Genomic DNA, 141,064 nt, shown 5'->3' on the forward strand with positions numbered 1-141,064 from the left:
CCTCCTCTGATTGGTCAGGTCCAGTCAGGACCCTCCTCTGATTGGTCCGGTTCAGTCACGACCCTCCTCTGATTGGTCAGGTTCAGACAGGACCCTCCTCTGATTGGTCAGGTTGTGTTGTGTACTTAATGTACTTGCAGTACTTTGTGCTCTAGCAGTACTCTGTGTACTCTGTGTACTCTCTGCAGTAGTAGAGGGACTGAAGACGTTGCTGTGGTTGCTCTGAGGTCTGGAGGCGTTCAGAGGAACTCTGGTCGTTGCTCTGAGGGAATTCTGGGTAATAAACCGGTCTGTGACTGAATGTAAACAAATAATGGAGGGCTTTTCTTCATCAGATGAAGTTACATCACTGCGTCCACGTGGGCCGTCACCAACACGTCACCTAATAGATCACTGTGATCAGACGTTTCTATTGGAGAGGCAGTAAAGATCCTGACTCTATGGGCCTGATGATGTCCTCTGTTGTGTCCCCACAGGTTTGATTTTCTCCCGTGGTGTCTGTGTGGAGCGTGCCACACACCCACTCCACAACAACGACGGCTTTTGCTTGCATCTTCCAGTGTTTCTTCTGTCAGCAAGTCCAGCAGAGCTGCAACTCTTCCAGTGCCAGCCCTGACGCCAGCGAGGAGCCCTGCCCCACTGACATGGTGAAGATGACCAAGTCCAAGACCTTCCAGGCTTACCTGCCGTCCTGCCACCGCACCTACAGCTGCATCCACTGCCGGGCGCACCTGGCCAACCACGACGAGCTCATCTCCAAGGTACTGTTGACATCAAGCTTCTTAACGTTAATTGAAACACTTGGCGGACGCCATGTTGGGTATAACGTAATCACAGAGAAACAGACGTGACGTGAGAACAGATTTTCAGGGCGCTGCCTTTCAAATGAACACTCTTATTAATTCTGTCTGTGGTAAACTGAACCCATGGGTCTCGGTCAGTCGGGGGGGGGGGGTGAGGCTTTCAGGACGCTCTGGCTCTGCAGGTCGATGGTTTTCTCCATGTTTAGTTTCACCATGAAGGAAAAAGATATAAAAGATACTTGAAATGCACCCCTTCATTAATCTTACAGAATTTATTCCAGCAAAAGGAAAAGTTTGACTTTGGTGAACTTTGACATGTAAATCTTCTTTGTGACTCCGTGTCCAGTTAGCCACCAAGCTAACTAGCATGCTAACGGTCACTGGGACTCTCCGATCAGGTTGTGCTTCCTGTTTGTGGTATTGACCAATCAGTGATGTTCAGGTGACGTTCAGACTGATTCGGTGTTAACAGCTTTAGGACGGCGGTCCTCATGTGGGATCAGGAGAAACAGGAGCAGTGTTCAGCTGTTCGGAGGTTTTATGGGATCGGGGCTTAATTATTCAGATCAAACGCTGATGAACTCGTGCTCTCGGTCTGTTGAATCATCTTGTGGACGGCGTTATGAGCCGTGACGATGGCGTTTGTCCTCGTGACATCTGGATGAACGATCTGCTGTCCCCTGATATGATGATGATGATGATGATGATGATGATGATGAAAATGATTTGTGTAACAAAGGTCACACACATGCAGAGAGGAGAGTTTCTAATGTAAAGAACAGAGAGAGAAATAAGACAAAGCTGTAAAATGATGTAAATAAAACATTCAGAGGAAAGAAACCATAAGAAACAACTATAAAAATAAGTTACAGCACTAAAATACACTTGAAGAGCTGAGCAGTGACTACAGACTGATCTGTCAGACCAACTGTTAGCTGCTGTTACACAGATCTGAACTCTTTAAAACTCCAAAGTCACTCAGTAACACAAACACACTGACTGATGGAGGCAGCAGCAGAGCAGCAGCTCCTGTGTCCTGTTCTCTAAAATCCCTGTTTTAGTGAATGTAGTCTGGTGTGTGTGCTGTTTGTGGTTAAACCAGAAGGATCTTCCAGGTCTCTCTCTGTAGGGATCCTTTCCATGATGCTGTCACACACTTTAACTGAACACGTGTGACCCTTGGTGATCAGATATTTGGGGGCTGGAGATGTTAAACTCTGGTATGTTTGTCGTTGGAGTCACGCCACCGTGCTTGCAGAGGTTCCTTGTCGCTGGGGCAGGAATGCAGGAGAACCAGGAGAACCAGTAGCTGGTAAACTGGTAAATGCAAATGAGTGAGATTAGTTCCTGCGGCTGTGGGAGCTCCCAGAGAGCCGCAGCAGTCGGCCCAGTTTGGTTTGTGGCCTCTGTTTATATCAGCACAAATGAAACTCCTCCTGTGCTGTGGTGCATTAAGGAGACGCTGTGTGTCTCCGGCTGTCCGACACCCTGAAGCTCTGCTGTAGGCCCATTAAAGCCACTCTCCACTATACATGCTGGCCAGAGCGGCAGCTGGGGGGGCTGCACTCATTCAGCCGCCCTCTGGTTAAAGATAACTAGCTGTAAAACTTTTTAAAACAGCAGCTCAGAGCAGGAAGCCAGACAGACAAACGGCTAAGAGAATCTGCTCGGTTTTCAAAATAAAAGCCCCTGTGCAGACTGTCAGTGGTGTATTCCAGCAGCTCTGCGGTGAACACAGTTGTTCCAACGCTGGAACAGAAACTTTTCCTGCAGGACTTTCCTCCACTGAATCAGACGTCTGTAGAGCAGCCAATAGGAGCGCTCGCTCTCTCTGAGAGCACCTGTGATTGGACACAGCCTCCTGTCACCAGGTAGATTTACTAAACAGCCCGGAGGAGCACAAGGCCAGTTTACTGTCTGACCAGCTGATCTACAGCATGATGAGGTTATTATGGGATGTTTACCCACTGACACTAAAAATAGTCTGACCGCTGCCTAAACTGGAGTTCAACATATTTACTCAGATATTGATCCACATCAGCTGATGTTTGCACATTAGTTTCTGTTGTGGTAAAGAATCAAAGGCCTGCGCTGGTTTTACTGTGTGTGTGTGTGTGTGTGTGTGTGTGTGTGTCTGTGTGTCTGTGTGTGTGTCTGTGTGTGTGAGTCTGTGTGTGTGTGTGTGTGTGTGTGTCTGTGTGTGTGTGTGTGTGTGTGTGTGTGTGTCTGTGTGTGTGTGTGAGTGAGTGTGTGTCTGTCTGTGTGTCTGTGTGTGTGTGTGTGTGTGTCTGTGTTAATGTGTGTGTGTGTGTGTGTGTGTGTCTGTCTGTGTGTCTGTGTGTGTGTGTGTGTGTGTGTGTGTGTGTGTGTGTGTCTGTGTTAATGTCTGTGTGTCTGTCTGTGTGTCTGTGTGTGTGTGTGTGTGTGTGTGTGTGTGTGTGTCTGTGTGTCTGTGTGTGTGTCTGTGTGTGTGTGTGTGTGTGTGTCTGTGTGTGTGTGTGTGTGTGTGTGTCTGTGTGTGTGTGTGTGTGTGTGTGTCTGTCTGTGTGTGTGTGTGTGTGTGTGTGTGTGTCTGTGTTAATGTGTGTGTGTGTGTGTCTGTCTGTGTGTGTGTGTGTGTGTGTGTGTGTGTGTGTGTCTGTGTTAATGTCTGTGTGTCTGTCTGTGTGTCTGTGTGTGTGTGTGTGTGTGTGTGTGTGTGTGTGTGTGTGTCTCAGTGGTTACATAAGAGACACACAGGTGTTGTTTTTGCTGAATCTCACCTGTGCAGCAGCTTTCCAGGAACCTCTATCTGTCTTTATGCAAATGAAGTTTTAAATAATTCTATGTTTTTATTTTGGTAACTGATCAACTGATTAATTGATTGAATCAAACTATAAAAACCAAAGTGGTCATGACTGCTGGGTCATGTGCTCTCCGACTCTCGACACATGACCTCATTAGTGTAAACAATCCACTTTAATAATAATTGGATTTAATTAAAGGATGTTTGTTGGCTCTTCTGATGTGACTGTGACCCCCCACTGGTGCAGGAGGCTGTTTTACTGGACTTCCAGTGTGATGGAAGTTATTATTTTTAAGGACTTAGCGTCCTGTAATAAAAGTCCTTGTTTGTAGATATTATGTGGAGAAAGTCTGTGGTTGTTGCAGGATCTTATTTTTGCCGTCACTCTGATATCCTGAGCCTCGCTGCTCTTATTGTTCTGCTGATATTGACGTTGACCGTGCGGCTCACAGGTCTATTAATAGGCTCTCTGCGCTCTGCCACGCCTCGTTAGCGCCGGTGTGTTCAGTAGTCCTCGGCAGCATCACCGGTCCTCAGCATCCACTCCTCTAAGCCGATTAAGTTACTTAGGAGAAGATGACACCGTAGTCTGGTGTTTTCCACTCTGCGCTGCCAGCGGACGCCACGCTTCCTTCAGAGAGGAGGAGGAGGAGGAGGAGGAGGAGGAGGAGGAGGCCATGTTGACTCTAAAGGAGGAGCTCTGAGTCTCCTGAGCCAGGTAGAAGGACAGAGCCCCCCCCCCCCCCCCCGAGCTCAGAGCCTTGGAGGGACGCCAGCCGGCGAGCAAAGGTGCAGATGGAGCAGCCAAAAAGAGGATTAACCTGAGGGAGGGCGGCACGGCAGCCCCCCAGCGCTAAAATAACCATGGGAAACATCCTGCCAGTGAACGGAGAGCGAGCAGGCACACAGCCCCGTTATTGATTAACCTGCTGATCAGTTCCTTTATCGATCGAATAGTTTTGTCTAGAAAACATGTTTCTGTTGGTGCAGACAACCAGAAGAGTCTTTTATTTTAACTTTTACAACCATAGAGATGGAAAACAAAACGACCAAAGTAGAAAAACAGAGACCTCAGCGTTAGAGGCTGCAGCTTTAATAAAGTAGAAGGTAATGAACAATAATAATAATAATATAATATAATAATATCCAACGATCAATGTGATCAGTAATGTCTTGGTGAACTATTTATCATCAAATCAGAGATCAATGTCCTGTGGGGGGGTTCGCACGTCCCAGAATGAATTTAATTGTAACTTGGACATTTTCCTAAACTGTAATGTAATTTAAGACATTCGCAGTAATTAGTTTGTTTCTTTACTCACATTTCTCCATCCAGGTGTTGTTGTTGTCTGAGCATCAGTCCAAAACCAGTTTCATTTATTAAAAGAAAGGTGTGATCATTAACATCAATAATAATAGTTAAAGCTGTATATTTAATGATGATAACTGTGGCGGTGATTTACTCCAAATCCTCAGTATTTTCTACAGCAGGGTCTCTAATTTCATTCATAAATAAACTAAAGCAGCTGAAAAGACTTAGCAGCATTAGCATTAGCTAATTAATGCTAACTCCAGCTGACTGTGGCACAGCGCTGGAGTTAATCAGAGTGATCTGAATATTGTAGTTGTTCGATATCATCCTCTGTAGAGCTTTGAAATAAAACCATCTTACTGCTGTACGCTAGTTAGCCCGGCATGCTAACGTTGTCAGCTAACGTGAGAGCAAATAATCAGTAAGAAGCTGTAACCATGAAACATGAGTCTAACCACCATCAGACTGGTTTTCCTCATACAGACCTGTCCTGATATCGTCCTGAGATCAGGTGGCAGCGTGGACGCCGAAGACGTCCCTCTCACAGATCGATCACACTCCTCCTTCCCGCCATTAACGGACGCACCTCCCTCCGTCCCAGCTGGACGGCGGCCAAGGTGGCGACGGTTAACACGAGTCTGCAGGAGGTGGATGGAACAGTCCATCAGTTTCTCTCTTTCTTAATATCTAATTAAACTGAGTGTTTTCAAGGTCGGCAGAGTTTGATTAAACTGTTCGGCCACATAAAGAACCTGCATTCATAGGAAGAGGAGCTAACCGGTCCTGTCCTGTCCTGTTGTCACATGACTGTTCAACAGCAACACTTAACTAGTCTCCTATTACTAGTCTAACTACTAAACTACTACTAAAGGGGTCAGACAGACGCATCGTTCCCTGGACAGATGTAACATGACATCAGTTTGATCCCAGACGTGAGCATCGTTCAGAAGGAGGCTGTAAAATCACCCTCAGGGGAAACAGGAAGTCACGCCTGTCGAGGACCTCCAGAGTAAAAGCACAACTCACCACAAAGGATTTCATCGGAGTCGGCGTGCTAAAAGTTTGTTACTGTTTTGTGTGGCGGCTTCTGTCGGCGCTGTGCAGGTTCTCATTTCAAAATGGCAGCAGCTCAACTGCAGCAGCATCCAGGTGTTGGAAAGGTGCTTGAAATTCTAATAAGTATTATGGATCACTTTCAGAGTTTGTAGACAAATGAGTTGGAGGGAGCCTGATCGATTTGAGCAGCCTGGATTTATCTTGGAGCTGGAGGTCAGTGAGGGAGGGGGGCATGTGTTTAAGAGTCTGTCCAGAAAAGTTAGAGGCCTCCATGAGGACAATAAGCAGAAACACCAATGGAGGCTCTGGGGAACTCTTTCTGTTCTATCAGATCTCCGTCACTCAGAAAGTAAAACCTGAAACAGTTCAGATCTCTTCTGGAGGATCACAGATCTTTAGATCCACTGTTGTTCTGGATCAACATGTTCTCTGTCTTTCTTTAGTCTCCTCTGATGAACAACATGTCTGAAGTCTTTTCTCACTCATTCTGCTTCACTGACTTCTGGAACCTTCTAGCTGAGGTTGGACACATTTTAGGGACATGAAGAAGAAGAAGGTCCTCCAAGAGACGACGTCAGCAGAAGAAGAAGAAGCAGCGTTCAGAGCTCAGAGGGTTAATCAGTGTGTTTTTAGATAATATGGGATTAAAACTGCACTGGAGAGTTTTTCTAGAAGCTCAGCAGCCTCCGTGATGAGCTTGTGTTCCTGTGTGTGATTTAAACAGGTCTGGTGCTGCTGCAGAACAGAATGTGTGACTGTAGATATCAGATGTTTAATCCTTGAAAACTTCCCTTAACCTGAACTGAAGTGCAGCTTCAGGCTTTAACAAGCTGAGCGGTCACCTGCCGCCGCCGCCGTCTGTCCAGACAGATGGTGGAAACAGCTCCAACTTAATCTTTATTCCACCGCTAGCTGTGACTCACTGCGGGCCTTTGTGTGGGAATGAGATGTGAGCTTGAGGCGCGAGGGAAGTCGCCTCTCGCCGCGGACGTGGTTAGTGTTTGGCCGATGGGGCGGCGTTCTCGGGGCGAGCTGCTGTTCCCATCAGCCCCGTGTGGTCAGGAGGATTCAGGGATTTTGAGATTTGCTTTGTAAAATTAATTTCTCAGGAACAAGTGTTTTTTAAAGCAGCTTAAGAACAGCAGCTCTGCAGCCACACGCCTGTTTGCTCACTTTATATTAAGCAGCAAAAACAGAAAAAAGACATGGGGGGGGTCCAGTTGTGGGGAGCAGTCCTCACTGGATCCTGACAGGACGGTCTGGAGGGTTTCAGTGCAGCCATCTGAACACATGATCCATATTCACTTTAAAGATAGACTGTGGGACACAGATAAGGGCAGCGAGAGACAGAACCGTCCCTTTTGGCTGACGGCTGAGTTGATGGCTGAAGCTCAGATATGACACCCAGCTCTGTCACATGGAGTAACCCCCCCCCCCCCCACTGTGGAGAGGACTGTTGTTGACTCCACGGGGAGCGACCTAGTTCCCTCTGGCAGCTAAAGGTCACATGTCCTGCAGCTCAGGGCTTCAGCACCCACAGCCACTGAAAACTACCTGCTGCTCTCTGGAAGCGGCTCCAAGTCCTGTTATGGAGGAGGAGGTGGTGGAGGAGGAGGTGGAGGAGGAGGTGGAGGAGGTGGAGGTGGAGGAGGAGGAGGTGGTCAGGAGGCAGCTGGTGCTCCTCGACAGCAGCCCCAAACTGATCTGCTGCTCTCATTTGCTGTGGAAAAAGCAAAGCCGATTGGAGCCTGTCTGCCGGCCGGTGATGACGGGCCGGCAGGAGGAGGCCTGGCAGCTCCGCCGCCACCCGCTGTGGCGCTTCGCTGCCATTTCCACCAACACACAGTGAGGTCATGTGGAGAGACGGAGCAGGACGCCCATAAAGCCTCCGTATCCATCGGCACTACGTCACCCCCCCGTCAGGCCCCCAGTTAACGGGCCGACTTCATCGACTCGGTCTGCACACACATCCTGACATCACTGATGACACTCAGTGACGTCACTCAGTGACGTCACTCAGTGATGTCAGGCATCAGGCGGTGTCGACCACGTCATACTAGCTGGGGGGGGAAGTGGCATGGGTCCCGTGACCTCTGACCTGTGGGGGTCTGCTGTGAACTCTGCAGCTTTCATCAACAGGCGTGTCCACGGTGACCCCGTTACCCAGAACACCTTTCACCACACAGACCTCCCTGTTTATTAACTCATGAGGAAGGAAAAGCATTAAATGTGTTTAAGCCTCCACACACACACACACACACACACACACACACACACACACACACACACACACACACACACACACACACACACACACACACACACACACACACACACACACACACAGGCTGTGTTCTGGTCAGAAACTGTCTCTGTTTATGAGGAAACTCCTCGGGGGGTCTTTAACGTTCTCCCCCACGCCGTCGAGCCAACAGGGTTCAGCTCGCTCTCCTTCAGACGGATGTTTGGGAGCATTAGATCACCGTGTGTGTGTGTGTGTGTGTGTGTGTGTGTGTGTGTGTGTGTGTGTGTGTGTGTGTGTGTGTGTGTGTGTGTGTGTGTGTGTGTGTGTGTGTGTGTGTGTGTGTGTGTGTGTGTGTGTGTGTGTGTGTTCATAATGAACTGTATCTTGGCAGAGCTTTTATTGACATTTCATTCAGAATCCCAGGTTGTCGTCGTTGATCCGATGGTTTGTCTCTAGATTTGATGTGATCTCAGCTTCTTTCATCATTTCCTGGTAAATATTCTGCAGAATGTGAAATCTGGAGTTTAAGTTCATGTTTCCTGCTCTAAATTTGTGAGAAGGAAACGAGAGGGAGAGTTTCAAATGACAAATTGTGTTCACACTTTAAAACACAGTAACACTCTGACTGATGGAGCAGCAGCTCTAAAATCCCTGTTTTAGTGAATGTAGTCTGGTGTGTGTGCTGTTTGTGGTTAAACCAAAAGGATCTTCCAGGTCTCTCTCTGTAGGGATCCTTTCCATGATGCTGTCACACACTTAGAATAACACTCTGAGCCTGTCAGTGGATCAAACAAGCTCTTTTAGTGGACCTACTGTGATCAGTTGTCCCAAAGGATCACGTTGCAGCCATTGCAGCCCGTTTGGTGTCTGCTGGCTGAGGTGATCTACTGGACCAGTTCCAACACTGTCACTACCTACCAGGCGTCCTCCTGAACGTGGTTAGAGGTGTTTGTCTGGGTCGATGTTGTTCTGAGGAACCCGTCCTGAGCTCTCAGGAACAACAGTGTGGTTCTCTCTGATGTGAACACACCCTGACAGCAGCTCTGAGCCTGTTTTATTTCTTACCTCCGGCCAAATGTGTGTGTGGGAACCTTTGAGGTGGAGGAACAGGTATGCACGGTAGTTAGTGGGGGGGGGGGCAGGGCGTCAGGTGCTGACATACCTGTACTGTGTTGTCTGCTGACATGGTTCCCTCTCTCTGTCTCATTTCAGTCATTTCAAGGCAGTCAAGGAAGAGCCTACCTGTTCAACTCAGTGTAAGTATGACCCCCCCTCCACCCCCCCACTGTCCACCTCACCGCTATGAACAAAAACGGCGCCCTGCTCCTCCTCTTCCTCCTCCTCCTGCTGCTCCTCCTCCTCCTCCTCCTCCTCCTCTGCCCTCTGCCCTCTGCCCTCTGTCCTCTGACCTGTGTCCTCTGTCCTCTGTCCTCTGTCCTGTGTCCTGTGTCCTGTGTCCTGTGTCCTCTGCCCTCTGCCCTCTGCCCTCTGTCCTCTGACCTGTGTCCTCTGTCCTCTGTCCTGTGTCCTGTGTCCTGTGTCCTGTGTCCTGTGTCCTGTGTCCTGTGTCCTCTGACCTCTGTCCTGTGTCCTCTGTCCTCTGTCCTCTGTCCTCTGACCTGTGTCCTCTGTCCTGTGTCCTCTGTCCTGCGTCCTGTGTCCTCTGACCTCTGACCTGTGTCCTCTGTCCTCTGTCCTCCTGCAGGGTGAACGTGGGCTGTGGTCCAGCGGAGGAGCGGGTTCTCCTCACCGGGTTGCACGCCGTGGCTGATATCTACTGTGAAAACTGTAAAACCACCCTGGGCTGGAAATATGTAAGCTCCCACACTGTCACCTGAGCCTCCGACAGTCTGAACGCTGCAATGTTACACAACGAGGTGGTTTCTCTGCGTCGGAGGGGACAAATTACGTTATTACGGGTCAAGAGAACAAGGTCGCTCTCATTAAGGCGCCGCTCGTTAAAGCCGCGGTGACGGTTTCTGGTCACGGCTGTTTTAGGCTGCTCTCCGTAGTCTCCTGGTGCTCCACATAATTACAGCTCCGAAAGGTTGGCTGTCGACAGCCAGACGGGTCCCTCTGAGAGTCCACAGTGATTAAATGTCAGGCCGTTTTGAGGAGGCTCGTCCTGGTAATTGTCTGTAAAGACTAAAGAAGGGTGTAAAATAACTGAGCAAAGTAGAAGACGGACTCACTTAAAAGCTGCTTCTTCACTGACAGGAACTATTAGAGATCCTGAGAAGGGCCTGGAGCGCAGCAAATAACCACAGAGCCACTGTGACGTCCTGGTTCACAGAGCCGGCCGCCGCTAATCATACAGGAGGAGACGGGAAGTTTAGACCGGAGGAAGCTTAAAGGACAACTCCAGTGTTTTTAGCTCTGCTGCATCACTTAGCTGTTTTTAAGGGTTCATTCAGATCCAACATACTAGTGTAACTAACAGCAGCTCCTGCTCTGTGGGGTGTCTGCTGTTTCTGCTGTGACAGTGACACTGACTGTGTGACAGCATCATGGAAAGGATCCCTACAGAGAGAGACCTGGAAGATCCTTTTGGTTTAACCACAAACAGCACACACACCAGACTACATTCACTAAAACAGGGATTTTAGAGAACAGGACACAGGAGCTGATGCTCTGCTGCTGCCTCCATCAGTTCCTCTGTTTGGGTTATTGTGTGACTTTGGAGTTTAAAAAGTTAAGCACAGATCCAACACAATATTTGTGTAACGCACAATAACAGAAACGCACTAAGTGATGGAGGCAGCAGCAGACCAGCAGCTCCTGTGATCTGTGGGCTAAAATGACTGTTTTTGTCAATGGAGTCTGGTGACCCCTACCAGTCATTTAGGTGTTTTCAACCCTGAGCCCTATTTGTACATAATTTTCTGTCCGAGTTTTCCTTTACGGATGAAACAGCTGGTCACCATAGCAACGCCATCCTCTGTTTGATGGGTCTGTTGATCCATATTTACTGATATCATACACAGACTGTCTTCATATATTATTCCTCTATAACCAAACCAGCGCACCTTCCTGTGCGTTAGAGCTGTAGGTCATGATTTGTTCAGCAGCCATTCTATCGCTCTCTGCACACACACCAGACTACATTCACTAAAACAGGGGTTTAGAGCTGAACACTGTAATAGTAATAATAGATCATATAACCTGCTGTCAGGTGATGACACCTGTAGTCCAGCTGTTGGAGACCAGCCTCTTTCATTGAACTCCATGTCCCTGATGCTGTCTGTCCACACACACTGAAGGTTAATCCAGTCATGTGACCTGTTGATGTGATCGGAGGCGTGGTCGCTCACCTGGTCTCTAAAGTGTGTGTGTGTGTGTGTGTTTCCTCTGCAGGAACACGCGTTTGAGAGCAGTCAGAAGTACAAAGAGGGAAAGTTCATCATCGAGCTGGCTCACATGATCAAGGACAACGGATGGGAGTGACGCCGCCGCCGCTCCTTCTTTTTCTGACCGTGGAATGCTCTTTATTGAACTGCGTGGAGCGTCGACCATCGACCACCCCCCCATCCCCCTCTTTAAAAAAAGAAAAGAAACCCCCCACCCACCCACCGCCTCCTTCACGAGCACACGCCCACCTGCTCATCGTGAAACCGAACGGAAACAAACGACGACCAGGAAGCAGCAGCTGTTGAATAATCACGCCGTTACATTGAAGATTGTGCCCCCCCCACCACACCCCTCCACCCCCCACTGACCTTTCACCTTTCCCAGTGACGGTGGCGATCCGGTGAGCGCTGTGTGATCGGAGATGGACTTCACTGGACGGACATCTGTGTGTTTTCTTTCTTTGGCCCGACGCTGATGACTTCAGCCTGGACTCTTGTTTGGGGGGGGGGGGGGTTACTTCCTGTCATGTTTGTATGTTCGTTCGGCGCCCGTCGTTTCTCTGCCCACAGCCGAGCACGCTTTCTTCGCCGACGTCCAGACGAGCATCAGGGCCGGGCGCTGAGCCGATCAGAGCTCCTCACATGTAGCAGCATCTCGTCAGACGGGATTTTAGTCCTCATTGTTTTATCTTTCTCTTCTTTATTTCTCCCTTCTGGTACTTTTCAGCACCCAAAAAGCATCGAAAGCAGCACCTAGTGTTTGTTTGACATAAATGGATCTATATATATAGTATATACACACACACACACACACATATATACATCTGAATATATAGAGATATAAATATTTGTAGTGTTTGGCTACATGCGATTGTGGCTGGTCCCATTTTGCAGCCGTAACCACACGTGAGAACAATAAGAGAAGATTCAGAGAGGGTTTGTAGACCTGCACTCGGTTATTAAGAGACTCGACTACATATGAATATATATTGATGACATATCCACAGAGCTATGAAGACGTTGGCAGGTGGTAGATGTTGGAACATGGATTCTATACATGTATATTTGCTGTCCTGCACATGTGTGTATATGCATCAGAGCGTGTGTGTATATGCAGCGTGTGTGTGGTCACGCGGCACACGGTGAACATCGCCACTTCCTTTGCACTTTGCAGAGGCCTTCGGTTCATCTCGGCTTAGAGGCAGAACGCTCGCTCGCTCGTTCGCCCCGCCGGCTCTCCGACGGCCTCCTGGGCGTCGGGGAGAAGGTCTGAGGGTTTCCTCGGCAGCAGATCCTCAGAGACCTGGTCTGACTTTTGTTTCTGCTTCTCCTGTCGGTTGTCTCTGGCCCTGGAGCCTGTGTGGGGAGAGGATCCAGCTCTGATTGTTCTGCTGTCCCAGAGCTCCAGTCGCTCTCTCGGTCTTTTTGCACTTTATCTTTCTCTCTAATGAATCGACTCTTTGTGGACGCCGTCTGTCATCTGCCTCTAAGCCCAGTGAATCTTGTGCCTCTTCAAAACATGAACGGCCCCCCCGCTTTTCTTTCTGTTGTGCAGCGCATAACTCCGAAAACCGTCATGTGAACCGATGTGTCTTCCCCCCCCCCCTCTGGTTCAAAGTGGCCCTCAGATCAAAGCTCCTCACCGACCCCCCCGTAGTGCTCCCCCTGTGTTTGGTGCACACACACGCAGATCATTTCTCTGTCGGGTTGTAGAGGAGCAGACGGACGGATGTTCAGGACGAGGGTCGGAGCGCGCAGGATGCCCGGGGCCCGCTGGCAGCGGCAGGTGGAGGTGGGGCAGGGTGGGATGGGAGAGATTTAAAAATCAGCAGTGATTGATTACTTTGCCGGCAAGGTCAGTCAGATCACACGACCTTTTATCCTAAAAACGACGACAATGCAAACCCTCCATAGTTAGTGGTGAACCTACTTGAAAATCTACAGACATAAACAGCTGATGTTGGCCCGTGTTACAGTTTTTGTACATAAAGTAACATATTTAAGGTTTTATACGTATTTCTACTGGGTTAGTTGTTTTACTTCCCCAACTTGAAGCACTTTTGTTCACTGTACCTCTGGCTGTGTGTGTGTGTGTGTGTGTGTGTGTGTGTGTGTGTGCATGTGTATTAGCCCACATGCATGCCTGCACACTAAAGTGAATGTTTCTCCTTCCAGTCTGAGTTCTTTTCTCCTCTTTGTGTTTTTATTTGTCCTCTTCTTGTCGTTCTCGTCGTTTCTTTCTCATCTCTTTGGTTTCTCTGTCTCTCCCGGTGATCCGTGAGCTCGAGAACCAGGCTCGTGTGTTTGGAAGTGACTTTTCCCCGTTCTGGTTTGTTTTCTCTTCTTTCTTGCGTGTTCCTTTAGCTCGTGTGGTGAGCGCCTGTTAGCGGGCCGGTGTTTAGGTCTCTGCTGAGCCGTGTAGACGTCGAGGGCGAGCTGGAATCTCCCACCATGTCGCAGGGAGAGCCTTTAGACCCTTTGGGCCGCCACAGTCCGGTCTCCTGTTTCGGGGGCTTTCAGGGGAGGGAACGCCGCCTCTGGCAGCCATGTTGGAGGTCCTGTGAATATCTGATTGTATTTCTTGAGAACTTTCTTCATGTTTGTGCCGGTGTTGAGCCGTCACCTCTCGGATCGGTTTCATTTGACTCGTTTGCTACCTGAAGGCTCCTAACGGGTCGATCACAGCCAGTCTCACCTGGCCGGTGATGCAGGCGTGTACTCCAGGGTGCGTCCGGTCCGGCAGATTGGACCAAAAAGTCTAGTTCATCGTCCACATGAACGCGTCTTCAGGCTGAGGTTCATGATCGTACGAGGTCGGCTGGGGGGTCGTTGTCTCCCCTCAGAATGATGCGTTAGCAGGGAATTCAGACGTACACACTTGGTGCATTGATGCGATGCTGAACTAGACGTTTTGGTCCACTCCGCCTGACCGCGTTCCTCCTAAACGGTGCATTCAAGCGGTCTTTGTGAAGTCGGGAAATACGACCTCATCGATACTTGTGCTCCTGCGGCGATCCGTTGTGGTGATGTGCTCCGTTTTTGTTACATTTCTGAGTTTACCGCTTGGTATTCACCACTCTGTCAGCCATTTCCTGGTGATCAACTTGAACACGTCTGCGACTGAATGTTTGATGGCGTCACATGATTGTCCTCAACAAACGGAGCTGCCCAAAGGAACGACAGATGTTCAAAGTCCTGTTTTTTCTGGTTGGAAAAACGTGACTCAAACTGTAACAAGAGGGCATCTCCGTCTGCTGAGGAAGACGGTGTGATACAACTGAAAGCTACAGAACAGCTAACAGAGACATTGTGGTGTTATCATTTAGTTTACGACTTGACAAGGAGCGCCTGAATGCACCATTAGTTGGACTCACCTTCAGACGGATGGAGTCCACCTGGAGCGGCGTTCTGGCTGCGACGCGTCTCAAAGCTGCGGTCAGTTCCTGTGATTATCGCCGTGCGTCGGACAGAAGCTGCAGATCGAAGCAGGCGGTCAGACAGGATTCACAACACGTACAATCCGAAATAATTCTGAGGATGAATGTATTTTTTTAAGTCTAACAGCCACAGATCTTGGCTCCATGTTGTCTGCAGGTTACAGCACAACAACGTTAGAAATAACGACAATAACCAGAATTAAAATTTAACTACGCAGCCAATTAGAACCCATCAGCCGATGTTTCCAGGTTCAGCGTAGCCTTTAAAAAGTTTTTAAAAAACTTGAAGATAAAAACCAAAAGTGTCGTCAGACGACAGCCGATGTGTTCACAGATTTACTTTCAGCTGCTCTCCACAGACCGGTGCTCGACCCTGATTGGTCAGTCCTACTCAGACTACAGAGCGCTTCTGATGCCAAAACATCTTCGATTCGAGTTTATCGAGATGAACTAGAGATGAACGTGAATCATGAAATACATAATCTGCAGCGCTGAGCGTCGCAGCCTCGCCCGGTGGACTCCCGCCATGAAGCAGCCGTTAGCTCGCTTTTCCAAACAGCCACCAAACCAGACCTACGGCGTTAAACCGTTACTGAACGGACCCACGGCGGTCCGACCGTTACAGGCACTCTGCCGGTTTCTCAGCAGGACCTCCAAGATGGCGCCAGCAGAGGCTGCTGGGAGATTTGTTACCCGACTGCAGAGCCTCTTTACTCCCCCTTCGATCAGTCTAAGCCGAACCAACAAAAAGCCGTTGCCAGTGTCACCGCCGGTTTGTACCAAATAAGAACCAGGTTCTATGGAATACGTCAGCGTCACGTGTTGGCGGGCAGGACGGTCACGCCCAGCGTCTCCTGGAGACTCAACTGACAAACCAAACCGAAGGAGGAGCGATCCTGTCGCGTCTGACCTCTTTCTGTAGAATGTTTTGATTCTCCGAACTCGACGGCGTCAAAGCAGCCTGGACGGAAAATGTAGAAATTTGCTGCTGAAAACTGTTTACTTTTACTTTTCACTGTTCTTTCGTTAAATTGTGACACTGGCGAACGTCTTTTTGAGCTCCGTTACTGTGCGAGTCGTAGCTGAGAGGACGCTGATCAGAGGAAAGATGGGTCTACAGGGGAAAAGACTGTCCAGTTCTTTTCTTAGGACTGTGTAACTACAGTTTGAGGTCTAAAGCATGTTGTATTTATAATGGCTATATGTCGTGCCTGTTATTATTATTATTATTATTATTATCATTTTTTCCTGAATTTGAAGACAAAACTATTACATGCTTTTTATTTGACTACATTGCTTTGCATTCTGTCTTAGTAAAGCCATGTCACACGTCTGTTTTCACTCTAATGTAAACTATCAGATATCACAATAAATTTTCAATGGCATTAAATTGTGGATTTTGTGATTGTGTCATTTTTTTGGAAGCAATGAAACAATATTCCAGAGAGGGTGAGCTTCACCGCCTTTACTGGCACAGCGCTGCTCCTTAACCTGTCAGCAATGAGCTACCGACAAAATAAAACCACATAACAGCAGTTTGCTCTTTTAGTCCTTTTAGTCAGTGTTATATCCGTTTCCGTGGAGACACTCTGCGGCTCTGACTAATACCTGGAAAGTGATCAGTCCCGTCAGTAGACTACTCTGTAATGAAACCTAGTTGAGCGCTCCAGCGAGTAGGCCGGCCCCTAGTAACGCCCCTAGTAACACCCTTAGTAACGCCCCTAGTAACTCTTAGTAACGGCCCTAGTAACTCTTAGTAACGGCCCTAGTAACTCTTAGTAATGGCCCTAGTAACGCCCTTAGTAACGCCCCTAGTAACTCTTAGTAACGCCCCTAGTAACTCTTAGTAACGCCCCTAGTAACTCTTAGTAACGGCCCTAGTAACGCCCTTGGTAACACCCCTAGTAACTCTTAGTAACGGCCCTAGTATCACTCTTAGTAACGGCCCTAGTAACGCCCTTGGTAACACCCCTAGTAACGCCTCGCTGGCTCAGTCTGGTTGGAAAACACATTTAGCTGCTACGTCCACCAGCCTCACGTGGAGCTTTAAGCTAGCAGCGGCGAGCCCCGTTGGCGCCGTGTGGCGTCCCAGCAGGACTGAAGCTGAGACGGAGAAGCTGCTGCTGAACAGTTCAGAGAGCTGAAGGAAACTAAAGAGCTTTGGTGGAGAAAGATTCTTCAGACTGTTCTGACCATCAGAGCTCAGAACCAGACAGTCTGGATCAGAGATGGAGGCTCCTGCTCCGTTACCGTGGTTACAGGTAACTGTGTTGCCATGGAAACAGCAGAATAATGGTTTTAGCGAAGAACGCGGCGCTGATTCAAGCGCTGTCTAAATGTCTCGTCGTCCAATCAGATCGCTCGGTTGGAACTAGTTGTTTAATATAAGGAAAGTTTTTTAGTGATGGGGTTGGACAGTCAACAATAAATATCTAAACACCTGTTCTACATTACGTTTCATGTTCACATGAACCTAAACAGCATGTGAAGGTGTGCGCCCACATCTTATTTCCTACATCGTGCTACATCAGCAGCGGTCATTATTCATGATCTTTAGAAAAACATGGATATTTAGGGGTCTGTGAGACTCCTGGAGTTTTAGCTGTTGTACCAATCAGGATGAGAAAACTCTAAAATATTTGATGCCAATTCCCAAACAGATTTAGTTATACTGAGGTAGTTTATCGCTGTGGTTTACAAGTAAAATGTGAACAGCTTCAAAATAAAATATTTGCTTGGACAGCCTTACCTGCATGATTAGATATGAGACATGGTTTTATGTTTCTGTACTGTCAGAGCAATAAAACAACTTTAGACAGAATGAAGATAAATGAGGAACATCAGCAGGAACACTGAGCTGTGATCTGTGTGAGGAGGTGATGAAATTAACTTTGGCAGTTACCCACAGAGGCTGAACTTCTGATTAAATATTATGGGCTGGCACAAAATGTGTCAGAAAATGCCCTTTAAATGTAAAACAGTTACTGAAGCATGAAATTCACTGGTGGCCCTGCTGAAGAGTCTCAGACAGACAGTGGAGAGTCAGGCTGTCTGCCAATTAGCTTTAAACTGAGAAAGCTGCACAGTTTTCCACTGATGCAGGTTCTTGTCTTTAAAGTGACCACCGCTGTCGTGATTCTTTTGCTTTGGATTCAGGCCACAGCAACAGTCTGAACTTAGCTTGTGTGTTTAAATGGAGCCTGGGCTTGGTGACAAAACTAGACCGGAGGTCAGGTACCAGTGCTAAAGCAAGTTCTTTCAAATACCTTAAACTGCTTTCATACATCTTTTTTTGCTTTAACTTGTCATGATTGGTTCCCTATCGGCCTCACTGTCACTCTTCTGGCTCCATTTACGACACAAACCAAATGAGGACAAAGACAGCACTGTTGTTTTCCCTGCCAGCTATCGGTAACTTAATATGAACATTAAAACCTGCTAATATAAACAAGAAAGTTTTTTGTACCTGGAATCTGCTGCTCGGTGGCTAAACTGCAGGAGTTCTATCCAGTGGATCCAGTGTGGACCCTCAGGCAAAGTCCTTGGTGCTATCGGCCTACCTCGGCGTAAGTGAATCCACCGGTTTGGACGTTGCCCAGGGCAACAAGGTCCACCTCAGGTGTTGGGGAAATGATCTGCTAGAAAACATGGCTGCATGTATAAAAAAACGACGGCACCTTATTAGCAGTAACCCAAAATACTCTGTTTGAGACTTAATACTCTGGGAACACCGGGGTTACCTCCATAATCCGGCTGGTGTGCTGCAGTCAGCTCCGAGGATGGACGTCACATCACGACGGAGTTCATCCTCCTACAGCTCAGCCTAAAACAAGTCCACTGGATGGAGAGGGATCAATCCCACATTTAGTCGGCTTCTTTCTTCCTGATCGGTCCGTAACACGACCTGACGACTGATTAATACAACCGGATGTTTCACTGCCTATATCACAGCTCTGAGATCGGCCTTTCTACTTTTAACTGGGATTCCTGCGGTTGTTTCTTGTGTTGAACAGAAGTCCGGCTGCTAGCAGCAGCACAAACAAAAGTACCACTTGGAAACAAACCAAGTTTAAAAGGTTGCTCCAACACAAACAATGTTCACAATATGCTTCATGTGAATGAAACATTAGTGTCACAACTCCTGTGATTCTCATCTTCTAATCTTTTCAGTAAAATCAGTCGCTAAAGTCCACCTCTATGCTGATGACACTCAGCTGTTTCTCTCCCTTTAAGTCTCCTTTAGTAGAAGACAGGACATCTCTTCCATACTGGGGAAAACACTGAAAAGACATTTATACAATCTTGTTTTTGGACATTATTCACTTGACTGTGACCCCGCCCCTTTAACGGTCTGCAGCTGCTCTCATGACTGATTTACGCCTTCATGGCTGCAGACGTGTCGTGCAGCTCTGAGCCCAACTGTGGTGATGAAACATGTAAACTGTGAGTCCTTCTGAAGCTCTGAGACCACCAGTGAACTTGGATTAGCTGAGCTGCTGCAGCACAGTAAATTAGATATGAATCATGTGCAGAAGAACAGACTGTACAGCCTGGAGTTGCTATGGAAGATGATTCTCCTCCCTCCTCACTTGTGATTCAGATGCCCACACGGCCTCGTGTCTTCATGTCCTTGAGGTGACGGACTTGTCTTCAGGCTCAAAGCGGCCTGTCAGCCTCTGCTTTATCTCCCTCTGCCTGCCTCGTTCTTAAAGCTGCAACACGAACACAATAAATTAGCAGCGGATTTTATTTCTTATCAGGTTCTGTTTTCTGTGACTGTACATGTTTGTCTGAAACAGACCTTTCACTCACGTCCAGGCTGTCAGACGGTTACAGTGACGATAACAGTAAAGTTCAGCCGACCAGAAAAGGTTCATCTCATTAAGTTAATATGAGTGTTGGTTAATATTTGACTAATATTTAAATTTAACCAGATCAAAGTCTCACTGAGATTAAAATCTCTTTTCCAGGTGAGACGAGACGTTAAAACTGTTCAGACAACAAACACAAGTACAGCTGTGACACAACATGATCACTAAACACATCAGGTACAACTTCTAAAACTATCAGGCGAGGATGTTTAGAGACAGTGACGCTGACCGGGACTACTTTCCTGATCACCTGTAGTGATCTGCTCAGGTCCTAACAGGTTCCAACATCTGTAGAATATCATGCAGGATGCGTGTTCGTCGATGTCGGACTAAATAAAGGTTTTTCTGCGTCCATGTCAGAGGCCCCACCAGGACCACACAGACAGGAAGTGGTGCTGCCGTGTTATTCCCACCGCCCTCACGGCTCCTGACCCACTTCTCTGAGACGCTCGGTCACACGGTTCAAGCTCCTTTACGGGGGGTGGGTCTCTCTGTGTGTGGGGGGGGTTATGGTTGGACGACCGAATCGTCTTCTTTCTTTTGTTTTCACACTCCGTCGGCATGGACAGCTCCGAGGCAGGAAGGAGACAGAGGAGTGCTGATGTCAGGCCATTTTATAGATATTTATTCATTTCAGTTATTTAGTTTTCATATTTATAGGACATAAATATGAAAATATCTTTATTACATTTGTACCTCTCGCTGCTGTCAGACCTCATCACCTCTTGGCCTGTTTTTTGTTTAATTAGGTGGATACTCCATCCTGATTGGTCAGTAAGGTGGTGCTATGGTCTGTTATTTGTGTAGAGCAGACTGCTGATATAAAAAAGCATTAGCCCCAGTTAGCACAAGCAGCACAGGTGAACTTTCACTTTGTGTTCGGTGGAAACAACAACAGAACAGTTTGGGAACAGTTTGGAGCTGCAGAAGTTTAAAAGTAGACATAAAGCAACAAGCTCCTGTCAGAGGGTTCAGAGGTTCTGTGACCTGTTAACGGGATCAGGTGGATCTGACCGATCAGCTCTGAGCTGATGACTCTGCTTCCTGTGGAGCCGCAGGGAAACACAGAGTTCATCTGATATGAGCTCTCAGAGGATGGCGGCCCCTTCTGACTTGTTGCTGCCCCCCTCCCCTCCTCCGTCACTCTGGTTTCTCTGCCCCCCCCCCCAGGCTGCAGGCCTGCAGCAGCTCTCAGGACTGGAGGCTTTAATGCTGCTGCTATTTTGGGCCCTCTGATGTCATCTGAGGGAGGGGCCGGCCCTCGCTCGTCCTCGGAGCGGTGAGTCAGAGCCGGAGGGGGGGGGGGGCACGGAGGGAGGGGGAGGGACAGCGTCCAAACAACACTGCTGCCAGTGTTTTTATTTTTTGTTCCCATGTTTTTACCTGAGAAATATATTGAAATATATATAATATATATACTTTATTATTACGTTCTGTCAAATTACACAGAATATTAATATAATAATCTCAAATGTATCCATAAGAAATATTTTTTAATATTTTTATTAAAAACGGTTCCTCACACTTCTTTAACGTATATTCACTTTCTAGCTTTTTTTAAATGTATTTTTTGATGTTTATTGTTTTGTATTTTCACAATTAAAGTGTTTTACTTTGAATTTGTAACTTGTTGATGCTTTCTTTGTTTTTCTTCTAACATTTTAAAATAATATAATAATAATAATAATAATAATATAATTGAGGGAAAGACACTGAAAACTAAAAACATTTAAATATTTTTTTTAAATGGCATAGACACACACACACACACACACACACACACACACACACACACAGGTTAAATGCTTCTGAACATCACACCGTCCAGCCTTCAGTGATTCTGTCTGAGGACCTGAAGGAGCCTGAAGGAGCCGTTGTTTTCCTCCCGTCTCCCTGAGTGATGTCATCCTCATTCAGACTCTGCCTACACAAAGTCGTGGCAGCGCTCAGCATCCCCTGTCGCCATGGCTACAGCACCGCGTCTGCCTCCCTCCCTCCGGCCCAAACCACCAGGCGCCACGCAGCCGCCATTGGTCAGTGTGTCGGGCTGACAGGAGCTCTGTCCAATGAGAGGGCGGGGGGGTGATGTCACTGAGAGGACGGGGCTGAGGCGGAGAAGTGGATCCAAACGCAGAGTGTCAGAGATCTTCAGGAGCAGCTCTCTGCAGCTGCTGCCGGGCCTCTCCTACCACTAGTGTCACCAATTAGCCCCTCACTCATCCCCATGGGGGGCTGTTCTGGGTGGGGTCAGGGGCAGGGGCAGGGGCAGGGGCAGGGGCAGGGGCAGGGGCAGGGCGGAGATGGACTCCTAAACAAACATGCACAACACTGGAGCTGATGACCAACTGACAGAGAGAGAAGAAAACCTGGATAAACCTGCTAAACATGGGAAGCTTTCATGTTTCATGTTTCATGTTTCATGTCATACTAAGGTGTCTAAATGACTGGTAGGTACTAAAAGTGTTGGAATTGGTCCAGTAGATCCAGTAGATCCGACAGCATGATGGAAAGGATCCCTACAGAGAGAGACCTGGAAGATCCAAAAGGATCTTCCAGGTCTCTCTCTGTAGGGATCCTTTCCATGATGCTGTCACACACTTAGAATAACACTCTGAGCCTGTCAGTGGATCAAACAAGCTCTTTTAGTGGACCTACTGTGATCAGGTGCAGTTGTCCCAAAGGATCACGTTGCAGCCATTGCAGCCCGTTTGGTGTCTGCTGGCTGAGGTGATCTACTGGACCAGTTCCAACACTTTTACTACCTACCAGTCACTCAGACACCAGGATGTGGGCAGAGAGGATCATGGGTTAAAAACACTGGACTTCTCTGTTAATGTAATCCATAAATCTCATGACGTCTCCACTGCAGAGGCCTCCTTTGTGATCTGGTGAGCAGAGCTTTTGTTGCTGTCTTGTGTCTATTTCTTGTTTCCTCTTCGATCACTATTTATTGCTGCAGCCGTCCAGTTTTCCTGCAGTGGTCACGACGTCGTGCTTTGATCTCCTTGTGTCTGATGTGTGAGCCGGTCTGGCGGATTACGTTGCAGCGTTCAGGGGCCACTCTGATGAGTCCCTGCAGCCTCTTTCACAAAGAAGAAATATTGTGTTTGGAACAGCACAATTGTTGATTTCAAACCCTTTCATGTCGTCCCTTGAAAGCCATTAAATTGTCTGGATCGTCCCTTTCTCACAAAGCCTTTGTTGCTTGGCAGCACAGACGAAGCACCCAGACCGTTTGTTTACTGTCTGGCTTTCTAGTCAAAGTAGTAAAAGTGCCGAGGCAGCAGCAGCAGCAGCAGCTGGGGTTCGCTCAGGAGACGAGTCCTCGGTGAGCTGCTGATGGATCCATCAGCATGATGTGAGGAGACAACACGATCTCTTGGTGATCTAGAGACACCCTGAACAGGTTACTAACAGCCTCGTTACAGATGCTCAAGTTTACAAGAACTGAGGAGGAATAAGAAGAATAACTCAGAGAGAGGGAGGATATTTAGCTTCATTCATTAACTAATAATAAGACACAGCTGTCAGCAGCCATGAGGACGTTTCTGTTTCTGAGCCGTGACCTTTGAGTTGTCTGGTGACACTGTCCTGCTTCACCAGGATCTCGTTGATTCTTCTCCTCCAGACCCTCCAGACCTTCACCTCCTCCAGACCTTTATCTCCTCTGCTGCAGCAGAGGAGATAAAGGTCCAAAGACTGCAGCCGACACAAGACTCAGTGTTTTTAGCCCAAGATGAGCCACCACATCACGCCAACATCATACCAGCCCCTGCTGTTTTCACTGGTTAGCTCCACTGGCTAGCTTCACTGGTTAGCTTCACTGGTTAGCTTCACTAGTTAGCTTCACTGGTTAGCTTCACTAGTTAGCTCCACTGGCTAGCTTCACTGGTTAGCTTCACTGGTTAGCTTCACTAGTTAGCTTCACTGGTTAGCTTCACTAGTTAGCTCCACTGGCTAGCTTCACTGGTTAGCTTCACTGGTTAGCTTCACTAGTTAGCTTCACTGGCTAGCTTCACTAGTTAGCTTCACTGGTTAGCTTTTTATGCTGCGAGCCCACCTTCGACTTTTATGGCACCGACTGAACTGCTGAGTATAAAAAGAAACGTACCAAAGTTACCTGAAGAGTAACTCTCATCAGCAGCAGGGAACCAATAAGGATGCAGCGTGACTGTACCAAGATCTAATTATGCTGCTGATTGGCTGTGTTGCTACATTTCAGAGAGGCGTGCAGGAAAAACAATGCTGACGTTAAACTAGCTGTGGGACTGTTATCTCTATTAGCTCCATTAGCTCCATTAGCTCTGTTATCTCTTCATTATGTGTTTTTGTTGTGTTATTTTGGGAGCGGCGTCATGTCCTCTGATCACCTGACACACTGTGAGTGCAGATAAAAGCTCTGATCTGCTTCCTGCTGCTTCTGAGCGGTGGAGCGTCACATGACCCACAGGCGAGCGCGTCTTCGTGCTGGTGCAGAGCTGTGGCTGACGTCTCTCTCTGGACTGTGTAACATCATAAATGTTTCAGATTAAAAAGCTACAGCTGGGATGAACCCCACGCCCTCACAGCGCTGCAGAGAGGAGGGGGGGTGCACGGCCATAGATTATCTCTGATTCACTTCCTCGTCTTAAAAAGTACCAACTGATCTCTGTTACGCTCAGGACGTCTCCGTGGAGTGGGAGCTGCTGGTGAAATGGATGCGAAGTGAAAGCAGACTGATGGATATTTATAGAAAAAGGCCTGAACGCTGACGTTGACAGCAGGAACCCTGGGGGCCGAAGGCTGGAGGAAACAAAGCGTCACTGTGGAGAGAAATGATGTTAAAGCCACTGTTCACCAACAATAATAATCTAATCAAAGGCTGCCTGAGCTTTCATTCAGTACGTTAGAGCATCAGGACTAACCACACACCTGATAAGGAAGCGTCCTCTGATTGGTCGGTATCAGTCTGTATAAAGAAGCGTCCTCTGATTGGTCGGTATCAGTCTATAAAGAAGCGTCCTCTGATTGGTCGGTATCAGTCTATAAAGAAGCGTCCTCTGATTGGTCGATATCAGTCTATAAAGAAGCGTCCTCTGATTGGTCGGTATCAGTCTATAAAGAAGCGTCCTCTGATTGGTCGGTATCAGTCTGTATAAAGAAGCGTCCTCTGATTGGTCGGTATCAGTCTATAAAGAAGCGTCCTCTGATTGGTCGGTATCAGTCTATAAAGAAGCGTCCTCTGATTGGTCGGTATCAGTCTATAAAGAAGCGTCCTCTGATTGGTCGGTATCAGTCTGTAAAGAAGCGTCCTCTGATTGGTCGGTATCAGTCTATAAAGAAGCGTCCTCTGATTGGTCGGTATCAGTCTATAAAGAAGCGTCCTCTGATTGGTCGGTATCAGTCTGTATAAAGAAGCGTCCTCTGATTGGTCGGTATCAGTCTATAAAGAAGCGTCCTCTGATTGGTCGGTATCAGTCTGTATAAAGAAGCGTCCTCTGATTGGTCGGTATCAGTCTATAAAGAAGCGTCCTCTGATTGGTCGGTATCAGTCTGTATAAAGAAGCGTCCTCTGATTGGTCGGTATCAGTCTGTGTAAAGAAGCGTCCTCTGATTGGTCGGTATCAGTCTGTAAAGAAGCGTCCTCTGATTGGTCGGTATCAGTCTGTAAAGAAGCGTCCTCTGATTGGTCGGTATCAGTCTATAAAGAAGCGTCCTCTGATTGGTCGGTATCAGTCTATAAAGAAGCGTCCTCTGATTGGTCGGTATCAGTCTGTAAAGAAGCGTCCTCTGATTGGTCGGTATCAGTCTGTATAAAGAAGCGTCCTCTGATTGGTCGGTATCAGTCTGTATAAAGAAGCGTCCTCTGATTGGTCGGTATCAGTCTGTAAAGAAGCGTCCTCTGATTGGTCGGTATCAGTCTATAAAGAAGCGTCCTCTGATTGGTCGGTATCAGTCTATAAAGAAGCGTCCTCTGATTGGTCGGTATCAGTCTGTAAAGAAGCGTCCTCTGATTGGTCGGTATCAGTCTGTGTAAAGAAGCGTCCTCTGATTGGTCGGTATCAGTCTGTAAAGAAGCGTCCTCTGATTGGTCGGTATCAGTCTATAAAGAAGCGTCCTCTGATTGGTCGGTATCAGTCTATAAAGAAGCGTCCTCTGATTGGTCGGTATCAGTCTATAAAGAAGCGTCCTCTGATTGGTCGGTATCAGTCTGTATAAAGAAGCGTCCTCTGATTGGTCGGTATCAGTCTGTATAAAGAAGCGTCCTCTGATTGGTCGGTATCAGTCTGTAAAGAAGCGTCCTCTGATTGGTCGGTATCAGTCTGTATAAAGAAGCGTCCTCTGATTGGTCGGTATCAGTCTGTAAAGAAGCGTCCTCTGATTGGTCGGTATCAGTCTGTATAAAGAAGCGTCCTCTGTTTGGTCGGTATCAGTCTGTGTAAAGAAGCGTCCTCTGATTGGTCGGTATCAGTCTGTATAAAGAAGCGTCCTCTGATTGGTCGGTATCAGTCTATAAAGAAGCGTCCTCTGATTGGTCGGTATCAGTCTATAAAGAAGCGTCCTCTGATTGGTCGGTATCAGTCTGTATAAAGAAGCGTCCTCTGATTGGTCGGTATCAGTCTATAAAGAAGCGTCCTCTGATTGGTCGGTATCAGTCTGTATAAAGAAGCGTCCTCTGATTGGTCGGTATCAGTCTGTATAAAGAAGCGTCCTCTGATTGGTCGGTATCAGTCTGTATAAAGAAGCGTCCTCTGATTGGTCGGTATCAGTCTGTATAAAGAAGCGTCCTCTGATTGGTCGGTATCAGTCTGTAAAGAAGCGTCCTCTGATTGGTCGGTATCAGTCTATAAAGAAGCGTCCTCTGATTGGTCGGTATCAGTCTGTATAAAGAAGCGTCCTCTGATTGGTCGGTATCAGTCTGTATAAAGAAGCGTCCTCTGATTGGTCGGTATCAGTCCGTATAAAGAAGCGTCCTCTGATTGGTCGGTATCAGTCTGTATAAAGAAGCGTCCTCTGATTGGTCGGTATCAGTCTATAAAGAAGCGTCCTCTGATTGGTCGGTATCAGTCTGTATAAAGAAGCGTCCTCTGATTGGTCGGTATCAGTCTGTATAAAGAAGCGTCCTCTGATTGGTCGGTATCAGTCTGTATAAAGAAGCGTCCTCTGATTGGTCGGTATCAGTCTATAAAGAAGCGTCCTCTGATTGGTCGGTATCAGTCTGTATAAAGAAGCGTCCTCTGATTGGTCGGTATCAGTCTATAAAGAAGCGTCCTCTGATTGGTCGGTATCAGTCTGTATAAAGAAGCGTCCTCTGATTGGTCGGTATCAGTCTGCAGCACTACATTCAGCTCTACCAGTGAGGCTAATAAACCACCACAGTGCATTATGGGAGTTACTTACTGCCTGAAGTTACTGTTTGCTCGTCTCCCTCCAGTTTAAAATCTGATGCTCGTAAGAACCACAAACCTCAAGTATTAATTTAGATGGTGATTTACAGCCAGCAGGGAATCCAGTGGCTTTCCCTTCACGCTGCGGCGGCTCCATGTGTGAAAAGGATAACTGTGTCGGTCTGGAGCTCCGGTTTTAGAGGGCATCGACTTCATTTCTCACCTCTCGTGTTTACAAAGCTCCATCTCACTCAGGGAGGGGGGGCGGGGGGGGAGCACTCCAGGGGGCTTTCATTCAGGTAAAAGCCCAAAGCTTGGCAGCGGCTGCCGAGAGCACGGCTAAATAATGAGGCCGGAGTGGAGCAGCATTAAGGCGATAACCACCATCCAATAAATGATGCGTTATGTGACACAAGGGTCCCATCACCTAAACCACCTCCATCACCTAAACCACCTCCAGCCCCTCCAGCCCAGAACAGGACCGCTGCTCTGCACGCCGGCTGTGAGAGCAGCTAACAGGAAACACTGCACAGAGCACAGTGTGTTCTCCAGGAGCAGCTGGAAGAACAGGGACTTTGACAAGTCTCCGTCATGTCTCCGTCATGTCTCCGTCATGTCTCCAACATGTCTCCGTCATGTCTCCAACATGTCTCCAACATGTCTCCGTCATGTCTCCAACATGTCTCCGTCATGTCTCCGTCATGTCTCCGTCATGTCTCCTTCATGTCGCCGTCATGTCGCCGTCATGTCTCCATCATGTCTCCGTCATGTCTCCGTCATGTCTCCGTCATGTCTCCATCATGTCGCCGTCATGTCTCCGTCATGTCGCCGTCATGTCTCCGTCATGTCTCCATCATGTCGCCGTCATGTCGCCGTCATGTCTCCATCATGTCTCCGTCATGTCTCCGTCATGTCGCCGTCATGTCGCCGTCATGTCTCCATCATGTCGCCGTCATGTCTCCGTCATGTCTCCGTCATGTCTCCGTCATGTCTCCGTCATGTCGCCGTCATGTCTCCGTCATGTCGCCGTCATGTCGCCGTCATGTCTCCGTCATGTCTCCATCATGTCTCCGTCATGTCTCCGTCATGTCTCCATCATGTCTCCGTCATGTCTCCATCATGTCTCCGTCATGTCTCTGTCATGTCCTCCATAGTGTCAGCAGGTAAAATAAAAGCTTGCTAATCTTTCTGCTGCCACAGTGAAACGATGTGATAAAAACGTGATAAAAAAATCAAATGTCTTGAAGGGGTGTTTTATTTTGAAAATCAGCATTTCAGTGCGTGACTTCCTGTGTGCACGTTTTTGATAGAGTGGAGCGCCGCCTCTGGTCGATCGGCTCCAGCAGCCGTGGCGCAGACACGCTCGGTGGAATTTAGCCATAAGAAAAGCTTTAGGTGTTTGAGTGTTGATGGAAACAACGTGAGGAGCTGCAGACGTCCCCACAGACCAGAACCTCAGGTGGAGTTAGTGGACTCACACTTTTCTGGATCACAGCTTTGTGTAAATGCCTGCAGGATTTTGAAAGTTTAACTTTTTTGCCTATGTAGCAAATTAAAAAAATGCCAGGACAACATTTTGAAATCACCTTCTGGCAATAAAACAGGAACAAAAGCTGCCACCACAGTAGAAGAGAGCAGATCTTCTAGAAAGGCCCCACAGACACGAGTCACTGAAGGTGGGAAGCTCAGTGATGTTGAACGACAGTTAAGAACACAAACGTCGGAGAAACAATCAAACCCTGACGTTTTCTTTTTAAATCCAGACACAGAGTGTTTTCAGGAAGCTGAAGGGTTTACTTCAGCGGAGGAGAATCAGAGTGAATCCTAAAATAACCAGCTCACCAGAGTGGACATAAAGTGACCGAGCTCCACATTCATTTTTCATAGGTGGGCCACCTTCACTTCAATATGATCTGAGCTGGAGCTCTCTGTGCCCAATGACTATAGTAACGTCAAAGCAAATCCATTAAAACTCGCTGGAATCGAGCCAAAGTATCCGACTCAGAGCTGAAACCTCTTTCTGTTCACAGACTGCTGCTGGAGTCCAACTACACAGAACCAGAAACATCCAGACGGTCCACTGTTATTAACTCTTCCTCTAGTTAATACTGATGTATTTATACATTAAATCAAAAGGGCCACTCCACTGTTTCTACCCATGATCCTCTCTGTCCTCATCCTGGTGTGTGAGTGACTGGTAGGTAGTAAAAGTGTTGGAACTGGTCCAGTAGATCACCTCAGCCAGCAGCCACCAAACGGGCTGCAAAGGCTGCAACGTGATCCTTTGGGACAACTGCACCTGATCACAGTAGGTCCACTAAAAGAGCTTGTTTGATCCACTGACAGGCTCAGAGTGTTATTCTAAGTGTGTGACAGCATCATGGAAAGGATCCCTACAGAGAGAGACCTGGAAGATCCTTTTGGTTTAACCACAAACAGCACACACACCAGACTACATTCACTAAAACAGGGGTTTTAGAGCTGCTGCCTCCATCAGTCAGAGTGTGTGTTACACTCACACACCAGGATGAGGACAGAGAGGATCATGGGTAGAAAGACGTCACCTTAAAATCAGTGTCCTTGAGAGAAGTTGTATAAAATGAGATGATGACACCATCTTTGAAAAAAGTAACTTTAATTAATCGTTCCATAAGACGACAACACTACTGAGATACAAATGGATGAAAGGAATTAACTTGCTTGGGCTCGGCCCACTAAAGGTTCAGACTGGTGTGTGGGAGCTACCAGGAGCTGAAGTCGCCGAAGCTCGTCTTGCCTTTGGACTTCTTGGCTGCGGCTCCGCTGGTGGACGGCTCGCTGTCATCCTCAGCAGCCGGGCGTTTTCTGAGGGAGAGAACACAACATCATAATCAGCTGCTCGTCCTCAGATGTTTGGGATCCTCTGATCTGTTCTTCCTCTTCTCTCTTTGGAGGACATGTTGTTTGGGTCTTTGTGTAATCACACGGTGCACAGACGTTTCTTCTTCTCTTACTGGAAGCAAAACTACAGTCTGGATGAATTATCTGAATGTGTGCTCGTGTCTCGTTACGGGACAGGTGAGCTCTCAGTCTGAGATCAACCTGACCTTCAGGAGTGCACCTAGTGATCATCTCCTTCACTATCCATTCATTTGACGATAATTTACTGGATTAAATCAGGATTAAAGTCTTTAAATGTCTTCATTTGTCCGACCAACAGTCTGAAACCCAAAGATGTTCAACTTGAGCTGATATGAACCAAAGAAAAGCAGCAAACTCTGCTGCTGAGAAACTGGAAGCACAGAAAACTTCACTAGAACAATTAATCACCATTAATAAACCATGACCCCACTGAACCTTCACCTTGGCTCAGTCACCTCTGAAGGCATCTCTACCTGAACCTACTGTGTTACACACACGTCGTGTAAAGAACAAACTAACAGATGGAGGCAGCAGGAGAGCAGCAGCTCCTGTGTTCTGGGAGCTAAAATAAAGGTTAACCCTATTTATACACTTTATAGGACTCTGCTCAAAGCCACCAGACTCCATTGACAAAAACAGTAATTCTACCTAATAATCGTACTTCACAGAAAACAGGTCTGTTACCCGTAATAACACCACAGGCAGACAACCTTAATGCTGTCAGGATATGAACAGATAGGAGCCAGTTCTCTTTTAATATCCATTAAATTGAGTTTAATTGAAGGGATTAGATCTTTAAGGGAGGGAAGAGACTTCCTGGGTTTGTCGGACCAATCAGAGCGTCTCTGCTCACGACCCTGGTGTCAAACATAACTGAAAGTCTAGACTGAAGATTCATTTCACACTGGAAAGTCTCTCCTCACACATCAGCTTGAAGGATGTCTGCGTCTTAATCTGCCTGATGTTTATTTACCGCCGCTCTGCTGCGGAGCAGGAAGCTCTGCTCGGCTTGTCTGAGCTTGTTTGGTGTAAACAGCTGCCTGTGGTTTTAGATGACAGCGCTGAGATGTAATCGGAGTCAATGTGCAGCTGGAAACCAAACTATTTGCTAAAAGTGGCTATTAGAAGTGTGTCAGATCCACAAATATCACACGATGCAGGGTTTGGTTTTCAGCTGTGGCGGCTGTGGGATTTAACCTTTACACGTGATTCTGGGACCGGTGAGTCGTGCACAGAACAACCCTCCCTTCATGTCGTGGATCGTTTTTCATTTTGGATAAAGAGGCATTTCATTATTTGTCTGTTGTGTGAAGTGTCGTCGATGTAACAGCTTAATTTCTTCTCTCCACTGAAGTGATTCTTAAAAAATACAAAAAACAACAACTTAAAACCCTGTCAGATCATTTTGAAGAAGAAGCTTGAGGTAAAATGTTTTTTATCTTCTGCTCCATGTTGTACTAACAGAGAACATCTGAGAGCCTGGTGGGAACACGGAGAGGATCAGAGGCCTGAATCTCCCCCGAGGGGGAGGGAGGGGGGGGGCAGGAGGAGCTCGTCACATTATTGTGTTTCTCCTCGTTCAGCGTCGCCGTGTAATCATCACATTTTATCATCCGTTCACCTTCATCCTCTCCACAGGCCGGGCTCACAACAAATACTCCTCACTGTCTGTTCTGTGCAATCAATCAATCAATCAATCAATCAATCGATCGATCAATCAATCAATCAATCGATCAATCAGTCAGTGTTTCTCTCTCCAGCTCCAGTTCATAGCAGTGTTTCTCTCAGACTGTTTCCATAAAGAGCAGCTCAGAACAAACTCTTTCATTCAGAGACCAAAGATTCAGGAATTCAACACTGTGCAGCTTTTGTACACAGACGGAGTTCAGAGGGTTAAAGGTTCATCGAGCACAGCGACACCTGTGTGTGTGTGTGTGTGTGTGTGTGTGTGTGTATGTGTGTGTGTGTGTGTGTGTATGTGTGTGTGTGTGTGTGTGTGTGTGTGTATGTGTGTGTGTCTGTGTCTGTGTGTGTGTGTGTGTCTGTGTGTGTCTGTGTGTGTCTGTGTGTGTGTGTGTGTGTGTATGTGTGTGTGTCTGTGTCTGTGTGTGTGTGTGTGTCTGTGTGTGTCTGTGTGTGTCTGTGTGTGTGTGTCTGTGTGTGTGTGTGTGTGTGTGTGTATGTGTGTGTGTGTGTGTGTGTGTGTCTGTGTGTGTCTGTGTGTGTGTGTCTGTGTGTGTCTGTGTGTGTGTGTCTGTGTGTGTGTGTCTGTGTGTGTCTCTGTGTGTGAGTGTGTGTGTGTGTGTGTGTGTGTGTGTGTCTGTCTGTGTGTGTGTGTGTGTGTCTGTGTGTGTGTGTGTGTGTGTGTGTGTGTGTGTGTGTGTGTCTGTGTGTGTGTGTCTGTGTGTGTGTGTCTGTGTGTGTCTGTGTGTGTGTGTCTGTGTGTGTGTGTGTGTGTGTGTGTCTCTGTGTGTGAGTGTGTGTGTGTGTGTGTGTCTGTGTGTGTGTGTGTGTGTCTGTGTGTGTGTGTGTGTCTGTGTGTGTCTCTGTGTGTGTGTGTGTGTGTGTGTGTGTGTGTGTGTGTGTGTGTGTGTCTGTGTGTGTCTGTCTGTGTGTGTCTGTGTGTGTGTGTGTGTGTCTGTGTGTGTGTGTGTGTCTGTGTGTGTCTCTGTGTGTGTGTGTGTGTGTGTGTGTGTGTGTGTCTGTGTGTGTGTGTGTGTGTGTGTGTCTGTGTGTGTGTGTGTGTGTGTGTGTGTGTGTGTGTGCTCACATTGTAGCAGGGTTGATGTATTTCCCGACTCCTGCCTTGAAGGTCTTTGGCGCCCGCTCCTCTGCAGCCTTCTTCAGGGCGGCGCTGCTCTGCTGCTTCTCCTCCTCCTGCCTCTGAAGCTCCTTTTCTCTCTCAGCTGCAATCTGAAAAACACAGAGCGACACATCAGACACCACAGACCACCACAGACCACCACAGACACCACAGACACCACAGACACCTCAGACCACCACAGACCACCTCAGACCACCACAGACCACCTCAGACCACCTCAGACCACCACAGACCACAGAACACAGGTGGGACGGCGGGATCCAGGTAGATCGAGTTTTATACACAGCCAGGATTTCTGCTGCGTTTGCTCTGTACTCTGGATCTGACATCAAACAATGACTGCAGAGGTAAAGAGACAAACACACTGGATCTGTTAAGGATGGTTTGGTTTGACGGTGTGACACATGCAGGAGCTCCAGTCCACTCTTTATTAGGGACATTTTACCTGGTTAAAAGGATAACAAAGGATATTAAAATCAAATCCTTACTCTGTGGAAATGTCCCACATTAAACCTTTAACCTCAGTATCAGTAGAAATCTAACAGATTTTCAGGCTTCTAGTCTGAACGTGTCACTAAGACGCCCGCTGGTGAAAACACCTTCGTATCAAACAGAGAAACAAACCTGAGCGTCAGCCTCTTCGTACGGGTCCACAAACACAGTCGTACTTATGATCTTGATCTCCGACTATTAAACAGGAAGAAATTAGAGAAGCATATTTCAGATACTGCAGCATAAACATGTGCTTTTTTAATCCTCATATATGTACTGTCTAAAGTATGTGAAATAAAATATCATGTTTCTGCTTACAGGTTAAAAAAACAGCTCTCTTCAAATATACCAGACTCCATTGACAAAAACAGGGATTTTAGCTCACAGAACACAGGAGCTGCTGGTCTGCTGCTGCCTCCATCACTTAGTTAGTTTGTGTTATTGTGTGACACAGATATTGTGTTGGATCTGAACTAACCCTTTAAACCAGCAGTCACACAATAACACAAACAAACTAATCGATCACGGCAGCGATAGATTCCTGTGTTCTACAATGTAAAATCACTGTTTCTGTCAACAGAATCTGGCGGTTTTGAAGAGTGCGATACAACAGCACCAAAATATGTAAAAATAGGGCCCAGATTTAAAAATAGTGGAGTTATCCTTTAAAAATCACTGATTCTTACCTTTGGTTTGTCTGATTTGGGATCACTCTCCACATTTTCCATAGCTGTGAGTGTCTCAAACCCACCAACTATCCTGCAGCAGAGAAGAACACAAAATATCCTCCATTTATCACGATGACAAGTCCTCTAACATCTAAGCAGCAGCAAAAGAGACCCGGTCTCCCCACGTGGGTCCCAGATCACTCTGATCTATGACCAGGACGATAGAACAAAGGCAACAAGTCCTTCACAATAAAACACATTTTATTGCATCTCCAATGGAAAGACTGATGTGCCAAACTTTGACAAGACTTGAGGGACCAAAGTGCCCTCGAGCTACTCACCCTGTAATGTTTTGGTTTTCATATATTGAGATCTCATCTAGCGGCTGAGGGATTCATACAGACTTCATTATGTTCCTCACACAACAGGGAACATGAATTAAATGTTCATAGTCTTTGTCAGAAGCACATTTGCCTCATGGTGTAAACACAGCAGAGAAAAACAAGCGCTGAAGCTGCAGAGTCTGTCAGACGCTGAGCGGCGATCTGTTAACGACTCCCCTGCTGCACTTTGACAAGCTGCTCTCACTTTGCTCTTTAGGCTGCAAAGTCTTTTATCCTGCTTCTCCTCTGTTCAGACGAACTAAACCACAACAATATCTTCAAGAACAAAACCGTCCGGCCCAGTTCAGACCACACATTCACAGCGAGAAGAGCCGAGCCGGTCCGCACCGCTCTGAAGCCGATGAGACTGGACCAAAGGGTGCATCGCCTCTACAGATCGATTGATCGATCGATTTTCAGCTTTATCGGCCACAACTGGTGAACAAACTGACTGGTGGAGGCAGCAGCAGAGCAGCAGCTCTAAAATCCCTGTTTTAGTGAATGTAGTCTGGTGTGTGTGCTGTTTGTGGTTAAACCAAAAGGATCTTCCAGGTCTCTCTCTGTAGGGATCCTTTCCATGATGCTGTCACACACTTCTGGTGATCTACTGGACCAGTTCCAACACTTTTACTCCCTACCAGTCACTCAGACACCAGGATGTGGACAGAGAGGAAGGACCCAGGGGGAGAAACACCAGAGGAAGCCTTTAAAGGGCCACAGTTGACCCTCCTGACTGTGGTCAACGCTCCTCAACCTGACAAAGACGAGGCGTCTGGTCTGATTTTAGACGCCTCTCATTCCGTATGGATCAGGTTAAGTGGGCTGACACTGCCGGCTCCATTAAATGTGCAACGGCTGCAGTCTGGAGCGGATAAAAAGCTGGACGTGGGGTTAAAGCAGAAGCTTTTTAAGTGTTGACCATGTGGTGAATCAGTCAGTTAAAAGCAGTCTGAATATTTTTAGACAACAGCTGAGGTTTTTCCCAAAAAGAGACCCATTTAAGATGACGGTCAGCTGAGACGGAGGCTGCCATCAGTTTAGACTCAGCATCTTCTACATTTTTCACTGCTGTCGGCCGCGAGTTGGACTGGAAGTGACGTTACGGTTTGTGTGGAGCTGCAGAAGGACCAAATATGTTTTAGAGAGCAAGAAAGAGAAAGAGGGACAGAGGAAGAGGAGGAGACTGAGAGGAAGAGGAGGCGTGGCTCTGACCCAAAGCTCGTCTGTCACAGTCACACAGCTCACCTCAGATTTACTGCTTTCTGATTGGCTGCCAATGAGCAGTGGAAGCCAGAAGCTCGTACCAAAAACTCCCAGTACCCAGATTAAAAGGCCACAATATGATATTTATCCTGTTGTAGAGGTAAAAACTACTGAAACTAATAATGTAACCTCTAACCTGTGTATCAGGGGGAATATAAATATATATAATATAATAGAAAAGTGTTAAAGTGATACTCTTGCTGTGACTAACTGAGCCGAGCAACTGACCAGGTAACACTCACGCTGTTGACTTCCTGTTTCCTGTCTATGTAAGAAGGTGTGTGTGAGGATGAGGAGCACTGGGATCAGGACCTGAACGGCTTCACTGGAACAGATTTCTGCTGGGATCTGAAGCGTTAACTAGAGCGGACGCCATCAGCTCTGGCGGCTGTGACGCAGTGGGACTTAAGCTTGAGCGTAGCCTAAACACAGAGCTAAAAAACCAAAAGTTTTACCTTCCAAACACTGTGTGCTTCCTGTCGAGGTAGGTACAGGACCGGAACGTGATGAAGCTGAGAGGAAACAGAACAGAAACACCTGCACGTTAGTATGAAGTCATGTCTGTTCACATAACTACTTTAACAGAATAACAAGTCAATCCAATAATAAACTGCACAAACCCAAGATGAACCTCGTTCTCATCATTTAGGAGCTGAATATAAGCACGACAAATGACCTGGAGCACATTATAAACCTTTATGAGGACAGTAAAAACTGTTCAAACTGTTATTATCTCATCATTCAGCAGCTGTTTATGCCAGAATACACACTTCAAGTGTTAAGGGACGAAGATCTCTACTGTACAATACTTCATTACTATATAAGTTAAGGCTTTAATACATAAACTGCTTGTCTGTCAATGACATTTTAATGTGGCGGCTCTCTGCTGCTCTTGTCTTGTTCACCTGTGGAGCCTCAGCAGACGTCAGAGGGAAAAAGACTGAACATAATTCTCTGTTGACTCAGAGGTTAAAAGGAAAACTGGGTTTGAAGTCAATTTCTTACAACTGGGACTTGTTGGTGTTTGGACCTGAGTTGGCCATGCTGAGAACGCCCCGGCCAGTGTGGGACAGGTTGGGCCGAAACTCATCCTTGAAAGGTTTCCCCCAGAAGGACTCCCCTCCTGGGAAGAGAGGGAGATGGTGAGGGAGGACAGACAGAGAGAGAGAGAGAGAGAGACAGAAACTGCAGGTGATACTGCTGACAGTCATTTAAACAACCTCAGGAACATTTAACTTTAACCCCTGGTCCTCTGTGTCCTCATCCTGGTGTGTGAGTGACTGGTAGGTAGTAAAAGTGTTGGAACTGGTCCAGTAGATCACCTCAGCCAGCAGACACCAAACGGGCTGCAATGGCTGCAACGTGATCCTTTGGGACAACTGCACCTGATCACAGTAGGTCCACTAAAAGAGCTTGTTTGATCCACTGACAGGCTCAGAGTGTTATTCTAAGTGTGTGACAGCATCATGGAAAGGATCCCTACAGAGAGAGACCTGGAAGATCCTTTTGGTTTAACCACAAACAGCACACACACCAGACTACATTCACTAAAACAGGGACTTTAGAGAACAGGACACACACCAGACTACATTCACAGCATCACTTATGGCACAGACAGCTCCTTCTAGGTGTCTCTTTACACTCCTGACTCTTTATCTGTGTGCATAATGTCGCCAATGAAGAAGAAAGTTTTTCTGAATGATTATTTTAGTTTGCAGAGGAAACACCTGATACCTTCATCAGGTGTTTCTATCCACAAGGCTGTTAAACATGATTAAACCCACTAAGATGTTTTCAGCTCTCATGGAGTCACAGACTTCTGTCTGTCAGTCGTAGGATTAATTGAGTGAAGCACCAGAGAAACAGAGAAGAGGCTGCGTGTGTTTGCTGTTTGCCCTTGAATGTGGAGCCATGTTGAGAGCCTTCAGCTGTGAGCCATTATTCAGAGCGGCTTCATCATTAAGAATCATCATGATGAGCGTACAGGAATACGCACTGCAGGAGCTTATTGGCTCCCAACAGAGGGAGAGGATCTGTCGCCCTGAGGCGTGTTTCACCGTCCTGCGTCCTGCCAGCTGGTGTACAGGCCTGAGACTGTGCACACACACACACATGCAGAGGCACACTGTGCACTGTATGTGTGTGTGTGTGTGAGCGTAAGTGCATTACATGAACCAATCAGCTCCTCGGAGGGTTCGTGCGGCTGTCGACTTCCCCGGTGACATTTTTGCATAATTTATCAACTGGGTGACATTTTAGCTTCAGTGGGACTGGATCATAATTGAAGAGCGAGCGACAGACGAGGATGAAGAGAGAAATTAATTCCCACCAAAGAGTTAACCAATTAATCAGCCGCACTCTCTCTGCTGTTCATTTGCAAGTTCCCCTGAATTACATCCACCTCACTCACCTTGGGCCCAGCGAGAGACAAACAACATGAGAATATCCTCTGCTGGCTGACAGCTGCGGAGCATCTCCACTGATGAACACGTTATTTGGCCATTTCTAAACACGCCAGCCTGCACTTCTCGTCTCACACGCCGAATACATGTGTGGGATGTCATTCACAGGTCGATGTTTAAAACATGTCTTTCCTTCTCTGAATGGTTTTAGATAAATGAGGCTCCTCTGAGCTCCAGTTAACGCTCCAGTGAGCAGCCTGCCGCATGTGTCTCTGTCCAATTTAAGTGCAGGCGATTAAAGGGAGGGATTCACTCAGAACACTGGAGGATTTTCTTGACACTTAAATCTCAAAATCCAAGTGTCAAGAAAGTATCACATCGTGGTTCAGTATCTTACTCTGCAATCTCTGCTCCCGTCACAAGAACTGGAAGAAAGTGAGCGTGTTCCTGTTTCTTCTCTTCATCTTCATGAAGTTTAATATCAAACCAGAGACGACATCCTGCTTTGGACAGGTTTGTAAAAAAGATATTTCAAACATCCAAAGATTCACAGCAGCTGCATGCTGAGCTGTTGTTCTTAAAGGGTAGTTCAAGTAGAGCACCACTCTCTTCAAACATACCAGACTCTGTTGACAAAAACTGTAGTTTTACTTTGGAGCTGCTGTACTGCTGCCGTCTAAATCAGTTAGTTTGCTTGTGTTATTGTGGGACTTTGATGTTTTAAAGGGTTAGTTCATACCTAACACAATATTTGTGTAACACACAGTAACACAAACACTGACTGATGGAGGCAGCAGCAGAGCAGCAGCTCCTGTGTCCTGTGAGCTAAAATCCCTGTTTTAGTGAATGTAGTCTGGTGTGTGTGCAGAGAGCGATAGAACGGCTCTGTAGGGATCCTTTCCACATTCTACTGGACCAATTCCAACACTTTTAGTAGATACCGGTCATTCAGACACCAGGATATGGACAGAGAGACACAAAATGACATGTTAGGTTCGAGGTCCTTTGGTGAACTGTGTGCACACGTTTCTCAGACCAGGTGATGAGGAGAATTTTACCCACAGGCCAGAAATTCTGCACCTTCATAAATCTGTCATGGTGAACGCATTTGCGCAGCGTTCAGAAACGCCCACAGACACAAAGCACACTCTGTGCTACAGACTCTCAGAGCGCCACAGACGACATGAAGCAGGAAATTAACTGTGAGGCCTTGCAGTCAATTACACTGAGCTGCCTTTAAAACTGCCCTTAAAAGAAGGAAAATTACACCAAACGCTGGTTGATGGTTGTTCATCGCTCCCCCATCCTGTAGCCTACACTCAGCCCTCATCACGTGTGTGTGTGTGTGTGTGTGTGTGTGTGTGTGTAAATAAAAGTGTCTTCTGTGCTCCTCTGTGCCTTCAGAGTATATTTAGTAACACTCTTGACTTGCATCTTGAGTTGCAAGTGGTATTTAAGCAAAGCCTCCAAAAAGGACCTATTAATAATTCAACAGAGACGTGTTATGTAATTCAAAATGTGGTTTAAGTGCAGCGCTCCTCTTACCTGTGCCGGTGCCTGTCGGGTCCCCTCCTTGAATCTGGGAGCAGAGACACAGCGTTAGGTTTGGTAGGCGGTAGCTGTAAACTTATCTCATTTCTGTAAAATGGCCAAATGAGACTTTAAATTAAGGTCACAACATCTCCTCTTATCGTTTGTCCAACCTGGAGCCACTGACACAGCTTCCAGGATACAGGCCTCCATTGTTCATTGTTAAGGCTCCACTTTCCTTTTATTGTTTCTGCAGCAGAGCGCTGCTCTGTGAATTTCTTTAGGCGTCTTGTTTAAAGACACACTGGGGGTTTGAGCACTGGTGCTGCAGCAGAGCACGCTTCTGATGAGCGGGTCCCTGCGCTGTACGCCATCAGCAAAGAGCTCAAAGACGCATTCTCTGCTTCTTGGCGAGGTACAACAACACGGCAGTAGAGAGGAAACAGGAAGACGAAGAAGTAAAACATAAACAAATAAAGCCGACAGTGGAGAGAGGACACCGCAGCAGTGCAGCAGTTCAGTCTTCATTTACATCCTCGTAGCACAAAACAGCTTACTTGGATTATTCCTTTATAGCAGTCTGAAATAATGCCTGAACCATGTGAAACACTGAGTGTAACAGAAAAAGGCTTTTCAGAAACACATTCACGTGTCTGTTAGACCTTCAGCTGGTTAACACGTATAGATATAAACAGGAGGTTTGGATGTAAAACGTGAACTTTAAGGGTTAAATGGCAGCCTGATTCTTTCTGTCTGCCGTCTGTGTGATGATATTTTCAGCAAACGCTAATCAAAGCCAACGAGAGCCTTCATGTTAGCGGGCTGACAGCAGAGTTAGAGACACTGTGAGGCTGCAGTTTAATGTTTAAGACGGTCCAGGTCCTGAGGCAGACTCACGTGATGAGCCTGAAGGGGCCTCTCACGCCTCAGAGGGAAACAGTCAGGCTAGTATCACAGAAACAGCTTCAAGGGAAGTAAGTGATGCAGTTCTGCTGCCATTAACACGCTGCTGCTGCTGCTGCTGCTGCTGGAGCGTTTGTTGCTATGAAATTATTCTGTCTGAGACGCTCCTCTCACTGTGGAGGAGACGTGTCACCGTAATTATAGACAAACAATTCTCAGCCTGCCACTGTGCCTGAACCCCACAGGACGGAAGGAAAAAGGTAAGAGTCCACTCAGAGCCACTTTAATTATGAGTTAACTGGCTCCAGATCAGAGCTGGAAGAAAAGGCTCCGTTCACTCTTCTCAAAGTATCATCATTTCAGCAAAAGATAAGAAAGAGATGTGTCCATTATCAGGAATCAGTGGACACATGGAGGCAGAGAACCGTCCGACGTGCAGCGGTCAGTCGACAAGGAATAAACATTTAGACCATTCATTGATATGTTCATACGTTTTGCAACCAAAAAAGTTTTTCACAAGCCATAACTCCGTTTCCACGGTAACACCTGAGGGTTTGACTAATATGTGGATCAATCATTACCATCCCATTAGGTTCTTCTAATGGAAGCGTTGTTTACTCCAGGAAACAGGACGGATCATTGAGACGACGTGCCCAAAGGAGACATTTCTAATCCCTCAGCTCACAGCTGTTAGCCACAAAGCTAACGTTATGCTAGCACGGTTGAGTAAATATGACGTCACAGTATGTTTAACAACAGCTTTGTCACTGTCCCCAAAGCAGTATCAAGATTTCCACAGGCAGATGGATGGCAGGGTCACAGGGTCACTGTCGCTGCAGCCTGAAGCCGAATGTGAGGTGATCAGGGCAGCGATCCTATTGGGTGAAGTCAGCACAGCGATGGTTCACTAAAGCTCCAGATCACAGGCAGCAACAGGAGTGAACAGAAACAGAGCAGCACTTTGAGCTGAACTCCTGCCTCTGGACAGTCAGGACATTAAGACAGAAAACTGGTTGTGTCGCTCACAGCTGCTTGTTTGTTGACGTGACCCTAAACTTCATGCCTCCTTGTTCTTTGAACTTTCAGTCCAAAAATGTCTATTCTTTTTTTCCTTGTCTGCAAAGAACCGATTATAACGCTTCACTTTTCCCGTTTGAGGAAAACCCTCCAAACTTTGAAAACAACCCAGAGGAGAAAAACGATCTTAGCGTCTCCACGTGGGATCAAAGAAAAGGCGGCACTTTGTCCTGGTCGTAAATCAGGTACAATTGCTGCCTTCAAACTGAACGCGTGAGCTCGTGGTTACGCTGCAGGAAGTCATGAACACAACATACTTGGCACTGAACTGGTTATGTTGTGAAAACGCTGCTGCTCAACAACAATCTGTTAGCGTCTGGAAGCCACAGGGGATAACACCTCAGCCAGCTGGGAAGCAAACAGGTAGCGTAACCTAATGCAGGAAACACGAGGCCGCTGACATAAAACGACCAAACCCTAAAACAACAGGTCACTACGACAAGAGCAGGGCGCTCACACGGTGAACACGTGGAACACATGAAGTGGAGGGGGAGAGCAGCAGGAGCACATTTATGTGGCCCAAGTCCTTACCATGAAGTTCCTGATGGACCTGTGGAAGACGGTCCCGTCGTAGTAGCCTTTTTTACACAGACGGATGAAATTCTCTCCAGCTTTGGGAACCTGGAGGAAACATGCAGACAGGCCTAATTAATTATCTTCACCTCCTGATAAACCCAGCAGCACACTCACACAAGTAACACTTAGATAAACTGGATGTTAATACCGACTGAAGCCACCTGAGCCTGTCACCGTGGCTGGTTGGCCCCACTAAAAAGGTCAATTGGAAAAAACATGCAACCTGTATGGAAGTGCCATTTGAAGGATTTTAAGCAGATCTTGAAGATTGTTAGGATGATATAGTGTGTCGCCATTATTTTTGGCCTGACCTCTAGTGAAACGCTCATCCAGTGAAACTTAGCCTGTTTTACTGTTTTAATGAATGTAGTCTGGTGTGTGTGCTGTTTGTGGTTAAACCAAAAGGATCTTCCAGGTCTCTCTCTGTAGGGATCCTTTCCATGATGCTGTCACACACTTAGAATAACACTCTGAGCCTGTCAGTAGCTAAAACAAGCCTCCCTCTTTCCTACAGAGATGGACCAGAAACAGATCTCCTCAAAGCCACCAGACTCCATTCAGAAAAACAGTAGTTTTACCTCCCAGTTGCTGGTTTGCTGCTTTAGTTTGTGTTATATACTGTGTTGGATCTGAACTAACCTTTCTAAACACCAAAGTCACATAATAACACAAACAAACTAACTGATAAAACACCAGAGTGACCCTTTAAGGGCCTAACATGCACCAGAGCGATGACGCTGCCATTTGATTGGATCATCTTTAGCTGCCTTCAGTGTCAGGACTGTCTGATAACATTGGACAGGTGTCGAACTATGGAGGCTTGTTATATTTCCACTTCCAGGTGTAGCTGACAGACAGCATGAAGCTTTTACATAAACACACAGAGTGTCACATCTGTACCTCGGCGTGAGCTGTGTGAAAGCGTCTGTCGTACACACCAGTCAGGCCGGGTTCAGCTGTTGCCTGAGGTGTTTCCATACAGCTGAAAACTCAGAGCTCCTCTACAAAGCTCCGTTTGTCGCTGTTAAACACACATCTGGATTTCCCCTCTTGCTGAAGGGGCGCCCTGGGTCAGGAAGACTTTCAGGCATCCTGTAAATCATCACAAAACACCCACTGACAGAAGCTAATTTTGACTGACTGGCGCTCTGTGAAATGAGCCGGTGTTTGTCCCCAGAGCGGGGGGCGTGGCTCCGACTATGACGCCGGTCAGGTCTACTGTCATTAACGTCAACAGCCCTGAGGAACAAACACTCTGGTGTGTGTGTGTGTGAGAAACTAACTTTTTCCCCTCAGCAACAATGGCTGCTGGTTTCCAAGAATCACCAGATGCTTTCGTAAAAACCTATTTTTAATTCAGTGGCCTTTCGCTGTGTGACAGGTTCTGAGCTCCGCTGGTCTTATTCCCCATACGTCTCAATTTTGCTGTTGGGGTTCAACGCTCTGCCTCTTTCTCCCTCTATTACAAATCCCAGATTTTCAAAGCACTCTGCGACAAAGAGGCTTATTGTTTTAAACCACTAGACAAAATGACTGGACTGACTTTAACCATTTTAGCCATCAAATTTTGCAGTGGAAAAGAGCCCAGAAAAACAGTTGTGTAGTGATGATGTGTGTGTTGGGACTGTTAATGGTACACTTGTATGTACCAGCTTCTCCTTTCTGTGTGTTTGACACCAGTTTCTTAATTCTCCTGATTTCTACCAGCAAACTTTCACATCAGAGATCTCCGTCTGTAACTCTGGCTTCTTCTGCCTCCTCCTCCTCCTGCTGCTGCTGCTGCTGCTGCTGCTGCCCTGTGACGGTGCCTAAATTAAATTAGCATCTCTATGTGCACGCTTTGTGTGTGTGTGTGTGTGTTTGAGCCTGGGTATTTTTAAAATGGAGCCCGATTTAGAAACATGCTCAGGTGCCCATCAGTGATGTCAGATTGGAAACAGTGTTTGCTGACGTAAACAGAAAGAAGAAATTTAATTCATGTCCGTCCGTCCGGCTGCTTACAGGTTCTTCTCTCTTTCTAGAATTTTTCCAGGCGTTCAGCCGAAAAGATGTAAAGTAAAGCCCAACCAGGGGTCCATTATCAGGGATTAATGGACGACTGGTTGCCTCTGCAGAGTCCAGTAATTCCTGATTATGGACACCTCGGAGGTCATTATCCCTCTTAAGCCATGATCACTTAAATAAGACCATTAATTCAGATTTTAATTTTTTCACAAGCTGTAACTCTGTTTCCCTGGTAACACCTGGGGGTCTGACTAATACCTGGGACAGTCACTACCATCACATTAGGCTCTTATGCAATGGAAACGTTGTTCACTGCTCCAGTAAATAGGACCAACCTTAGCAACAACTTACTAGCAGCTGATTTTTCTGTTCCGCTCAGCTCCACCAGTTTCTGGTCTGCTGCTGCCTCCATCAGTTCATTTGTGTGTGTTTGAGTTTTCTAAACCTTTAAAAACACCTGATACACAAAACAACACACACACACTGACTGATGGAGGCAGCAGCTCTAAAATCCCTGTTTTAGTGAATGTAGTCTGGTGTGTGTGCTGTTTGTGGTTAAACCAAAAGGATCTTCCATCTCATGGTGATACGGAAGAATTTCAATCAAATTTATATATTTAAAATAAATGAATAAAGAGAAAAGATATCCACAGTACTTTTATATATAAGAACTATAATATGATAATATAATAAAGCTGTTCCTTCCTCGATATCATGCGTGACTGAGCGTCATCCGGTCTCCAACATCTGCCCCCCCACATTTCACCCCAGTCGGGGACATCGGGGGCAGCAGCGCCCAAAACATTCAGAGCCGGAGAGGAAAAGGGCACTTTAGAGGGAGGCGGACTCTGGATGTGTGTGACTGAGAGTGTATGTGACAGTGAAGCAGCGCTCATTAATTCCTAAACAGCAGGCCGCGAATAGAGCTGCAGCCCCGTGTGAAAACCACTGGGGAGGAAGGTGGGGGGGTGGATGTGGGGCTCAGAGGGCAGGTTGTCTAACCGCTGCAACTTTCCCCTCATTATTCTGATTCGACAGCTCAGAAGCCAATGAGAGCCGAGCGCACGAAGCGCCTGGTTACCGGGGCAGAAATGCATTCCTGGAACTCCGGCGGTCCCCCCGGAGCCCCACACCTCACCTTAAAACGGAGGCACACAAGAAACACGTTTCTGCCAAGATGTAAACTTGGCAGCCCGGGGCACGGACTCTGCAAAGGGCTGATTCCAGCGTTTCAGATGAGTCTCCTTAAATGCAATTTAACGCTCTGCTTTTACAGCGGTGAACTGAAGGAGTCTGTGTGAGCGTCAAACACACCAGGCCTCACCGCTGGAACCACAGGCTCTGAGTTCAAGTGTATTCTTCACTAATCTCAAACTTTTATTTCTATATATGGCAATAAAAAAAAAAAAAAGACATCAGCTTCTATGAGCTTTAAGCACTGTGGCAGTATGATTTCACTTCACACTTCAGTGATCGTGTGGAGATTTTAAAATATTATTATAAAAAAGAAACACATGTTTAAGAATATTTTCACTGCTTTATGTTGCATCAGTCGGTCTTTTCTGACAGGGAACTGAAGCCGTTGTATCTATCTAAGCTCTCTTCAACGCCACCAGACTCCATTGACAAAAACAGTCATTTTACCTCACAGGACACAGGACTCACTACTACTGCTGCTGCCTCCATCAGTTAGTTTGTTGGTGTTACTGTGTGACTTTTGGCCACACAATAACGCCCCGTCCACAGCAGCACATTGCTTGGCGTCTGTGCCGGGACTCCTGCCTGCTTCTCCAAACTGGGGGCGTGCCGACCGCCACCTACTACACCAGACTCCACTGACGAAAACAGTAGTTTTACCACACATTGCACAGGACTTTGTGTGACTTGCGCCATGTGAGGTAAAATTGTTGTTTTTGTCAATGGAGTCTGGTGGGCTTGAAGAGAATACACTGACTGTGGAGAAGGAGCTCAGACAACCACACTGCAGATGACACAGACTGTCCCTTTAAGTTGTGGATGTAGAGACTGAGGGTTTGGAAGCATCAACCCCAACACGACAACAAGCTTGTGCGTTATTCCTTCAGCCGTTCGGGGTGTTCTAGTTGTTGTGTATGAGTGGAGATCAGTGTTATCACCTTATCAGAGTGCAGCTCAACGTTCAGGTCTCCCTTGTTAGTGTGCAGACGGACGTAGCCTTTTTTCTTCACATACTGGTAACGCACGGTGTCGTCTGCGATGGCGTCTGGAACACGAAACAACAACAAATGTGGTTATTGAATGTGTCATTTGAGACTATGGCCGGCTGGGCAGACGTGGGGCTGTTATTTTGAAAAACAATCTTAAGGTTTTATTGAGTGTTTATGAGTCTCAGCTTGATGTTGCCCTGACCTTTAAAAACCCTGAGAGCCTCTGCAGTGCAGGTTGTTATTCACATGGATTTATGCAAGTGTCCAGCCTTTATACAAGACCGTGTAACCAAACAAAAATGCTAAAATACCAATCGTTTTACATCCCTAAAAACACACGACATGCCGTCCTTCCTCAGAAAGCAGAACTAGGTCACTAAATCCAAACACCGTCCTCCTCTTCTGAAGAGTACTGAACCTACTGCACAGTTGCATAACAGTAAATCTCTCCCATGGAGCAGCTCAGAGGCTGACGGGAGAAGACGACAGAGCCGAACTGAGCGGCTCTCACATGCAGCGGCACTTTGCTGCAGAGGAGCAGGCGTGACTCCCTGGACAGATAAAGACTAGAGCGGCAGAAGAAAGACGAGGTGAATGCTTCTGTCTGCTGGGAACCTGCAGAGGCTCCTTTCTGTTTGTGTGTGAGATGTTCGCTCGCCTGCTTCGTGTGTTGTTGCAGGAGTCATGGCCGTGGATGTGAAGGAGGCGGACACTCTGCCTGTGGAGTAGTGGGCCTGGAGAAAAGGAGACACGAGTACAAGAGTCAAAATAACAGACTTTCTGACATGTTTTTAACTCTTCTGTTAAGTATAATTTTATGATGTTGGTTAAAAGGTAAACTTTGGTGTTTTAAAGAGTTACTTTGGATCAGAGCGGATTGTGGAAGTGTGTGACAGCATCATGGAAAGGATCCCTACAGAGAGAGACCTGGAAGATCCTTTTGGTTTAACCACAAACAGCACACACACCAGACTACATTCACTAAAACAGGGATTTTAGAGAACAGGTCACAGGAGTTTGTCCGACTTGTGATCTGTGAGGTAAAATTGTCATTTTTGTCAATGGAGTCTGGTGGGTTTGAAAAAAGACATAAAACAGCTTTTCCAGGTTTAAATATACCAAAATTCTCCTTTTGACTAAAACCATTGAATGGGCAGAATTAATTTTTTGGTCTTTTCTCAAAATGAAGTGCGATATAAAATCAGATCAAAGATCAGAAGATACTAACCAACGCTATCATCAAACTCTGGGAATACTGAAGCCTTTTATTAATGCTGCTTCACTAAAACCTCTTCTGGAGCTTTCAAACATCCATCAGGTTCTTCATCAGTTTGCTCAGCTGTCATGTGACCTGAAGATGGTGGCCGTGTCTTTTGTTGTCCTTTTGAACTTTATCTTAACTTTTCCTTAAACTTCTCTCGTCTTTGTTTGTCTCTCTGTTGTTAGTTTGCTGTATCTTTGTAAACTGTCCTCAATAAACTCTGTATTATTGTTCTTATTAGAAATCATCTTTCACACTCATTTATTGAATTGTCTTCATTGATAGCTCTGGATTGGCACTGAGTTGAGTCATTTAATCGATTTGTTGGAGGAAATTAAACAGTAATCAGTCATTTAATGGTTTCGGTCTAGCAGACTGATTCCACTGTTTTTAGTTTCATATCCTTATAATTTGGGTTCAGGACAACAACAGCCTGCACTCTGGGAAAATGTGATCAGTGTGTTTCAGTATTTTCTAACATTTTATAGACTAATTGGTAGATAAATCAATAATGAAAACAAACATAACTTGCGGCCCTTATTTGTGTATTTTTCCCCTCTGTGGGATGTTCCACTGAGATCAGGAGAGGCTCTTCAACAGGACTCACACTTTCCCATTAAAAGAAGCTGAAGCTTCATCCTTCAGCTGAAGACTAATCTTTCCCACTCCACCACACCTCTTTCCAGCCACACTTGGCCTCTCGCCTCGTTTGCAGAGTGATGCATCAAGTGCAAACTAGCTAAACGACAGCCTCTGCAGCTTCTGTGTGATTTAAGAGCACAGAGATTAAAGGGTCACTCCACTGTTTCTCCCCCTGGTCCTCTGTGTCCACATCCTGGTGTCTGAGTGACTGGTAGGTAGTAAAAGTGTTGGAACTGGTCCAGTAGATCACCTCAGCCAGCAGACACCAAACGGGCTGCAATGGCTGCAACGTGATCCTTTGGGACAACTGCACCTGATCACAGTAGGTCCACTAAAAGAGCTTGTTTGATCCACTGACAGGCTCAGAGTGTTATTCTAAGTGTGTGACAGCATCATGGAAAGGATCCCTACAGAGAGAGAGACCTGGAAGATCCTTTTGGTTTAACCACAAACAGCACACACACCAGACTACATTCACAAAAACAGGGATTTTAGCTCACAGGACACAGGAGCTGCTGGTCTGCTGCTGCCTCCATCAGCTTAATTGTGTAACATAAAATATCATATGTGTTGGATCCAAACTAATACTTCAAAACACCAAAGTCACACAATAACACAAACAAAGTAACTGATGGAGGCAGCAGCAGACCGGCAGCTCCTGTGTTCTGTGAGCTAAAATCACTGTTTTTGTCAATGACGTCTGGTGGCTTTCAACAAAGAGATAACACCATTTGTCATTTAGACACTAGAATATAGGGCCAAAGATTTACTGGAGTTACCCTTTAAAGAGGGGCTGGAGATGTTTTAAGCTCCTGTGAAAGTACCAACATCCAAAAATAACAAGGCAGCAAGTTATGGAAGTCAACAGAATAACAGCTCAGGCAGATGAAAGCGGAGAAGTGAAAATGGATGTCAGAGCTGGAGCCCACTCTACAGTCCTGGTTTAGCATTCTTCTGCTCTAGTTCTTGTGAAGGCGCATCATGGAGGCACAGACTTTACCTTGTGTGCTCCGTGTGACCTATATTCGCCGTTCCCTCAGACGCTGTCGGAGCGTCACCTCAACTGTGAACTCCAGACAGCCGAGGAGAAGCCGTGGCGTAAAAAACTGAGAGGAGGCGCAGCATCAAGGGAGAGCTGGTAAGAAAGTAAGTGTTGATGCCGCTCATCCCCGCCGCCATTCAAGGACACGGTCTCGGCGGTAACGTGACCACGGTCGACCTTTTTTATTACACATCTGTGTGTCTAGTTAAACCTGTGGGGGGGGGCAACATCAGATTCTGAATAAATATAAACCTGCTGCATATTTATTGAGGCCTGTGGGACCGTTTCTCACTCAGGATTCAGGTTTAGACGCACACATGTTTTTGCTGCCTGCATCCTTCTTCTAGATTTGCTTAAATTCCTGATGTGAAGGTGTGATTCTGGTGATTTATGCTCCTCTCAGCTCTGTAAATGCTCTTTGTTCTGTTTCTGGAGGCAGTTGTTTGTCTCGCTGCTCACAACAGTCAGAGTTTTCCTGTGTGTGTGTGTGTGTGTGTGTGTGTGTGTGTGTGTGTGTGGCTCCCTCCTGTGTGCAGAGTCGGTGCTGCACCTCCTCACCAGATGAACAGAGTTAGAAATCTGATCAATGTTTGATCAATGGATTATAAAGAACAGACTCTGCACTCTCAGTAAAGCTCATCTTCACCTTGGAAATGGTGTTTTTTCTGATTCAACAGCTAAGACACCTGGACACCGTGTGGTCTGACTGAAAGCTCCAGACAAAGCCAGTAAGTGGACCTTGACTTGGGACCATTTTGTCAAATTATTATTTTTCCAAAGTCAAGAGCGATCTTTGATGCTAAACTTTTAGGACACGCTAAAAGTGTTTGGATTACATCAGAGCAGCTACTGAGCTAACGTGCTAACAGATTCATCCCCACCAGAGCTGCAACGATCAATCGATCAGTTATCAACTATTAAACTTATCGACAGCTATTTTGGTATTCCATCAATTGGGTTTCACTATTTTTTCAGGACAAAAAAGCCTAAATTCTCTGATTCTAGCTTCTGAAATGTGAATACTTCCTGGTCTTTGGGTTGTTTGGTTTTCTGACATTTTATAGATCAACAGCTGATGAAAATGATCGATAGCTGCAGACTTCATGTCCACAGCTGATGGCTGCAGTGCCCCCCCATGAGGTCAGAGGTCCGTCTCCTTAACCAGAGACTGAAGCTTCTTTTGTTTCTATACAATCATATTTGCATTCTTTAATATCTTAATGTCTCATCACTTCTCTGGTTTTCTGACTTTGTCTTTTTCTTCTCGTATCAAATTCATCTTAATCTTTGCTTTTGTTTTGTTGCTCCCTGTTTTACTTACTCTGTTTTAAAGGTGCTATACAAATATAGTTAAATTATTATTATTATGAGCTCACATCACTTTATATATTTACATATTTCACTGTCTAAAACAACTTGTTTTTGCTCACAGCGTTTAGCTTGTCAGTCTTCTTGGCCTCCGGCTGCTTCATAGTGGAGGCCAGCAGCTGATCGCCCTTGTAGTCTTTGTACAGCTCAGCTAAAGTCTCCCTGGTCTCCAGGTTGGTGCTGTTCAGGTGGTACGCCGGGTCCAGCTTGGCCTTTTCCTCATCTGAACACCAGAGGAGGGACATGGTTTAACCAGAGCATGAAGTTTAACCTTGACTCATGAAAGCAGAATTTCTCTGCATAAATAAGAGACACCAGTTTGATAACTCACCTGGATCCAACACCTTCAGGTTGTTTTTTACGTGGAAGAAGTTGGAAACATTGAATTTATCCAGGTTTGTGGGGTCCTACGGAGTCAAAACAGGGACATTTTCATCAGATCAATCAGATTAAAGGTCACCTTTACCTAAATAATGTGTTTTCAGTGTTACAAACCAGGACAAACAACACACCTGAAGAGTTATGATGTCCTTTCTGGTGAAGGGTTCGTCGGTCAGCAGATCTTTAAAACTCTTAGTCTTAATGTTGAGTTGCTCAACAGCCTGAGTGGAAAACAAAGCAACGTTAATTTTATTTATTTATAAAGCATAACTGGTGTTTTTAAATCTGGTCCCCATTTGTACATATTTTAGTAGGTAGTAAAAGTGTTGGAACTGGTCCAGTAGATCACCTCAGCCAGCAGCCACCAAACGGGCTGCAATGGCTGCAACGTGATCCTTTGGGACAACTGCACCTGATCACAGTAGGTCCACTAAAAGAGCTTGTTTGATCCACTGACAGGCTCAGAGTGTTATTCTAAGTGTGTGACAGCATCATGGAAAGGATCCCTACAGAGAGAGACCTGGAAGATCCTTTTGGTTTAACCACAAACAGCACACACTCCAGACTACATTCACTAAAACAGGGATTTTAGCTCACAGAGCACAGGAGCTGCTGCCTCCATCAGTTAGTTTGTGTTATTGTGTGTTACACAAATATTGCGTTGGATCTGAACTCACCCTTTAAACCAACAAAGCCACACAAGAAATCAAACAAACAAATCAAGGCAGCAGCAGAGCAGCAGCTCCTGTGTCCTGTTCTCTAAAATCCCTGTTTTAGTGAATGTAGTCTGGTGTGTGTGCTGTTTGTGGTTAAACCAAAAGGATCTTCCAGGTCTCTCTCTGTAGGGATCCTTTCCATGATGCTGTCACACACTTAGAATAACACTCTGAGCCTGTCAGTGGATCAAACAAGCTCTTGTTCTCCTTTAAATGTCTCTGAACATCAATAGGACACAGATTTCAGTTGGTTTTCTTTAGATCAGGTGAAAAACAGATTCAACTTTGCCAAATGTTTCTTAGCTGAGGAACTTGTGCGGTAGAGTCTGTTTGGGGAAGCGTTTGCTGTGCGAAACTAATCCAGTGTGATGTGAGGCTGCAGCTTGTCGGCTGAGTCTCTTTAGGCGGCCAAGTGTGTGAGTTCACCCACCTCATAAGAAAAGACGTTGCCGGTGACCTTGTTGCAAACAATGTGAGAATTATTTGTGAAGACGTTGTACAGAACAGGGCAGTGATACTTTCCTGGAACACAATGAGAAGAAAGTCAGTCAGTCACTCTGACACAGGCTGGAAACAGGCTGGAAACTCGTCTCCTCCAGACGGCAGCAGGTTCCTCGTTTAATGTGCTGAATTACATCCTCTCCCCCACATCTTCCTCCTACACGTGTTTTAATTTAATAGCCCCTCATAAAAATGACCCTCTAGCACTCTTTATGTCAAACTGTCGTGCCAAGCTGCGCTGCAGTAAGATAAGTGTGGATTTGACCGTTTTATTCCCCCTGCTGGCTCCCTCTGGTGATTAGAGTCAGCGGAATGAAGCGTCCTCAGCTCTAATGAGAGTATCGGCCTCCTGGCCTCTACGAGAATCCTTTAAGGGTGAAGTACAACATGCGCGTATTTACCATCGTTGTTCTTGGCGAAGTTCAGTTTGATGAGGGACTTGGCTTCCAGTTTCTGAGGGAGAGAAGAGAAACTGAAAACTGGTGCTGACCCATAAATCAGACTTCCACAATATGAGCACATGAGAAAACTGCCTGAAGACGCGGCGACACACTCGTCTCTACAGGTGAACAATGGTGAAGCAGAGGGTGAAGCGCCAAAACATCCCAGATAAATAAAGTTAGACTGTCAACGAGGAAGGAGCAACCTGCTGCTCAGTGAGTGCTGTTTGCTCACCTCTCCAGAGGCCGGGTTGGTGCCGTACTTCTTGATCCACGGGACGATGCTCCTGAAGTAGAAGGGAGAGATCTTTACTTTAAATCAAACCAGATCCCACAACACACATCAGCTGCTGGGTGTTTTCAACAGCAACACCTGCATCATGTTTTTGGCCTGAAGTACAACTTCTAAGAGCTTCATGTGTGAACAGTGTAAATATCTTAAAGGGTAACGGTTTTAAAAGCTGGGCCTTATTTATACGTCAAACTTAAACAAGAAACAGCTGTTATATCGCTCTCCTCTAGGACACCAGACCCCAATGACAAAAACAGTAATTTTAGCTTGCAGAACACAGAAACATTCAATGACAGCGAACAGTCAGAACTTTTAGTCAGATATACCAACTGTAATAATCTTTTTAATTATCTACTTACAGCAGGTCAAAGACGACGCCCTCCTCAGAACAGACAGGATACTCAAACGGCTGGAGGGACAAGCTGAAATGTTTCAGAGAACAACAGTTTACAGTCACTCAGCAAAAACACACATACAGACAGATTTGACAGATTTGACTGCGTAGATTGTCCTGATTTATGTAACACTACTGATCTGATGCTCCTGTCCTGGTGATGGGAAACACGTCTCTTCTTACCTGCAGTGGTCAAACGAAAGCCGTCTGAAGTTCATCTGTGGGATTTCTGAAAAGTAAAAACATTAAAATAAACTACACTGAATATCAAATGGCATTAAAATACGTTCACAAGCCACAACACTTACTGATGTAAATACTAGCTAACTTCTCTCAAACAGTTTGAACTAAACCTGAATATTACAACTCCACCTACTGCATTAGACAACATTAGTGTGAACACTGATCATATCAATAATAACAGTTATTATTAGTGTGCCGTCTCTTCATCTGACTCAGACATGTTTTAGACATCTGGTCTCTGTGAACGTGTTCTTTCTACTTCATACTGGTGACTTCACACATTCCTGCTCAAACTGTACATCCTTCTCTTTCTACAAACAGACCATGTGCACATGTTTCTCATGGACCAACATACCAAGGTTGATTCCTTGTGTGGTGGAGATTAACTTGGGAGTGAACCTGATAAGCTGAGCTTTAAGTTATACCCAGGTTATTAACATTATTAACATTGATTAGAAATATAGAATGCAGCTCACCTGCTCGCTTCCCTCCATAGAAGTGTGTGTATTCTGTACTCGTGATGTACCTGTAGAGTAAAAACACACATAAATATGAGGAACAACGATGAGGAAACTTAAAATAAACTCAGACTTAAAGTTAAACCAGCTAGCTAGCTGTTAGCTAGCTGTTAGCTCGTTGAAAAACACTTAGCTTGCTAAGCTAACAACAAACGGCGCGTGTCAGACTTGCGGTGTTTTCTTCAGGATAAAACTTCACTTACATTTTATCCTTTTGGTGCTGTCGCTTCCCCATTTTGAGTTTCAGTGGAGGTCTGAACGACTTTTTACTGTAAACCGTCAAACTAGACCAACTAAAACAGACAACCAGGTCGCCTTTTGTTACTTCCTGTTTACGTTCTTCTTCGTCGTCGTCATTAACGGCAAAGCTCTTAATACGGCGGAGCTCTGGCGCCCCCATTGGATGTAGGTATAAACAGCACAATAAAACCACTACTAGTAGTACTACTACTACTACTAGTACTACAACTACTACTAGTACTACAACTACTACTAGTACTACTACTAGTACTGCTGCTACTCCTCCTTCCACTAATACCACTCCTGATGATAATGACAATAATAATCACCACCATCATTATTGTGTGAGTTAAGGGTTTAACAAAAGAAAATGAGATCCCCTGTGGTGGGGTGCCTTCCTCCCTCTCAGGTCCTCTAGTTTGAGGGTTCTGGTATTGTTAACCTAACCTAACCCTTCTGGACAGACCCCTCAGATGTTTTACCTGGACTCTGCTCCTGTCCCAGTCTGCTGGTCACAGCCCCCAGAGCTCCCATCACCTGTGACACCACTGTTGCCTTCACTCCCCACATCTTCTCCAGCTTCTCATGTTCCCTCTTCCTGATGTTGTTACATCTGTCACCACGGTCTTCTTCTGTTGTTTGTCCATCAGCACCATGTCAGTCTGTCAGTCTGGATCTGGACGTCCCACAGGATCTTAGCTGGGTCATTCTCAGCCACTCTGGGAGGTGTCCTCCACTCTGACCGTGGGACTTCCAGCCCACACTCAGTGCAGATGTTCCTGTCCACTGTCATGGTGTCCCATGTGCTCTGCTCCTGCCTGCACCTCACACCCTGCTGTGATGTGCTGGACTGTTCCAGGAGCATCTCTGCAGGGCCTGCACCTGTGTGCTGTGGTAGACCCTCTGGGGTGGGGGGGGGGGTTACACAGCATTAGTTGTAGAGGTGGGAGGGGGGCACCAGCTGCTGCCAAACCAGGAGGTGATGCAGGATGTGAGAGCAGAGGACACCAGGAATAATCCCCACACAGCGCTGCTGCCTCCTGTGAGCTGAAGACCGACCCACCCTTTCATGTGAGACACGAACACGAGTAGAGCAGGAGAAGGAATGAAACCTTAAAGGTGTTAAAGGTGAGTCCTGCGTGTTTATAACCTTCCAGTTTTAGTTTCAGAGCCCTGAGGTGACCTGAGAAACACATACAAGTAGTTTTTCCAGAATTTAAAACGAGCTCAGGCTTGACGTGATGCACACGATTCCATATCGGTGTGAGTTTTCATGTGAACCAGGTTCTGGATGTACTCCAGCTTTAGTGTGTCTATGGTGTACTGTTCACAAGGCTCCGTACGCACTGCACACGCCATCTTTTATTGAGTTTAAAATATAGTAAACACATACACACGTTTCAATCAGTAACAGATGTGGAATAAAAAGACAAAACTCCCCGAAACACCAGCAAATGTTGCAGAACATAAAAACTGAATTGTACTTGGGCCGATGTCTTCCAGGGAGAAGCAGGTCAGAGTTTCTGTAAGAAAGAACGGACACGGAAGTAAAGACAGTCTGCAGTTTGTCTGATTTCTGATTGATGTTCTCCAGATGTTCTCCTGACGGCTCAGAAACTCACCAAAAACAGCCCAGACGTCAGAGCTTTGGGCTCAGCTGAGGCCAGAGGAACACAGCCGCTTTAATGGTAAAGTCTGTTTTGATCATCGCTCATGAGTTTTTACTGGAAATATTTTTATTGGAGACGGTCACATCGGCTCTGTGTCGCCCCCCCCCCCCCAGTTACCTTCAGCCTTCAAACACCTCTCTGACGTCGCTGGTTTAACACTCAAACATCCTTTTCATTTCCTGGTTTTACGTTCTGATGTCATTTTCCTGCTCAGTAACTTTAAATTGGCACCAACTGGACAAACAGGACACAGAAGAACAGATTCATCTACAGAGAGTTTATTTCGTCTTGGCATTTCATTCATTGAAGGGTTCTTTTGTTTTTTACAATTATGGCTAATCATCATTTTCTTCTTCTAACAAGAGAAGGGAGCAAACAGACGTGTTGAGAGGCATGAACGAGGCCGGGGGGGGGGGGGGGTCGTCATGTGTGGCCACGTGTAGCAGGAGGTACATTCAGATCGGCGGGTGCACGCGTGTCCTCTGCACGGACACGGTACACCGACACTACCGACGCCTTTCCACAAAAACTCAGACAAACAGCGAGGACACAAAAACACGAGGCGGCTCCATCGTCAGGAGTCAGACTGACGGCGCTCAAAGAGAGAAATGTGACAGAGAGCGGCAACACTGCCTGCATACCTGAGTTACACCTGGCGGCCCGTTCTCTCATCACACATGAAACACGCCAAAGACCGGACGACCAAATGGAGGCTCCACGCCGAGCCTCGCCACGCCGCGGCAGGTCAGCGCTCTCGTCCTTGGCACTTTATCTGTCAGGCAGAACCACACGCTGAAGACCAACGAGAAACAAAGGGCGGCGCATCAGGACCACGGAGGGAAAAACACAAATACATAAAGAATAGAGAGACAGATACTCCGAGAAAAAACTTTAAGGTCTAAACTTGATTAAGGTGGCAAATATGAGAACACACACACACACACACACACACACACACACACACACACACACACACACACACAGAGACAGACACACACACAGACAGACACACACACACACACACACACACACACACACACACACACACACACACACACACACACACACACACACACACACACACACACACACACACACACACACACACACACACACACCTTCTGGAAAATAAAGAGAATCAAAAGTCAAAAATTTACAAGAAAAAAAACGTGAATATTCTGAGATTATAAACGACACAAATTAGAAGAAAAACAACACAAAAAAATTAAAGCGTTAAAGTTGGAAATTTATGAGAAAAAAACGTTTGTGTCAAGGAACCACGTCACTCGTCTGGTCACTTCATGAATTTATCATCTCAGAGTATTAAGTACGTTTTTTTCATCGGAAATCCTGGAAATATGTTTTTGTAAATCTCGAACTTAAATCTCAGACATTCAGTTTTTTCTCTGAATATTCCCTCTGTACTTAATCTTTTTTGCCTTTGATGGCCCTGATAGGCCACCGTACTGGTCGACTAATGGACTGATGGCGACAGCAGAAGTGGAGCGGCGAGGATCTGGAGCTCAGACGGACAGACGGAGGGGCTGAAGGCCGGCCGGTCCACGAAGCACAGAGCAGTTTGTTTGCTTGGAAAGTGCAATAATACGTGGAAATTTTCCTTAAGAGCCAAAAAACAAAACCAAATGAAAAATAAAAGCTTCACAAAGTTGTTCCATTTGAGAACCACTGATGTCCATGTGAGCGGTGAAGTCGCTCAGCGGCGTCCTGAACACCGACGGCAGGAGTGTTTGCTCCAGTGAGACGTCTGCAGTCGGATTAAAACAGTCCACGAGTGTCCCGGTGGGGTAAAATCACCGCAGGTCCATCACCGACACCGTGTGGTCGCTGATGGTGACGTGTCCGGCGTGCTGAGGACGGAAAACACACGAGCTCATCGGTCACATGGACACAAACACACAGCGAGACGTCAGTGCTGCGGTCAGGATAATTAATGTTCTGCATGCTGACAGTAGGGTTAGGGTTAGGTGTTCAGATGAAGAACAGCTTCTACGGCCCCGTTTACTACTGTTTAAGACAGTTTAAGACAGTTTCCTACTGTTTACTACAGTTTAAGACAGTTTAAGACAGTTTAAGACAGTTTACTACAGTTTACTACTGTTTAAGACAGTTTACTACAGTTTACTACTGTTTACTACTGTTTACTACTCTTTACTTCAGTGTATTGTGCATTGTTACTGCATTGCACTAATTACCCATAAAGTATGCCTGGTTTTCTGTTTCTAATATGATTGTTGTTGATGTTAACTGCCCATGTGTAAAAACAGGGGAGTTACCCTTTAATGTTAATAAGCATCGCTCCCACTGGCAGCAGAGGGTCACTCACTGTGAATAGAGGAGGGTCTTTGCTGTGAGGGTGGAAGCCTTTCTGTTTACATGTGGAGATCTCCTCTGTTCCTCGATCCGTCAGCCTGAAGTAGCCGATTCTGGGACAAACACAACCACAGACACGGTCACACTCGTAGGAAACTACACAGGCGGCGCGCCGACAAACACGTCAGACGTTTGTATCGACGCCGCAGCAGCAGCAGCAGCAGCAGCTCTCACACTCACTCGTTGAACTTGGGCGAGCAGACGATAGCGATGGCCTCCGGCAGCATCATCTGGTAGGAGCAGTGAGTGTGGAGGTCGACGCTGGACAGGAAGGCCGTCTGTGTGGGGTGAGTCTGGAAAACAGAGAGGACGGGATCCATTTACTGAAAGTCTGAGGCAGCCTAAACACTCTGTGTGTGCACAAATAAAGATATGACCTGTGGTTAGCAGGCTGGTATCATCTGTAGGTCACTGTTAATGTACACTAACTGTGGTGGAGTCACTATTATATCATGTTACAGTTTTACTGAAGTCTCACTGGGTTTACGTGTGACTTTGGGGTATTTCACTCAGTTGGATTATAATGTTGTATATATCATGATTATATAAGTGATTTGAATATGTTTGCATATTCTGACACTGACTGAAGTCCTACGAGGCCACAGCTCCTGATCACGACTCTCACATCATATTCCTGCACCACATTACTGACCGCGTTTTATATTACATTAAGATATTTATGGGATGATTCACTTTTCTCCCGATTCGATTCTGTCACAATATTTGGGCGCTGATTCGCTAAGTATTGAGATTTTTGAGTACTGTGACTTGAGGTCACCGTGGATATTTTATAAGAACTGGAGCCTCACTTCCATGTTTTCCCAGTAGCCAATCACGGCACCGCAACAACAAATCTGCTCATTTCCCCATCAGAGCAGCGCTGTAAAGGAGCTGTCGGTGAACCTCCAGATGTAAATGTGGTCAGTTTTTATTTTCTGTGATGTATATCTTTAATCTGTCCAAACCATAGAACAGTCTTTTCTGTTTGAATGATGTCAGCGCTGCAGAACGAGCCAATCAGCAGCCCCGCTGGGCCAGAGGATGAACACTAGTGCTTATATTCAGTGGGCCACATGCTGAACCTGAAGACACAAACTTTCCTTTAGCATATGCACCACACAAGTGTTTCTTATTGGACAGGACAGCCGCCATCTTTAGCTTCAGTATCCAGGTCACATCATACGTCCGTGGTGTCAACTGCAGAGTGAGCGCTGCTCTTTGGCGTCCTGCTACCATGAGCTTCACCCACATTATGTCCCATTATGTGGCAGTCACACAACCACACAGACACTCTGACTGATGGAGCAGCAGCTCTAAAATCCCTGTTTTAGTGAATGTAGTCTGGTGTGTGTGCTGTTTGTGGTTAAACCAAAAGGATCTTCCAGGTCTCTCTCTGTAGGGATCCTTTCCATGATGCTGTCACACACTTAGAATAACACTCTGAGCCTGTCAGTGGATCAAACAACAAAATAAACACTGGCTTTGCTGCGTGATGGGTCATCTGACTGTGTTTTCCAGAGTGAATTTCTCCTGACAGCAGGATTTTCTCCTGGAGGATATCGATGCAGCTGCTGGTCTTGTGGGTTACACTCTGGGGGGGGAGGACTCTTTACTCACATGTATCCAGCCCAGGGTGATGAGATCGTACTGGTCCTGTATGAGGAAGAGCTCCTCCTCATTCTCCGTGTCACAATAGTCCGGTCCGCCGCACTGCTTTGGTACGATGACGTGGGTCACAGTAAACGCATTTCTGGTCTGGAACAAACACACAGAGCGACACGCTGTTAAACTCCTTTAAATTATTCACCACGGCCGACGGCCAAAAAGCTGTTCAAGGTCTCTGAGTGAAGTGAGCAGAGCACGGACCGACTTTACACTCAGTCACACTCACAGAAGAACAGCTTAAAGTTAACCAACAGATTTGGGAAGGTGACAGACGTGTCAGATTATGTGGGGCCCCTCTGGGGAGGGAGGTCAGCTGACGCTTGGGTCTCATTTACAACCTTTGAATCCACATTCCTCACACACTGCGGACGGATACATCTCCGTTTATGGGATTCAAACATGCAAATGCTTTCATTTATTTACAGAAATGTTTGTGCTTCCTCTCACAGATCTGTTCGGTGCTGCTGCTTCAACACAGCCGCTCTGTTTTCAGTCTTACCAGTTTGCCACACAGGATGCCACAAGTTTCTACAGCTCGGCTTGTGTTGGCCTCGGCCAACCTCAGAAAGCTCCGACACAGCTCGGCGGGAACAGCCAACTGCCGGAGGGCATCCACCATTGTATCTGCAAGCACCATGTAGAGGGACAGACACGAGCTGAATGTAAAAGTTCGACTCCTGTGATGTTCTGAAACAAGGCATGGTGTAAGCAGGGCATTAAGTAGGCCAGAAGAATAAATACTTTAGAGCAGGAGCAGGCAGTATTTAAATCCTCTGACGGCCGGCCCCCCGCCTCAGAGAAACATTAACTCACTGTTGTTCCCCGGGCTGACCAGAGACCCGGGCTTCAGCGAGCGGTCGAAGGTGGGCGGGCCGGAGGTGGGCGTGCTGGCGGTTGAAGGAGGGCGGTTGTATTGGTGGTTGGTGGAGCCGCTCAGGTCCCCCGGGCTCTGTGGGGCGGCGGGGGCGACCGGCGAGGGGCCCTGGATGCCGGGAATGAGGGGCGTGTCGGGCGAAGGCGCGGTGGGCGTGGCGAACTCCAGGAGCACGCGCTGGCGTTCCTTCTCCAGCTCCTGGCGGCGGATCATCTCCTCGAAGGCACTGAACTGCTCCTGCTCCAGCTGCCGCCGCTGCATCACGGCCACGCGCTCCCGCTCGGCGTCCAGCGCCCGCTGCCTGGATTGCTCCCGCGCCAACGCCTCCTCCTCCGCTTTCTGAACAAACAGCAGACACGAGCAGGAGGTCACTTTGGGACGACCTGCCTCATCGACTTTCAAGTCTCGTCTAAAAACAGTGAATTATCGAACGTTCTACCTGTTTCACCTGTCAGTTTCCTGTTTACCTCAAATATCACCTGTTATTGTTGCTTATTGTTCGTAGAGCACTTTGTACACGCTATTTTAAAATAGTGCTCTATGAATAATTGTTTTATTGTTAAAACGATGTGACGTGACATCTGAATGAAAGAGTGCAGGACGGAACTATTCAAGGTCGGTGTCACGGTTACTCTGTTAATGAACATTTCAGGTTTCCATAACATGTAAAATCAGTGTGCCTAGTCATAGTTAAAGGTGGGGGTGCAAGCAGAGTGCGGCAGGAAGTGTTTCATTTAATTAAGATCTAAAAGTGCCATTTTCTGCAATAAAGATCCTTCAATCCTTTCAGTATAAAGCTCAGTTTACGTTGCACCATAAAATATTAGTTCACTATCAATATTAGTTAAGCTGCAGAGCCGCTGAACTCAGCTTGGGTGCATCTCCAATCAAAACCAAGCTTACGATGTGTGTGAGTCCATCCACAAGAAACTTCTATCTATCCTTAAATCCTAAAAGTAAGGTAACTCTGAACCCCAAAACACTAAAGAGGACCACTAAACCCTAAAAGAACCCATCCTCGCCTGTCACAGCGTACTGTAGCATCGTGTGCCGGCTCTGCTGAGGTGAGACAAACTGACTCAGATGTTTAGAAATAATAAAGTGGTTTGGTCAGAAGGCGCCTCAGGTGTTTTCAGTAGGAATCAGTGCTGTGTTTTTAACATGAGGGGCTGCTGACGTATCTCAGGCTGTCAGGAGGCGGCGGGCGCTTCACCTTTTTGACGAGATACTGAGCGTAGTCCTGCTCAAACCTCCTCAGAAGAGCTTTTTTCAGAATCTCTGCTTGAGGAAAAGCAACATCCTTTAGTTTCTGGAGGAGAGAGAAAATAAAGAACAACGTCAAGCTTAAATATTTCCTTAAAAACAATCCAATCTGGAGGACAGCGTGAACACTGTGTGCACCTTCAGCGTGTCCTTCTTCTCAGGGATGTAGGCCGTCTTGTAATCCCGATGCTTGGGGAGTTTTTCTATAAAAAGCCTTGGTGAAAAGAAGAAATACAGGATTCAAATGACTAATATTACTGAGAGAAACAGGCGCTAGTCGTTCCATTATGGACTCTTCCTCTCCTGTCTGTCCACTGTTAGACGGATCCACTTCACTTTTAAAACATGTTTGACCTCATGTCTCTTTCTTCGGAGCAGTCAGACAGAGCAGCATGCAGCTCACATTTCCAAAACAGTTATATTTTGTGGATGTTTCAACAATATATGTGAGCGACCATCGCTCCCTCTCCTGCATGGCAGATCGAGCTATAAACACTTCGGGCACGATAAAGAATAAAAACAGATGGAGGATTCTCCTCCTGCCCCTGAGCTGGTGGACGTTTCATGTGGTTTCCACGTTCCCACGTCATCTGAAATGTTTCTGCTCTGAGTTTTTGGTCCTCTGTACGAACTGATCCTTACAGTATCGTATTTACAACATAACATCTTTACTGTCTTTAAAAAACCTCAAACTAATCAGGACCAAACCAATTACAGCAAAGTTAAACACCTCCTCCAACACTTACGTGATGTATTTGTTGTAGAGGACGAAGGCGTGCTCGATGTTGCCCTCCTCCGTGTACACGTTAGCCATGCGGATCATCTCCATGCCAGAGCGGAAGTAGCGGCGCGGCGGCATGTCGTCGTTGACCTCCACCGAGCTCCCCTTCTTGGTGAGAGCCCGGACTCGCTCCTCCGGCTGCAGACTGACGTCGGTGTGGTCCGCCATCACAAGTCAACCTGCGAGCACAAGCTGAGGGATTAATACGACAACCACCTTATAATAATAACACAATATAATCATAAAATAATAATCAATCTTATGTTGTGTTTAACAAAATTCAAATAAATAATTTTCAAACAAAACGGTCCTGCAGAAGATTTTAACAGCTTGTGACCCTTTTAGCACCTGGAGCAGACGACATGCTGTATATTGACAAAAAGTTAGTTTGGATTAACCCTTTAAAACACCGAAAGTCACACAACAACACAAACTAACTACCTGATGGAGGCAGCAGCAGACCAGCAGCTCCTGTGTTCTGTGAGCTAAAATCCCTGTTTTTGTGAATGGAGTCTGGTGTGGACAGACCTGGAAGATCCTTTTGGTTTAACCACAAATAGCCGTTATATCACTCTCTGCACACACACCAGACTACATTCACTAAAACAGGGATTTAAGAGAACAGGACACAGGAGCTGCTGTTTGGTTATTGTGTGACTTTGGTGTTTCAAAGGGCCAGTTCAGATCTGAGCCCTTTATATCAGTTCAGTGGACCACACAGTCTCCTCCTGTATGAACTAGCACAAAGAGACAGTGTCTCTCTTCAGTTCACACTCTGTATCGAGGACACCACTCGCTCTGAAAGTCCCTGGCTGCGTATATTTAGGAGAAACTCTGCTGGGAGGGTCCGTCTGGAATGATTCTCCTCATTGATCAAACGAGGACCAATGTGGGAACGCTTCCTCAGCATGCTGACTAACAGTCAGATGGCTTGTATTGATCACGCCATGACGGCTTCTTGGCGGCTGACACAGAAACACAGCATGGTGACAGACAGCCAGTTGTTAACCGTTAAGCTCAGGAGGTGCGGCTCTGAAAAAAAAGGCTGATTAGTGCTTTCTACTTTCTTTGTGTTTCTACAGAAACTAATTTTACTTTTATTAAAGTGTTTTGAGTCTAACCTGTTGAAGCATGTCGAGCCCACAGTGTGATCAGAGACCGGACATTTACTGGAAAAAACAAGTCAGCAAACTTGTGTAAACTGTCCTTTGTCACTGCTGTCGTCCCCCAAATGAAATACTTTGTTCCAAACGTTTCTGTTTCCTGTTTAAAACATGGGAACCGTAACATTAAGCACATTTCTGTGGAAGCTAAACCAACAGTCCAACACTGTACACGTACAACTTTCATCTACTTGTTTTTGAGTAGCTCCATTTTAGTGTTTCAGTACGTGAATCAGTGTGAACAGTGTAATTAAATCAGCTTCACATTGACCAGATACAACATTTCAACACTGTTCACATATTAATGCATCAGTAATAATACTCCAACATATTCTAAGAAAACCCTCCAAAGGAGTGATTCTAAATAAGTAAGTGTGGTGCTGCTTTTTTCCCCTAAAGTAAAGGATACAAATACTTCTTTCATCAGAACTACTGAGCTATGAGTAAAATAAATATATTTCTAAACAGAATTAACTGTAGGACCACCAGCTTATTACCAATACTTACTGTACATGTATAATTATCTACAACCCTGTTCTATTAAGTCTATTAAGTCTGCCACGGTTTATAGTTTGTTTTAAAAATATTTATACTTATATTGTTTCTTTTCATCATTATTCTTCATTTTATTCTGTCTTATCTATTGACATCTTACTACTTTGTTGTAATTTGGTGTATTATTATTTTATAGCTTGTATTATTATCTTAACTAACCATCTTTGATTATTGTCGTATTTAATAACCTGTGTTTTATTTGAGCTGTTCTGCATTAGATTAAACATCCTTCGTTTGGTCAGACGCTCCTGAAGCGCGTTGAATCGATTTGTTTGGAAGGTGCTGTATAAATAAAGTTGGATTGGGTGATTGATTAGACCTGATAAATACAGGTGAACTACAACACTTCATGTGAGCCAGCTGTCGGGCAGAGGAGGTCCGTATGTCTCCGGGTATAACAGACTCCACACCTCGTTTATTTACAGTCTTTAGACAGCCTGGTGTCTGTTAGCTGTCACCACTCATCAATGCTCCTCAACGGCGTCGCGTTAGCTTAGCCGCTAACTTGGCTAACTTAGCTAACTTGGCTAACTTTAGCCAACCGCGCGTTCTTTACCCCACGCGAACTGCATCGGCTAAAACCCACAGAGTAACTTCCTGTTCTTTCTTACCTGGTCGAGCTCCAGAGGCCTACATACAGCTGGATCAAAACACGTCCCGAACCAGATCCAGAGCCAGCTTCAGCTTTAGTGGGCTGCGCCTACAGCAGCTACCTGCTCACTTCCGCAATCACAGTGACTTCCGCATGACGAGTCGTGACGTCAGCGGGGAGGGACGCAGATATCGATAATCAATTCTTTATTTAAATGAATATCCTGCGTCTTTATACAACATCAGGCTGAGTAATATCTGCACTATTTTATATTTAAACTTTCTCTCAATAAAGACGGAAAAATAAATAAATTAATTTATAAACGAATTAATCGACCAATGAATAAATTAAACACAGAAAAACAACAAACAATTCAAATGCAATAAATAGTGTCAAAAAATCATTTACCAATTATTAATAGCCAAAAAAATATTTCAAAAACAATAAAAATGCTCTTTTATTTTACATCTGTACGGAAGATAGAGCCTATTTTAATTCATGTTGTATTTGATAAGATGAATATTAGCTATTTATTACTTCATAGATTGTTCTTACTTTGGTTTATTCTGTACTGTAGTAAAATAAAATGTCACTGTTTCTAACAGGGCCGGTTTTTTCTACACCACGCATGCGCAGTCCTGCTGTTTTCATCGGTCTTGTTTACTGTGAATCATCGTGTCAGTCAGAAACTACAGAATACAGAAGGAAACACACAGTTTACTGATCACTTTCACCGAGGATCGATTACCAGCTGGCTCGTTGGTCTAGGGGTATGATTCTCGCTTTGGGTGCGAGAGGTCCCGGGTTCAAATCCCGGACGAGCCCTTTGATATTTATGGAAAACCGCAGTGTTTCCGGCTTGAAGCTGGAAGTACCGGGAGGATGGTCTGACCCTGAAGGCCCCTCCGGTGTGTGGTCCTGATCTGGTCACTGCACACACACACACACACACACACACACACACACACAGGCTGTGTACTTCTACTGCTGTATGTTTTCAGTGCAGGACAGTGTGGTATTAGTGCTCTGAGTACTCCAGGTATTCTCTAGTACTCTGAGTACTCCATGTACTCCCTAGTACTCCCTGCACCACAGAGCTTTGACTCAAGACTCAAACATACTATTACCATTAATAATATCACACAAAATACTGCAGTAACAGTAGTACTGTCCTTCATACGTTTTATATATTTATATTTTTATTTTTGTGTTTGAAGTTTATTCTTATTCTTTTGGAGCTGTGTGTAACAACAGCAACTTCCCCCTGAGGATTATTAAAGGGATTCTGATTCTGATTCTGATTCTGATTCTGATTCTGATTCTGATTCCGCTACCTGTGGTATTAATACCTGTCATGTAGTAACAGAAGCATTAATACCTGTCTTGCAGTACCTGTGGTATTAATACCTGTCTTGCAGTACCTGTGGTATTAATACCTGTCTTCCAGTACCTGTGGTATTAATACCTGTCTTGCAGTACCTGTGGTATTAATACCTGTCTTCCAGTACCTGTGGTATTAATACCTGTCTTGCAGTACCTGTAGTATTCTACCTGTCTTGCAGTATCTGTAGTATTAATACCTGTCTTCCAGTACCTGTGGTATTAATACCTGTCTTGCAGTACCTGTAGTATTCTACCTGTCTTGCAGTATCTGTAGTATTAATACCTGTCTTCCAGTACCTGTGGTATTAATACCTGTCTTGCAGTACCTGTGGTATTAATACCTGTCTTGCAGTACCTGTGGTATTAGTACCTGTCTTGCAGTACCTGTGGTATTAATACCTGTCTTGCAGTACCTGTGGTATTAATACCTGTCTTGCAGTACCTGTGGTATTAATACCTGTCTTCCAGTACCTGTGGTATTAATACCTGTCTTGCAGTACCTGTAGTATTCTACCTGTCTTGCAGTATCTGTAGTATTAATACCTGTCTTCCAGTACCTGTGGTATTAATACCTGTCTTGCAGTACCTGTAGTATTCTACCTGTCTTGCAGTATCTGTAGTATTAATACCTGTCTTCCAGTACCTGTGGTATTAATACCTGTCTTGCAGTACCTGTGGTATTCTACCTGTCTTGCAGTACCTGTGGTATTAATACCTGTCTTGCAGTACCTGTGGTATTAATACCTGTCTTCCAGTACCTGTGGTATTAATACCTGTCTTGCAGTACCTGTGGTATTAGTACCTGTCTTGCAGTACCTGTGGTATTAATACCTGTCTTGCAGTACCTGTGGTATTAGTACCTGTCTTCCAGTACCTGTGGTATTAATACCTGTCTTGCAGTACCTGTGGTATTAATACCTGTCTTCCAGTACCTGTGGTATTAATACCTGTCTTGCAGTACCTGTAGTATTCTACCTGTCTTGCAGTACCTGTGGTATTAATACCTGTCTTGCAGTACCTGTGGTATTAGTACCTGTCTTGCAGTACCTGTGGTATTAATACCTGTCTTGCAGTACCTGTAGTATTCTACCTGTCTTGCAGTACCTGTGGTATTAGTACCTGTCTTGCAGTACCTCCTGCTGACCACACGGGGGAGACGCGGCCCGTTTAATAACGTCAGAGTGGCTACGTCACCGGTGCTGATGATCCTATCACGTCGTCCGCGCGCCGCCGCCGTGTGCTGTATTTGAATGGGAGGAGGACGCTCGGAGGATAAATTGATCCTCATCCGTCTGTCGGTGAGAGACTGTCCGGAGCGGAGACGTCCCGCTGCCCGCCCCTGACCCTCTGTGCGCCGGAACGAGCCCCCCTGCGGTCTGCCGGAGCCCCCGGTACCTGCTGCTCAGAGGAGCCGACGCTGACGCACTTTGTGCCCCCAGCAGCATCACCGGGTAAGCTAACTGTCGGGGCTAGCGCCAAGCTAGCGCTACACCTGAGCGCCCGTTAGCTGAGCACCGAGCCCGGCGACCCGTTACCCGGGAGGACGTTCATTTACACACTGAGGGCACCCGCGTCCGGTGAGCTCCCGATCCGGACCGGAGCCGGACCGAGGACTCGATGTAGAGGCTAATGTAGCTGGATGAAGTCAGACACGAGGCTGTGAATCAGTGCAGCTTTGCATCACTGGGCGCGTTGGTTTCATGTTTAGTCATAATTAGAGCCAGAGGGGACACGTGTCTGTCTGTCTGTCTGTCTGTCTGCCTGCCTGTCTGTCTGTCTGCCTGCCTGTCTGTCTGCCTCCAGGCAAGAGGCAGGAACTCTGCGGCCACAGACAGACAGACAGCATCACTGTGGCTGGATCAGAGCTGCTGCTCCTGTTCCCCCAAACCACTCTGTCCTCTCCACACCGAGCCTGGTGATGATCACAGGGTTAAAGTGTCGACATGTGGCCTCTGGAGGGGTTTAAGGTTTAAAAAGGGGTTAAAGTTCTAATTTCAGTAGTAACACTAATTACTATCTGACTGAATCAGTTGCATTTTAGATGAAGGAATAAAAAGAGGCCGAGAGAGCCTGATTGATTTGAGTAGATTTACTCCACCACAGCCCTTAAGGTGCTGGAAAAGCTTGAAAAAGCCTGAAAAGTGCTTGAGGTGGGCTTTGGAAGAGGCACAGGAGCTCTGACGCAAGAGCAGAAGTCCTGTCCTGTCTGTGTTTAACTTGTGTGATGCAAGAAAAGTTTTACACTTTGGAACCAGTGTGGTCCGTTTCCTCTGCCCGTCCGTCCACAGCGCCGAGCTGGAGGGGTGCCAGGTCACCTCCTGGGCGCCAACACCACCTCACCCTCCCCACACTAAAATATTCTAATTATTAGAATAAAAAAAACAAGAAAAGTAGCAAATTTTCATATTTGAGAGGCTGAAACAACCAGATTATTGGATTGTTTTTCCTTGACAAAGGGCCCAAACGATTAGTAGCTTATCAAACTAGTTGCTGATTATTTTTCTGTGGATCAACTGATGGTTTATTTGACTAAAGGCCACAGCTGTGATGGACAGGACACTGTGAGCCCTGAACGTGACCGTAAAGGTGCTCGTGCAGCCGAAGGTAAACACACTGTCAGAGGTTTACTGCTCTAATAGTAACCGGTGGTTTATCAGAGAGGTGTGGAACTAAGAAAAGTCTGTTCCAGACATTGAAGGTCAGATTTGATGAATTATCGGGGCAGGTCCTGGTAAATCTGGGATTTCTGTGAGTCTTAAGAATAAAAGATTCACCAAACCAGTGTGTTTAGTCCTGACTGGGTGAGGGTAGGGCACGAATCCTGGAGGACCAGAGTCTGAGCGTTTAATGACACTGTTTACATGCAAAGTCGACTTTTTAGTCATGGAAAAGTCTGGGACTTTTACACTGGACAGGGAGCTGGAGCCCTGATTCATGTCCAGAGCTTCATCACATGTTCTGTCTTAAGATGCTGTTCTGGTTATTTAACCAGAACTGCAGCTGGTAGACAAACGTAGAAAGATGCTTACAAACTGGCTCTGTGCTCCACGATGGCCCCTGGGGAGAAGTGAGGGCTGAGCCAGACCAAGTCAGGCCTAAAAGCCCTTTAATTTTCTGGTGAACGGTTCTTTGTTGCACACTCAGGATGAGTGGAGAACGCGGACAATGCGTTCGGCGAAGCAGCGTGGTGCCACGGCCATCACTCACTCCTCTAATGACGGCCTTGGTTGGTGATATCAGCCAGAGGACTGAGAGAAACAGTAATTATGGGCTCGATGAGTCGCTGCTCAGCTTAACCTGCCCTAACCCGCTCCAGCGGCATAAAAAGTGACCTGGGGAAGACAGATGAGTGCGCAGACACAAGAGGACACACCAGAGTCTGCTTTGAATTAAGAAGGAACTAATGAGCGGCAGCAGCTGTTTGTGTCTCCGCTCTTAGACGGTACTGTGAGCTTCATCTCTTCGATTATATATGAAAAGAAATGTCTTTGATACGTGAGCCACGGTTCTTTATAGCAGAGACTTTTAAGTGGTGGCTGTGCTGAGAATTTTGGATAAATTGAGCTGTCATGTGTTGTTTGACTGCAAATTTTGCCTCCAAAGAAAAACTAGTTTTAATGTGAAGATTTTTTAAAGATTTATCAAAGATAAAGTCTAACACTTAATTGTCTGGTACCAGTCTTTTATGTTACAACAAGATGGATATAACATACAGATGTGTTAAGATGAAAGAAGAACTCTTTTAAACGTTTCTACATATTTTTAATGGGTACAAAAAGTTTTGAAGTTATTTCGCTCACTTCAGAGCCACCAGACTCCATTGAGAAAAACAGTAATTTTACCTCACAGATTGAGTTGCTTGTCTTCTGCTGCCTCCATCAGATAGTTAGTTTGTGTGTTACACAGATATTGTGTTGGATCTGAATTAACCTTTTTAGAAACACAATAACAGAAACTAACTGACTGATGGAGGCAGCAGCAGAGCAGCAGCTCCTGTGTGCTGTGAGCTAAAATCCCTGTTTTAGTGAATGTAGTCTGGTGTGTGTGCTGTTTGTGGTTAAACCAAAAGGATCTTCCAGGTCTCTCTCTGTAGGGATCCTTTCCATGATGCTGTCACACACTTAGAATAACACTCTGAGCCTGTCAGTGGATCAAACAAGCTCTTTTAGTGGACCTACTGTGATCAGGTGCAGTTGTCCCAAAGGATCACGTTGCAGCCATTGCAGCCCGTTTGGTGTCTGCTGGCTGAGGTGATCTACTGGACCAGTTCCAACACTTTTACTACCTACCAGTCACTCACACACCAGGATGTGGACACAGAGGAGCAGGGATAGAAACAGTGGAGTCCTCCTTTAAATGTGAGTACAAGCAGAACAGTTTGAAGTATACTCCCAGTCTACTTTACTTCTACTTTACGGCTTTGCTGAATGCAAACAGGCTGTAATGGTTCTGTTACAGGACTAAAGGTACTTTGAACAAGGTTCAGTGTGCTTTTATAGTCCTAGATATTGATATGGTACTTGGCATCACAATACAGCGGAGTGTGCTTTCTTCATCCGGTTGGCGCCAATAAATAGTTTCAGTTCGAAGTGGGGGGGTGATAACTCATGACTCTCTAAAAGCGGTTTGAATTTAGACGTAAGGCTGTCCACAAAGGCACCGTTAACCCTTGACCTGCTGTACCATCCAACTATGATGGTCATCTAACAATGATGAGTCATATGTCACAGTCTGAGAGGGTACAGTCCATTCACTGGATGGAAGAAGGTTTTATAAAGATCCAAAAGACGAGTGCAGAGTGTGAGGAAAGGTGTGCTGAGACACCTGGAAGGTAACCGTTTCTCTCTACACAGCATGAAGCTTGAACAAACATCAGAATACCTCCCACGGGCTGAGAGCAGGATGTAAGTGAGCATCAGAGCAGATTTGGGAGGGACAAGTACAAACACAGTTTCCATCAGCACTTTTTTCAGTCACGACTTTTAGTTTGACTGAGTTTGTTTGTAGTTTCTGATAACCGGCACTAATGAAGGCAGCACTTTTCCACGCTCACAGTCAGAAGTTTGGAGGTGTTTTTTAGCTCCCCTCTGTTAGCATCAAAGCAAAGTCTCCCCCTGGTCCTCTGTGTCCACATCCTGGTGTCTGAGTGACTGGTAGGTAGTAAATGATCCACTGACAGGCTCAGAGTGTTATTCTAAGTGTGGTGTCAATAGAGCCACCAGACTCCATTGTCAAAAAGCAGTCCTTTTAGCTCCCAGGACACAGGAGCTGCTGCTCTGCTGCTGCCTGCATCAGTCAGTGTGTTTGTGCTATTGTGTAACTTTGGTGTTTTAAAGGGTCACTTTGGATCCAACACAATATTTGTTTTAGACAAAATAAAACACTAACTAACTAACTGATGGAGGCAGCAGCAGACCGGCAGCTCCTGTGTTCTCTGATGTTAAATGACTGTTTTTCTCAATGTAGTCTGGTGTGGTTTGACCTACTTTGATCCGGTGCAGTTGACTAGGTTTAAAAATATTTATCCTTTATCATTTTAATCATTGACTAATTCGTTTAAAAGGCGTGTGGGTCTGGTTACATAAGTCCAGGCCCCTTTGTACCGTTGTGTGTTCAGATATCGCTCTCTCCCCGTGACTGGTAGGTGGATTAGTGTTTGTGTTGGCAGCGTCTCCTCCTGTTGCCGAGGCCTCGGCCCGCTCTCCTGTTAGACCTGTGACCGAGCAATGGCACATTTTATTTGCGCTCAGTCAGCCGGTGAAGTTGATGATGACGAGGGAAAGTTGTCACTGAGCTGTGTGTCACACGGGTCTGAGAAGCTGGTTAGACCGCCTGGTGATGATGGTGTGTTTCCCACTTTTCTGTTCTTGTTATTTGTTCCATATTTACTGGTCGCCTGTTTGTGCCAGTTTCTTTGTGGTTTCTAATCCGATTTAGGAAAATAAAAAAGTAAAGTGAAACATGGAGCAGGACAATCATGTGACTTTCTAAGAACAGACACAGATTTGAAGGGATGAACAGAGGAGGATCGGCTGCATGCCTCTGGGACCGGAGCCCAGCAGACTGTGACTGAACATTTTCCATCCTGATCTTCCCTCGTGTCTCCTCTGTTGTTTTAAAACTCATGGCAGCAGACACCGGCCATCACCACCACCCCCCCACCACCACCACCCGTTATCTCCACGGCCACAAATAGGCCCTGGACGCTCCACAGGAGCGGCCGCAGTGATTGTAAGTGTGCGGTGACATCGGCCTGACCCGACATGCTGACATTTAAAAGCAGCTTCTGCATTGTTTTGATTGGACCGCAGCCACTCGGGGACGGGCTAAAGGCTTCTGCTCCATCGCTGTTTACTGGACCTGAAAGGAGCTGAAGGAGCACAAGTGTTTGTTTTGTGTCCTGGGTCACTGCCCCAGCCGAGGAAGAGCGTTGAACAGCTCCTCTTCCTGGGTGGAGCTCAGCCAGTGCAGCAGCTAGAGAGATGACACACAGTTTAACCCTCTGCTCTCTAAACGCTGCTGCTGCTGCTTCTGGTGACGTCGTTTCTTGGAGGACCTTCTTCTTCTTCATGTCCCTAAAATGTGTCCAACCTCAGCTAGAAGGTTCCAGAAGTCAATAAAGCAGAATGAGTGAGAAAACTCAGGTGTTTTTTACACCTGTGGTCGTCTGTCTTTACTTTAGTGGTACTTCCTGTCCTGACCTCACTGCAGACAGACCAAACCACAGCTGAGACGCTGTGTCATCGTCGGCTCGCTCCCCACGCTGCACGCAGGACCACGTTTCCCATAAACCCTCTGATTTCCTAACGCAGACTGATCCCCATCCTGCTTTTATCGATCGCCCCCATCTTGGTTGTTAGCAGCCGTTATTCAAATGTTATCCAACGTCATCGTCATAATCTATTCTGCTGTATCAGAAGCAACATGGCTGCAGCCAGAACGTAAACAAACAAAGGAGAAGTGTGTGTGTGTGTGCTGCCTTTAAATATCCCCTCACACACCTTTTCTCTGCCCTAATGAAAAATAAATGAGGAAGCGGAGAGCTATCGGTTTACCTGCGGCTGCAGAGAGCCGTGTTGTTGCAGCGTTTGGTGCTCTGACTTTAGTCACTTGTTTTGAAGTGAGCCGCTGTGGGTCAGGCAGCAGCATGAACCCTCACTACGTCACATGAGCTGTCCTTTATTATGGCCATGAATCCAGACTGATGACAAAATAGTCCAACAGTGAAGTCCTGCTGTTCCTTCAATGATGAGGATCAATAACCTCCTGATAGAATCTCTAACAGTCTGAGCGTCACAGGGGACTCTGCTCTGTTCAGTACTTCTGTGGTAGTACTGCTTTTACTGCAGTACATGTACTTCATCAGCTTCATCAGCTTCCTCAGTTTGATTTAAAATCCCTCTAACAGTTGGACCATATTTAGTCGGGTGTTTAAGTCTGTGGATTAGAAAACAAACTACGTTCCCATCTGTTGTTTATTATGATGGAAATTAGTTTGCTTGTAAATTCAGAGCGAAGTTACTCCATCAGTGTGTGAGTGTGTGCATCCATCCTAATTGTGCACTTTGATGAAGATTTTATCCATATTATGAAGAAGGGCTGCAGCAGTAATGATTGTTATTGTACATAAATCTATCATTTCTATTGATAATAAATCATTTAGGCTCCAATGTGACGGCTTCAGATCGACAGCTCTGATAAACACTGCAGAGACACTCAGTTTCCAGTCATATAATCCAGAGAAACAGTCGTCTTTCTGTCCATCAGCTGATGGTTTTAGCTCCGTTATCCTCTCCTGGCGTCGGCCTGTGTCTCACCAACAACAGCAGGAAGGAGGGCAAGGTTCACAGCTACCTTTACAAGGATTCATGTGTCAGAGAGGAGAACTGGGGACAGACATGGGAAAAAAGGACTTCTTTAGTTTCTGTACAGTGTTTCCGCTCTTTTCCCAACTTCAGAATAAGGCCTCATTAGAGCGAGTCGAGGAGGAAGACTTGGCAGAGAAGGTACAGTTCACCGGGGAGACGGTGGCTGATTGAAGAGAGGAGTCTTCTTTTTTCACCTCCTCGGCTCAGAGATGGAGACGGAGACACATGAAGGGAAGAAAGTTGGTAACTGAACGCAAATTAGAAGTAAGCTCAGGCAGGAAGATGATTTTTAAAGCACAGCCACAGATTTATACTGTTGAGGGCTGCTGGTGGACGACTAAAGGGCATCTCAGCAGTAAATAAAAGAGGGAGGAGGCTGTGTCATTCAGACTCTCCTGGTCTGAGGTGTTTTAAAGGAGAACTCCACTGTTTCTACCCCTGGGTCCTGGTTCCTAATGGGATCCTCTGGGACAACTGCACCTGATCACAGTAGGTCCACTAAAAGAGCTTGTTTGATCCACTGACAGGCTCAGAGTGTTATTCTAAGTGTGTGACAGCATCATGGAAAGGATCCCTACAGAGAGAGACCTGGAAGATCCTTTTGGTTTAACCACAAACAGCACACACAGTGTGCAGAGAGCTTAAATGCCTGTTTTAGTGAATGTAGCCAGACTACATTCACTAAAACAGGGATTTTAGCTCTCTCCACACACACCAGACTACATTCACTAAAACAGGGATTTTAGCTCTCTGCACACACACCAGACTACATTCACTAAAACAGGGATTTTAGCTCTCTCCACACACACCAGACTACATTCACTAAAACAGGGATTTTAGCTCTCTCCACACACACCAGACTACATTCACTAAAACAGGGATTTAAGCTCTCTGCACACACACCAGACTACATTCACTAAAACAGGGATTTAAGCTCTCTGCACACACACCAGACTCCATTCACTAAAACATGTAAAGTAGAAATTACTGTTACGCTGCAGCCTGTTTCTCGGTTGCTGCTGAGGAAATCTACTGGACCACTTCCAACACTTTAACTTCCAGCTATGGACCAACATGGGTCCAAATGGGATTGGAGTTTAAACTTCCCTATTGAAACTATCCAGTGTTTCACAATAGAGGAAAAAATACACAATTTCTATTTTAGATTTTTTTCTTTTAGTTAATTATCTTTCAGCTTGGTCGAGTCCCAAGTTTGAGATCCACTGGATTAAGCCACTCGTCTTCTTGCCTCAGGGTGTCTTCGCCACTTTTACACAAACAGATGTGTGCAGATTGGACCCAGGTGTAAAAAAACAGAAGTGACCCTTTAAGCGGTAACTTTACTGGTCACAAGGCTGCATTTTTAAGCCCCTGGTGACAGGAACTAGATCCCGCTGGCTGGCAGTGTGCTGTGTTCGTCCACACCAGCTGAAGTGAATGTTTGCAGCTGTCAGATTCCACTGCTGGCAAAATGAACTGGCCTGCTCTCTCTTTATAGCAGAATAGGAATGAACAAGGAATGTTCATTGCCGTTTCAGAGAGGAATGGTGTGGGTTTGGCTCGGTAATCTGTGGTTATGTCGGAATTTGAAATAGGAAAGTTTACTGGTAGAGCGAATACACTCACTGCCTCCTTTATTTCCTTCCATCCTTTCTGCGTCTCTTCTTCCTCTCCGGTGAGTCCTGACGTTTGTTTCATCTCCACAGCCCACTGCTCCCAGTCCTCTGTGCTCCCAGGTGACCTGTGGCCGTCGCTCAGCACGCTCAGAGCCTCGGGGCGGCCAGACGACTCAGGCTCTTGTTGGAGGCTCGGTAGGAAAAGGTGAGTGTTTGTTTGAGATGAATGGTCTGTTTATTCAGCCCAGCGTCGCTGCTGGACCTGCAGAGTGCACTGGAATGAATCGGGGCTCTGTGAGCTGGACGGGGACGTCACAGTTCTCCCTGTGAGAGGTGTGTGTCCTTGAAAGTTTGTGTCAGGGATGGAAAACGTGCTTACACACTCTCTTCCCACCCACACTGGCTGAATTATAGTATGAATTTTTGTAATTCCTGTATGTGGGGGAAATAAATCTGTGTGGTTGTAAAGGGAGTTTAGCTCCGCTCTGAATCAGGACAGTGTGGTGAAGTGAAAATGAACAAACTCTGCTCCACGTGGCCGCTGCCCAGAGCTCTGCTCCTCTCAGACTGAGCTCTGAGCTACAGTTAGCACTAACACATGTCGGAGCACCAGAGGGACGGGTCCTCGCTGCTGCCTGTCCGCCATGTTGTCCTCTGGCTCACACTAAAATAAGCACAAACAGACCGCGGCCTGGGAGTGGTCTTTGGAGGCCGCGGGCCCAGTGCATTCTGGTCGTTGTAGGTTTTCCACCTCTCGAGCAGAGGGGAGGACCACAGCTCTTGGTCTCTGTCTTCTCCGGTCATGTCGCAGCAGCTTCAAAAACATTTGCACCTTTGAGTCAAACCTCCTGAGGTGACAGAAGGGAGAGCACACACACCATGGAGAGGGGAAAACCTGAGCCCTCTGAAGAGAGCTGACTGGAGCTGCTGCATCAGCACACCGCTGAAGACAGGACACAAACCACGGTGGAGAGCAGGCTCATTAAGAAAAGTTGGGACCTCTGCGTGAACACTCTGCTCGGGGGGGCAAAGGGAGGAATAAGTGAGTAACCTGCATCAACGTGAGCTCACATGAAGGAAACTACCTGTGCTGGTGGTGTGTGTCTGTGTGTGTGTGGGCTCTTTATAAGGACTGTGTGTTACTGTTCCTCTGCTGCTGTAATCGTCTGTAATTGTTGCCTGTGTTTATCCTGCTGGTTCCTGTTCCCGCTGTGCTCTTTGTGCTAACAGGGGTTTGACTCGTGGCCTCGTACCTACGAACCAGCAGGATATTCACACACACACACACACACACACACGTTCTCCCCTCTGACCCGCTGATTCTGTCCTGTTGAGGGTTTTAACCCTCTGATCTAAAGGCTCCGTCTGGTGCCAGGCTGACATGGTTGGTACCAACGGATGCCCGAGGGCGTCCAGTGCCACATGACGCCCTCTTCTTTACTGGGACACTGAGACACTGGAGCAGGCTCAGCTCTCTTCTGCAAAAACAATGAATCTTCTGTCTGTTGAAATGAGTTTAACCGTAATTATGGTTTTGAGTTCAGTTTTGTTTTAGTCGGGACAAACTTTTCACCACTGTCCTGAAAAACAGTTTTAACCTCCCTGAAGTGAATTTAAACCGTCCCAAAGTCAGAATGTGGTTCCTTTACTTTATTATCATCATTAATAGAAACACCTCAGCAGAGTATTTCTATGATCTAACGTGTCCGTAACTCCTTTTAAGTGCTTCAGTACATTAATGTGCTGCAAACATCCTCATGATTCTCTGTAGCTGTTAAGTTAATGAGACATTAAAAAGTCTGTTTTGCATAATATGTCCTCTTTAGGGACAATGAGCTAAATTAAAAAACAATAAAATATTAGAACAATTGGAAAAACATTAGCAGCAGTGAAGTTATGATCAGGACATTTGGCAGGAAGTTAGGTAAATTAGATAAATCAGATGTATACAGTCAATCTGTGCATTAACAGTTATGATCCTGATTAAAACATGTATGATTGTCATGTTGCTACAGCTCATAGAAAAACATCCTTATACCTTTGAAAACAATGTTAGAACTGTTTTATTTATATTTTTGGATATGTTCCTACAGAAATGCAGACCTCAGTGGTGAACCTGACTCCTCCAGCTGTGTCTGGTGTTCGTTCTGCTCTGTGAGGTCCTTTGGTTTATCAGCCTGCTTCAGTCTGAACAGTTCTGTTGAAGTATTTCTTGTCCCGGCCCCCCCACAGATCCTCATCCTCCAGCCCCTGGAGAAGCCATGCTCATGTGGTCCCCTCTCGGCGGATCCCCCATGACCACCTCCTGCGTCCGCTCCCAGCTGATGGTCGTCCTGGCCCTGGCCCTGCTCCTCTGCCCCGTGGGCCAAGTGACCGGTCAGGGGGAGAGTCACGCGTCACCTGCCCAGGTGATCCAGGACCTGCTGACCCGCTATGGAGCCAACAGCACCATCACGGTGCCCCAGCTGCGCTCTCTCCTGGCCCTCCTCAGCCAGGCTCAGGGTGACGGCGACGACGGCCACGTGGAGGAGTCGCCTACGACCACAGCCCCCAAAGCCAACAGCTCCAAGGTGAGAACGCAAATGATGGAGTGAAGCAAACTGTGCCCACGGCAGGTCCTAAAAGGTCCTAAAAGGTCCTAAAAGGTCCTGAAATGTCCTGAAATGTCCTAAAATGTCCTAAATTCACAAGAACTGATAAAAGGCTGTAAAAAGGTATTAAATAGTCTTAAGTTCTGTTTGGGGAGGTCTCAAATATTTACTTATTTATTGAATACTGGTCTACAATTCACTCCAAGTGCAAACTGCCTGAACATTTCATCTCTGGCCAAATCAGTTCTCAGAAAGATGATTAACTAGATGGGAAATGAGAAAAATATTCTGTTGTATAAGTCATATATATTTTCCACTATTGTGAAATACTGGATCATTTCAAAAGGGAACTCCAGTATTTTTAAACCCTGATTTGACATATTTTGGCAGCTGAAAAAAGTGTTGGAATTGTTCCAGTACATTTCCTCACCAGCAACCAAGAAACAGCTGTGATATTGTTTTCTTCAAAGCCACCAGACTCCATTCACAAAAACAGTAATTTTACCCAACAGCATACCTACTGCTGCCTCAGTTAGTTGGTTTGTGTTATTGTGTGTTACACATGTATTGTGTCAGGTTTGAACCAACCCTTTAAAACAGTCACTCAGTGACACAAACACACTGACTGATGGAGGCAGCAGCAGACCAGCAGCTCCTGTGTTCTAGGAGCTAAAATCCTTGTTTTAGTGAATGTAGTCTGGTGTGTGTGCTGTTTGTGGTTAAACCAAAAGGATCTTCCAGGTCTCTCTCTGTAGGGATCCTTTCCATAATGCTGTCACACACTTAGAATAACACTCTGAGCCTGTCAGTGGATCAAACAAGCTCTTTTAGTGGACCTACTGTGATCAGGTGCAGTTGCCCTGAAAGACTCAAAATAAAATAGGACCCAGGTTTAAAAGTCTGTTCGGTCCAGTAGGGGAGTAGTTGTAAAAAGTGATTACCTCAGCAGTGCTACATGGTTCCCTATACAGTGTGCATGAACCATGGACCAGTAGAGGACACTGAGACAGCTTGATGAGTTAGAGCTGCAGTTTTATAGTGTAGGTTCCTCCTATTTTCTTTTATGACTCTTCCTCTCCCCCATCAGCAGCAGGTCCCATCGAGGCCTTCATCACTAGTGAGTGTTTGGAGTTGGACCCAGTCCACGTTATGTTCAGACTCCTCTGGCTCTGTTGATCTTGGGCCTGTGTGTCAGTGTGTCCTCTACAGGAGTGCTTCAAAGTGGACTCGTATTCATAATTCATAACTGCTGCAGGAGGGACATGGGTCCTTTGGACCACAGCTGCTGCACATTAGTTGGTGGTGCATCATGTTGCTGCCGGTTCTCTCTCTCTCCTGGGGTCAGTTTGAGTCCTCGACACTCAGGATCAGGTCCCGTTACCCTCTGCTCCCCCTTTTGTTTGGGTCTCTTTAAAAAGTCGTCCACGTTGGATCTATGCTTCTCTGTAGAGCGTCTTTACTCTCTCTGTAATGACACAAATGTTGCCCAGCTCTAGTGTACATGTTGTATTAGTAATGGAGTAATCAATCAAGCAATCGGTCTTTATTAACCACACATAACCCAACCAAAGAAAACCCAACCGCTCCCCAACAGGTGAGGACAGCCCCTCCTGTTAAACCACCACATCTCTCGAAGGAGTGGTCATGTGACCTTCATGTGGTGCCTCCTCCATGTTGTGTTGTTAGGTGTGTGCTCTGGCTGAGCCCCGAGGCTCTGCAGAACTGTGAAGCACAAGACTAAATCCAGCTTTAGTCCTTTCTGGAAGAGGCAGGAGCCACCGGTGCCAGATAGCTGAAATATTTAGCATATTTCCCATGCTCAGTGTCGGCGATGATTGACTCACTGGCTGATCTGCTTCTGAGTGATGGTTAAAAGTTATGAACACCAGACAAATTAATAGAACAAGAGGCGTCATGTGTAGTTCACATGTTGGCGTGGACACACAGACAAGTGTACAAAGACAGCGACACAATACTAAGTAAAGCTGCAACCTATAAAGGGTCACTCCACTGTTTCTCCCCCTGGTCCTCTGTGTCCACATCCTGGTGTCTGAGTGACTGGTAGGTAGTAAAAGTGTTGGAACTGGTCCAGTAGATCACCTCAGCCAGCAGACACCAGACGGTTGGATTTAACACGATTTGTGTAACATAGAATAACACAAACAAACAAACTAACTGATGGAGGCAGCAGCTGACCAGAGGCTGGTCTGTGTCCTGAGAGTCATAGAAGGCTGTTTCTGTATGTACTAATAGGGCCCAGGCGTAAAACACCAGAATAACCCTTTATGCACATACAAATGAAATAAGAAAAGCCCTTTTTGGCTGAACTGCTCACGATGCAGACACATGAAGACAGACAGATTAGTGGACTTTGATCAGGTGCTGCTGCTGGCTGAGGTCTGCTGGACCAATTCCAACTCTTTGTACCCACCAGTCATTTAGTCACCAGGATGTGGACAGAGAGGACTCGGGGTTAGAAACACCAGAGTTGCCCTTTAACCGTGGGAGTGGACGCGCAGTGTTGTATCTTAACCAGTTTACATGGCAGCAGCAGCAGACCGTGTCTGTCTTTGTACAGGCGTGTGACTCAGAACAACACGTCCAGGTGCAGCCTTCAACCGTCGCTGCTCTCCCGCCCAGTGAGGGACACGCCTCCCGTCAGCAGCCTGTTCAGTCACGTGCAGAACTCCCCTCAGAGAACAGAGCCGTTAAACACTGAAGGCGTTTGCTGCCGCTGCTCTGATAGTTTGTTAACATTTGGCAAAGTGACTCATACACTTCAGATCGGCATCAAACCGCCCTCTTGTGTTTGATTTGACTTCACTTGTTGTCGCAGATCAAATTCCAGCTGACTTCTGTGTCCTAATATAGGAATGAGACATCGACCACAGATTCAGTTTCTCTGGATGTTTCAATGTGACTTTAGAGGTTTGATTCCTCAGATAGACGACATTTACTGTTTCCTTTTTAACAGCTGTTAGACCCCCGTCACCCCAATAATCCATGTTGGTCTTGATGTAAGTTGTTAGAAACCTTTTTAATGATGACAGTTCTGGTTAATATTCTGTGATTGGAGGTGTGAGTAAGATGAATGATCAGTAGCCAACAAAGCTAAACTGTTTTTACACCCAGATGTTTCGTGTTTAATGTGCCTGTCATCTTCTCCTGAACCTAACTAAGTAGTTCTGGTGTCTAAACATAACCAACCTGCCACTGAAAACTGCTAATAATGAAGAAAACTGAAAAAACCTCGGCGAGGTGAGGTTAGGTTTTCCTAATTGTTGGACCCATAGAGCGCAGCAGACTAGTGTCTAGGGCCTGCCAAGCCAGCTAACTTCCTGTTAGCCCCAGCTAACTTCCTGTTAGCCCAGTGCTAATGGGGATAAAATAATTTAATCGTGTGGCTCTTCTTGACTTTCCAAATGTTATCGGCCCTGAATGGATCAAACTGATGGTGAAACGAGTCATTTCACACGTTGTGACCCTCAAAAAACAAAAGTATCTTCTGATCTACAGACGTCTCTGTCACAGTGTGAAAAATAACATCATCATGTGACGCCCAAATTGGGTTTAAAGCCTGGAGACCTTCCTGGGGGGGTTGGACATGACGCCAAACACCGAAGAATGAAAGCTCTGATCGCTGTGATAGTAATACTTTGATAGTTTTATCTTGGATTGATTTTAAACAGGATGATTTAAACCTGTGGTCACTTCAGGGGGAGGTCTGTTTTCATAGACGTCACAGAGCTGTTGTCTGGTTTAAAACTGAAAGCACCATGTCCTGTCGCTGGACACGTCCTGGCTCCTAAATTAAACTGCTGATGTCTGTTGGCTGACTGAGGGTGTGCTCTCCTCCCCAGTGCTTACCGCCAGACACGCTGGCCATTTACAGCATCAGTGAGCAGTCGCGTCTGGACGGGCAGAACTTACAGGAGCTGTGCCCCACCATGCTGCAGCAGCTGGACGCCGGCACCTGCAGGGTGCAGAAAGGGGAGGAGCTGAGCGGTGACGCCTCCCCCCGGCCCACCGACGCTGAAGGTGAGCGCTGAGCTGATGCCGGCTGTTTATCCATACTGAACGTGTTGGTCATGAACATCAGAACACATTCTGTAGAATAAAGTGTTCCTCAGAATCAACAAACCAAAACCAACAGTGACGTGTTGAGCTGAAGCCTGATGGAGGTTCTTCCTCTGAGAACATTGGGTGTGATCAATTTGGCCAAAATGTGTGAGTGACGTTTGCTAAAGCTTCAGCTGTTATTTAATAAACTAAAGAATATGGAGTGAAGACAGCCTCAGGTGATCCAGTCTGTCCAGACCCAACCGGTCACTCCTGGCTGCTGCTGTCTCCATCAGCAGCAGCCATGACGTCGTTAGCTCGTCTTTGGCTTCGAAGAGACGACGCTTCTCTTCTCGTCATGATTTCTGTGTGTGTGCAGCAGCGGGGACAGACTGCTCACCTCCAGGCAACAGGTCATGACAGTAATATAGTCCAGAAAATACAATTACAGTACTTTGACATGTTTCTTATGTAACAAAAAAAGAGCTCTGGAGTGATTCTGTCCCGTTTGGTTCGATCCTCCTCTGAAGCTGAGATCACTACAAGATGTTTCCACTGTGTTCATGGCTCCGTTTGGAACAGCAGGAACCTCTGGGCTCTGGACTGAGACACACACAGATAAACACATTGTTGGTTTTGGTCTTTTCATGGATTGGAGTGTTTCCATCCTCTGGTACTGACTGTTTATCTGTGTGTTGCATATTCTAACTGTTTTATTCCTTCCACAGTGAGAACGTCTTCATTCCTGTTAGTCACTAACTCCATTACAAGTTTTGTTTCTCTGCTCTTCCTCTGTTTTTCATCACCAGTTCAAACCTAACGCAGTGAAAACACATTTCTTCATCAGGTCAGATGTGTGTGTTGTTGCCCCGACATAGTGATACCATGACGTCCCCTGGAGAGACAAAAGCCAAAATAAGCATGCACAAGGCTCAGATTGCATTTCTCAGTTTGGCTTAAAAAGCTGCACATCCTTCAGACTCAGTCAGCAGCTCCGCTATGCAGCAGAGGGCTCATCCAGGTACAGACGGTCGGACAGCTACAGACTGCTCTTAGTCCCCCCTACCACGCCCCACCAGGACAGCAGGACGTCCCCGAGTGCTCTGGAAGCCATTTTGGGTTCTAAAGTTGTGGGGAAAAGTGCAGCAGCTGTTTAACAGCCCTGTAAGCTCTTGATGAGGGGAGTGAACTGACGCTGGAGTGTGTGAGGTATAAAAAGCTGGCTAGTGACAGACTTGGAGAATTTGTTGGGCTTGTGTGATGTTCAGAGCTGCAGCGAAGCTTCTGGAACGATCTCAGTGCGTCATCGGTTTCTACTAAAGGAGAAAAATATCAGCTTCCGCTATGAATGTGATGACTTCATATAAGGCTGCAGGATATTATAAAACTGACACGGAGATATCTTTATTTTTCTTTCTGCGATATATGTTAGGACAGGGAACAAATACAGGACATTTCACCACATACACACGTGTGTTCTTCATGTGTAAGAGGAAGACCTCTGCCTTGTGTTGATTAGATCACAAAGAACTGAACTCTGTTTATTCTAACAAACAGGAAAAACTCCATGTTTCGCTCCAGATCCCATTCAGATAAAGTAGAAACACTAAACGGATGTTCGCTCAGGTTGCCACAACTTGAAGCCAGCAGCTCTAAAGTAAATAAAAATAAAAAATAGTTGAAGTAGATGGTGTCTGATAGTAAATGGGCCAAAATGAGTGACAGCCACCTCTGGAAGGAACCACAGAGGAAGAAATGAGGGATGAGGGGCTCTGAGGTTACTGTTCCTGCACTGTGGAGGTCAAACTAAGACAGAATATATACATCCAATTAACCATCATTCATTTTCATCATTTGGGTTCTTTAAAAGTTCTCCCCCCTCCTACTTCTAGCACATGGTTCAGCCCTCTGCCTCCCCCCTCCTGGAAGCAGCTTGGACTCCTCCACATGTGTTTACATGTGCGTAACGGAGGGAGAGGCTTCTGGGAAAGCACCGCGCCTCTTAGTACACATGTGTGTGTGTGTGTCGTTGTTTCCATGTGAACAAGCGTGTTGAGTGATCTTCACATGAATGTTGATCTGCGTGCTGGAGGGTAAACGGACCCCCCAGTGTAGTAATGTAGCGTCAGACAGGCTTTTCTTGTAGGGTCGTCCTGAAATGTGACTCAGTGTGACTGTTGAGTTACTTTACTGTCCTTTAGGTTGTGTTTCCTGTGCAGTGCCACGTTGTGCAGCTCTGACTTCCGTCCCTAAGCTGACTCACAGGTTTCACTATGAGGCTGGTTTGTCTCAGATGTCTAGTGGCCTCGGGCTCCATCTCTCTCTCTCTCTCCTCCCCCTCGTTGTTCTCCTTCATCGTCGACTCGTATGCCCTCCGCTCGCCTCGCACTTGCCCCTCCAGGCAGCTTATTTTGGCCCGAGACCTGTTTTTCTTCCCCCGGCTGGAGAGATGTGCCAGCAGCAGGGAGGCACATGACGAGGAAATTAATCTCTGCTGCAGATCTCACAGAGTCCCATAGTCCGACCTGTCCTCGATCAGCCCTTCATCTATTCCCCCTTATTTAAATCTGGAGGAATGGTTTAGAGCAGACAGCAGTGTGAATACATCCAAAAATAATTAAGGAGGAAAGAAGTGATCCTGGTTTAAACTGGCCGACAGGTACCAGTGTGTTAATACACAGTAATGATAGGGTTAATGCATGCTGTAAAATAAAAAGTGTGCAGATTAGATCAGTTCTCTTCAGTCTCTAATGAGTGAAGGACCAGTTGATAAAGGACTTCAGGTTCCCACTAAGGACTTCGTAATGAAACAGAAACTCACTGTTAGAGACGACCACCTGAATCTAGTGATCTAGTGGGTTAAGGGTGAGGCAGAGATCATATCCCCATAACCCAGAACAGAAGAAGAACATTAGCTCTGTTTCTGTACAAATACCCATGTTTATGTCAAAGTCTGTTAGGAGTGAGTCAGAGTGACATTTATAGGACGACGCAGAGCAAAATGCAGAGCAATCATTTCCCAATATTACGCAAACATAGGTTTCCCAGAATGACACGAATAACTCTCACTGGATCTGATTCACCATCAACACGTCAGCAGTAATGCTGAAGTGAAACTGTTTTGATGCTGATGTGGTTTTACCGTTTGTGCCCTCGGGTCCTGGAGTTTCTGGAAAGTCATGGAATTAAGAAAATTGTATTCCAGGCAGGGAAAGTCAGGGAATGTAATGAGTTATTGGGACCAGTCCTGGAAAATCAGGTGCTTCTGTGACACTTGATTTAATAAATATACTTTAGAACACTATTTACCAAATGATGCCTGTTTTCCTTGAGATTTTAGTTGGACACCTTATGGAGCCTTCATCACCAGCCTTCTTCAGTCTTCATCATCTCGCCTTTACTTCCTTCCTCAGCGTGCAGATGTGATCTCACACCACAGGACAGACCGTAAATCTCTCGTCATTAACCTGACTTTTCCATAAACTTCACAGGTGGCACACACACTCCTAACTAATGTCCACTAACCTTATTTGGTTTCTGCAGGTGTCACTTAAGGCGGCTGTTCCCAACCTGTTTGGCTTGTGGCCTTAAAAGCACAGCTGTGTCCTTCTCTAACCCACAAGTCACAAGCTTCATCTCTCTCTGTTTTCAGCTGTTCAATCAAAAAGTTCAGTTTTTATTTCCTTTGAATTGTAGTTAAAGGGTAACGCACCAGACTACATTCACAAAAACACTGATTTTATGTCGCTCTAAGTTGAAATTACTGTTAAATTGTTTCTCGGTTGCTGCTCAGGCGAACTCCTGGACCAATTCCAACACTTGTTTTTTTTAGCTTCCAGTTATTTCAACACCGAAATCTGTCCGAATCTGTCCCAATAGCTTTAAAAATACTTGCGCTGCCATTTTAAATTATCCGATATTTCACAATAGAGGAAAATGTGCACAATTTATGTTGCAGATTTTTTTTTTTTCTTCTACTTTTTTCTGTTTCCTGTGTAGTTAATCATCTTTCTGCCACTTGGCAGGGTCCCAAACCGTAGGTTGAGAAATACTGAGTTAAGCTATCTTCACCACATTTCCACAGATGGATGTTTTGTACAATGTCAACTGCTTACATCCAAAATCACATGTTGTTGTACTGAAATGCCAGTAAGTGATTTTATTTATTTGCATTTCAACATGGCTGCTGCTGCAGACAAACTGTCGTCAGATCAGCGTCTGATTTCTAACGTGATTTTAGGTGACGGCATGTTTTGTCCTGAACGACCTCACGTTACGTTTGGCCCTTTGTTTTAATCCTCCACCTTCCTGTCACTCACACCTCCAGTGTGGGGCTTTTCTTTCCTGAGTGTGACCGTGATCAATGCCTTCTCCCTCACCGGAGTCTTCATCATGCCCCTCATGAAGACGCGCTATATGAAGTACGCGCTCACCTTTTTCATCGCTCTTGCCATTGGCACGCTGTACTCCAATGCCATCCTGCAGCTCCTGCCAGAGGTTTGCCATCCATCCACACATCTCTCTGTTCACACCAGTTCACCCTCCGGTCGGCCTCATGGGACCTTACTTTAGGGAAAAATCCATCCAGTCGTCGACAGCGAGAGACGAATAAAGTTTAGATCCGCTTTAATAGTTCCATGGATCACTCACATGATGTTTATCAGTTTAAAAGATGATTTTAAAGTCAGTTTAGTCTCAGTTTTGCCTTTTTATACATCTTTTCACACCCCATGAACCTTTTTTATTCTCTTTCATGCACACAAACACCGAAGCTGAGAGCCTCTGTAGCTCACTGCGGTGCCAAGCGCTCCTCCATCTCTCCGGTGGTCACATCTGCTTCCTTCCTTCCTGCCTTTGTTTTCACCCTGTGGTTTTCTGGGGCTCTGATAAGTGCAGTGATGGGCTCTTTGGTTTATCTCTACCCTCACTGTGTCACTGATCGTCTGGGGGGGTGGGGGTGGCACAGCGGTGTTCTCTGTCTGCACCTTTCCTGCCACTGAGATGTGGGCCAGTTGTGAGGTTTGTCAGCTCTCTCCTCTGTCACTGCAGCAAGTACAGCAGCTAAACAGACTCCACAACAGTGTTTCACCTGCTGGCTTTTGGGCTTTTGGACTAATTAACTACTATTGATAATTTAGCACCCTTAAAGGAGACCTCCAGTGTTTTCAAACCTGCGTCCTGTTTCTACACATTCTGGTGTCTAAATGACTGATTGTACGAAAAGTGTTGATAGGTCTATAGAGAAAAACAGCCGTTCTCTCTCAGACTTCATTGACAAAAACTAATTTTACCTTGTGGGACTCAGGAGCTGTTGGTCTACTGCTGCCTCGGTCGTGTTTGTGTTATTGTGTGACTTTGATGATTTAAAGGCCCGTTAGCAACTGATGGAGGCAGCAGCAGAGCAGCAGCTCCTGTGTCCTGTTCTCTAAAATCCCTGTTTTAGTGAATGTAGTCTGGTGTGTGTGCTGTTTGTGGTTAAACCAAAAGGATCTTCCAGGTCTCTCTCTGTAGGGATCCTTTCCATGATGCTGTCACACACTTAGAATAACACTCTGAGCCTGTCAGTGGATCAAACAAGCTCTTTTAGTGGACCTACTGTGATCAGGTGCAGTTGTTCCAACACTTTTGCCACCTACCAGTCACTCAGACACCAGCATGTGGACAGAGGACCAGGTGTAGAAACAGTGGAGTTCTCCTTTAAAGCGCCCTTCAAATGGACACATGACCTCTTGTTAGCGGAGCCCCTTGTGCTGCTGTTGGGCTGTTTAAAGTTAATTTGCCCTCTTTTGTGTCTGCAGTGGTAGCTGGTGTGTTCCCTGAGGCTAGGACAGTGGTACAGATGCACCTGAGTGGATTAGAACAAAGTGTGTGTGTGTGTGTGTGTGTTTCAGCAAACTGTAATTTTACCTTAATCACTTCCTCTCTAACAAAAGACATGCATGGGGATCAAGGACTGCTTCCAAAGACAACACACTATTAACTCCTGTCTCTTCTCTTCTCAATGGACACATGAAGCTGTTGTCTGTGGAAAGACTTGCAGGTGTCTTTGAAACCTCTTATTTTTTCCTCAGGTAGATTTCATTTAATTCTTCCTTTCTTTTCAGGGTGTTAACTGGTTGGTGCTCTTTAATTATTTTGTCACTGACTTGTGACTGACTGGTGATTAACCTGATAAAATCTGTTCTCAATAACCATCTCTCTCTCTCTCTCTCTCTCTCTCTCTCCTTTTCTCACCTTCCCCCTTCCTTCCTCTGCCTCCTTTCCGGCGCTCAGTGTGGGGTTATGGGATCCTGTGTGTCACACTGATCTCTCTGTGTTCGCTGGTCGGGGCGAGCGTGGTGCCCTTCATGAAGAAAACCTTTTACAAGCGACTGCTGCTCTACTTCATAGCCCTGGCCATTGGCACGCTGTACTCCAACGCCCTGTTTCAGCTCATCCCAGAGGTAGTGTTGATGCTGCTGTGACTCACTTAGCTGCAGCTCCTTCACAGTGCCTCAGTGCAGGTTTTTATAGCAAGAGGATTAGTTATTTTTAACCCTCTCTGTCCACATCCTGGTGTCTGAATGACTGGTAGGTACCTAAAGTTTCTGAATTAGTCCAGTAGATCACCTCAGCCAGCAGCCTGCATGGCTCCAACCAGACTCCATTGACAAATACAGTAACTTTACTGTAGGAGTTGCTGGTCTGCTGCTGCCTCAATCAGTTAGTTTGTTGTGTTTTAAAGGGTTAGTTCAGAGCTAACACTATTTGTGTAACACACATTAACACAAACACACTGACTGATGGAGGCAGCAGCTCTAAAATCCCTGTTTTAGTGAATGTAGTCTGGTGTGTGTGCTGTTTGTGGTTAAACCAAAAGGATCTTCCAGGTCTCTCTCTGTAGGGATCCTTTCCATGATGCTGTCACACACTTAGAATAACACTCTGAGCCTGTCAGTGGATCAAACAAGCTCTTTTAGTGGACCTACTGTGATCAGGTGCAGTTGTCCCAAAGGATCACGTTGCAGCCATTGCAGCCCGTTTGGTGTCTGCTGGCTGAGGTGATCTACTGGACCAGTTCCAACACTTTTACTACCTACCAGTCACTCACACACCAGGATGAGGACACAGAGGACCATGGGTAGAAACAGGGGAGTTCATCTCCAAACTACAGAGTGATCTGCTGTAATCGGCAGCCATCTTGCTCAGCCACCATCAGCATTAACTGAACTGAGCAACGAATGAAACAGAATTAACATTAATGTTTATTTAAGAACAGAGTTAATACAGTTTAGGTGCCTGTGTGTGTTTATAGAAAACAGCTGCTCACAAACTGAACATTTTAACCTGCAATTAATCCTCTTTCATGAAGGACTGTTTTATTAAACTAACTGCACTACTTTAAGGTTGATTTATAATATAGAGGTATAAAACTTTTCTTTATAGAATTCAATAGGAAAAATGTTTCTAGATAAACTAACCGGTCGACTAAATACCTGACAAATCAAAGGAACTTCATAATCAGGGTGTCTGGGTGTGTGTTTGTACATATTAGGCCTTAATATTCATTAAATTACCTTCAGTTTTTAATTGTCAAAAACATTTTATCATTTATTCATCTTTTATTTCGTGTTTGTCCAAATAAGTGAAGCTCTTCTTCATGAAAGTCCACATTTCTGATGTTAAATCTCTAAACCTAATACTGTATTTATACTGTAAACATGCACTGACCTGTTGGCAAATCACCAGATTAACCCAACTCACTCTTTACTTACTGTCAAACACAACACTTACAATCACACAAGAAACCAGATTATTCACTTTAGTATCTGCAGACAGAACAGAGTAAACACACATTAACTGAAGCAAAAATAAATATGTGTGTCTATGAATGTAGATGTGAAGAAGACGGTAGATGATGCAGAGTGCAAAGATGCTGGAATAAATATGGAATGACTCTGTACAGGTTCCATCACATAAATGAAGTAGGGAGGATAGTAAAGGGATAGTTACCTTTTTAGAAACATCTTAGTGAGTCGGACACCATCATGTCCCCCACCTGACCGCTGGTGGGGTTTCTTTGATTAAAACAATTGGTAGATGACTGCTGTAATGCTAAAGGACGGCGTAAATCTACCGCGATGAAAGACTGATGGATGTTTCTGAGCAGATCGACAGTTTCTAGTCAAATCTGGAATCTTTTATTCGTCTGTCACAATGAATCATTAGCTGTGATCAGTTTGAAAACACCAAGAGCTGCTTCCCACCAACAATAAGACACTGACTACATTCACTGGCCAATCAAAGCACATTAAAAAGCAGCAAAGACCATCGGACAGCGCAGCAGAAACACAAAACAGTTAAAAAGAAGAATAAAAAACCGGACAATGAGAAGAATAAAGGCTCTCATGCCGAGTTAAAAGCCAGGAAATAAAAACAGGATTTAAAAGCAGGCAGTGTGGGGGCAGATCTGACCGAGCCTGATGGGAGGTGGGCTTGTACAAGGTCAGAAGGAGAAGTTGGAGCTCAGTAGCACATCTAGTGATTTGTAGGCCAACAATAAAAGCTTAAAATCAATCCTAAAACGTACACAGAGCCAGTGGAGGGAGGCCCGGCAGACACCAACAGGCCACGTGATGGACATAAAAGCACTACAACCCTCTCAAAATCACTAAAAGACGAGAAAGACTTCACCTTAAACAAAAAAGCTCAGGTGGAAAAAGATGGATTTGATTAACTTGCACATCAGGTTATTGTAGGAAATGATCTCAAAGCAGTGAGCTGGTTACTGTAAAACCTGCTGCAGACTGAAGTCTTTGTTTTACTCTTAACCGTTACAAACCGCATTAAAAGTGAACTGGCTGTAATCCAGCTGCTGCAGGAGGCGTTTAGGTGTGAGGTGCATGTCAACACGCTGACTGAAGTTCAAAGTCGAGGCTTACTGTCAGAGCGGCACTGCCCGCCGATATGAGCTGTTGTCTGTTAGATTCTTAAATGCTGTCTAGACGCACACACCCATTATGGCCAGGTTTACAACTGCTGTGAAATTTATTGCATCACTTTAACTTTGGATGAATAACAAGAATAAAACACCTTTGTTTACCTCAGAGCTGAAGTTTGAGTGAGAGAGAGGGAGAGGAGACACATTCATACATAATTCAACCTGTTGAGAGGCTGCTGTGAAATATCTCTGCAGTATTTTATAGGAGAACTCTGGTGTTTCTATCCCTGCGTCCTCTGTGTCCACATCCTGGTGTCTGAAGGACTGGTAGGTAGTAAAAGTGTTGGAACTGGTCCAGTAGATCACCAGAAGTGTGTGACGGCATTATGGAAAGGATCCCTACAGAGAGAGACCTGGTTCTATCGCTCTCTGCACACACACCAGACTACATTCACTAAAACAGGGATTTAAGAGAGCAGGACACAGGAGCTGCTGCTCTGTGTTTGAGTTATAGTGGGACACAAAGTCCAGTGTTCTCTGAGGTAAAATGTTTTTCTCTATGGAGTCTGGTGGAGTGAAGGGATCATCTGGACCAGTTCCAAAACTATTTGTATAACTACAGTTCAGGTCAGACTTTATTGTCCCTCGTAGGGAAATTAGATTTACAGCAGAAGGCAAAAACAAACCCCACATAGAAAGGACTTTATTCACAACAGTATCAAACCACTGCAGTGTAGCAGCCTTCATAAAGATGCAGAGTAATGCAGTTTAGGTTTATTTCAAGTCAAGTGCATTTAAAACACTGAACAGAGGAAAATCTAAGCCTATTACTGTTTATCCTGGGGGACCTAAACCTCGGCCCCGGAGGGAGAACAATACATTCCTGTGGGAGGTCACGGGCTGTGTGGAAGCCGTGGTCCGTCTTGGTCAGCTGTCGCTGCTCGCTCAGCGCCATCTTACCCATCGGCCCGTTATCTGTCAGACACGTAGAGGTTCAGGCTTCAGAAATACTGGAGTTCTCCTTGAAAAGGAAGTCGCCTCTCCTGGATGTTGTTGTTAACAGAAGTAGAACCATCCGGAGACCTTGAGCAGGGCGGTAAAGTAGGTGCTGACCCTGACAGCGATTATAAACACGGGGACAAGTTTCTCACTCTTGTCCTCAGACAGCTGACTGCACAGCCTCGACCCACTTAGAGTCCAAAACAAGCAGCTCCCTAAACACCAACCGCTCTCTCTCACCTGCTCAATGTCACGATCACCTGATCGTTTCAGATATATCCACACTGAGTGATGCCAGGAAGTGATGTTGCACTAACCTCACCTGCTAATATCGACCACCAGCTAACGCCATCTTCTCTCCTGCACAACAGGCCTTTGGTTTTGACCCCATGAAGGATTTCTACGTGCCCAAGTCTGCGGTGGTGTTCGGAGGCTTCTACCTCTTCTTCTTCACCGAAAAGGTCCTCAAAGTGCTTCTCAAACGGAGAAGCGGGGTGAGTACATGGCAGTACATGTAGAGGGAGGCTGTCAAAGACCAAAGAAGCCAAAGAGTTGATCAAACCAAAGCTGAATGAGCAGAAGTTGTTATTTAAAGGGGAACTTCACCTATTTTCAGCCTGTTTTGTGTCGTCACAGTGGGGTCATTGTATGCAAACTTTCCTCCATGTTGTCTGCACTCAGAGCTGCACAGGTCGGACACACAGTGAGAGAATTATTTTGATAGTTTAATGCTGGGATCAGACACTCGGGGCTCCTTCTGTGAGCCAGAATGACCGTTTGGAGGAGGGAGAAGCTGCCAGCTGGAGAGGGGAGAGGCACAATGCATCCTGGTTGTTGAAGGATTTCTACGTTTGGAGAAGAAGGGAACACCACAGCCTGCTTTCTCTGTTTTCTCTGGTCATGTAGCACCAATTTCCAAAATATTCGCACCCTTCTGCTGCAGAGACGGCCCAGTTTAATGAAAGGAGCGTCTCTCCGGCAGTGAAGAGCTGCTTTGATACGGAAAGGGCAACGGTGCAGATGTCTGCAAAGACCAGCGGGGACAGATGGAGGAAATGACTGAATCAACATCTCTGACACAGTCTCAACAAACGTGGACACGGCGATCCTCACAGAGCCGCTATTTATTGCAGCTCGTATCCAAGGTCGGCGCTCAGACACAACACGGGATGATGTGCATGAAACCAGGACTCAGTCAGTCAATCAGTCACCAAAGATACACAGTGAAGCTGCTAAAGAATACAGAGCTGGATCATGTGGTGTTTCCTCCAGGTTAACACACCAGACTGTTGTTGAATCTAGACTTTCTTCATGTGTAGCTCTCCCCGTGCACACACCTGTACACACAACAGACCCCCACTAATTAATGATCAAGTCAAGGACGACATATTAAGGACAAGAGGCGGTAGGAGGGACAGGTTACAACAAGGACCATTAAAGTACCTCCGAACAGGAAGATAAGAGCAACAATAAGCAGCACTAAATAATAAGAGTCGCTATAAACGGTGAAGCTGGAGTTCAGCAGCGTTCTCAGCCACCCGCTCCTCCCAAACTGTGCCCAAGTCCTTCTGCCCCATTCCAGTAATCCTGGAGCTCACGTTTTCAGGCGGCTGAGCGTTTGTTTGCTTGTTTAGACGATTTAATTTGAAAGAAAACACCAGTTGTGCCAACGAGTGTTCACATAAGAGAAGTCAGGATCAGACAAAAGAAGCCCAGAGGCTTGTTCCCCCCGTGGTCCCTTTGGGGTGGGAGGTGAAACAGTACACTGAGTGATTTATTGACAGTATTAAGGTGAGTCACCAGGCCAGGCCCTGCTGTCCACACAACTCATTATAAACTCATCAGAGGTAAAAACCTCGTTCACAGCCTCCTCAGCAGACATGATGTCCTCCTGAACGAACCCTCGGAGCCAAACCTCCAAAGCTGCTTAGCATTTTAAGATTTCCTGACAAACTGTGTACAGAAGTTTCCCTCCCTGAGTTCTCGGTGGTCGTGCCCCACCTGGATGAAATGATGTTTTGCAGCAGCAGATTCCTCGGATGATTATTAGCTCTGAGCTGCATCACGACGAACGATTTAAACTCATCTTATGTGTCCATCAGCGGCAGGTTGAACCAGCCGGACGGGATGTCTGCCGCTGAGGCTCGCAGAGCGCTGGGGTTCGCTGCCTCTCCTGAAAACACACCAGAGAATCCTCGATAGCTGCTATCAGCTTTATCTTCACCCATGATAATAAATCAAACCGTGACGAGCTGCACCGGCGTGATGTGACCGAGGTCTGTGACCTAGTGGCTCTGAATTAACATCAGAAGTTATTACGCCTAGCCCACACCTCTTTCTATTGGATCTTAGAGCTTTTTTTTAGAGCTTTTTATGGACAATTAATGGCGTTTTTGCAGTAGGATCCCTTTAATGTCCAGAGTCACTGTCTCACATTACGTGGATGGTTTTTATTTTGGTTAAATAAAATTTTTCCCCTGTGAGTGGAGTCTTCATGACGGTGATGTGATCTGGTTCATGTTTCAGCGTTCTCCATTTTAAAGTGGACTGTGAACTGGTGCAGTGTGGCTGGTTTTTGGCTCTCGGCCACTTGGCGACTGTGCCTTCCTGTGAGTGTGTGTGTGTGTGTGGCAGTTGTTTGAACAGTTTTCCACAGCTGAAGTGCAAAGCTGCAGCCCTGTCTCAACTTGCAGATTGCCCTCTAATCCTCTAGTTGTTTAATTCTAAAACCAGCTTTACAGAACTTATAAGATGCTTTCCAGTGCTGCTGGTTTCATGCTCAAAAAGCAGCGGGAGACGTCGGAGGACGGGAGGACGGGAGGGCTGCTCCACCTTGTGGTGGCTGTGCTTTCAGCCGTTTGGTGAAAGTCACAGTCAGAGTGTTTCTCCATCCCAGATGAACCTCTGGTCGTCATGGTGTTAAAAACCCTCTGAGCGGCTGACATCTGGCCTGGTGCCCCCCCATTAGAGAATAACACTGATGTGCTGCTGGAATAAACCACTGACAGTCTGCAGGGGGGCTTTTATTTTGAAAACTGAGTGGATTCTCTGTCTGCCTTCCTGCCCCGGTGGGTTTTCGCTGTAAGTTTGGGGTGCAGCACTGAGATGAAGGTCGTGCTCACCTGTCACTGTGAGAGCAGTGTCGCTCTGGGAGCAGACTGGGACTCTCTGTCCTGCTGCAGCCACCCTGGAGGACTCTTCTGTCACATAGTCAGCATACAGGAGTGTGCTGACTATGTGACAGGGTACATCAGCACTTGTGTGGATAACATCGTACCCACCATACAGGTCAAGAAGTTTGAGACTGAGAGAGGCCATCACAGCTGCCAAGAGGCAGTACAGAGAGGAGCTGGATGGCTTCTACTCCTCTGCTGACTCCAGGCTCATGTGGCCTGGAGTCAGCAGCACATCACAGACCACAGGAGCAGCTCCAGTACCACCAGTACCACGGACAGCCTGCCCGATGACCTCAACACTTTCTGCACCCGCTCCGAGACCTCCACCCCCCACACAGAGAGGAGGCTCACAGACCCCCCCCGCCCCCCACCGGTTGTCTCATCAGCTCAGGTGAACAAAGCCCTGAGGAAGATCAACCCCCGCAAAGCTGCAGGCCCAGACAACATTCCTGGACGAGCCCTCAGAGCATGTACCAACGAGCTGACTGATGTTCTCACCTCCATGTTCAAATTCTCCCTCAGCCAGAGAACTGTCCCCTCCTGCTTCAAGACCACCACCATCGTCCCCCTCCCCAAAAGGAGCCCGCCCACCTGCCTGAATGACTACAGGCCAGTAGCACTCACTCCAGTCATCATGAAGTGCTTTGAGAGAGTGGTGCTGACCCACATTCAGAGCTGCACACCGGACACACACTCCTGGACTTTCTGACTGGCAGGCCTCAGTCTGTCAGGATAGGAAACAGGACTTCAGCCAGCATCATCACCAACATCGGCACACCTCAGGGGTGTGTCCTCAGCCCCATCCTCTACACCCTGTTCACCCACGACTGTGTTGCCTCCCACAAGGACAACACCATCCTGAAGTTTGCGGACGACACTGCTGTGATAGGACGCATCACCGGTGGAGACGAAGCATCCTACAGGAGGGAGGTGGACACTCTGGTGACATGGTGTGAGGACAACAACCTCACCCTCAACACGGACAAGACTAAGGAGATGATAGTGGACACGAGGAAGGAGAGGAGCCCTCATCAGCCACTGCTCGTCCGAGGTCAGGAAGTGGAGAGGGTGAGCAGCTTCCAATACCTGGGGGTCCACATCAACGAGGACCTCACCTGGACACTGAACACCACACAGCTGGTGAAGAAGGCCCAGCAGCGGCTGGACTTCCTGAGGAGGCTGAGGAGGTTTGGCATGTCGTCAAAAATCCTCACCAACTTCTACAGCTGCGTTGTTGAGTCCATCTTAACCGGCTGCATCACCGTGTGGTACGGCAGCACCACTGCAGAGAGTGGTGAAGACTGCGTCCAAGATCACCAGGACTCCCCTGCCCTCTCTGCAGAGCATCTACAGACACAGAGTCCACAAACTGTTCCCTCTCCTCCCCTCAGGCCGGAGGTACAGGAGTCTGAAGTGCAGGACGTCCAGACACAGAAACTCCTTCTTTCCCTCCGTCATCAGGCTCCTTAACAACACCAACTACCTCTAATCTGCACATTCACTTTGCTTTATGTTAATAAAGTTGCACATTTTGTAAATATATTTATATGTTAACAACAGTAGTTTAAACTCTTTGGCATTCAGTGTGGATGGCAAAGTCAGATTTTCATTGTACAGGGAAACCTGTTTCTGTACTGTACACATGATGATAAACGCTTTGAATTGAACCTCACAAACCTGAATAAAAGGCCACAGGGAACAAACTGTGAAGGGGCACGACCAAACCTGTTCCTGCACAAAGACACCTTCCTCAGTGGGTGCACACATACGAGCCTCAGTTACTCCACTTATTAGAGCTGTCAGTGAAGAAAACGTGTGAATTAGTTTAACTAGCAGAACTTTCAGCACCATATTTTGAAACAGACTTCACACGTGCTTCATGATTCAGGATAAACTGAAAATCATCATTAACAGGGAAATCATTCAGTATTTAAATTAAGTTAATCAGTGCGTCTTCACTGCCGGTGGAACAAACTGATTTAGAATAAGGTTACATCTCCTTTATCAATAGTTTCTGTTGACGCGCTCGGCGGCCTGCGAGGGAAGAAACTGTGACACTGTACGAGAGAGAGAGCTGTGATTGGCTGGATCTCCACAGTGTTGATGTGGATGCTGTGGGCTTGTTAGTGTTAAATCTGTGTGGCCTGTTTGAAGCTGTAAAGTCCACCTGAGCGTCTCTCTGCTCTTCGTCCTGTGTTGATCCTGAGATGTGTTTTCTGTGTGGTTCCCAGGGCCACGGCCACAGTCATTACCCCCAAGCCAACCGGTACTCGACCCCCGACGGGGACCTGGAGGAGGGGGAGAAGGAGAAGCTGCAGCAGAACGGAGCAGCCGGCAGTCTGGCTCCAGGAAAGGTGGACTCGGGGGAGGGCGAGCTCATGCTCAGCCCGGCACAGACGCCAGAGGTGAGACCCGTTCAGTCGGTGCTGTTTGGTGATCCGTCGTCTTAATGGGATTCTCTGCTTCTATACTGTCTCAGTACCAAATCAAACGGGACACGAGGGACATCCGTCTGAGAGAAATGATGTGAAGAAGAAAAGTAATTTTCTAGTTGAGTTTCCGTCCTGGGCCTGTGATGATGAGTCGACTGATTTCAGATGCACCTGATGATTCGTCCTCCAGTCTCAGTCTGTAGTGAATCTGCTCGCCCCTGTTGATGATTGTCCTCGTGTATTTAATCTCTACCTCTGCGTCCCTCCGTCCCAGGACTCCCAGAGCCCAGACGGCGGGGGCCGGGCCGGCGGCGGCTGCTACTGGCTGAAGGGGACCACCTACTCTGACATCGGCACGCTGGCCTGGATGATCACACTGAGCGACGGCCTGCACAACTTCATCGACGGCTTGGCCATCGGCGCCTCCTTCACCGCCTCCGTGTTCCAGGGCATCAGCACCTCTGTGGCCATCCTGTGTGAGGAGTTCCCCCACGAGCTGGGTGAGTCGGCGGGGGCCAGCCGTCTTATTCAGGATGAGACATCCATCTTCTAGGAGCTTCGTTGGATGCTAACTGCTCCTCTGTGATAATCACACAGTGACGCTCCTCATGTTTAACTAATCCCTCCTCTTCCACACGAGCAGGAAATAGTCCGTCTGTCGGCCGCCTCACTGTGTCCTGCTGCCGCGCTGCGTCGAGCAGCTGAACTTCCTGCTCAGACGTTTCCTTCTCTGTGTCACCAGGAGACTTTGTGATCCTGCTGAACGCCGGCATGAGCCTGCAGCAGGCCATGTTCTTTAACTTCCTGTCGGCCTGCTGCTGCTACCTCGGCATGGGCTTCGGCATCCTGGCCGGCAACAGCTTCTCCCCCAACTGGGTGTTTGCCCTGGCGGGGGGGATGTTCCTCTACATCGCTCTGGCAGACATGGTCAGTGTTATGACTTGTATCTCCTCCTCCTCCTCCTCTGGTTTGATGTTCTCCGGTTCTCTGTAAGCTGAAAACGTTCTCCGTTCTCTGCTTCTAGTTTCCGGAGATGAACGAGGTGAGCCGTGAGGAAGAGGATGCTGGCGGCAGCAGCTTCCTCCTCATCTTCGCCATCCAGAACGCCGGCCTGCTGACGGGCTTCGCCATCATGCTCCTCCTCACCACCTACTCCGGCCAGATCCAGCTGGGCTAGCCCAGGCCTCCGGACCGAGACGGGTCGGTGCGACGTGACCCCGAGAGGAGGGACGGAAACTTTCTTCTCTTTATCTTCCTCCCACCCTTTTTTTTCAGGGCCCCCCTGTGCGGCAGGTACGCACACTCCCCAATGAAGAATACGTGATTTGCCGTTGGTGCACAGTTCCCAGATGCAGTAGATCCCAGACAGACGAGCCGTCGGCGTTTCATCACCCTTGTCCTGACAGCCGCTCCCTCGCTGGACATGAACTGACGTGTGAGACTCAGACTAGCGAGCCGCCGAGGCTCCTGCTCTCATTCCTCCTCCCAGAGTCTTTGTATCAGTGCTCCTCTTTGTCCCCAGCACTTCCTCAGGAGGTGGCAAAAGCACAATCAGGTAACAGCAGCTGTATTACTGACATCCTCCATCCTTCAGGTCCAGACTGTCCTCCTCCTCCTCCTCCTCCTCCTCTTTGTTCTTTCCATACCAAAAACAACCTTTTTGGACCTGAACTGGAATTTGAACCAACATCAACCTGACTTCCAGCTGGGCTTTGTTGGTTATGTGTTGATGCTATATTTTTTTATACACGACAAACATGAAAACTGATCAGACCAAAAACGGACCGACCATCGAGAGTGGCGAAGGGCTACGCGGTGGCGTCTGGAAGGGCACGCTTCACTGTCCTCAGCACAGATCTACTTCTACATCCAGTCACTAACTCCCCATGAAGCCTGATCCGACGCGACATGAAGTCCAGATGTCGGCGTCTTTCTCCAGATCAGAACCGTCTCTCCACCTAGTTTACCGTCTGTGCCCTTCAGTAGAGGAACATGAGTAGTTTTAGGTTTTTTATTCTGCGTATCAGCTTCAAGTGCAAACCTCTGGCCTTGGCACATCTCCTAGACTGTACTTCCCAGAATGCTCTATTCTTTTACTCTACAGTAAGTCCATACTGTAAGTCACCTGCTGTTCTCCACATCAGTCACCTGGAAAAGTCCTTTACTGTATCGAGTCCTGTTCCGATGACCAGGACACACTTCTGTTGCTCTCCGGTCCAGCGTCTGACCTTTTCCCCGGAGAATAAATTCCCAGAGGCCTTTGAGAGACCCTGAGAGAAATATTCTGTCTGCCGCCACACAACAGCAGGTTTTCAGCCCGTTTGTGGAGCTGCAGCACAAAGCGGGGGCCCACGTCTGGGTCCAACCCCTCAGCCCCAACGAAGAGAAACCTGACGAGCAGTTAATGAAACATGAATGAAAAACGGTTACTGTTTTGGTAATTGATCAAACTCTTCTGTATTTCACTGGTTCCAGCCTCACATGTCTCGCTCTTCTGCTCTGATAGCTGCTTGACTGTCTTTGTAAAGTTTCTAACATGTATGACCATGTTGATGATGATGATGAAACAGACGACGATCTGTGGCAGCAGGGGGCAGCAGACTCCTGGTGTCACAGTGATCAGGTGTCCAGAGCTGACATGTAAATGTCCACATACTTCTGGCCATGTAGTGTTCATTTAAATGTGAGAGGAACCAGTGAAAACCAGTATGAGTGATGCTGATTATTATTTTATCATATTATCATGTGGCTGATTTCACGACAGCAAACTGTCACTGCAGTTTTGTTGAAGGGTAATTCTGGTATTTCTTTTTTTTTTTTACCCCTGGGTCCCATCTGTCCATATCCTGGTGTCTAAATGACTGGTAGGTACTAGTGCTGGAATTGATCTAGTCGATCATCTCTGCCCTAAAAGAGCTTGTTTGATCCACTGACAGGCTCCGAGTGTTATTCTAAGTGTGTGACAGCATCATGGAAAGGATCCCTACAGAGAGAGACCTGGAAGATCCTCTTGGTTTAACCACAAACAGCACACACACCAGACTACATTCACTAAAACAGGGATTTTAGAGAACAGGACACAGGAGCTGCTGCTCTGCTGCTGCCTCCATCGGTTCCTCTGTTTGGGTTATTGTGTGACTTTGGAGTTTAAAAAGTTAAGCACAGATCCAACACAATATTTGTGTAACACACAATAACAGAAACGCACTAAGTGATGGAGGCAGCAGCAGACCAGCAGCTCCTGTGATCTGTGGGCTAAAATGACTGTTTTAGTGAATGGAGTCTGGTGACCCCTACCAGTCATTTAGGTGTTTTCAACCCTGAGCCCTATTTGTACATAATTTTCTGTCCGAGTTCTCCTTTACGGATGAAACAGCTGGTCACCATAGCAACGCCATCCTCTGTTTGATGGGTCTGTTGATCCATATTTACTGATATCATACACAGACTGTCTTCATATATTATTCCTCTATAACCAAACCAGCGCACCTTCCTGTGCGTTAGAGCTGTAGGTCATGATTTGTTCTGTCTGCGCTGAGAGCCAATCACAGCGTTCGCTTTCTGTCTCTACTATAAAAATCAAAGTTTCTGTTATTCCTGGACGGAGAAGGCAAGCCATTCAAACGGGTACCATGAGGTACAGTGTCACCGCTGCTCGGTGTGGATGATGTGTGGGAGATTATTTATTGTTGTTTGAGCCATAAAATATTTATTTTATGTTTTTAAAACCCAGGATAAAGTATTCAGTTTAGCTTTACACCACAAGCCATGAGAGGAGACACAAATTCAGTCTCTTTGTTTGTCGTTTATTTGTGTCTTTGTGTTTTTTTGATTAAATGGTACCACTGACAGACCAGTATTAGGCCGCACACTGACCCGTATGTCATCATGATAGACACATGATGGTGATCTAGACGTAGCTGTAAGGTCACACACACACACACACACACACACACACACACACACACACACACACACACACACACACACACACACACACACACACACACACACACACACACACACACACACACACACACACACACACACACACACACACACACACACACACACACACACACACACACACACACACACACACACACACACACACACACACACACACACACTATAATAAAGCAGTTTATCGGCGCAAAAACACTCATTTCAACACAAGTGTCTCTTTTTCAGCTTCACACAACCAACCAACAGTCGACTCTCCGGTGATTTTAATCATTTATGGATGCGCCTTCAGACTTTTAAAGCATCAGTTTGACAAATATTGTACCTAATGTAATTTATGGAAATCCTTGTTAGCCTTCTCCGTGTGTCATGGGAATCTTTTCTTTTTTATAAACATACTTTTCCAAGACAGCCTCGTGTCCTGAGTCGTCTCTGAGTCATTCTGTCTTGTTTATCATCTCAACAGTTCTTTCAACCAGTTTGATGAAGATGTGTGTTTCCCTACAGTCCTTTAAAAGAGTAACTAGTCCACTAAAAGAGCTTTGTTTAGTGTGTGACAGCATCATGGAAAGGATCCCTACAGAGAGAGACCTGGAAGATCCTTTTGGTTTAACCACAAACAGCACACACACCAGACTACATTCACTAAAACAGGGATTTTAGAGCTGCTAACACCTGTGTTTCTCAGACAGGTGTCACAAGAAGCATTATGTTTCTTCATTAAAATAAAAAGTTCCACAGAATATGTTTAGTATGTTGACTGTAAATATGTGAAAGTTTCAAACAGCACTTCTGTATTACTGCAGGGTTCATGGCCAACGTCTCCCTCCTGTCTCAGGACGAGTCCTCACACGTTATTCATGATCATATCGAGTGATTTCGTGTCAAAGCGCAACACGGCGTCATGACGCCAATGTGTTCTGGTAGTTGGTGCCAACAAGCTTTGATGTTTCCAATTGTGGTTAGGGTTTCTCTGAGGTGTAAACGAGAAAGCTCCACTCCTCCTCGTGGAATGTAGAAAAGCTCCATGAGGAGTTTCAGCTCCGAGGAACTCTCACAGTCGTCGTCGAGAGGTGAGATGGCGCAGAAAGGAGTCCAGCTGTACCAAGAGACCTTCTCCTGTCCGATCTGTCTGGACCCCCTGAAGGATCCGGTGACCACCTCCTGTGGTCACAGCTACTGCATGAGCTGTATTAGAGTCCACTGGGATGAAGAGGATGAGGAGAAGAGGATCCACAGCTGCCCTCAGTGCAGGCAGACGTTCACACCGAGGCCTGTCCTGCTGAAAAACACCACGTTAGCAGCTGTAGTGGAGCAGCTGAAGAAGATGGGACTCCAGGCTGCTCCTGCTGATCACTGCTACGCTGGAGCTGAAGATGTGGCCTGTGATTTCTGCACTGGGAGGAAACTGAAAGCCCTCAAGTCCTGTCTGGTCTGTCTGGTGTCTTACTGTGAGCAACACCTGCAGCCTCACTATGAAGTGGCTGCATTAAAGAAACACAAGCTGGTGGAGCCGTCCAGGAAGCTCCAGGAGAACATCTGCTCTCACCACGATGAGGTGATGAAGATGTTCTGCCGCACCGATCAGCAGAGTATCTGTTATCTCTGCCCTGAGGACCAACATAAAGGCCACGACACAGTGTCAGCTGCAGCAGAGAGGACTGAGAGGCAGACAGAGCTGGAGAGGAGTCGCCTGAACATCCAGCAGAGGATCCAGGACAGAGAGAAAGACCTGAAGGAGCTCCAGCAGGAGGTGGAGGACATCTGCAGCTCTGCTGATGAAGCAGTGGAGGACAGCGAGAAGACGTTCACCGAGCTGATCCGTCTGATGAAGAGAAGGAGCTCTGAGCTGAAGCAGCAGGTCAGATCCCAGCAGGAAGCCGAAGTGAGTCGAGTCAAAGAGCTTCAGGAGGAGCTGGAGCAGGAGATCAGGGAGCTGAAGAGGAGGGACGCTGAGCTGGAGGAGCTCTCACACACAGAGGATCACAGCCAGTTTGTCCACAGCTACAGATCACTGCCAGCTCTCAGAGAGGACACACACTCATCCAGCATCAACATCCGTCCTCTGAGACACTTTGAGGACGTGACGGCTGCTGTGTCAGAGCTCAGAGAGAAACTACAGGACGCTCTGAGGGACCACTGGACAAACATCTCACTGACTGTGACTCAGGTGGACGTTTTACTGCCTCAACCAGAGCCCACGACCAGAGCTGGATTCTTAAGATATGCTCAACAGATCACACTGGATCCAAACACAGCTCATAGATATCTGTTAGTGTCTGAGGAGAACAGCGAAGTGACAGTAGTGAGAGAAGAACAGCCTTATTCTGATCACCCAGACAGATTCACTAGCTGGCCTCAGGTCCTGAGCAGAGACAGTCTGACTGGACGTTGTTACTGGGAGGTGGAGTGGAGAGGGGGGGGGTGGTGGTTCGGGGGGTTTCATGTAGCCGTCACATACAAGAGCATCAGGAGAGACGGGAAAGACTCTGCACTGGGATTCAGTGACAAATCCTGGGCGTTATATTGTGGCACAAACAGTTATCAGTTTTATCACAACAGTGTCCAAACTCCCGTCTCAGGTCCTCGGTCCTCCAGAGTGGGGGTGTACCTGGACCACAGAGCAGGTGTTCTGTCCTTCTACAGCGTCTCTGAGACCATGACTCTCCTCCACAGAGTCCAGACCTCCTTCACTCAGCCGCTACACGCTGGAGTCCAGATTTACAACAATCCTGGATCCTCTGCTGAGTTCTGTAAACTGACTTAGTCAGAAGTCATGAAGGCACCGAGGCTTCAACTGCTTTTGTCTCCATCAGCTTCTTTCTGTGGCCTGTCAATCAAACAGGATGGGTGGGACCTTGGCGTCCTGTGGTGTGGCTCTGTAAATGTGTGAGTGTCTGCAGGCTCCTTCTTCTGATTCTCTGCATGGAAACATGAGCTCTGTGAGCTCTGAGCATCTGATGGATGTGTGAGCTGTTTCTCTGAGGAGAGAAAGCAGCAGAGCTTCCTTCATCACACACTGATCATCGTCTTCTCCACAGCTGAGATTCTCTTTTCTCTGTGTGTTTTTAATTCATCTTTATTCATGAAAAACAAGGTTTGAACTTATATTATCTTATAAAGAAATATTTACATATATATACAGTAGTTGAAATCTAGCTGGTGATGCATGATGTACACTTCAGTGGACATGTGATTAATCATAATTTCCTCCCAATATAAAATCAATACTTGGAAAATTTAGCAATTGCATGACTCCTTAGATGTTACTTGATGTCACCATATGTTTCTTACCTGCTTGGTTTCTTTTTCTAGAAGGTTTGAAAAGAAAAAAAATGAGCAACTTGGTGTTTCTGGCTGTCTGTCGGCCATCTTGGCTTCACCCTGAGTGGATGAGATGATGCAGGAGCTTCACTGCAGTGACCTCTGTGCACGAAAGGGTTCAAATCAACTCATGCTACGTGTAAAAAAAAAAGCTTATTAAGTAAAATCAGAAATGTGTGTTTAAGTCAAATTTATAGCGCGGTATGTTGAAATGATGAGCGTTCTGACATTTTGGCTTCTTTTACTAAAAGACTTTACTGATGATGTGAGAACAAAGTGAAGTTTCAGCAAAGAAGTGAAGAAACAAACAGGAACAAAGTGTTTTGTTCTCACAGAGCTGAAGGAGAAGGTGTGCTGCTGATGTGAGAGAAGAACTGAGGCCTCCTGAAACTGCACAGAGTTCAGGGCTGATGTTCAGAGAGTCTCTGTGCCTCTGCTTCACTTGTTGTTTGTGCTCTTGATCAATAAAGAGGATTTATTCCACAGCCTTGACAAACTGGTTTGATGAGTCCTGACACTCACACACACACACACACACACACACACACTATAATAAAGCAGTTTATCATTTCAACACAAGTGTCTCTTTTACAGCTTGTTTGAGCCATAAAATATTTATTCTATGTTTTTAAAACCCAGGATAAAGTATTCAGTTTAGCTTTACACCACAAGCCATGAGAGGAGACACAAATTCAGTCTCTTTGTTTGTCGTTTATTTGTGTCTTTGTGTTTTTTTGATTAAATGGTACCACTGACAGACCAGTATTAGGCCGCACACTGACCCGTATGTCATCATGATAGACACATGATGGTGATCTAGACGTAGCTGTAAGGTCACACACACACACACACACACACACACACACACACACACTATAATAAAGCAGTTTATCGGCGCAAAAACACTCATTTCAACACAAGTGTCTCCATTGTGTGTGTAACCATTGTGTCGAGTTCTTGGAAAGTATTTTGTCATTGTCATAGTCTGTAAGTATTGTTTGCCTTAGGGATGGGCAGCTGAAGCCTCATGAAGCTTCCACACAGAACAGTGACATCTGGTGATGCACTGCAAGTATGTCATCTGCTTCAACCAGCCTCCTTGTCCCTGTTCTACTTCAATATGTACACAATAAAAAGCGTAAAACAAAACAATTTCTGTTAATTTATGTGATAAGTGCTTGTGTTACATTGTGAAAAATAAGCATTGGAGAAAATCCTCTCACAGGGCACAGAGGAAGCTGGTGTGCACAAGAAGTTTAACGCCAGCTTGTAAAGGTGCAGGTATAACACCTTGTGGGTGACCCAGTACTTCAGTGGGTCCTCTGTTCTTGGAATGTGGGGTTCCTTTAAGTACCTAGACAGTAATTATTAGCCCCTTGTCATTCAGCAGCAGAGCAGGCCATAATCTTTACTGTACCTCTGAACCTCCACTGTAGCACTGGCAGTTGTGCTGGTCACCTGCTGTTGAGCACCCACATGCCTGTCCAGCAGGGCCCAGAGACCGCCATCCTCCAGTTGACCTGAAGGGCCTGCTCTAGGTGGTGACTGTGGCTGTGCCTGAGCTGGAAGTTCCACCTGCATTGTTGCAGCACACTCTCTGGTCAGCCTATCTACGGCAGTTTGGGCAGAGCCTTGGCTGCAGAACCCCAGCTCTTTGAACCTAGGGTCCAATAAGGTTGCCATTGAGAGGGCAGTGACCTTCTCCGGCACTGCAAACTTTTCACAGAGGTTATTCTTTAGGTTTGTGGCCAGTTTCTCACCCAGTGGGTTCGTGATACGGCCACATCTGCTTGAGATATAATGTTTCAGCATTTTAACAAGTGGAGGCCGACACCCGTTTTTCCTCAGAGCTCCACTGTGGCCTGGTGAAATGGCCGAAGAACGTCCAGGCACTGGTGCATCGCCTGGTAATCCAAACAGTAATCACCTCCTGAATTAATTTGTGCTCCGGCCTGGCCAGCTGTCGTTGCGTCTCAGACAGCTTCTCCTTGGCTGTGGTGCTGGACTTAAAATGCCCAACGATCCTGCGCCCCCTACTCCGGATGTCCTCCAGTTCAGGGGTTTGGGCAAGGGACCTCTTCACCACCAAGTCAAAAAATGTATGTATTGTCCTCCATAACTTAGATTCTTAAATGTGCTGCCCCCCTTTTTAAAAAAACAAAAATAATTATATTAGCATGCATACCCATAATAACAATAAAGCATATATTTACACTTGAAAAACAAAAACAGGCAAACATCTTACATCTGGGGATGGCCCGTTTGACACGGACGCTTCAGCGCTTGTTTTACCTTTGTGAAGCAGAGTGGCTCGGCACAATGTGTCAGATGACGCTGATCACGTGATTGATGACGTCCGAAGCGCCGAATGCATTGTTTGGTCGAACCACGGTTCAGAGGTCACCCGACGTCACTCAGTCTGTTTGAACACTTGGGCGCGCTATTCTCTATAAAAGAAAAATGGATCCCGAACGACGTTTCCCGACCAGTTCTGTTGATCTGTCTGAATCGAGTTCATTGCTCTTTACCATGGCTTCTGGTAAGAAACGTTCTGTGGCTTGGGATAACTTCACCTCGGTTTCTCCTAATAAGGTAATAGTATTGTACAATATTTACTATTGTGTGATCTAAGTAGTGATGTCCAAACGGGGCTCCATGAGGCTTTGAACCCTTTTGGACCATTGTGTTGAAAATTGGTTCATTACTCGAAGCTTCATTCATTGAGAATGTGGGGGTCATCTGCTGGCACAGTGGTTATACTGCAGCCATGCAAAGGTTGAAGACCTTTCCTGTGTTGTATATGTTTTCTAAATAAAACTGAATCTAACTTCATTCCATGTGTTGTTTTTCTTTCTTGCTCTATAGTAGCAGTACATATGAACTGGAAATTGATTTATAATTTTGGATTCTTGTAGGGTTCAATAAAGCAATAAGAGATGGAGATTATAACACAAACACAGGTTCATGTATGTAGTGATGACAGTGCGACACTGAAGCTTCAATATGTGCTTCAGACTCGGAACTATAATTCCATAGAAGCACTGCTTCAAAGCTTGCTTTGGTTTGGGAAAAACCACGTGACATGACGTCCGAAGCAGCAACTGCTTCGTTGCCTGAATGAAACAGCTGACTGGGTCGCGGTCCAATCAGCTGATTCACATTGCCACAACCTGCCATAGTTACACAAGCACACCTGTCCCATACTCTCCCAACGTGTTCTCCATAACAATACAATCATCGATATTTGTAAATCGGTCTGTTATTCAATCTCAGTGTGTTTGTATATGTAGATATATATATGTGCCTTAAAGAATTTTCAAAGATGCTTCAGAACAATGAACCATGAAGCTTTTAATTACACACACACACACACTTTTGTTGAATGAATGAAGGACTGATTCTTAATAACGGAGTAACGGAGCAGTGGAGAACGGGTAGGATAAAATAAGCTTATGCTTCATCCTCCTCCTTGTCGGACATGTAGAGGGTTATACGGTTTATGTTACTGTTGTTTTGTTTGATTATTTTGATTTACATGTTGGAAATATAGCTTTCATTCATTCAACAAAAGTGTGTGCGTACATGCGTGCGTAATTAAAAGCTTCATGTCCACCAACTTGCCTGCCTAATTTGACTGCACTTCACCAGCAGAGGTCACTATTACTGAAGCTTCGAGTAATGAACCTATTTGCGAAATAATTGACTGAAGTGGTTCATCCATCCATCCATCCATTTTCAACTGCTTATCCGGGGTCGGGTCGCAGGGGCAGCAGTTTTAGCAGAGATGCCCAAACTTCCCGGGCCCCAGACACCTCCTCCAGCTCATCCGGTGGGACCCCGAGGTGTTCCCAAGCCAGCCGAGAGACGTAGTCTCTCCAGTGTGGGACATGCCCGGAAAACCTCCCCAGGGAGGCATCCAGGAGGCATCTAAAACAGATGCCCAAGCCACCTCAGCTGGCTCCTCTCGATGTTGAGGAGCAGCGGCTCTACTCCGAGCCCCTTCCGGATGGTCGAATTCCTCACCCTATCTCTAAGGGTGAGTCCGGCCACCCTACGGAGGAAACTCATTTCGGCCGCTTGTATCCGAGATCTCGTTCTTTCGGTCATTACCCAAAGTTCATGACCATAGGTGAGGGTAGGAACGTAGATCAACCAGTAAATCGAGAGCTTTGCCTTTTGGCTCAGCTCCCTCTTCACCACGACGGACCGATACAGCGACCGCATTACTGCAGACGCTGCCCCGATCCGCCTGTCGATCTCACGCTCCATCCTTCCCCCACTCGTGAACAAGACCCCGAGATACTTGAACTCCTCCATTTGAGGCAAGGACTCTCCACCGACCCGGAGATGGCAAACCACCTTTTTCCGGTCGAGAACCATGGCCTCGGACTTGGAGGTGCTGATTCTCATCCCAGCCAACATCATCCGCAAAAAGCAGAGATGCTATCATGCGGTCCCCAAACCGGACCCCCTCCGGCCCCTGGCTGCGCCTAGAAATTCTGTCCATAAAAATAATGAACAGAACCGGTGACAAAGGGCAGCCCTGCCGGAGTCCAACATGCACCGGGAACAGGTCTGACTTACTGCCGGCAATGCGAACCAGACTCCTACTCCGGTCGTACAGGGACCGGACAGCCCTTAGCAAAGGGCCCCGGACCCCATACTCCCGAAGCACCCCCCACAAGATGCCACGAGGGACACGGTCGAATGCCTTCTCCAAGTCCACAAAGCACATGTGGACAGGTTGGGCAAACTCCCATGAACCCTCGAGCACCCGATGGAGAGTGTGGAGCTGGTCCAGTGTTCCGCGACCGGGACGGAACCTGCAGTGTTCCTCCTGAATCCGAGGTTCGACTATCGGCCGTATCCTCCTCTCCAGTACCCTGGAATAAACTTTCCCGGGGAGGCTGAGGAGTGTGATCCCCCTATAGTTGGAACACATCCTCCGGTCCCCCTTCTTAAAAAGAGGGACCACCACCCCGGTCTGCCATTCCAGAGGCACTGTCCCTGACCGCCAGGCGATGTTACAGAGACGTGTCAACCAAGACAGTCCCATTACATCCAGAGACTTGAGGTATTCAGGACGGATCTCGTCCACCCCCGGTGCCTTGCCACCGAGGAGCTTTCTGACCACCTCGGCGACTTCGGCTTGGGTGATGAACGAGTCCACTTCCAAATCCCCAGCCTCTGCCTCCTCAATGGAAGACCTGGTGGTGGGATTGAGGAGATCCTCAAAGAATTCCTTCCACTGCCCAGCGACATCCCCAGTCGAGGTCAACAGCTCCCCACCCTCACTGTAAACAGTGTTGGTGGGGTACTGCTTCCCCCTCCTGAGGCGCCGGACGGTTTGCCACACGGTTTGAACTCCTCCCAGGCCCGAGTTTTTGCCTCCACAATCGCCCGGGCTGCAGCACGCTTGGCCTGCCGGTACCCGTCAGCTGCCTCAGGAGTTCCACGAGCCAACAAGGCCCAGTAGGACTCCTTCTTCAGTTTGACGGCATCCCTTACTTCCAGTGTCCACCACCGGGTTCGGGGATTGCCGCCACGACAGGCACCAGAGACCTTACGGCCACAGCTTTGAGCGGCCGCGCCGACAATGGAGGTGGAGAACATGGTCCACTCGGACTCAATATCTCCAGCCGCCCCCGGGATCTGTGAGAAGCTCTCCCGGAGGTGGGAGTTCAAAACCGCAGTGACAGCGGGTTCCGCCAGACGTTCCCAACAGACCCTCACGATACGCTTGGGCCTGCCGAGTCTCTCCGGCTTCCTCCCCTGCCAGCGGATCCAACTCACCACCAGGTGGTGATCAGTTGACAGCTCAGCCCCTCTCTTCACCCGAGTGTCCAGAACACACGGACGGAGGTCAGATGACACGACAACGAAGTCAAATGCGCCGGTGGTATTCCAGGCCTTTGTCAATGAGGTCTTGAGGGATTTTCTGAATGATTTCACCTGGAGTGACCACCTGACCTGGGTAGAATATGCACATAACACTCTCCCCACCTCAGCTACAGGACTCTCACCCTTCCAGTGTGCTTACCCATTGTTTCAGGCCAGCGAGGGGGAGATCACAGTCCCGTCAGCACATGCTGTGGTGAGACGCAGCCGGCGGATCTGGGCTGCGGCTCGCCGGGTTCTACTCCGGAACCAAGACAGGATGAAGACCATGGTGGACTGCCAGCGCAGGCCGGCGCCCACTTATCACCCTGGACAGAGAGTTTGGCTCGCTACCAAGGACCTTCCCCTCCACGTTCATACCCGGAAGCTCGCTCCAAGGTATGTAGGACCCTTTGCTATTGAGAAAATCATTAACCCTGTTTCTGTCTGCTTACGCTTACCTAGGTCCCTCAAAGTACACCCCACATTCCATGTCAGCAAGATAAAGCCCGTCAAAGAAAGTCCATTGGTACCACCCTCCAAGCCGCCTCCACCTCCCCGGATCATCGACGGGGATCCTGTGTACTCAGTCAGGAAACTGTTGGCTGTCCGAAGGAGGGATCGGGGACGCCAGTTCCTCGTGGACTGGGAAGGCTACTGTCCGGAGGAGAGGTCCTGGATCCCAGCCAGTCACATCATGGACCAGGACCTCATTGATGACTTTTTTAGGAGTCACCCTGACACCCCTGGGCTGTCAGTAGCTGGCCCTAGAAGGGGGGGTACTGTTATGTCTCGTCGTGTTTGTTAATTTGTCTAAGTTCACTTGTGTTTAGTCTTGTCTCTCACTTCCTGCTTTATTTTGAAAACTAAACTCGCCTCTTGTTTCAGGTTATTGACTTCCTGCCCTTGTGTGTTTTCCTCCTTTGTGATTGTCTGCCCCGCCCTGATTGTTTCCACCTGTTCCCCATCACCTTGTGTGTAAATTGTCTGTGTCTCCCTGTGTCCCATGCCAGATCGTGTGGTCCTGTCGAGCGCTCATGTTGCCACTTGTATCTTGCTAAGCCGTTAGAAACCATTGTATTGAGTTCTTGGAAAGTATTTTGTCATTGTCATAGTCCGTAAGTATTGTTTGCCTGCCTGTCCTTATTAGAGTTTCCGGTGTCTTGCTTTTGAGTCCTACCTGGTCCAGTGCATAGCCCTGATACAGTTCTTTCAACCAGTTTAATGAAGATGTGTGTTTCCCTACAGTCCTAAACGAGGAAGCTCCAATCCTCCTCGTGGAATGTAGAAAAGCGAGTTTCAGCTCAGAGGAAGTGAAACTCTCACAGTCGTCGTCGAGAGGTGAGATGGCGCAGAAAGGAGTCCAGCTGTACCAAGAGACCTTCTCCTGTCCGATCTGTCGGGACCCCCTGAAGGATCCGGTGACGATTCCCTGTGGTCACAGCTACTGCATGAGCTGTATTAGAACCCACTGGGATGGGAAGGAAGAGAAGGGGATCCACAGCTGCCCTCAGTGCAGGCAGACGTTCACAGCGAGGCCTGTCCTGCTGAAAAACACCACGTTAGCAGCTGTAGTGGAGGAGCTGAAGAAGACGGGACTCCAGGCTGCTCCTGCTGATCACTGCTACGCTGGAGCTGAAGATGTGGCCTGTGATTTCTGCACTGGGAGGAAACTGAAAGTCCTCAAGTCCTGTCTGGTCTGTCTGGTGTCTTACTGTGAGCAACACCTGCAGCCTCACTATGAATCAGCTGCCTTTGAGAAACACAAGCTGGTGGAGCCGTCCAGGAAGCTCCAGGAGAACATCTGCTCTCATCACGATGAGGTGATGAAGATGTTCTGCCGCACCGATCAGCAGAGTATCTGTTATCTCTGCCCTGAGGACCAACATAAAGGCCACGACACAGTGTCAGCTGCAGCAGAGAGGACTGAGAGGCAGACAGAGCTGGAGAGGAGTCGCCTGAACATCCAGCAGAGGATCCAGGACAGAGAGAAAGACCTGAAGGAGCTCCAGCAGGAGGTGGAGGCCATCAGCAGCTCTGCCGATGAAGCAGTGGAGCACGGCGAGGAGACGTTCACCGAGCTGATCCGTCTGATGGAGAGAAGGAGCTCTGAGCTGAAGCAGCAGGTCAGATCCCAGCAGGAAGCTAAAGTGAGTCGAGTCAAAGAGCTTCAGGAGGAGCTGGAGCAGGAGATCAGGGAGCTGAAGAGGAGGGACGCTGAGCTGGAGGAGCTCTCACACACAGAGGATCACAGCCAGTTTGTCCACAGCTACAGATCACTGCCAGCTCTCAGAGAGGACACACACTCATCCAGCATCAACATCCGTCCTCTGAGACACTTTGAGGACGTGACGGCTGCTGTGTCAGAGCTCAGAGAGAAACTACAGGACGCTCTGAGGGACCACTGGACAAACATCTCACTGACTGTGACTCAGGTGGACGTTTCACTGCCTCAACCAGAGCCCACGACCAGAGCTGGATTCTTAGAATATGCTCAACAGATCACACTGGATCCAAACACAGCTAATAGACGGCTGTTAGTGTCTGAGGAGAACAGAAAAGTAACAGTAGAGGGAAAAGACCAGCCTTATTCTGCTCATCCAGACAGATTCACTGACCGCTATCAGGTCCTGAGCAGAGAGAGTCTGACTGGACGTTGTTACTGGGAGGTGGAGATGAAAGAGGGGGGGTGGTGGTTCGGGGGGTTTAGTGTAGCCGTCACATACAAGAGCATCAGGAGAGACGGGAAAGACTCTGAACTTGGACTCAATGACAAATCCTGGGCGTTATATTGTGGCAGAAACAGTTATCAGTTTTATCACAACAGTGTCCAAACTCCCGTCTCAGGTCCTTGGTCCTCCAGAGTGGGGGTGTACCTGGACCACAGAGCAGGTGTTCTGTCCTTCTACAGCGTCTCTGAGACCATGACTCTCCTCCACAGAGTCCAGACCTGCTTCACTCAGCCGCTACACGCTGGAGTCCAGATTTACAGGTTTGGATCCTCTGCTGAGTTCTGTAAACTGACTTAGTCAGTCTGAGTGTCTGCAGGCTCCTTCTTCTGATTCTCTGCATGGAAACATGAGCTCTGTGAGCTCTGAGCGTCTGATGGATGTGTGAGCTGTTTCTCTGAGGAGAGAAAGCAGCAGAGCTTCCTTCATCACACACTGATCATCGTCTTCTCCACAGCTGAGATTCTCTTTTCTCTGTGTGTTTTTATTCATCTTTATTCATGAAAAACAAGGTTTGAACTTATATTATCTTATAAAGAAATATTTACATATATATACAGTAGTTGAAATCTAGCTGGTGATGCATGATGTACACTTCAGTGGACATGTGATTAATCATAATTTCCTCCCAATATAAAATCAATACTTGGAAAATTTAGCAATTGCATGACTCCTTAGATGTTACTTGATGTCACCATATGTTTCTTACCTGCTTGGTCTCTTTTTCTAGAAGGTTTGAACAGAAAAAAAATGAGCAACTTGGTGTTTCTGGCTGTCTGTCGGCCATCTTGGCTTCACCCTGAGTGGATGAGATGATGCAGGAGCTTCACTGCAGTGACCTCTGTGCACGAAAGGGTTCAAATCAACTCATGCTACGTGTAAAAAAAAAAGCTTATTAAGTAAAATCAGAAATGTGTGTTTAAGTCAAATTTATAGCGCGGTATGTTGAAATGATGAGCGTTCTGACATTTTGGCTTCTTTTACTAAAAGACTTTACTGATGACGTGAGAACAAAGTGAAGTTTGAGCGAAGAAGTGAAGAAACAAACAGGAACAAAGTGTTTTGTTCTCACAGAGCTGAAGGAGAAGGTGTGCTGCTGATGTGAGAGAAGAACTGAGGCCTCCTGAAACTCCACAGAGTTCAGGGCTGATGTTCAGAGAGTCTCTGTGCCTCTGCTTCACTTGTTGTTTGTGCTCTTGATCAATAAAGAGGATTTATTCCACAGCCTTGACAAACTGGTTTGATGAGTCCTGACACACACACACACACACACACACACACACACACACACACACACACACACACACACTTATATATAAGTATAAGTATATGAGTATAAAATGTACCACCACTGTTAGAATATTAGGATTAGAGCAGAGTTATTGTAGGTTTATTAACATCATTTGACGCACAACATTTATGAATAATAATGATGATAATGATGATGATAATAATAATAATAATAATAATAATAATAATAATAATAATAATAATAATAACCTGCTGCTGTTGCGCTCCGCCGCCACCAGGGGGCAGCAGAGGCCGTCGCAGGAAGTTTTGCTTCACTGTGTCATGTTGAAAAACAGACGTCACTTCCGGGCCCCGCACAGGTGACTAACCGCTGGGAAAGTGAAACAGTGGGAATGAGATGGCCTGAGCAGAGTCCCGGACGGTCACGGTAACAGGTGAGAAGATGTCTGAGCGGGTCACCTGCGCAGGTATTAACGGTACATACGGGTCACGGCGGGGCTCCGGACACCGTCAGCATTAGCTTAGCTGCTCCATTCATGGAGGCGATGCTAGCTCTGCTCAAGTTGGTAACACAGCGGACAGTTAGTTAGCTAGCAAGCTAGTTAGTTAGTTAGTTAGCTTGCTAGCCAGTTGGTTAGTTCGTTTGCTAGTTAGTTGGTTGCCTAGTTAGTTAGCCAGTTATTTATCTCACAGGGCCACACGTCGTCTTTCAGTCAGACTGGTTAAATACGTGGTGCTGTCAGTGAACGCTCGTGGTTAACAGGTTAGTTTTCAGTGGCAGTGGGAACTCACGGTGGTTGACTAACTGTTAACTAGCTGTAGCTGAGGTTTAACCAGCTGGTTAGCTGAACAGTGATTAAGGTTAACTAGATGTAGCTGAGGTTTAACCAGCTGGTTAGCTGAACAGTGATTAAGGTTAACTAGCTGTAGCTGAGGTTTAACCAGCTGGTTAGCCGAACAAGCTGCTGTTAGCAGCGTTAGCTAACTGTCTCTCTCTGCCTCAGCAGTTTGTTAGCTGGTTATCTGTCAGCAGGAGGTCAGTTAACGTTAGTTACAGAAGAAGAACTGACCTCCGGGCACTGACTCACTTTTTGTGATTAATTCTTTATTCTAACTTGAACACACAGCCGGCCGGTGTCCAGGTGAAGCTGTGTTTATCAGGACTAGTCAGTAGATGACTAGTAGGACAGTATAGTATATTACTATCATTGTGGTGACCGTGCAGACACATATAAATATATAAATGCACACAGACCACCCCTCCTTCATAAGGAAGGAATAAATACTGTTGGAGCCATAAATCCATATTGTTGACATGTTATTAATATTTGCTCAGACAACCTTGCTTCACTGGCTGATGTTAAACAACAGGAAGTGATAATAACCAGTACTCAGTTAAACTGTTTGATCCAACATGTCCAGTTCAAACACGACAGCATCTGTTTAACCAACTTACACTGTGTTATACAACCTAGGGGAATAATTAAAAATAGTATCCTAGCATCAGAGGTGAGTAAATACATTCTTGGTGTCTTGTCTTGGTACTTTTATATATTTGTACTACACTTTAGTGCACAGCATCAGTTCACATTGGCTCAGTGAGGAAGCGTGTGAGAGCAGAGCGATAATGACATGATGTCACGTTAAACTTTGGACTGATTAGAGTTCAAACTTTAACGTTTTAGAGGGATGTGATATGAATAACATTTTCATGTCACATTATAGTGTATTTCAACAGAGACACTATTTATTGAAAAAGAAATATCAGTGAACTAAATGATATGTAATGATTCTTGTCTGACACCAACCCTGCTTCACTTCTTAAGTCTGTACATGTGCTGAGTCCTGTGTGTCTTTAATGATCTGGTAGAAAACTCTAAAGCCATGGCCTGCGCCCGAGTGCCCCTGGATGAGCTGCAGGTGACTGAAGCCGACCCGCTGGGGAAGGAGCACACACTGCCTGCACTGGTGAGCCAGAAACACACTCAGACAGCCGGTGGGGGGGGGCAGTTTATCAGAATCGTATGGAAGCCCATATCCACCACCAGGATTAGAGAAAAGACCCTGAAGTTTCTCAAAATAATGACCAACTGAACTGGAAATAACAACAGTAGAAAGTCAGTGTTTTGAGAAAGTTAGTTAGATGAACAGCCTTTGATATAAAAAGAAATGTATGATAAGAAATAGTTCCTTTCAGAAGAGTTGAGTCAATACAAAACAAGCTTCGGGAAGTTTCCTGGACCCCAGATTTGTCTCTGTAATCCAGCCGTTGTGTCGGACTTTATGGCTCGTTGAAGCTACCGGCTTCCACAGACCGAGCCTCTTCCTCTGCACGAGCAGTGTCTGACTAACGGATCGACCTCTTAATGGGACCCTGTGCGTTCTGTCCACACCAGCACCCGGTCAGGAAGGCTGAGCGCTGCTTCGTGCCTTACAAACCCCCGCCACAGGACGGCTCTCCCGCTGAGCTGGAGGAGTTTTTGGAGCATGCCAAATTCATCTCGGAGGACCTGGAGTGGCTGCTCGCACTGCCCCATGACAAGTTCTGGTGTCAGGTGAGACGCTGCGGACATGAACACCCACGTGTCCCTTTTTGTTCTGCAGCTGGAAACATGCAAATCTATGAAAATACAGCTTCAGATTCAGTGACACAGCAGGAATAGTTTTTTCTTTGTATAACCATCCCTCCCTGTCTGCTCCTGTCCGCCCCCTCCACCAGGTGGTGTTTGATGAGTCTCTGCAGAGGTGCCTGGATTCATACCTGCACCACGCTCCCCGTGGCCTCGACCTCGCCACCCTGCCGTCCTCCCCGGCAGTGGCCGACATGCAGCGCTCCATCCACAGGGCGATCTTCTTGACCTTCCTCAGGATGGCCACGCATAAAGAGTCCAAGGTGGGGGCAACATTTAAACTGTAGAGAGCGAATAATGATCTACTGATCACTAGAAATACCAGTGATAAGATAAGATAACATTTATTGATCCCTCAGTGGGGAAATTTTGCTGTTACTGAAACTCAAGGGGACAGAAATAGTTAAAGAAATTAAATAAACCAAATATATACAGAAGAATTATGTAGATTGTGGATTATTGCACAGTTGCCCAAGATTGGGTAGTAATGATAAAGTGCATCAGGTAGTGGTTGTGCTAGTTTATAGAGTCTGTGATAAACTGTGTGCTGTCAGATCCTGTTTTAAGGCCTGATTTAAATGCACTGACCGTTTTAGCAGACGTCAGGTGTTCAGGAGGCTTGTTCCATAGGTGGGGAACATTTAAAGGGTTAATTCAGTGGATCAAACAAGCTCTTTTAGTGGACCTACTGTGATCAGGTGCAGTTGTCCCAAAGGATCACGTTGCAGCCATTGCAGCCCGTTTGGTGGCTGCTGGCTGAGGTGATCTACTGGACCAGTTCCAACACTGTCACTACCTACCAGTCACTCAGACACCAGGATGTGGACACAGAGAGTGCAAATTTGAAAATACACCCTTTAATAACCACCTTGTCGTCTTGTGTTTGCTTTGTGCTTCTCTTCCTCAGGAGAACTTCATCACCCCGGCTGTGTTTGGAGAAATTATCTATGAGAACTTCCTGTTTGACATTCCCAAGATTCTGGATCTGTGTGTGCTGTTTGGAAAGGGAAACAGCCAGCTGCTGCACAAGATGATCGGTGAGCTGTTTGTTCGGGTTGAGCTGAAATGATGCAGGCTGCAGGAGATGGTGAAGAAGTGTTTGTTAACTTTCATACTGACGTCCTTTCAGAGAACATCTTTACTCAGCAGCCGTCTTACTACAGCGACCTGGATGAGACGGTGCCCACTGTGTTACAGGTAAGATCCCATTTTATAGATGCGGCTGTTTATCTTTACTGAACAGACATTCATCAAAAAGTCTTTCTGGGACATTTTCAATGGTTTTCTCACTCTTTTTATTCTCGGTCACCCTCAGGTGTTCGACACCATCCTGAATAAATGCGGCCTCCAGTGTGAGGGGGCCACAGCCATGGAGCCGATGAAGCTGAACGCACACAAGCAGCCCACTGCCATGAGCATGAGCCAGCAGGTCAGACAGACACACTGGTATCTGTACGTCAGGCCGATGAGCTCACAGCAACGTCCATGTTTCTTCTCATATCAACATCGTGCTGTATTTCACAGGCTGCTCTGGCCTTTAAAATGAGAGAGGACTTTCTGCTTTAAGGCTCAGTGAATAAACCAGAAACCAAGATCAAAGCCTGAGACAGTGTGATACTGAAGCACCCATAGTTAGTGTGGTCACAGTCCTTTATCACAGTGGTACAAAGTCAACTACTATGTAAGGGAACACATGTTAAAAAAGAAAAAACATTTAAAAAACTGTGTTACTGACACAAGTGGTTATGAGTCAGACGGACAGACGGACAGACGGACAGACGGACAGACAGACAGACAGACAGACAGACAGACAGACAGACAGACAGACAGACAGACAGACAGACAGACAGACAGACAGACAGCCTGTAGTCTGTTAATATGTACAAGTATGAAAAGTTAGGAGCTTTACGGTAGTTGCCCAAGAGGCTTAATAAGAGACTTGGCCAACAAAAAGACACCAGAGTGACGCCTCTTGTGACTGATCAGTAACCCAGTGAAGCTCAGGGAGGGCAGGTGATCCTCTGTGACCCGGCCGGCGTGCCGCTGGAGCAGAGGATGAAGCTGATGGTAAAACCACAGGAGGACATAGACGTAGTGTAACCCCTCTACGTCCTGTCGGTGACATCAGGTGTGCTTTGTTCTGTCTCAGGAACTTGTAGATCTGATTCTGTACCTGTGTGACTCCTCCACCACCATCCATGCCTTCCTGGACATCTTCCCTGCCGCCTGCTCCAGCTTCCACTCCCACGGCTTCCTCAGCAGGTAGTCACACGGAGGACGCTGGCAGTATCAAGGTGCACTAACACACCGTCTCAAAGGCTTTTCACCATCGTCTCGTTTCCTCTCTCCCGTCAGACTGACCTCGTTTTATGAGACCGCTGTGCCTGACCTCGAGAAGGCGGTGAGGAAGAGAAACTTTGATGATAAAGGGTAAAGTTTCTGCTGCGTTTATTAGTTTAAGTGGCAAACACCAAACACACCAGACTACATTCACAAAAGCAGTCATTTTACCTTGCAGAACACAGCTGTCGCTGGTCTACTGCTGCCTCCATTGGATAGTTTGTGTGCCGTTAGTTCTTAAAGGGTCCAACACAATATTAGTAATAATGAGTGTTTTAAACAAGCTCTTTTAGTGGACCTACTGTGATCAGGTGCAGTTGTCCCAAAGGATCACGTTGCAGCCATTGCAGCCCGTTTGGTGGCTGCTGGCTGAGGTGATCTACTGGACCAGTTCCAACACTTTTACTACCTACCAGTCACTCAGACACCAGGATGAGGACAGAGAGGATCATGGGTAGAAACAGAGGAGTTCTCCTTTTAAAAAGACAAAGCTGAGCAGTAAAACACTGAGACCCTCTTGCAGAATGAACGTGAAGGTAAATAACCTCTCTTGTCCTCCGTTAGGCTGCAGGAGGACTTGTGGAAGAGGTTGTCCCACTCCTGTCGTAAGATGGTGGAGACGTCTCACCTGCTGCTGCATCATACCTGCCTACAGCCCATCCTGGAGGGGTGAGACGTCCGAACTCTCTCTCACACACACACACACACACACACACACACACACACACACACACACTAATTGTGCTGATTCTTGTTGCTTTGCAGGCGAGAAAACATGCTGACATTTGCAGAGGAGCTCCTACAACATTTCACATCTTTTTTACCTGAGAAAAGGTAAAATGATTCTGTGGTCCACCCTCACTGTTCTCCTCATCTCCTCTGGTTCAGTCAGAGAGTCTGAGGGGGTTTCCTGTTTTCTTTCTTGTCCTTTCAGGTTCTTGTCGGACTACGATGAGCAGTTTCCCATCGCAGACGATGTCAGCCTCCTACAGCAGGCCCTCCCTGTCATGTATCCTTGTTCTGATTACACTCTGCACACACACCTGCCTCAAAGTAACCAAAAACCAAGCCTGTATGATGTACTGGAGTATTTTCTCTAAGAGGAGGAATGTAGAGTTGAACATCTGCAGCTTGAACTTTGAACATTAACTCAAAGAATAACATTTAATCGTGTTGGTGAGAAAATAGGACGAATATTTAACGTGATGGTGAACTGAGTTCAGAGCTTCAACATAATCACTTAATATTTGGAGGAAAAACACAAAACATTTGATGGTTCCAGCTTCTGAAATATGAACATTTGGTTGGTTGGTTTTGCATTATGATACATTTTTGCTGTAAAATGTTACAACAGGCATATTTCTCCTCTTTCTGGACGTTTCACACCACAGATGATCAATAGATTAATCCAAGTATAATAGTGATGATCAGCCGGTGGAGGTGGACAGACGGTGGGATCAGTGACAGACGGTGACGCCGTGAAGCCTCGTTGTTCCCTCTCCTTAACCAGCTGCCGTCCTCAGTGATGAGACTCGGACGTCCTACCTGCTCCAGGGGGTCCAGAGCGCCTGGGACAGCGTGGGCCGACAGAGGCCACAGAGCCACGTTCAGCACAGAGCCCCCCCGGCGACGGCGGCCTGTCAGGGGGGAGCGGGCGCCGCCGCCTCAGCTGGATCTAACCTTCAGGAGGACCACGAGCCCGGCGGAGCAGAGGCCACGATGGATGTTCCCCGAAGAGGAAACAACGTGAGTTCAGTGATTATTCAGCTCAGCGTCCTGCAGGTTACATCCTGTTTGATACACTGAAGTAAAGATGTTGGACAGCTGAAGATTATTTTCTTAACTGATGAGTCCGCTGATTGTTTACTGTTTTTTAACAGTGAAAAATGCTCATTCAGATTTTATTCAGATGTTATTTTGTTGTCGTGCCATCAGGGGGCGCTGTGTCCGGTGAGCGAGGCCGAGCTGGAGTCTCTGCTGTCGTGTATCCGGGACCTGCTGCCCGATCTGGGCGAAGGCTTCCTGCTGGCCTGTCTGCAGGAGTACGACTACAACTCTGAGCTGGTCATAAACAACATCCTGGAGGACCGCCTGGCCCCCGGCCTGGACAAACTGGACCGAGCCATGCCGAGGTAACGCCTCGCCCTTTCACAGCTCCGCAGTAAAACATGGAGTTCATATAGAAGTGCCTTTTCGTGAAACTGAGATGAAGTAGTTGTTGCCGTTGATGTTAACCAATGTGTCTGACCCCGTTCCTCCTTTCAGGCCGGTGAAGGAGGAGCTCCCACACTTGGTCAGCGTCAGATCCAACGTGTTCGATGATGATGAGTTTGACGTCTTCCGTAGGGACCAGGTGGACATGTCCCGCATCTGGAAGGGCAGGAGGTGAGAGCTCAGAGAGACGTTCACTGATCACACATTAAAAGGCCTCCTAACAGGGAACCACAGATATAGTGGGATCAACACGGTTTAATCTGTTTAGTCAGAGCCAAGTAGGATGTCCAGACTTAACCTCCCTCCTTTTGCAGTGCTCCTCTTATTGATTGATTCTTAATCCTGGGCCAGATTTTTACTTATTTTGGTTTGGAACTGGTCCAGTAAGATCATTTAACATTAACATCACTGCTTTCCAACACACCAGACTCCATTCACAAAAACAGCAGCAGAGCAGCAGCTCTAAAATCCCTGTTTTAGTGAATGTAGTCTGGTGTGTGTGCTGTTTGTGGTTAAACCAAAAGGATCTTCCAGGTCTCTCTCTGTAGGGATCCTTTCCATGCTGTCACACACTTAGAATAACACTCTGAGCCTGTCAGTGGATCAAACAAGCTCTTTTAGTGGAAGTAGCCAGGTTGAAAATCAGTGCAGTTACCATCTAAACTCTCCTTGTATTTAAATGAAGTGAAGAGCTGAGGCTGTCTGGAGTCGAGTGTAATCCTGTCGTGGGTTCTCGCTCTTGCAGGAAAGGTGAGAGTGTTCGAGAGATGCTGAACGACAAGCAGCACATCGAGGAGCAGAGGACTCGTTATCAGGCCTACGAGACGGTGGTGGACGAGGTCGTCATCGGACCCGGTGAGAGCGCGGCGTCCCTCGGCCTGGACGACTACGACGACGAGTACGACGACACCTACGACATGAACCAAGTGGGAGCCAATGACCTGGACGGAGACAGTCTACTGAGCAGAAGGTAACAGGAGGAGGAGGAGGAGGAGGAGGAGGAGGCGCTGTGAAGAAGAGCGCTGGTTAAAATGTCTGATGACTGAGTTTGTGTTCTCCTGCAGGCCGTTTACAGTCCCACAGATACTGAGGAAAGGAAACAAACCGGAGGAGGAGGAGGATGGAGAAGACGAGGAGGAGGAGACTATACCGGTACTGAAAGCATCACAGACAACAAATCTTTCTTGTTGACCCATTTTAAAGCTCAGTGATGAGTTTTAAATGTAGAATCAGTTTGTCAAACTTTTCTGGTGGCATGAAGCGCTGCAGCTGTAACTGTGCTCAGTCACTTTAGCTGCATGCTGTGTTTCCACGTGAATCCTTTTCATTGCAGAACAACGTGAACAGGGACCAGTTTGTGCAGGACCCGGCCGTGCTGAGGGAGAGGGCTGAGGCCAGAAGAGCCGCCATGCAGCAGAGGAAGGGGTAAAGTCCATCCCACCAGCTTCTCCCTGGAAATAAGACGTTTGTAGATACTCCTCCCCTCAGTGGGGGCTTCTTTATTTATCTTTATTAATTGTAAAGACACGAGGAGAAGTCACTTTGTGTAAACTGATAGAAGTTAAGTGAACAGGTGAGAACATCAGGAGCGTCGAACACAACAGAGCAGCTGATTCTTCCACTGTGCCGTGTTGAGGTGTTTGTCAGCTTTAGTGGATGGAAACACGGTCAGACGTTGACCCGGCGGCTCCGTCTTCTGTCTTCTGTCTTCCAGTTTCCGTCCGGAGCGTCCCAGTAACGTGGTGGGTCAGCCCAAAGGCCGAGGACAAACTCTGGAGACGTTCCTGGACCGACGCAAGAAGGAGGCCAACAAGAGCCGCACGGCAAACCACAACCGGCGCTCGATGGCCGACCGCAAGAGGAACAAAGGCATGATCCCGTCCTGAGCCGACGGCTGCTGCTCCAACGGTCAGACTGATGGTAGGATGGAGGGGGGGGCAGTGAAGGTAGTTCTGGGTTAAAGGTCGTGATTTTGGTGCCCACATGTTCCCCCGATCAGACTTTGGCCCCCAAGTCGCCGCCTGAGCTCGAAGGCAGAGCCTCAGTGGGTTTTCAGTAGTTTACTGGTTTTTTGGCCACATTTTGAGATCAGATCAGCTTCTTGGGAGGTTTGGGACCCTGAACGTTTAGCGTTTGAGCCTGAAGGACGCCATCAGTTTTCTTTTATAGCTCGATAAAAACCAAAGTCCTGGCTGAGGACAAAGAGTAAAACCTTTATTTTTGCCAAGTAACAAATCAGTTTATTATTAAGATCCAGAGTGATCGATCTTTGACATCATCATTATGAAACAGACAACATAGGAGAAAAGGAAGCGACATCCCGCGGCTCCCTCTGCCGCTGGAAGAACAACTGCTGACCCCGTGAGCTCGTCTGGACGCCGCGGTCACCGCCCAGGTGAGACGGCGTCCAGCCGGTTCACACGCTGCTGTCCGGCCTTCGGAAAAACGTGACAACAGACAAAGACTCTGCGGCCGCCTCGTAGTGCCGCCGCCGCTGCGTTTGGAAGCCCGGGCTGTGCAGAGCGGCCTCGACATGTCGCCACACAAACTATTTTCTACCAACAGAACAGATCTATCAGAGCATTTTGTAACAAAAGAAGCACGTGGAATTGCTTTTTGGAGTTGACATTTAAAAACAACCATCAAATAAATATAATAATACTGTTTTTGACATCCTTGGAGTTTGAGTCGTCACTGATGAAATGATGAAGTCAGCTGGATGTGACTTTGTCCTTGAAGTGTTGGAGGAGCTTCAGTACGGCTGCACACATTAATCCTTTAGTCACTGGACTATTAACTGGACACACACACGGCCTCTAATGTCACACTAATGTCGACTTTTACTGCACGGTAACAGTTTGTATTTAACTTTATGCAAATATTCAAATCTTTAAAGGAACAGTTCCACTTCTTTTTTGCTTCCTTGCAGTGAGTCCGGTGAGGAGACTGACGCCACTCTCATATCTGTGCAGGTACAAAGCTACAGTCAGCAGCCGCCTAGCTTAGCATCAGGACTGGAAGCAGGGACAAACTGTCACTTCCTGGAGCTTTAGCACCACCTTGAGGTTGAAGTTACTGGTCCCAATAAAACAGTCCAGATCTCCCCTCATTACTTCACAGTTTGGATTTCAGACAAACGAGATATAACATGTTAATTAACAGGCTTTGGACAGAGTCAGGCCAGCTGTTTCCCAGTCTTTATGCTAAGCTAAGCTAACTGTACCCTACTGACAGGAGGGTGGAATCAGTCTTCTCATCCTACTCAGAAGTGTTTCCCAAAATGCTGAACTACTCCTTTAAATGAACAAAGGCCCTGAGATGCTTTGAAACAGCTGTAGCGCTTCACGTGTGTCCAAATGATGAGGATTACCTGTGCAGCCGTACGTCAGAGGACACGTGGTCCACACACACCTTCTAACAGGAGGAAACAGGTGAAGATCCAGCTGATCTGTGGACAGACGGACCTGTTGAACGTCTCTATCTCAGCTACTGTAACAGCTCAGGGTGGAAGGTGTCATTCTGGGGGTGTTTGTGGTTTCTGTCATAAGGCAAGTTCAGGACAAGTGCAAACACCTCTTCCACTTCTGCTACTGACTGTAGAACAGTTTTACCTGTGGACTACCACTACAGAACCTCTACGACGAACATTGATTAGAAAAGTTTGAGTCCAGACAGCAGATCAGTCACATTAAACTCAGTTCAATAAGTTGTTATTGACATCATCTGAATCTAAAGTGAACGTTGACACTTAATCAGTACGTCACTTAAAGGGCCACTCCACTGTTTCTACCCATGGTCCTCTCTGTGTCCACATCCTGGTGTGTGAGTGACTGGTAGGTAGTAAAAGTGTTGGAACAACTGCACCTGATCACAGTAGGTCCACTAAAAGAGCTTGTTTGATCCACTGACAGGCTCAGAGTGTTATTCTAAGTGTGTGACAGCATCCATGATGCTGTCACACACTTAGAATAACACTCTGAGCCTGAGGTGATCTACTGGACCAGTTCCAACACTTTTACTACCTACCAGTCACTCAGACACCAGGATGTGGACACAGAGGACCAGGGGGAGAAACAGTGGAGTGCTCCTTTAAAAGCATAAAGCACTGAACGTCCATGCAGAAACAGACTCTCCAGTCACCAGTTATTAGCTCACATCTTCACCGCTGCAGATCAAACGCACAGATTAACTTTTCCACAGTTGTACAGTTTTGTGATCCCAGGAAGAAGCAACAGCGCTTCACAGTACCGTGTTCATACCACCACTGTCTGTCTGTCTGTCTGTCTGTCTGTGAGGCCCGCTGCTCCGACAAGCTTATATTTACTCCCACAATCCATTGCTGGAAGGAGGAGACGTGAGGTCAGTATAAAAAGGGTGCGTCACTGAGGAGGAGACCAGAGCTGCTGCTGGTGGAGGTGAGGCGACGTTAGCGGTCGGCACAGACGCTGCCTGCAGAGAGAAAACAGGTGAGGTGAGCAGGGGGGGGTCACACTCAATCAAAGAAGGGGCCAAAATGTAAAACACAGTGTAAGAGGGCCAAACAGGCTGAACATTTAGTGAAGAGTCTAACAGTGACTGTTTTATTATAGTATGTGACATAATAATATAGATTTTATTCAGAAATATGAATTTAAACAAACTTCAACAACTTTTCCTCAATAAAATAAACACATTTTAATTCTATTTTCTTTTTTTTGTCTGTTTTGTCTCTTAGTGCCTCTAGACTTTATAGTTAGATTCTTTAATCACGACCACATCAGCTCCACTAACAAGACACACAGGTTCACCTCCGATAGACAAACAGGTGAAACTCCGCCCCCCCCCACCTGCTGAGAGAGTCTGTTTTCAAAGTCCACTTTTCCTCCCTGCTGCTGCACGGGTCCTGATCAGCGCGGCAGCTGTGCAGTGCATTGTGGGATTTGTAGTATGAGAGGTGGGAGTGCTGTTTACCGACGGGCCGTTCTTTATAGTCACATGAAATAATCTGGCTCTAGACTACAGATTATATAGACTTTAGGTGATAAGAGAGTTTGCACTTTCATTCAGGGAACAGGAGAATAAAGAGAATCATCCAAAGCTAAAACCTGTGGTGCTTTTCCACTAGTACCTACTCGACTCGACTCGGTTTGGTTTTCCATTACAGTTGAGTACCACTTCAACGTGGGGGGGGGCGTCATAGCAAGGTGGGCTGAAACTCCTCTGACGCAAGGATGTGCAGTCAGAGGAGGCAGAAAAAAAGAAATAAAATAATACTTTTCCTCTGGCCTGTGCTTTAATGCAGCTTCGGTGTGGTTCCCACAAGTTTTGATCATCTTTATAGTCAAAATCGCTGAAATCCTGTATTTCCTGTTCAAACACAGCGAGGAGTCTGGACCAAAACTGGATCCTGTGATTTGAGAAACGTGCCGAGAAGTCTGAGCGAACATGGACGATCAGCTGCTCACATCCACAGGCAGATTTCTTTAAAGATTTTGGGAACATCACGGGTCGATCTGGCTACGAATGAACAACGGAGACTTAATATCAGCCACAGTGCTGAGGGAGAAGAACGGGAGGTTTTGAAAGACCTGATAAATGAAACCTGCTTTTCAGCCAAACAGGAGCTGGCACTTTGTGGAGGCTGAGATAAAAGAAAAAGTTCCAGAAGCCATCTTTACCCACTGTTATGCACAGAAATTGAACCTTGCCTTCTCTTTTTCCTTTATTCATAGAAAAGAGGGTAAAATATGCTTGAGCCGATATGAATTTAAAATTCTTCCACTGAATTGTGAATTCCTGCTATTTTATTAGAATAAATGTTTGTAAATCTGACTTTGACAGTCAGTGCCTCCCCAACCACAGACCTCAGCGCACGTCACTGCTCTGACGACACAACACACCTACGAGCTCGTTGGTTTACCTGCAGACATTTTCCACGTTTCACTTTTGGCTAAATGATAAAAACACCTGGTCTGTTTCCAGGTTTAAAGATGGAGGCTTTGATTCATGACTCATCCAGTGATGTCACTCCCTGGCCAATCAGTGGCCTGCAGTCTGGTGACGTCACATTTTCAGCTCCACTCAGCTCACTGGGACCCCCAGCAGAGGAGGACTGAAAGGTACCTGGTACCAGGTAGTATCACCTGGTGGAGAACCTACTCGACTCGGCTCGACTCGACTCTGCTCGGTCTGTAGGGTTCTCCACCAGGTGATAGTTCCTGGTACCAGGTATTATTAGTTAGTACCTCCTCTGCCGGGGTTCCAAGCGAGCTGAGTGGAGCTGAAACTGTGACGTCACCAGACTGCAGGCCACCGATTGGTCAGGGAGTGACATCACTGGATGAGTCATGAGAGCGACTCACACGGCTCCTCGCTGTGTTTGAACAGGAACCACACTGAAGCTGCATTAAAGCACAGGCCAGAGGAAAAGTATTAAGAATTACTTTATTATTTTATTTCTTTTTTCCTTCTCATGATGGCAGGTGAGGCTCTGCCTGACGACCCCCCCCCTGAGGTGGTACTCAACTGTAATGGAAAACCAACCGAGCCGAGCCGAGTAGGTACTAGTGGAAAAGCACCACTAGAGAGCGACAAGTTCAAAATGAACGATTTTCTGTCGTATTAATGGAGACGGGGAAGGTTAATGGTTTAACTGGTTTAACTGGTTTAACCCTCTGAACTCTAATCTAAACGCTCCGTCTGTTATTCTTATTCTATTTTTCAGCAGAAAGATTTCCCCAGTGCCTACACACACACTATAGACCTCCACTACACACACACACACACACTATAGACCTCCACTACACACTGACTAACTAGTTATTTAGCCCCCTTGGTGACCAGCTAGTGTCTGTGTGTGTGTGTGTAGTGTGTGTGTGTGTAGCGTGTGTGTGTAGCGCGTGTGTGTGTGTGTGTGTGCAGGTGAACTCACTGAGGATGCTGCGCTTGCACAGAGGACAGGTGTGCTGCAGCAGCAGCCAGGGGTCCACACAGTCTCTGTGGTACTCATGGAGACAGGGCAGCACCCGCAGACACTGAGACGACAGCAGAGACAGTGACATCACAGGTCACGCGGCCACACCACATAGGTGTGAGCGCCGACCGGACAGAATCGGGCCGCGGCTGCGCCGGCTCACCTGGTTGTTGTTGAACGGCTCCAGACAGACGGCACAGTTGTCCGTCTCTCCCGGCTGAGACGGGTCGCACCACGGTTTGGGCTGCCGATATGTTTTGGTCTTCAGGGACGACATCCTCTTCAGGACGTCCTGTTTAGGAAGCAGCTGGACAAAACCACACGACTAGTTTATTACAGGCTTTCAGGAGGTGACTGAAGCTCTAAACCACACTGTTTCTACCCATGATCCTCTCTGTCCACATCCTGGTGTCTGAAGGACCAGTAGGTGGTAAGAGAGGATCATGGGTAGAAACAGTGAATCTAATATAATCTAACCTTTGAAAACTAGAAAATAAACCTGTTTGTGTTTCTGCCCAACGTGATCTGCAGCATTTAATGAGCACTAACAGATTAAATAACATTTTATAATATGAAGATTTTAGCCCATAAAACACACGGGTGGTTAAACAGCATTAAATGCATTATGTTCATTTAAATATTAAACTGGTTGAAAGTGAACGTACAAGTACCTCTAACGTGTGATCTGAGCTGTGAGGGCGGTGACGTACCTCCAAGTCGTCGTTGAGCTGGCGGTCCTGGTCCTGGTGCTGCCAGCGGGCCTGAACGATGACCCCGGTGCTGAGGATCAGAGCCACGAGGAGGACGGTGTCCCACAGCTGCTGCAGGTACTTCTGCACACAGCGGGAGGAGAGCAGCACCGAGTCACTCCGACCACCAGGCTGAGACACCACACACACTTCACACGACTACATTCACACTGAAAGATGGGTTTTAAAGTCCCATCTGGTTTTTCTAGTCTGGTTTTCTTCCACCTGCCTCTGTAATAAACACTGAAAGGATTTTTAGAATAACCAATCATTTGTTTATAGCTTCAAGCATGATTTTTAAATAACTCCACTGTTTCTCCCCCTGGTCCTCTGTGTCCTCATCCTGGTGTGTGAGTGACTGGTAGGTAGTAAAAGTGTTGGAACTGGTCCAGTAGATCACCTCAGCCAGCAGACACCAAACGGGCTGCAATGGCTGCAACGTGATCCTTTGGGACAACTGCACCTGATCACAGTAGGTCCACCAAAAAGAGCTTGTTTGATCCACTGACAGGCTCAGAGTGTTATTCTGAGTGTGTGACAGCATCATGGAAAGGATCCCTACAGAGAGAGACCTGGAAGATCCTTTTGGTTTAACCACAAACAGCACACACACCAGACTACATTCACTAAAACAGGGATTTTAGAGAACAGGACACAGGAGCTGCTGCTCTGCTGGATCATCAGTGTGTTTGTGTTAGTGTGTGACTTTGGTGTTTTGAATAGTTGCTTCAGATCAACACAGATTTGTATAACACACTAAAACACAAACTAACTGTTCAAGTCAGTAGTAGACCAAGTTCTATAAAGTTAAATTACTGTGTTTCTCTATGTAGTCTGGTGTGTGTGCTGTTTGTGGTTAAACCAAAAGGATCTTCCAGGTCTCTCTCTGTAGGGATCCTTTCCATGATGCTGTCACACACTTAGAATAACACTCTGAGCCTGTCAGTGGATCAAACAAGCTCTTTTAGTGGACCTACCCATCGTGAATGTACAAACTGGCCTGAGGTTTAAAAACAGCGGAGTTCTCCTTTAACGGGGCTGATGGTGTGTGGTTCTGCTCCCCCACCTGGACCTGAGAGTTGGTCTCCCCCGTGCAGATGACCCCCTGCCACTCCCCGTAGAGGCCTCCTCTCGACCGACCACAGCTGGACCACAGCGTGAGCGTGGCTCCCTGCGCCAACACACAGCAGTCAGCTCAGCCTGTCACCTGTTCACTCACCACTGGGGGGCGCTAACAGTCCTCTGGTGGATGGGGGGGGGGCTCACCAGGTTGTCCTGCAGGATCCTCTTGTATGTGATTCTTGCCGTGGCGTGAAGACCCCTGCAGAGACAGAGGACGGTCGTTCAGAGCCACAGTGATGAACTGATCTGAGTTCAGTTCAGGTCTGAAGCTTCTTCACCAAAATAAAGTCTATTATGAGTTCTGTTTCATTAACATCTTTTCTTTCTTTTACTTGCATGTTCCTCTGTTTCTATCTTTGGAGCCTGTTCTGAGAGTGAATCACATGACTTCAAACCAGCAAAGACTGATGGGAACACTGGCTCAGAGCTGGCAGCACCTCTTACAGCTCACAGGCAGAAGGTTTCACATCGGTGTGGTTTAGAAACACCAGATTTTTAGAGGTATCAACAAACCAGGACTTATTTTAATAATGAGATAAAACCAGAGGACATGAAATGTGTGTCGATCAGATATTTTCTGACTAAAGATGGTGAGGAGGTGAAGAACACATCACTTCCATTTAATCCTGAGCTGCCTGGTAGTTTGTTCATCAGAGACTCTTCTTCTACAGTTAATACAGCAGCTCAGTGGAGAGAAACAGGAGAGCAGGTTCAGAGTGTGAGCGACAGGACTGGCTGGCTTTAGCCTCCAGGAAGAGTCCGGTCATGTTCAGCAGGCCGGTCTGGTCTGATCAGTCCTGAGAGACACCACACAGTCATGTGACTGACGAGCTCTTTCTCTTCCTGGATGTTAACAGAACGAAGGAGGACCTCCTTCTTCTTCTACTCTGTTTATTCCTGCCGTGTGTAACACAGCCCACCCTTCCCTTCTGTATCCTCCACTGCTCGCTCCAAACCACATTTCCAAAGTTTGCGTACAGCTGACATGATTCAGGCCCACAGCCGGCGACATGAGGGGGGGGGTGTGATGGGGGGAGTCCCGTACCTGAGCAGAGCTCCGATCAGCTTGGTGACGTTCTCGGACGTCTGGATGACGATGACGGGCTTGGACAGCGCCTGAGACAGATCCATCTGAGGCAGGAGGAGACAGGAGGTGAGGGAGGTGTTCCAGAGGGCTGCCCCCCCCCAGAGAGGCTCCACATGGACGTGAACACGTTAAACACATGAGACACACCTTTACCTCAGTGACGGTGTTTTGGTTGAGAGCGAGGATGATGATGGCCGACGCTCCGAGGACCAGAGCTCGCTTCATCTTTAACACAGAGGACGAAGGTTAAGTTACACACACACACACACACACTCTCTCACACACACACACACACTCACACACTCTCTCACACACACACACACACACACACACACACACACACACACACACACACACACACACACACACACACACACACACACACACACACACACACACACACACACACACACACACTCTCACACACTCTCACACACACACACAGCTGCTCTGCTCTGCTGGTCCTACTGGTTCTGAGGAGGAAGAGGAGGAGGAGGAAAAGGAGGAGGAGGAGGAAGAGGAGGAGAAGGAGGAGGAGGAGGAGGAGGAGAAGAGGAGGAGGAAGAGGAGGAGGAGGAAGAGGAGGAGGAGGAGAACAGACAACAGTCTCCTCTTCTCTCCAGTTTGGTTTCTCTTTGTTGTTTGTTTTGGAGAAGCTCGCTAACACTGACGATAATGGATGATGATGATGATGATGATGATGATGCTGATGCTGATGCTGATGCTGATGAAGCGTAACCATGGTAACTGAAGTGCACGTGTGCTGTACTATGACAGTAATTACTGATTACATGGAGCCCTGAGCTGAGGGACAAACTGGAACTTAATCTGTTCATGTGTTCGGACTCGTCTGAGGGACCGGAGTCACCTGGTGAAGGTAAACGTGAGCAGTGGGCCACAGGCGGAGCCCTGAGGGACACCCAGCACACACTCACACTCAACTCCTTACTTTATTGACCATCGCGTCGGCGAAGGACTCTTGGTTTCCGGTGGAGGCTTTGCTGTCGTCCATCTCCACGGGCACCACCCCGATCCACGGCTCCTGCTCTTTGGTGCCCTCCTCACCTTCTCCTCCGCTCACCTGCGCCTCCTCGTCCTGAACCTGTGGACAGAAAACAGGCGTTTGGCTGTTCAGGGTGTCGGTCGCCTTCATTTCAAACAAAACCCCGTCAGCTCAGTCAGGCTGAAGAAAGACACATTTCTAACACACACACACATAGTGACAGACATTTCACTTTCTAATTCACATAAACTTGAGGAGGAACCTTAAACTGTAGGAAAGTAAACCCTAAAGAATGCTGGTCTAAAGTGTAAATGTGAAACATCAATACCACCTTTATATTATCTGGAACCCTCAGACTCCTGTTAAAGGCCCAAACCTGCAAACTTTCTAGAAAAAAGTCCTGAAGGTTAAAAACCATCTCACAGATATTTAGTTAGTTATCATATCAGTGGTGAAGCTGTTATTTCTGACTGGACCTGAACGCTCCGCTGACAGGAGAGAGACTTCCTGTGATTTCTTAGAAAATAAAAGCTGTTTTATTTCTGGTAAACACTTAAAACCACTGAATTAAACCCTCAGCGTGCTTCAGCATCCCGTCCTGCCTCCTGAGTGCTTCAGTGCTTCAGCAGGTGGGAACAGGGACACACGGTCTGCTGCTGCTGCCTTCACAGACTGTGTGTTTGTGGCTTCATGTGTTAAAGGGCGACTCCGGATGTCAGAGCCGATTCTCTGGGAAAGTTTATCTGAGAAAACGGCTTCAGTAAAGACGGGAAATGTGATGTTTAATACACCAACTACATATGATGCAACCAGACAGAACTAATTAGGACACAACCTGGCTCAAATATTCAAAGAAGGTTGTCTGATCAAAAAGTGGGGGTAAAAAACACACGTCTGCTCCCCCAGGTCTAAAAGTGGGGGTGCAGCTGCTAAACCTGCTCCATAAATCAGACTGTGTACAAAAACAAAACACAACAGAGAGAATGACACTGAAACTAATCTGTGACAGAAATGAGAGAAGGGGCAACAATACAAACAGATTTTATGAAGCAGTTTATTATGATCTGAGTGTGTTTGGAGTGTGTGTGTGTGTGTGTGTGTGTGTGTGTGTGTGTGGTGTGGTGTGTGTGTGTGTGTGTGTGTGTGTGTGTGGGTGTGTGTGTGTGTGTAAACTGTGTGTCTTGTGTCCAGCTGACACATAAACTACTAGTGAACAGCCACCAGATAAACTCTGATGTTATTGATTAATCTACTGTTTCACACAGATGGATCAGTCCGGTAGTGTTTCTACAGATTATCATGTGTATAAGTGTTAATATGTGTGTTTATATTTCAGGGAGTGTTGTGTTCAGGTGCTGGATTGACATGGATTATGAGGACCAGGGGGCCTTTCTCTGAGCTCTTATTTTGGAACCACAGATGAGTGATTAATAAATTAATTAATCACAGATAAGCACTGCTGACAGAGCTGGTTCGCTGCTCTCTTATCTCCCCTGTGACCCACTCACCAGGACCAGCTCTCCCTCCAGCTCTTCTCGGTCCTCGTCCCGGGGCTCGGAGCTCCTGCCGGCCGCGCTGGACTGCACCACCTCCCCCTGCAGCAGAGCGCTGACACCGGGCCGCTGCTCCAGGAAAACCTCCACCAGAGCGACCTGCTCCGCGGCCGCGACCAGCAGCCCCGGCCCCGGCCACCGCAGCAGGAGCAGCGGCACCGTCACCCACAGACAGCACCGGCAGCGAGCGGAAGCCATGGCCCGAACAAGGGAGAGGAAGCACGGCTGGAAACTGTGACGGCACGCAGACCCGATCAGCTGTTTCCCGTCATTTTGGGGCCACCGGCCGCGCTGTTGTTCTCAGTTAGCTTGCTAGCTAACTGGCTAGCTGGACCCCTGGAAGAATGTAAACAAGCAAAGCAACTTCCGGCTCAGAACGGAAGTAGCGGGGGGCTGTCATCTTGTGAACAAACGTGCTAACCGGTAAAGACTCACTAAGATTAAGTCCAACAACAGAGTGGTTTTAGCTGAACATGTGCCGCACTGACATTTAGAGAAGTTAAAGAACATATTTACCGTAAAAGTCCGTTAACTTACCGTTTTAACCGTTGAGTTTTAGGAAGCACAGCCAGAGAAGAACTTAAGAAAGTACCTCGTCGCACTTCCTTCTTCGCTTCTACGTCATGATTCAGATCGGCTATAAATACCTATAACACCGGTGTTTCACTGCTATCAACACTGTTAAGTGTCGCAGTCTAACAGTTTGTGTGAATGAACTCCGGCAGAGAGAATTAAACAACTTCAACCTGCAGCGTGACAATATTATATCCCCTAATGTTTAGGAAATGTAGCTAAACGGTGTAAAATTGTTGGTTTAGAGAGTAGCAGGAGTATCTGACGGGAAAAACTCATCTGATGGATCAAATAACAAACTAAGTAAATTAACAGACTCTTAAATGCCCGTTATGGGGTTTTGTTCAATGTGCGCATGTGCGAGATTTACAGATTAACACCAAAGATTGTCTAATAATTTGAAGTGAAGATGACTCACTCAAATTTTAAAACCGACCCACAACATGGCTAAAGCTTCATGTGAACTAAAGTTAAAGTCATATCGGCTTCTTGTTCTTAAATTACTTTAACTTTACTGTAAAAGTCCTCCTGTTGCTGTAAACTGTTCCTGTCAGTGCTTCCTGTCCTATCTGATGTTTCCTGATTAATATTCCTGCTGCATTTCCGGGTTCATGCTGCATTTTAACTCCTTTATATACAGTTGGGTAGTTTAATCTGCTGCAAAGCATCATGGTCTATATGATCATTACATGATTCTCTATAAAGTAAAAAAAACTTTTCACCAACAGGAACAGGACGTGGCCTGTGTGTGGTCCCTCCTTTTTATCGCGAGTAGTCCTCCTGTCGTTTCTCTCATCTTTGGCCGAGTCAGCCGGTTGGACGGAGCTCCAGCAGCGAGCAGAGCAGGATCCTGAGCCCGCTGATGAGCATCACAGGGCGGCGGCAGAGCCTGAGGTCCGCCGGTGACTGCTGACGGTGACGGTGCTGTTTCTGTGGCCGATCATTTGACTGAAGCTGCTCTTCCTCTTCTTCTTCTTCTTCTTCTTCTTCTTCATCTTCATTTGACATCTTGTGGTCGCAGACATGAGCGGAAGAGTCGGAGACCTCAGTCCGAAACAGGCTGAAGCCCTGCAGCAGGTAATAATAATAATAACAATACTACTACTACTACTAATAATAATGATCATAATGATAATAATAATAATAATAACAACAACAACAACGATGATAATGATAATAATAATAATGATGATAATAATAATAATAATACATCCACATAATCACAGCCTAGCCAGCTGTATGCAGACTAAAGAAAGATATTAAATCATATAGTTATTAAAATGAGCTCCACCTTCACCCGCTGCAACACTAAAGTGATGATCACATGAATGATGAGGAATTATTATTCCATTATTCTCCATCATCAGCACTTTTACTTTTGGTTCTTGAAGTAAAATTGTTCAGTTTCTAAAAGATGTGACGAAGAAAATCATCAAATCCTGATGAACCAGCAATAATCTAATCGATCATCAGGGAAGCTGCAGATTCATTTTTCATTCATTAAATGTTGCTGTTCATCTTAAAGGCTGATGAGTGATCCATAAAGCAGTGATGTTCTGATGTTCTGTATTTAAATGTTTAAATAAGTAAGAATACAAAAGGTTTGACATCAAGATATATCTAAAGCAGCTGAGGTGACTTTACTCATTATGCAGGATGATCCAAACTACGTTTAGCTAAAATCCCTGTTTTAGTGAATGTAGTCTGGTGTGTGTGCTGTTTGTGGTTAAACCAAAAGGATCTTCCAGGTCTCTCTCTGTAGGGATCCTTTCCATGATGCTGTCACACACTTAGAATAACACTCTGAGCCTGTCAGTGGATCAAACAAGCCTTTCTCTTCCCTACTGAGGTAAACCAGAGCAGCCGTTATACCGCTCTCTGCAGACACACCAGACTCCATTCACCAAATCAGTCGTTTTACCTCCACAGGACCTGCTGGTCTGCTGCTGCCTCCAACAGTTCTTATTTTGTGTTAAACTAACATTATGTTGAATCCAGACTAACTCTTTAAAACACCAAAGTCTCACAAGGACACAAACAAACTAACTAAACTGGATTTTAGTCATTAATGTGTCTTTAATGCTGGAGCTGGTGAAGGTGGAGCTCCTCCGGACTGCTTTAAATACTTTATTTGCCTTCTGAATTCCTGAACTCAGCTTTATTTATACAGCACAGATATACAGCCCACAGAGCTCCACAATCACAGCAATAAAATGTTATAAATCCATAAATGAGAGTCAGCGAAAGAAACACCTGAGGTAAAAATGATTAAATAAGAATAATAATGAAAAGCAGTGATTAGAACTTTTAAACCGACTCTGTAATGTTCCTCCAAATTAAAGCTCGGAGTAAAACGACTTCAGGGGCTTTCATTGCCGTTTAAAATACTGATACTGTCCATGTGGCGTCATGCTGCTGACTGTTTTTCCACCGTATGGCATGATTACAGGCGTCTCCTGTTGAACACTGACATAAAAGTGTGTAAATGAATTAGTCACCCGGTCACAAGCTTCAGCAGCACCAGGAAAGAAACCCACAGATCTAATGTACGAGCAGGACTGTGAATAGATTTAAACAGAGAAAAGTTCTGTTTTTTCACCCCCAGGGTCAAAACTGTTAGCTTCAAGTGTAACTTGTCAAACCAGGGCCTGATTTTGGACGAATCTGTTGTCTAAATGACAAGTAGGTTGAAGACTTTCTGTTGAGGAAGCAGCTGAAGATACAACATGTCATTTAGCCAGCAGCCACCAAACGGCACCTGATCACAGTAGGTCCACTAAAAGAGCTTGTTTGATCCACTGACAGGCTCAGAGTGTTATTCTAAGTGTGTGACAGCATCATGAAAAGGATCCCTACAGAGAGAGACCTGGAAGATCCTTTTGGTTTAACCACAAACAGCACACACACCAGACTACATTCACTAAAACAGGGATTTTAGAGAACAGGACTTTGTGTGACCTTGGTGCTTTAAAGGGTTAGTTTGGATGTGAACTAACCCTTTAAACTAACCTGTGATCTGTGAGCTAAAATTACTGTTTTTGTCAATGGAGTCTGGTGGCTCTATTGACACCACACTTAGAATAACACTCTGAGCCTGTCAGTGGATCAAACAAGCTCTTTTAGTGGACCTACTGTGATCAGGTGCAGTTGTCCCAAAGGATCACGTTGCAGCCATTGCAGCCCGTTTGGTGTCTGCTGGCTGAGGTGATCTACTGGTGATCTACTGGACCAGTTCCAACACTTTTACTACCTACCAGTCCCTCAGACACCAGGATGTGGACACAGAGGGTTAGAAACACCAGAATCCTCCTTTAAAGAGCTTTGTTTTCTTCTTCTTTCTCTGGCTACAGTTTCGAGAGCGGATACAAGATATTCTTCCTCAACTTCCTGCTCAGCATGACCACTTCCTGTTGCGATGGCTCAGAGGTGAGTTTAAAGTCATGAGGCATCAGCTGCCCCCCCCCCCCACAGAAACAGCCTGACCTCTCCCATCATCCCTCTCCTTTACAGTCAGCTTGTGATATGGAATCATTTGGCTTCACACTGGGAATCTGAGGGTGCTGCTGAGGGTCCCTGTTGTGGTTTATTACATGACAGGATGTGATGTAACATGTGAAGGCTGTTTGCCGGCGTTGAGAAAGAGACTCACATGGTTTTCACGCCTCAGCGCGGCGCCCAGAGCACATTTATCCAATTAACAGATGCTGATTTTCTCTGGTTTCCTCGGTTACAGCAGATTCTCTGTTTTCAGTTTTCAGGAAGTGTTTCAGATTTTGGTGTAAAACATCTTCAGAGTTTTCCTGTGCTGGTCGTAGGCAGATGTGTGGGTTATAAAATGTTTTTCTGGGCTGTCAGGAGACGTCGTTAACAGCATCCACATTTAAATCCTAAATGAGGAGATGCTGTGCAGCTGGAGGCCACAGGACCGAATCACTGAACTCTGATTTGGTCCCAACACGTCCTGATAAAAGGGCTCCAGGCTACATGCTAATGCTACGTGCTAATGCAGTGTGTGAGTGTGTTTGGTGACCCTGTGTTAGCTTAGCATAATTTAGCCAAACCTACTTTACTTTCATGAATGTAATATGATCAGCTGTAGCCTGAAGCTCACGTCAGCTGGTGCAAGAAAGTGCCGGAAGGTCTAATTGGTTAAATTATGTCACCATCTGATTCACCTGGCACTAACAAGTGGTGAACTGGACTTGTTGAACCTGGTTTTGTGGCTCTGTGCGTTGAGACTCTGCAGGAAAACAGAAGCATTGATTAAAGGAGGCCTCGTGCTGATTAGGTCCAGCTCTCTGCGTCTGGGGCTAATCTGGAGCTAATCCCATTAAAGGTGCACTACGACGTCCAGCAGACTCTGCTGCCGCTCTTCAGCGTTTCCTCGTTTCATAACCACAATTCACTTATTAATGAAGTCTTACAAAATGAGCGCGCAGAGGTCGGCGAGCGCGGACAATGGGAGTCTGTTTGGCCCGAGTACGCTCCGAAACATTCAAGTTATTCCACTCTGTTGTTTCACATCTTTGTTGGCGAGCCAAAGAGGATCGAAGGTACAGCACGTGGTGCCGGTGGCCATTTATGTAAGTCACTGTGACGAACATCCACAGGCAGAAAACAGGCGATGGAACGACATCAACAATAAGCAGATTATGTTTAAGAAGGAAAAGAACTAAATAATAAAGTGAATAAAACATAAAACAAATATACTAAACACATTTAAATCGAACAATAGGAATTTAAGGCCGTTTTAATTTCTCCATCAAAGTAAAATAACTACATCTCAGTAGGTAGGAGCCGTTTTTTTAGTATTTGTTTTTGCATTAAAAGAGGAATTAATGTTTTAATATTATTAATAATTAATAATAATTCATTTAATAATGGCCAATACTTTCATTTTTTCTTCTTAATTATCTTTTATTGAGCAAATATATTCCACATACAGGAACAAAACAAACAGAACGAACATGAAGACATTAAAATGATGACAGGGAATAAAGAGCTGAGCAGGAGACGGAGCGTTAATGCTTCCTGGGATGATGTTAATAAAGTTTTGGGGGACAGTGTGAAGCTGTGAAGAAGAGGAGTGAGCTCGCTCTTCTTCGTTGGTTTGGACTCACGTGATCTAATGACGGCTCACACCTGATCCCCCTCAAAGCCTCATTTACTATCTCATCAGTCAGAGGCCTCCTGTTTCTGCGTATATATATAATATATATAATATATATA

The 141,064-nt window shown here is 46.7% G+C and overlaps 9 protein-coding genes and 1 non-coding gene across 12 annotated transcripts in view; 7 read left to right on the plus strand and 3 right to left on the minus strand.

Moving 5' to 3' along the window:
* The window catches only part of LOC139204441 (protein yippee-like 1), a 16,010-nt gene extending 4,288 nt beyond the window's left edge, over positions 1–11,722 (plus strand). Inside the window, exons 2-5 of the mRNA XM_070834466.1 lie at positions 477–761; positions 9,414–9,457; positions 9,907–10,015; positions 11,556–11,722. Of these exons, the coding sequence (XP_070690567.1) occupies positions 645–761; positions 9,414–9,457; positions 9,907–10,015; positions 11,556–11,645 (360 nt within the window). The 5' untranslated portion in view covers positions 477–644 and the 3' untranslated portion in view covers positions 11,646–11,722. The remainder of the gene's footprint in view (positions 1–476; positions 762–9,413; positions 9,458–9,906; positions 10,016–11,555) is intronic.
* An 18,119-nt stretch (positions 11,723–29,841) lies between these two features.
* ppil2 (peptidylprolyl isomerase (cyclophilin)-like 2) lies at positions 29,842–54,558 on the minus strand. Its single transcript, XM_070833747.1, has 20 exons — positions 54,434–54,558; positions 54,189–54,238; positions 53,653–53,698; positions 53,435–53,497; positions 53,019–53,070; positions 52,745–52,796; positions 52,273–52,364; positions 51,258–51,347; positions 51,077–51,152; positions 50,808–50,968; positions 47,091–47,166; positions 46,382–46,488; positions 42,198–42,287; positions 39,702–39,735; positions 36,760–36,877; positions 36,210–36,266; positions 34,127–34,199; positions 33,573–33,635; positions 32,895–33,037; positions 29,842–30,067 (listed from the first exon to the last, which is right to left on the minus strand). Exons 1-20 carry the CDS (start codon positions 54,463–54,465, stop codon positions 29,965–29,967), a joined length of 1,578 nt encoding a protein of 525 aa, XP_070689848.1. The 5' UTR covers positions 54,466–54,558; the 3' UTR covers positions 29,842–29,964.
* A 1,844-nt stretch (positions 54,559–56,402) lies between these two features.
* Positions 56,403–65,553, minus strand: LOC139204398 (STAM-binding protein-like A). The gene is made up of 10 exons (XM_070834420.1): positions 65,444–65,553; positions 63,080–63,293; positions 62,472–62,547; positions 62,284–62,379; positions 61,010–61,409; positions 60,696–60,820; positions 60,149–60,286; positions 58,712–58,824; positions 58,485–58,584; positions 56,403–58,008 (listed from the first exon to the last, which is right to left on the minus strand). The coding sequence occupies exons 2-10, from the start codon at positions 63,280–63,282 to the stop codon at positions 57,952–57,954; spliced, it is 1,308 nt and encodes a 435-aa protein (XP_070690521.1). The 5' UTR covers positions 63,283–63,293; positions 65,444–65,553; the 3' UTR covers positions 56,403–57,951.
* A 624-nt stretch (positions 65,554–66,177) lies between these two features.
* trnap-ugg (transfer RNA proline (anticodon UGG)) lies at positions 66,178–66,249 on the plus strand. The gene has a single exon. It is a non-coding gene; the product is annotated as a tRNA-Pro (tRNA).
* Positions 66,250–76,434: 10,185 nt separating this feature from the next.
* On the plus strand, positions 76,435–100,450 carry slc39a14 (solute carrier family 39 member 14). The gene is made up of 9 exons (XM_070834462.1): positions 76,435–76,496; positions 78,524–78,861; positions 82,743–82,920; positions 87,269–87,438; positions 93,232–93,354; positions 98,268–98,441; positions 98,743–98,968; positions 99,211–99,395; positions 99,493–100,450. The coding sequence occupies exons 2-9, from the start codon at positions 78,553–78,555 to the stop codon at positions 99,643–99,645; spliced, it is 1,518 nt and encodes a 505-aa protein (XP_070690563.1). The 5' UTR covers positions 76,435–76,496; positions 78,524–78,552; the 3' UTR covers positions 99,646–100,450.
* Positions 100,451–103,505: 3,055 nt separating this feature from the next.
* LOC139204435 (tripartite motif-containing protein 16-like) lies at positions 103,506–105,198 on the plus strand. Its single transcript, XM_070834459.1, has one exon. It carries the CDS (start codon positions 103,510–103,512, stop codon positions 105,196–105,198), a length of 1,689 nt encoding a protein of 562 aa, XP_070690560.1. The 5' UTR covers positions 103,506–103,509.
* A 7,776-nt stretch (positions 105,199–112,974) lies between these two features.
* Positions 112,975–114,727, plus strand: LOC139204436 (tripartite motif-containing protein 16-like). The gene has a single exon (XM_070834461.1). It carries the CDS (start codon positions 112,979–112,981, stop codon positions 114,659–114,661), a length of 1,683 nt encoding a protein of 560 aa, XP_070690562.1. The 5' UTR covers positions 112,975–112,978; the 3' UTR covers positions 114,662–114,727.
* A 1,237-nt stretch (positions 114,728–115,964) lies between these two features.
* ascc2 (activating signal cointegrator 1 complex subunit 2) lies at positions 115,965–125,469 on the plus strand. 2 transcript variants are annotated; one of them, XM_070834456.1, is made up of 19 exons: positions 115,965–116,046; positions 117,483–117,580; positions 118,009–118,167; positions 118,332–118,505; positions 119,150–119,279; positions 119,372–119,439; positions 119,558–119,671; positions 120,392–120,504; positions 120,598–120,672; positions 121,147–121,251; positions 121,348–121,416; positions 121,517–121,591; positions 122,106–122,328; positions 122,518–122,714; positions 122,848–122,967; positions 123,542–123,766; positions 123,861–123,948; positions 124,130–124,221; positions 124,511–125,469. In XM_070834456.1, the coding sequence occupies exons 2-19, from the start codon at positions 117,497–117,499 to the stop codon at positions 124,680–124,682; spliced, it is 2,283 nt and encodes a 760-aa protein (XP_070690557.1). In that variant the 5' UTR covers positions 115,965–116,046; positions 117,483–117,496; the 3' UTR covers positions 124,683–125,469. The 2 variants fall into 2 exon arrangements, with proteins under 2 accessions (XP_070690557.1, XP_070690558.1); XM_070834457.1 differs by having other exon boundaries at positions 115,966–116,056; positions 117,495–117,580.
* rnf215 (ring finger protein 215) lies at positions 124,996–135,820 on the minus strand. Of its 2 annotated transcripts, none has more exons than XM_070834465.1 (11): positions 135,800–135,820; positions 135,218–135,598; positions 133,656–133,808; positions 132,860–132,931; positions 132,665–132,750; positions 131,764–131,818; positions 131,564–131,668; positions 130,459–130,581; positions 129,912–130,055; positions 129,707–129,809; positions 124,996–127,245 (listed from the first exon to the last, which is right to left on the minus strand). In XM_070834465.1, exons 2-11 carry the CDS (start codon positions 135,458–135,460, stop codon positions 127,223–127,225), a joined length of 1,107 nt encoding a protein of 368 aa, XP_070690566.1. In that variant the 5' UTR covers positions 135,461–135,598; positions 135,800–135,820; the 3' UTR covers positions 124,996–127,222. The 2 variants fall into 2 exon arrangements, with proteins under 2 accessions (XP_070690566.1, XP_070690565.1); XM_070834464.1 differs by having other exon boundaries at positions 132,854–132,931.
* An 856-nt stretch (positions 135,821–136,676) lies between these two features.
* LOC139204438 (SEC14-like protein 2) overlaps positions 136,677–141,064 on the plus strand; it is a 15,660-nt gene continuing 11,272 nt past the window's right edge. The window contains exons 1-2 of the mRNA XM_070834463.1: positions 136,677–136,912; positions 139,186–139,261. Coding sequence (XP_070690564.1) covers positions 136,859–136,912; positions 139,186–139,261 — 130 coding nt within the window. The 5' untranslated portion in view covers positions 136,677–136,858. The remainder of the gene's footprint in view (positions 136,913–139,185; positions 139,262–141,064) is intronic.

The sequence above is a fragment of the Pempheris klunzingeri genome, chromosome 7 (assembly GCF_042242105.1).
Source record: "Pempheris klunzingeri isolate RE-2024b chromosome 7, fPemKlu1.hap1, whole genome shotgun sequence".
Classification (NCBI taxonomy): Eukaryota; Metazoa; Chordata; class Actinopteri; order Acropomatiformes; family Pempheridae; genus Pempheris; species Pempheris klunzingeri.

Excerpts from the sequence above, each read along its gene's own strand:
- ppil2 (XM_070833747.1), bottom strand. The coding sequence starts at position 54,465 with ATGGGGAAGCGACAGCACCAAAAGGATAAAAT. Across the intron at positions 51,153-51,257 it reads AGGACATCATAACTCTTCAG|GACCCCACAAACCTGGATAA; the intron begins GTGTGTTGTTTG and ends TTGACTCCGTAG. Across the intron at positions 33,636-34,126 it reads CCAAATCAGACAAACCAAAG|TCGGAGATCAAGATCATAAG; the intron begins GTAAGAATCAGT and ends CCTGTTTAATAG.
- LOC139204398 (XM_070834420.1), bottom strand. The coding sequence starts at position 63,282 with ATGGCGGACCACACCGACGTCAGTCTGCAGCCGGAGGAGCGAGTCCGG. Across the intron at positions 62,380-62,471 it reads AGAAGAAGGACACGCTGAAG|AAACTAAAGGATGTTGCTTT; the intron begins GTGCACACAGTG and ends TCTCTCCTCCAG. Across the intron at positions 60,287-60,695 it reads GCATCCTGTGTGGCAAACTG|ACCAGAAATGCGTTTACTGT; the intron begins GTAAGACTGAAA and ends TGTTTGTTCCAG.
- slc39a14 (XM_070834462.1), top strand. The coding sequence starts at position 78,553 with ATGCTCATGTGGTCCCCTCTCGGCGGATCCCCCATGACCACCTCCTGC. Across the intron at positions 82,921-87,268 it reads CCGGCCCACCGACGCTGAAG|TGTGGGGCTTTTCTTTCCTG; the intron begins GTGAGCGCTGAG and ends TCACACCTCCAG. Across the intron at positions 99,396-99,492 it reads ACATCGCTCTGGCAGACATG|TTTCCGGAGATGAACGAGGT; the intron begins GTCAGTGTTATG and ends CTCTGCTTCTAG.
- LOC139204435 (XM_070834459.1), top strand. The coding sequence starts at position 103,510 with ATGGCGCAGAAAGGAGTCCAGCTGTACCAAGAGACCTTCTCCTGTCCG.
- LOC139204436 (XM_070834461.1), top strand. The coding sequence starts at position 112,979 with ATGGCGCAGAAAGGAGTCCAGCTGTACCAAGAGACCTTCTCCTGTCCG.
- ascc2 (XM_070834456.1), top strand. The coding sequence starts at position 117,497 with ATGGCCTGCGCCCGAGTGCCCCTGGATGAGCTGCAGGTGACTGAAGCC. Across the intron at positions 118,168-118,331 it reads ATGACAAGTTCTGGTGTCAG|GTGGTGTTTGATGAGTCTCT; the intron begins GTGAGACGCTGC and ends CCCCTCCACCAG. Across the intron at positions 121,592-122,105 it reads CAGCAGGCCCTCCCTGTCAT|TGATGAGACTCGGACGTCCT; the intron begins GTATCCTTGTTC and ends TGCCGTCCTCAG.
- rnf215 (XM_070834464.1), bottom strand. The coding sequence starts at position 135,460 with ATGGCTTCCGCTCGCTGCCGGTGCTGTCTGTGGGTGACGGTGCCGCTG. Across the intron at positions 133,809-135,217 it reads TGGAGGGAGAGCTGGTCCTG|GTTCAGGACGAGGAGGCGCA; the intron begins GTGAGTGGGTCA and ends TTCTGTCCACAG. Across the intron at positions 132,932-133,655 it reads CCGACGCGATGGTCAATAAA|ATGAAGCGAGCTCTGGTCCT; the intron begins GTAAGGAGTTGA and ends TCTGTGTTAAAG.